The 122,006-nt window shown below is 41.7% G+C and overlaps 3 protein-coding genes and 1 long non-coding RNA gene across 4 annotated transcripts; 2 read left to right on the top strand and 2 right to left on the bottom strand.

Moving 5' to 3' along the window:
- Positions 1 to 4,789: 4,789 nt before the first annotated feature.
- Positions 4,790 to 23,270, bottom strand: LOC117509910 (netrin-G2-like). The gene is made up of 2 exons (XM_034169527.1): positions 23,008 to 23,270; positions 4,790 to 5,010 (listed from the first exon to the last, which is right to left on the bottom strand). Exons 1-2 carry the CDS (start codon positions 23,195 to 23,197, stop codon positions 4,859 to 4,861), a joined length of 342 nt encoding a protein of 113 aa, XP_034025418.1. The 5' UTR covers positions 23,198 to 23,270; the 3' UTR covers positions 4,790 to 4,858.
- A 17,637-nt stretch (positions 23,271 to 40,907) lies between these two features.
- On the top strand, positions 40,908 to 112,307 carry med27 (mediator complex subunit 27). The gene is made up of 9 exons (XM_034171435.1): positions 40,908 to 41,141; positions 57,458 to 57,602; positions 65,959 to 66,089; positions 71,343 to 71,436; positions 102,111 to 102,218; positions 102,306 to 102,347; positions 102,415 to 102,492; positions 102,582 to 102,726; positions 112,297 to 112,307. The coding sequence occupies exons 1-8, from the start codon at positions 40,939 to 40,941 to the stop codon at positions 102,714 to 102,716; spliced, it is 936 nt and encodes a 311-aa protein (XP_034027326.1). The 5' UTR covers positions 40,908 to 40,938; the 3' UTR covers positions 102,717 to 102,726; positions 112,297 to 112,307.
- Positions 112,280 to 114,203, bottom strand: LOC117511386. Its single transcript, XR_004560941.1, has 3 exons — positions 114,118 to 114,203; positions 112,604 to 112,746; positions 112,280 to 112,389 (listed from the first exon to the last, which is right to left on the bottom strand). It is a non-coding gene; the product is annotated as an uncharacterized LOC117511386 (long non-coding RNA).
- A 2,893-nt stretch (positions 114,204 to 117,096) lies between these two features.
- LOC117509911 lies at positions 117,097 to 120,862 on the top strand. Its single transcript, XM_034169528.1, has 4 exons — positions 117,097 to 117,188; positions 117,694 to 118,157; positions 119,035 to 119,250; positions 119,663 to 120,862. Exons 2-4 carry the CDS (start codon positions 118,005 to 118,007, stop codon positions 120,401 to 120,403), a joined length of 1,110 nt encoding a protein of 369 aa, XP_034025419.1. The 5' UTR covers positions 117,097 to 117,188; positions 117,694 to 118,004; the 3' UTR covers positions 120,404 to 120,862.
- The last annotated feature ends 1,144 nt before the right edge of the window (positions 120,863 to 122,006 follow it).

A 122,006-nucleotide genomic window follows, 5' to 3' on the forward strand; every position in this document is an offset into this window, starting at 1 on the left:
GGCTATAAGGTCAATGAGACCAAGTCACAGGCAATGATGTTGGTGGGGGACAGGCCGCTAGATTTGGATAAAGTTGCATTGTTTAATTGGCCCACCCAAGGATTTTATTTAGGTATAATGGTTACACCACAAACCTCACAATTGTATATTGAAAACTATGGGAAATTGTTTCTGACCATAAAATCTGACTTGGTTCGCTGAGAAATTCTTCCCTTATCCCTAATCGGGAGAATAGAAACGGTTAGGATGAATCTCCTTCCTTGGTTGTTGTATCTGTTTCAGGCCATCCCGATTTGGATTCCATCCTCTACTTTTAAGATGTTAAACAAAATGAGCTCTTTATTCGTGTGGCAGGGGATACAGCCTCGAGTTCGGCTGAAATTATTATGTAGTCCAAAAAAGAATGGGATCTAGGTCTGCCTAATTTGAAATTATATTACTGGGCAGCACAGATGCGTGGGTTGGTAGATTGGGTATCTCAGCATGAAGAAACAAATCGGATAAAACTTGAAAACCATGCTTCCCATATTGTCTAATTAGAGACCGCACCTTTTTTAGAACAAAAGAAATGGAGAAATGAGTGGATTGTGTGTACACGAGTATGGACACAGGTGAGGAAGAAAATTAGTGCACCTTTAACAACTTCACGGGCACTCAGAATCACTAAGATCGCTGATTTTTTTTACCTAATAAAATAGATTCTGGATTTAAGGCCTGGGCAGAAAAAGGTTTAATAACTATACACCAAATGTTTGATGGAGGGATATTAAAATCTTTTAAACAGTTGCAGGACAAGTTTGGTTTAGGTTCTGACAGGTTTTTTTTTTTTTTTTCGATATTTACAATTGCGAGATTATCTGTTGTCATGTGCAGAATGGGGCTCTTTGAAACAACTGCCTACGCCAATCGAACACATGTTAATTAAGGTGACTGAAGAAAAAAGTAAAGTTAAAATAATGTCGAACATGTATAAACACCTACAGTCTCACCTGTCTGATAACTCACTGGACTTGAAAGGGAAGTGGGAGTTAGAGGCAAACACAATTATTGAGGATGAAGAATGGAAAGAGGCCATAAAATTACTAACAGTCTAACGTGGAAGGAGTTTGATTGGAACGTTAAATTAAGATTTTTTTAGGACACCATCCATTATTTTTAAAAATGATAATAGTAAAACTAATCTGTGCTGGAGGGACTGTAATCAAACTGGTGATCATTTGCATATTTTTGGGGACTGTCCCACTTTGAAATTATACTGAGATCTGAGCCATACTAAATTTTAACTTACCACTTGATACAAAATATTATATTATAGGGCTGACCCCAAGGGTTGGTCTGAGAAAAAGGGAAGTTCAATTACTCCACATCTGTTTATTGGTGGCAAAAAAAAAAAAAATGATAATGAGATCTTGGTTAAAGGCACTACCTCCCACTCTTCTTCAATGGCGTGAGGGATTAAAAATGTATATCTGATGGAACAAAATTACTACGAAGCTTCATTTGAAAATGGACCTGTTTTTGGACTAGTGGGCTCCTGTCATCGTTTGCTTTGGTTGGACATAATTATATTTGCCCATTGCTCTCTATTTGAAGTATGAGTGTATATGTGTGTGTGTGTGTGTGTGTGTGTGTGTGTGTGTGTGTGTGTGTGTGTGTGTGTGTGTGTGTGTGTGTGTGTGTGTGTGTGTGTGTGTGTGTGTGTGTGTGTGTGTGTGTGTAGTTTGATATACCAATTGTAGATAGCGCAAAATATATGGTAGGATGCACCGCTATTATTTTCAGTGGGATGGAATACTGTTATTGAATTTGCTGAGTCACTCTGTTCTATTTGTTTTATTAATTTTATTTGTCATCATTTTAATATGTTGTAACTAAATATGGAGTTGACAAGACCGTTTTGAATAAACAGTGTTAAAAAATGGTAAAAAGCATAGTAACATACTATGCCAGTATGCTCGCCATACAAAAGGAAAAATAAGTGTGTCTTAAGTCTGGACTTGAAAGGTTCTACAGAATCTATTTTATTGATGCAGGGAGATCATTCCACAGAACAGGGGCAGGATAAGAGAAAGCTCTGTGACCCACAGACTTCTTATTCACCCTGGGGACACAAAGTAGTCCTGCACCCTGAGAACACAGTCCGGAAGCAGTTTTATAGGTTAATAGCAGAACCTTAAAATCTGATCTCACTGGGACAGGAAGCCAGTGAAGAGATGCCAAAATGGGTGTAATGTGGTCAAACTTTCTGCTTCCTGTCAGAAGTCTGGCAGTGGCATTTTGAACCAGTTGGAAAGCCCTAATGCTGGATTGCGGTAAACCAGAAAATAGAACATTGCAGTAGTCGAATCAAGAAGAGATAAACGCATGGCTCAGGGTCTCAGCATCAGCCATAGACAGGATGGGACGAATCTTCGCTATATTTCGCAGGTAGAAGAAAGCAGTCCTAGTAATATTTCTAATGTGGAGGTCAAAGGACAATGAAGGATCAAAAATTACCCCAAGGTTCCTCACTTTGTCAGTGTGATGTATGACACACAAGCTTAGGTTAAGCGTTAGCTGGTCAAATTGATGCCGATGTCTCACTGGACCAAGAACCATCATTTCAGTCTTATCAGAGTTTAAAAGTAGGAAGTTGCTAGACATCCAGTTTCTCACTCTTGCAAGACAATCTTCTAAGGATTTTATGTAGATGAGATTACCTGCAGTTATCGGCATGTATAACTGAGTATCATCAGCATAGCAGTGAAAGATAATTCCAAAACATAGCAATATGTGCCCAAGGGGTGCTATATAAAGGGAGAAAAGCAGGGGACCTAAGACAGACCCCTGTGGAACTCCAAATTTCATGTCACTAAGGTTAGAGGTAGTGTTACTGTACAAAAAACAGTTAGAACAACTGGTCAGGTATGACATCAACCATGCAAGGGCACTCCCAGTAATCCCAAAATGATTCTCCAGTCTATCAAGTAGAATATGATGATCCACTGTATCAAATGCAGCACTGAGATCTAACAGCACCAGAACAATAGTGGTGTCCGAATCCATTGCAAGCAAAAGTTCATTCACCATTTTAGTGAGAACCGTCTCTGTGGAACATTATGATCTCTGGAAGATGGATCCATTTCATATCAAGTTTTTCATCTAGGCAGCATATAACATTCTCCTTAGCCCTCTAACCTGCACTGTTGGGACCTCATAAAATGATCAGCATGCCGTCTTTGTTGCAGCTGCCCAGCAACAGTGCTGGCAGCTGCCAGAAAATAGAACCTACACTTTGTCAAGGAGGTACAAAGGCCACCAAAGATGCACCCAAACTCAACTGGCTTGCTCGTTAGTAGCTGACATGGGGAAGAAATTGTGGTTACCCCCTCCCACACACACACATCACAGAGGCTACTCCACTACTTGTACTACTTATACTCTACTACTACTACCCGAAAGTCTCCACAGAAATTTGAGTCGGGACTTGAGATGCACTTGTTTTCCCTTTCATGTGGCTAGCATACTGGCATAGTGTGTTGCTGTGCTTTTTTTTCCCTTTTCAATTCATTTTGTTGGGAGACAGAGCAAGGCCGTGGTCTTGGCTTTATCTGGGGTCTGGGTCTTTTGGTGAAGCTTGGGGCTTATGGCCAGCGATCGCCTTGGTATTTCTTCTGTTTTTCTTGTTACTTAAAGTGGACAGATTACACAGTATTTGTTGTCTTTCCTATGTCCGATTCTGTTTTTTTTCTCTCTGTTTGAGGTGTGGCTCCATCCGGGGATGGGGGTGGTGTCTACTTCTGCGGCCCTCCCGTCCTGTGCACCTGCAGGATTTCCCGTATATTCAATTTGTAGATTGTTTTGTGAATTGTGTTGGTGGCGTGGCCCAGGCGGGGGGTTAGTCACCCCTTTGAGTCTGGTCTGCTTGAGATTTCTTCCTCAGGTCATCGGAGGGAGTTTGTCCTTGCCACTGTCGCCTTTGTGCTTTCTCTGGGGGTTGGTAAGGTTAGACATTGCTTGTGTGGGGCACCCTGAGGCAGCTTTGTTGTGATTTGACGCTATATAAATGAAAATAAATTGAAACTGAAGTTACTTTTTGGCCAAATGCTGTATTGTGGTCTGATTCATTGAAGTAAGTAATCATGCTGCAGCTTACTGTTCCATGGGAGATTTGGGTGGAGGAGGCTAATGAGTGGAAGAAAAAAAAAGAAAGGAGTATGATGAACTAAAGAACTGCCAGAGTAAAGTCTGGAGCGCTAGATGTTGGCCTGTGGAGGTTGGCTGTCAGAGCTTTGCAAATCAACCCCTTTGCGAAGAATACACTGTCCTGGGAATGATGGGAGAAAGATGAAGCACCATTCATTCCACCAACAACGCAGTAAAGAAAGCATCTTGATGGCTCTGGTTGAAGAGGGCAGATCTGTGGGTTGTTCCTGGTCCACAGGCTGGCATCTGATCAACTCCAGCCCAGTCACCTGGGTGAAGGTGTATGATGTTCGAAAGACACAAAATTCCTGATGACCCCAGGTAACATCGTTGGTAATGTGCACCAGCATTGCATTGAAAGATGTTTTTTTAATCAGATTTACTTTGAACAAAATATGACATGAATCAAATAAAAACACATTTATGAAACACAGAAAACCCTGGGAACACCTCAAGATCCCCGTGACAGAGGTGGCCAATGTGGCCAAGGAAAGGGAAGTCTGGAATCCCCGGCTAGAGCTGTTGCCTCTGCAACCCGATCCTGGATAAGCGGTTGAAGATGAGTGAGTGAGAAAACAGTGTTTCAGAACTGGTTGGATGACTTTTACAGGTGTTAGTACCTGTACCAAGAGATTTGTCAGGATGACCAGTATGACTAGCACTGAATCAAGCTCTATACCTTGACCCCAACCCAACGGGAGTACTCCTCTGTGCAGATAACCCGTGTCAGGTTGCTTGGTGCAAGGTCCAAGATGCTTTTCGGTGTCATGCCAAATGCTTCCATGCAGTCGTCAGCATAGTATTGATATGGCTGCCACGTCAGGCCTGAAACACCGACACACATGGCCACAAGAATTAGCACAACATAAATCAATAAATGAAATCACGATTTTCATATTCATTTTCACACCAGTCTTAATCCCAACACAATGGATGTGCAGCAATGTATGTGTGTATCAACATATTATATACAACAGCTCGTTATACTGTTGTATGCAAAAGTTTGTGCCCCTGATGATTTCCATCATTTTCCTTTATAAATCACTGGTTGTTTGGATCAGCAATTTCAGTTAAATATATCATATAGCAGACAAACACAGTGATGTCACGATTTCAGCCGGATCTGGGGTTTGATTTGGGTTTCCCTCTTTCTTTTTTCCCCTTCACATGCCCCTTGATGTACTAGTTATTTTATTTTCATTATGTGATTATTCTCTGTTCTGTTTTGATTTGTCGCTTTGTTTTCTTTGTTACTTTTTACTTTGGCCTTTCGGTCTGTTCTAGTTTTTTAGTCAGTTGTGTATTTATTGTTCATTAATTCATCACTTGGTTATTTAGTTTCTCTTATTTGTAACATTTGTTGTGCTTAATGTCAGGTTTTGTTTTCTGTTAGTATTTTGTCTCTGCTTTTCTTATGGTTTGTTTCACCACCTTGTTTTCTTACTCGACTTCTGTTTACGAGGTCTATTAGAAAAGTATCCGACCTTATTATTTTTTCCAAAAACCATATGGATTTGAATCACGTGTGATTGCATCAGACAAGCTTGAACCCTCATGCGCATGCGTGAGTTTTTCCACGCCTGTCGGTTGCGTCATTCGCCTGTGAGCAGGCTTTGAGTGAGGAGTGGTCCACCCCTCTTGTCGGATTTTCATTGCCAGGAAATGGCGGAATGATTTGGGCTTTTTTTCCATCAGAATTTTTTCAGAAACTGTTAGAGACAAGCAGCTGGAAACCATTAGAAAAATTTATCTGGCTTTCGGTGAAAATGTTACAGACTTGGTAGAGAATAAGGAGTGTTACTGTCGCTTTAAGGATGGCCCCCAGTGGCTGTGGGGTGCGCCGCGCTCCGAAGCCGCCATCGACAGGCTGAACGACCATTTCATTTCTAAACGGATGGCTGTCTGGATCCGTGACCATCGTGTGCCATTTCTCTGGTTATCGCAAGAGCTGGACATCAACCATTTTCCGGAAGATTTCACTTTTAACAAGAGATTTTGTCATGGAAAGCCAAGCGGAGGCATCGCACGTCACGATGGATTTGCTACTGGAGCGACACAAAACCACCTCCGTTTTGGTCTCACAGGACGGCTTTGAGATGGCGTTCAGACAGCTGTCAGTGCTTTTTCCATTGAGTGATTATCCGAGAAATTGTGGATGTGCCTGGACATGCCAGAACATCTTCATCGTGGCGTTGCTTTGCGCCATGCGGCACCGCCAAGATGCGCAAAGCCTCCGCTCTTCTTTCCATGACAAAAACTCCTGTAACAGTGGAATGTGCCGTTCATTTCCAAACTGGACGCTGTGTTTTATCCGGGACGTCATCTGACTAGCACAGGAATTGTGAAAAGACGTGGACATCAGCACTTTTTCGGCACATTGAGACAGACGTGCGGAGGAGTTCCGCGTGTCGCGGCGGTGTCGCATGGCGCAAAGCAACGCCATGATGAAGCCTCACGGGACATGTTCTGGCATGTCCAGGCACATCCACAATTTCTCGGATAATCACTCGATGGAAAAACCACCGACAGCTGTCTGAACGCCATCTCAAAGCCGTCCTGTGAGACCAAAATGGAGGTGGTTTTGTGTCGCTCCAGTAGCAAATCCATCGTGACGCGTGAAGCCTCCGCTTGGCTTTCCATGACAAAATCTCTTGTTAAAAGTAAAATCTGCCTGAAAATGGTTGATGTCCAGCTCTTGTGATAACCAGAGAAATGGCACACGATGGTCACGGATCCAGACAGCCATCCGTTCAGAAATGAAATGGTCGTTCAGCCTGTCGATGGCGGCTTCGGAGCGCGGCGCACCCCACAGCCGCTGGGGGCTGTCCTTAAAGCGACAGTAACACTCCTTATTCTCTACCAAACCCGTAACATTTTCACCAAAAGCCAGATAAATTTTTCTAATGGTTTCCAGCTGCCAGTCTTTAACAGTTTCTGAAAAAATTCTGATGGAAAAAAAGCCAAAATCATTCCACCATTTCCTGACAATGAAAATCCGACGAGGGGGCTGGACCACTCCTCACTCAAAGCCTGCTCACAGGCAAATGACGCAACCGACAGGCGTGGAAAAACTCACGCATGCGCACGAGGGTTCAAGCTTGTCTGACGCAATCACACGTGATTCAAATCCATATGGTTTTTGAAAAAAATAATAAGGTCGGATACTTTTCTAATAGACCTCGTAGTTTCAGTATTTATCTCTTATTATGCTCTTTTAGTTTTATTAGGTTATCACTTGTTTATTTTGTTGTCATCAGTTATGCTTAGTTTTCCAGTTTTGCTTTTTGTTTTCCTGTAGTTTGTTTTTTCTTGTAGTTCGTTCATAACCTTGTTTTGCTCCAGTATTTATGTTTCCGATCAGTTCTCATGCTCATGCCTGCTTCCAGTTATATTATGTTCTGTTCATAGTTGCCTGGTTTTCCTCATGCCCCTTTGAGTTCTCTGTTTCACTCCACGCCCTGCATCTGCTCTGTCCTCATCCCTCTCACATCTCTGTGTGTGTTGTCACATCACTCCACTAGCTTTGTGCCCTGCTGTCACACTTTGTTCCAGTCTGCTTTGTGTTCCCACTTACTCACGCTCTTGGCACCTGTTCACATAGCTTTGTCTATTACATCACTCCACTTTGCGCACTCCCTTCCTCACCATCTTGTCCCATCCATACTCTTTGTTCACTAGCCACACCCCCTTCTAGATTATTCTTCACATGCACCTTGTTATCATCTGCCTATTTAATCTCCACCCAGCCACCACACATTTGTCAGTTTGTTGTCACTCTATGCACACATCCCAGCCTCTGTATTTTGTCCTGATTTCTTGCCTTGCCGTGCACCATGTTTTGCTCTGTTCTCCTCGACCACGCCTTTTTGCATCACCGTTGATAACTGTGTTTGCTCATGCCTTTGAACCCTGCCTGAATATGTCTGCATTCTTGCCTAACTCATATTGTGCTTCTGCTCCGATGACTGATCACCTGTGTGCTGAACCTGAGCATGGAATAAAGACCGTGATTACTCACACGCCTAAACCAAGTCTGGGAGTCTGCTTCACGGTTCCAGCTGCTCCTGGTGTCTGGCAACCGCCCGCCTTGAGAGATATTTGAGAAGTGAAATGAAGTTTATAGGATTTACAGAAAGTGTGCAATAATTATTTAAACAAAATTAGGCAGGTGCATAAATTTGGGCACCCCACAGAAACAATACATCAATATTTAGTAGAGCCTCCTTCTGCAGAAATAACAGCCTCTAAATGGTTCCTATAGCTTCCAATGACAGTCTGGATTCTGGTTGAACGTATTTTGGTCCATTCTTCTTTATAAAACATCTCAGGTTTGTTGGTTTCTGAGCATGGACAGCCCGCTTAAAATCACACCACAGATTTTCAATAATATTCAGGTCTGGGGACTGAGATGGCCATTCCAGAACATTGTACTTGTTCCTCTGCATGAATGCCTCAGTAGATTTTGAGCAGTATTTAGAGTCGTTTTGTTGAAAGATCCAGCCCCGGCGCAACTTCAACTTTGTGACTGATTTATTAACATTGTTCTCAAGAATCTGCTGATATTGACCGGAATCCATGTGACCCTCAACTTTAACAAGATTCCCAGTACCTGCACTGGCCACACAGCCACACAGCATGATGGAACCACCTCCAAATTTTGCTGTAGGTAGCAAGTGTTTTTCTTGGAATGCTGTGTTCTTTTTCAGCCATGCATACCGCCCCTTGTTATGTCCAAATAACTCAATTCAATTTCAATTTATTTGCATTTATATAGCGCCAAATCACAACAGAGTTGCCTCAAGGTGCTTCACACAAGTAAGATCTAACCTTACTAACCCCCAGAGCAACAGTGGTGAGGAAAAAACTCCCTCTGAGGAAGAAACCTCAAGCAGACCAGACTCAAAGGGTGACCCTCTGCTTGGGCCATGATACAGACATAAATTACAGAACAATCCACAAAACAAATATACAGGAAATGCTGTTGGTGCACAGGACAGGAGGGTCTCCAGCACACCCATCTGTGGATGGAGCTGCACCTTAAACAGAGAAAAGCAGAATCAGACATCAGAAAGACAACAAATACAGCATAATTTGTCAGCATTAAACAATAAGAAAACAGAAGAAATACTAAGGTGATCGCCGGCCACTAGCCCTAAGCTTCACTATAAGACCCAGAATTTAGGTAAAGTTGAGGGCACGGCACGCTCCGTTTATTAATAAAATTAATTAAAGAGTAAAAAGCATAGAATTATACTATGCCAGTATGCTAGCCATACAAAAGGGAAAATAAGTGCGTCTTAAGTCTGGACTTGAAAGTCTCCACAGAATCTGATTGTTTTATTGACGCAGGGAGATCATTCCACAGAACAGGGGCATGATAAGAGAAAGCTCTGTGACCCACAGACTTCTTATTCACCATAGGGACACAAAGTAGTCCTGCACCCTGAGAACGTAAAACACGGGCCGGAACGTAAGGTTTAATTAGGTCAGATAAGTAGGGAGGTGCCAGTCCGTGAACAATTTTATAGACTAGTTTTTGGGGCGACTGTCGTGAGATGGCGCTATTTAAATTAATAAATTGAAACTGAAATTAATAGTAGCAGAATCTTAAAATCTGATCTCACTGGGACAGGAAGCCAGTGAAGAGACGCCAAAATGGGTGTAATGTGGTCAAACTTTCTGCTTCGTGTCAAAAGTCTGGCTGCAGCATTTTGAACCAATTGGAGAGCCCTAATGCTGGACTGTGGTAAACCAGAAAATAGAACATTGCAGTAGACCAATCTAGAAGAGACAAACGCATGGATCAGGGTCTCAGCATCAGCCATAACGAATCTTCACTATATTTCACAAGTGGAAGAAAGCAGTCCTCGTAATATCTCTAATGTGGAGGTCAAAGGACAATGTAGGTTCAAAAATTACCCCAAGGTTCCTCACTTTGTCAGTGTGATGTATGATACACGAGCCAAGGCTGGATTCCCTTGATTGAGGAGAGTAGCATCAACTCAGATCATGGTGCCATTTTGGTTCCAACTGCGTTGAACGACTACATGAACCTTTAATGCTTTCAACATATTTTAAATCATTTAACCACATACAGCAACACATCCAGGTTCAGGTGCTATCAAAATAAATGTAAAAATAGTTAAGCTATCAAATGTACAATTTATGATGATTTATTTAATTAATTTAAAGCCTGATTTATGCAGCTGCAGCTCTGTAACTCCATGTTTTAAAGTTCTCAGTCTCGGGATTTTGCTTTTTTCTGGACTAATTTGACCCTCAACAAGCTTTTCTTTCTACAATCATCACCTCCAAATCAAAGGTAAGCTGAACAATTTCCTCTTTTACCAACTTCGTGCTGTGAAGTTGCAGAATTTTCTGATCCATTTATCAGCGTGCGCGCTGTAAAAACTATTAAAATATGAAAGCGTAAAAGCAGAAAAGTGTCGAATCACAGCCTTTTGTGTCTGATTTAACAGGTGGACATCAGGCTGCAGGTCCAAATCTGAACATGTTTGAAAAAACTAATCGGTCAGTCTTTTAATCACAGAAATGACTCCGGTCCCACTTTCCACAAATCAGCGAGTGTCAGAGCTGAACTTTAATTTGTACCTCTGTTACTGTGCACGTCCAGACTGCTCGGGGTTTTAATGGAAATACATTGTGATCGGACGAGACATTTTATCTGATGTGAGTGAAAAATCCGTTCCACAAAATCCGTTATATACAGTGTTTATTACATGGAAAACAATACACTTTGGGACTTTTTTTTTGTCCCGTGACTGTGAATATCTGTTTTTTACAATGACGGTTTAAGTGAGTTTTACTGTACATGGGACTAGGGTCGGGAAATGATTCGATCCACTGACATCAATAGCCTTTGTGCTTAACAATTCCCTTATCGGTCATTCAGAGCAGCCATTGATTGCAGACCCTGCAGCGGGTCTGTAATCAACCGTTTCTGCAGCATGACTCCAGTTTGAAGCGTGAACGAATGAAGCCATGCTTTGATCTGCTGGCTCATTGGTTCTTTGATTCGCTGCTGTTCAGAAACAGCAAGTCTGCTCCTTAACCCCTCTCAAAGCCATTAAAATATGTCAATTGTAAGTCACTTTTTTGTGGATTAAAGTCACTAACTGGGACTCTTGTCTTGCTGCAGTCAAGAAATGAGAATCGTCATCCGTTCCATTGGCACAGCTCCAAATGCTGTGCGGCTCTCTGCCGAGACAGAGTCCAGTCAGAATTAATAACTTCAAAACGAATTGCAGCTTTAAATAAAATGACACCTCTTTCTACAAACAGTTTTTTTCCTCTCAAAATGAGATGTCCTGCATTCTTTACGAATCACATCCTGACGTGCAGCACAGCCAGCTGCAAGAGCTCAGCTCAGATGTATGGAAAGACATTCATGCCAATAATGTCTGAAAGGAAATGGTTTTGACAAAAACTACAGATTATGTTTATTTCTATTTATGACCAGAGATCAAGGATCCACCATGTAGAGTTTAATATGTCCAGAGTTTAAGGATCCAGTGACCAATTTCATATTTATTTACTTTAAGACTCAATAAAATGTTGTTGACACAGAAAATCTGTAAAGCCTACTTTTATTACACAGAAAATTCACAAGAGGTATTGATAAGGGAATCGATAAGGAATCGGACTGATAAGTGGAATCAATAATGGTATCGATACCGATAAAATCTTATAATTTCCCATCCCTACATGGGACTGAACAATAAATTTACCTTGCAAAGCTCCCACATGGCTGACTTTATTTTCCCAAATATTTCTTCTGTTCATGTCCCAACAGCCAGGGGCTGTGAGCATGGACCGGGCTGCCGGGCCACCCGCCCTCGACCGCCACCCAATCCTCTCTGCACCCGACCCCCATGGCCCCCTCTGCAGGTGGTGAACCCACAGGAGGGCGGACCCACGTCGCTCTTTCGGGCTGAGCCTGGCCGGGCCCCATGGGCTAAGGCCCGACCACCAGGCGCTTGCGTGTGAGCCCCAACCCCAGGCCTGGCTCCAGGGTGGGGCCCCGGCTCCACCATACTGGGCGTGTCTCGGACACTCGAGTGAAGAGAGGGGCAGAGCTGTCGACCGATCACCTCCTGGTGGCGAGTTGGACCCGCTGGGAGGGGAGAAAGCCAGTCAGACCTGGCAGGCCCAAACGTATCGTGAGGGTCTGCTGGGAACGACTGACGGAACCCTCTGTCAGCGAGGTCTTCAACTCCCACCTCCGGGAGAGCTTCTCCCAGATCCCGGGGAGTTGGAGACATGGAGTCTGAGTGGACCATGTTCTCCACCTCCATTGTTGATGCGGCCGCTAGTAGCTGTGGTCACAAGGTCTCTGGTGCCTGTCGCGGCAGCAATCCCCGAACCCGGTGGTGGACGCCGAAAGTAAGGGATGCCGTCAAGCTGAAGAAGGAGTCCTACTTATCTTTGTTGGTAGGTGTGACCCCAGAGGCAGCTGACAGGTACCGGCAGGCCAAGCGTGCCGCAGCCCATGCGGTCACAGAGGCAAAAACTCGGGTCTGGGAGGAGTTCAGGGAGGCCATGGAGGAGGACTATCGGTCGGCCTCGAAGAGATTCTGGCAAACTGTCCGATGCCTCAGGAGGCGGAAGCAGCTCTCCACCAGCACTGTTTACGGTGTGGGTGGGGAGCTGTTGACCCTGACTGGGGATGTTGTCAGGCGGTGGAAGGAATACTTTGAGGATCTCCTCAATCCCATCGTCACGTCTTCCGAAGAGGAAGCAGAGACTGTGGACTCAGAGGCGGACTCATCCATTACCCAGGCCGAGGTCACTGAGGTGGTTAGAAAGCTCCTCGGTGGCAAGGCTCCTGGGGTGGATGAAATCCGTCCTGAATACCTTAAGTCTCTGGATGTTGTGGGACTGTCTTGGCTGACACGCCTCTGCAACATTGCATGGTGATAGGGGACAGTGCCTCTGGATTGGCAGACCGGGGTGGTGGTCCCTCTGTTTAAGAAGGGGGACCGGAGGGTGTGTTCCAACTATAGGGGATCACACTCCTCAGCCTCCCCGGTAAGGTCTATTCCAGAGTACTGGAGAGGAGAATTCGACCGATGGTCGAACCTCGGATTCAGGAGGAGCAGTGTGGTTTTCGTCCTGGTCACGGCACACTGGAGAGTTCGCCCAACCAGTCCACATGTGTTTTGTGGATCTGGAGAAGGCGTTCGACCGTGTCCCTCGGGGCACCCTGTGGGGGGTGCTCCGGGAGTACGGGGTCCGGGGTCCTTTGCTAAGGGCTATCCGGTCCCTGTACGACCGCAGTAGGAGCTTGGTTCGCATTGCCGGTAGTAAGTCAAACCTGTTTCCAATGCATGTTGGCTTCCACCAGGGCTGCCCTTTGTCACTGGTTCTGTTCATTATTTTTATGGACAGAATTTCTAGGCGCAGCCAGGGTGTAGAGGGGGTCTGGTTTGGGAACCACAGAATCTCGTCTCTGCTGTTTGCGGATGATGTGGTTCTGTTGGCTTCGTCAAATCAGGACCTTCAGCGTGCACTGGGGCGGTTTGCAGCCGAGTGTGAAGCGTCCGGGATGAAAATCAGCACCTCCAAATCCGAGGCCATGGTTCTCGACCAGAAAAAGATGCTTTGCCCTCTTCAGGTCGGTGGAGTGTCCTTGCCTCAAGTGGAGGAGTTTAAGTATCTCGGGGTCTTGTTCACAAGTGAGGGAGGGATGAAGCGTGAGATCGTGAGACGGATTGGTGCAGCATCTGCAGTGATGCAGTCGCTGTATCGGACCGTCGAGGTGAAGACAGAGCTGAGTAGGGGGGCAAAGCTGTTGATTTACCGATCGATCTACGTTCCATTCCTCACCTATGGTCATGGGATTTAGCTCATGACCGAAAGAACGAGATCGCGAGTACAAGCGGCCGAGATGAGTTTCCTCCGCAGGCTGGCTGGGCGCTCCTTTAGAGATAGGGTGAGGAGCTCTGTCACTTGGGAGGAGCTCGGAGTCGAGCTGCTGCTACTCCATGTCGAAAGGAGTCAGTTGATGTGGCTCGGGCATCTTTTCCGGATGCCCCCTGGACGGGCTTTTATGTGGATGAGCTTACCAGCAGTTATCTGCATGTATAACTGAGTATTATCAGCATAGCAGTGAAAGGTAATCCCAAAGTGCTGCAATATGTGCCCAAGGGTTTGCTATATAAAGGGAGAAAAGCAGGGGGCCTAAGATGGACCCCTGTGGAACCCCAAATTTCATGTCACTAAGGTTAGAGGTAGTGTTACTGTACAAGACACAGTGAGAATGACTGGTCGGGTATGACATCAACCACGCAAGGGCACTCCCAGTAATCCTTAAATGGTTCTCCAGCCCACTGAGTAGAATATGATGCACTGAATGAAACAGTCATCTTATCAGGTAACAGCATTTGCTGCCATTCCTGCAGCATGTGTCACTTCTGGGTAAATGAAGTATGTGTCAGGATTTGCCCCGGCCCGGGTCGTGTTTTTGTAGTTGTCCCGTCGGCACCTGTCTCCCCTTTTTGCCCATTTGTTTTGATTGATTCATGTGATGTAATTCTCTGGTTTTGTTTCTTATTTATGTTCTGTGTCTTATTATTCTGGTTGTGTTCTGGTAGTCACGAGTTTTACTTTCTGTTATAATTAATTTTGTGTTCAGTCTTAGTTTAGTTTAGTTTTTCACATTTATTGCATTATGCTTTAGTCACAGGTTTTGGTTATTATTTATCTTCAGTGTTTCTTATCTGATTATGTTCCATTTGTGATTTATTGCATTCTCTGTTTGTCGTTCGGTTCATTCATTTCAGTGTAGTAATTCATTCATTCATTCATTTCATTTATTATACAGGAAAAAGGTTAAAAGCACAATTGCACATTACCCCAGGCCTGACTCAGTTAAAACTGTTTTACAGCAGGTTCCTGTTTTACAAGTAAACCTAGACACAAACAATCATTTCATTCAATCATGTGGACAATAAACCTAACATGTACAGCACACGTTCATAAAATGATCAGACAAGTGAGAAAGGTAGATCAGTGGTTACACAAATAACTATTCAATAAATTGTCTCTGTAAGTTTTTTTAAATAGTATCTCTGAGCTGATAGTTCTAGTGCCCAGAGGGATATCATTCCACACCTTAGTATAGATGTAGAAGAATGATCTTTGTCCATAAGTGTTTTTATAAGAAGGGATTTGGAGCTGTTCTGCTTATGTTGATCTGGTGCTCCTTTGAGAGTTTGTAGTTGGTAGTAGAGCCAACAGAGCTGGTGGCAGGTTGAAGTTTTTTAACTGAAAATAGAATCTAATAGCCATACTGCTTATATAGTTGTTGAAGGTCAGGGCATTTGATCTGGTCAGAGCTATACAATGGTGGGTCCAACCTGGAAGTTGACAGTGAATTTTAAAAGCTCTGTTGTACAGTCAAGCCACAGGATCAAGAACATCATTTGTGGTGAGAGACCATATAGGCAAACAATAGGAGATAGAGGAGAGGACTACAGCATGGAGGTACGTATGAGAAACAGAGGTTGTCAAATATGGTCTGATTTTGTTGTAGACATACAGTTTTTGTTGCAGTTTCTTGGTCAGAGAGTTGACATGTTCTTTGTAATTAAGATGAGAATCCAAGAGCACACCAAGATATTTATAGGTTGTTGTTGTTTTGTGCAGTTTGTAATCGGAGAACATGATTGTGTTGCACATTTGGAGTTGCTTCCTGGGGGAATGAAAATACATACATTCTGTCTTTTTGATGTTAATACTAAGGTGGTGATCCGTTAGCCAATTTTGGAGTGTTTTGAGATCAGATGACAAGTTAGCATTTACAAAATTGGGGTTTGAGTCGGAGTAAAAGAGTACAGTGTCATCTGCATACAATAAAACGTTAGAATAATTGCATATAAGTGGAAGATCATTAATATAAAGAAGAAACAGTAATGGACCAAGAGTACTCCCTTGTGGTACACCGATATTGTATTTAAGAGGACGAGATTTAGTTTGACCAATTTTGACTATTTGAGACCTGCCACTCAAATAGGATGTAATCATGTCAAGCACACTTTGGGACAGCTTAAAGGACTGAAGTTTACTTAGTAAAATTAGATGATTTACTGTATCAAATGCTTTACGGAGATCTATAAAAACTGCACCTGTAACCTGTCCTTTGTTTAAAGCAGAGCGTATATGTTCAGTGAACAGCAGAAGAGCAGACATAGTGGAACGTTTGGACCGAAAACCATACTGAGAGTCACTGAGCAGGTGGTTTTTCTCCAGGAAGCTGATAAGTTGATTATACAGAGTTTTTTCTAGTAATTTTGATATTGTTGAAAGTATAGCTATTGGTCTGTAATTTGAAATGCATGTAGGGCTGTCTGATTTAAATATGGGAATGATCAGGGCAGTTTTCTGGGAAGATGGGAACACAGAGAGTCTAATACATAAATTGATCAGATGGTGAAACAAAGCTACAAAGCTTTCAGAGTGTGTCTTCAGGAAGTTCATTGTTAAGCCAGTGACATCCCGTGTGTGAGAGTTGTTTAAGGATTGAAAAGTGGCAGATATCTCTTGTTGGGAGACTTCTGTAAAGGAGAACAAAGGTTGAAGACCTGTCTGCACTGTTGTAACATCAGGAGATGTGAAGACAGAGGATAACTCCTTTACAGAGGATATAAAATAATCATTAAAAGCACTTGCAAGCCTTTCGTGTTCCGTGACAAGGTTACCATCGATATTAATTTGAATTTTATTTAAGTTATTCTTTTTATTGTTTCCTGTTATGTTGTTAAGTACTTGCCATATCGTTTTTGGATTTGAGCCAGCTTGAACAATTAAGTTTTGAAAATATGTCATTTTGGATTTGTATAATTCAGCCGTGCATTTATTTCTAATTTGCCTGAATTGATATTTACTCTCTGGTGTTTTGGTTTTTCCATATTATTTTAAAGATGTAGCTTTTTGTTTAAGAAGTTTAATTATTTGGGAGTTAATCCAAGGTAATTTATTTTGCCGTTGTTTTATCGTTCGGACAGTTGTATATTTTGTAATTATAGTTTCGATTTTCTCATGAAAATTAATTAAGATTTGATCAGGGTTTCTAAGTTGCATTTCATTTGACCAGTCGATATTGTCAATCTCTTCGTTTAATCGTGGTAAATTAGAGTTTAGTACTTTGGTCACAGTTGGATGACTAGCATGACCTTTTGGATCATAGGTATTAAAGGCACTGCGCTGTGGTGGTTTGAATCATATTTGTCTAATAGATTACAATTTGTTCATGTAAATGGGGAATCTTCTTCACAGACTAAAGTTAATTATGGAGTTCCACAAGGTTCTGTGCTAGGACCAATTTTATTCACTTTATACATGCTTCCCTTAGGCAGTATTATTAGACGGTATTGCTTAAATTTTCATTGTTACGCAGATGATACCCTGCTTTATCTATCCATGAAGCCAGAGGACACACACCAATTAGCTAAACTGCAGGATTGTCTTACAGACATAAAGACATGGATGACCTCTAATTTCCTGCTTTTAACCTCAGATAAAACTGAAGTTATTGTACTTGGCCCCACAAATCTTAGAAACATGGTGTCTAACCAGATCCTTACTCTGGATGGCATTACCCTGACCTCTAGTAATACTGTGAGAAATCTTGGAGTCATTTTTGATCAGGATATGTCATTCAAAGTGCATATTAAACAAATATGTAGGACTGCTTTTTTGCATTTACGCAATATCTCTAAAATCAGAAAGGTCTTGTCTCAGAGTGATGCTGAAAAACTAATTCATTCATTTATTTCCTCTAGGCTGGACTATTGTAATTCATTATTATCAGGTTGTCCTAAAAGTTCCCTGAAAAGCCTTCAGTTAATTCAAAATGCTGCAGCTAGAGTACTGACGGGGACTAGAAGGAGAGAGCCTATCTCACCCATATTGGCCTCTCTTCATTGGCTTCCTGTTAATTCTAGAATAGAATTTAAAATTCTTCTTCTTACTTATAAGGTTTTGAATAATCAGGTCCCATCTTATCTTAGGGACCTCATAGTACCATATCACCCCAATAGAGCGCTTCGCTCTCAGACTGCAGGCTTACTTGTAGTTCCTAGGGTTTGTAAGAGTAGAATGGGAGGCAGAGCCTTCAGCTTTCAGGCTCCTCTCCTGTGGAACCAGCTCCCAATTCAGATCAGGGAGACAGACACCCTCTCTACTTTTAAGATTAGGCTTAAAACTTTCCTTTTTGCTAAAGCTTATAGTTAGGGCTGGATCAGGTGACCCTGAACCATCCCTTAGTTATGCTGCTATAGACTTAGACTGCTGGGGGGTTCCCATGATGAACTGAGTGTTTCTTTCTCTTTTTGCTCTGTATGCACCACTCTGCATTTAATCATTAGTGATTGATCTCTGCTCCCCTCCACAGCATGTCTTTTTCCTGGTTCTCTCCCTCAGCCCCAACCAGTCCCAGCAGAAGACTGCCCCTCCCTGAGCCTGGTTCTGCTGGAGGTTTCTTCCTGTTAAAAGGGAGTTTTTCCTTCCCACTGTCGCCAAGTGCTTGCTCACAGGGGGTCGTTTTGACCGTTGGGGTTTTTCCGTAATTATTGTATGGCTTTGCCTTACAATATAAAGCGCCTTGGGGCAACTGTTTGTTGTGATTTGGCGCTATATAAAAAAATTGATTGATTGATTGATTGATTGGATTCTTGGCTTTTTTCCTGATTACATATGTAAGGAAATGATCAGAAATAGCAGTTTCTACTATACCAGAGAGAGCAAATTTGGAGGGTTGAGAAGTAAAGATGAGATCAAGCACAGAGCTGCGTGTTTTTCCAATTCTAGTTGGGTTTTTGATTAACTGAGTAAGTCCAAGTTTGGTTGCAAGAGCCTTTAATGGTTTAGATGAGCTGTCATTCCAGTCCAGATTTAGGTCTCCAAGTGCAATCAATTGCTTTGTATTCACTAATTTTAATAAATCAGAGAGTTGAGACACATAAAGGTTCGGATTTACATTCAGAGGTTTATACGTTACTAGAATTGTAATTGCATGTTGATTTGTAAAATTTATAACTAGCTGCAGTGACTCCGAAGCAGTTTCAATTTTTGATATGGAGTGCACATAATTTTGACTTACATAGAGCGCCACTCCACCTCCACATTTACCAATACGGTCTTTCCGATATAAACTATAGTTTTCAATGGAGAGAAAAGAATCAGGAATTTCTGGTGTTAGCCAGGATTCACTGATTGCCATTACATGGGCTTTAGTTTGTGCTAGTATAATTTTCAGTTCATCTATTTTTGGTGCAAGATGACAGATTTTGAGACCTTTGCTTCTACTAAGCTGGTATAAAGTTTTGGGATTTTTCCTGGAATGACAAACTCGTTTACCCTTCTTTGGTTTGGGACCTGGTTCTGTACTATAAAAAAAGGGAAGTACAGGAGCAGAGTCCAGTTTTATGAGGGGGGCACAGTGGTGCAACAGAGTGGGAGTAGAGAATGATAGGTTTGTACGTGTACATTCTGTGATAGATGTGTACATTCCAGCACTAGTAAGTGTATAAAAGTTGACATAATAACTTAAAAAATACATAAAAAGTGGGATAAATACATCTGAGTCAGGACCTGGGTTAATTTCAACATTTCCAATAAATAACAAGATAAATAACAGTAGTCTAGAAGCAGTTGTATTGCCTACCAGCGACATTGAAATATGCTTAGATTTGTATGACTTACTATGTTTAAGATCAGTCACCCACTGCTGAAATAGAATGGTGTGTGTGGAAAGGGATACTGCCGGGAAAGAAGAGGTTAGTCCGAGTGTAACCCGTCGGCCTTCGCTGCAAGCTCCGGGTCATAGCAGTGATTGAAAAGACTGATAGACTAGGGGACATGTAGCCTTCAGAGCGTCCTCGTCGAGGGCCACCTCTCCAGTGTTGGTTACTAGCGGTACTAACTCTCCTGTTAGCTCCGCTGGTGTTGGGGGCCGCTGGACTGTTGGGCACATAGCCTTCGACGCGACCCCGTTAAGGGCCGCCTCTCCGGACTAACAAAGCTAACTCTCCTGTTATCTCCACTGGTGGTGAGGGCCGCTGGACAGCTGGGTAAGTAACCTTCGACGCAACCCCGTCGTAGGCCGCCTCTCCGATGTTAGCTGTAAGCGGTAGTAGTTCGTCTGTTAGCTCCGCTGGTGGTGAGGGCTACTGGACTGCTAGGCACGTAGCCTTCGGCGCAACCCCATCATGGGCCGTCTCTCCGATGCTAGCTGTTGGCGGTGCTAACCCTCCTGTTAGCTCCGCTGGAGGTGGGGGCCGCAGGACTGCTGGGCACGTAGCCTTCGGCGCGACCCCGTCGTGGGCTGCCTCTCCGGAGCTAGCTGCTAGTGGTGCTAACGCGCCTGTTAACTTTGTATCGCTGACTGGACTGGGGGACCAGTGTAAATTCCCAGAAAGTAACAGGAGTGTCCACCCGCTGAGCACTTTCGAGGACGGCGAGTTGTAAATTCTCGGCTTTTGGCTAGTGACCATATAGCAGGAGGTACTTGAAAGCAGAACTTAAGTGACAAGGACTGCAGCTACACCGGCGTCTCCAAAGACCACACCGGCCGCCATCTTGACTCCTAAGTCAAGTTTGACTCCTGAGTCATAGTTTATGTTGTCATCCTATCAGTTATTGCATTTACGTTTATACTTTAATCATTATCAGTTCTGTTCTAGTTTCGATTATTACGAGGTCTGTGATAAAACTAACCGTCAGTTTTATTTAAAAAAAAAACTATATGGATTTGAATCACGTGCGATTACACCAGACATGCTTGAACTCTCTCGCGCATGCGTGAGTTTTTTCACGCGTGTCGGTGACATCATTCGTCTATGGGCAGGCCTTGAGTGAGGAGTGCTCCACCCCGTCCATCGGAATCTCTTTGTCTGAGAAGCCGCTGGAGACGGCGCGCGTTGCTTTATCAAAAATTTTTCAGGACCTGTGAGGGCTATCCGAGTGGACACTATTTGAGAAATTCAGCTGGTTTTCGGTGAAAAGTTTAACGGCTGATGAGAGATTGTGGAGTTTCTTTTGCTTTAAGCACAGCCCACAAAGCGGATCGGCGCGGCGCGGTCGGAGGTGGTGTCGGTCTGGCTGTTTCGAGCTGAAAACATCCTAATTTAAGGCTCTGTTCACCCAGGACGTCATCAGAGAACACAGAAGTTTCAGAAGAAGCCGGCATCAGGAGTTTACCCGGACATTCCACTGCTAAAGGAGATTTTGTAATGAAAGAACGTGCGGACGGATTTGCAGAGTCGGATCCGTGACAACGTGGCATATCCGTCTGCGCCGCGACATGAAAAACACCATGTTGAAAACCATTTGTAAAATTCAGGCGGCTTTTAATGGCTTTCAGCAAGCAAGTATCTGAGAAATTGTTTAACAGCTGGGCATGTTCCAACTTGTCCATTAAGGTTTCCAATGGAGGTGTTTTTCCTGTCACGACCCCCCGCGGTCGGGTCCGGCCCGACATGCAACTCTGCCCGCACGTTCTTTCATTACAAAATGTCTGTTAACAGTGGAATGTCCGAATAAACTGCTGATCCCGAGCTCTTCTGAAAGTTCTCTGTTCTCTGACAACTTACTGGGTGAACAGAGCCTGAAATGTGGAAGTTTTCAGCTTGAAACAGCGAGACTGCCTTGGAGCGCAGATCGCCGTCAGGCGCCGTGGGCCGTCCTTAAAGCGACACTTACACACCAAAATCTCTCATCAGCCGTTAAAATTTTCACAGAAAACCAGCTGAATTTATCGAATGGTGTCCACTCAGTTGTGCCTTACAGTTTTTGAAAAAGTTTTGATCAAACAAAGCAGCAGTCTCTGAGCCATTCCTAAACAATGAAAAAATCGACGAGAGGGTGGGCGACTCCTCACTCAAAGACTGCCCACAGGCGAATGACGTAACCGACAGGCGTGAAAAAACTCTCGCATGCCCACGAGGGTTCAAGCATGTCTGATGTAATCACACGTGATTCAAATCCATATGGTTTTTGAAAACAATAATAAGGTCGGATACTTTTATCACAGCCCTCGTATCTTTGATCTTCTTGTTTCCCACTTTTTAGTTTAGTCACATTATTTCCTAGTTTTTTCCCCTTTTGTTTTGTTCACGTTAATTATTGTTTGTTGGGGACGTCACATTTTGCACTGTTGGTTTTTCTGTTACCTTGCCCCAGTTCGCTTTGCTTTTGTCTCACCGCACTCTCTTGACTCTCTTCTCCCTTCTTTGCTTCACCGGACCACACCTCCTTCCAGAACCTTCACCAACACCTGCGTCTTGTTCCACTAATTACACCACCTGTTATTTAAGCCCTCACTTCCCTGCCAGTTTGTTAGTTCTTGTATCTATCATTCCAGCTTTACCATGCTTTGACCTCTTTTGTGCCTTGGATTTCATCTCTGCCTCAGCCCTGGTTATTAGTGTCTCCGTGTTTCTGAAACCTGCTTGTTTTTTGACTGCGTTTTTGCCTGTCCCTTGTCTGTGCTTTTGCATTGCTGCCTGACTGCCTGTGTACCGTACCCTTGCCTGCTTCTACGATAAAGTCATCCTTTTATTCCCACATCATGCCTGTCAGTCTGCATTCTGTGTCCTACCGTTTTTGTGGCACACCGCCTCGGCACCTGACAGTATGAAGTGTTGTGATAGTTGGAGTGCAACTTGCTCTAAAGCTTAACTGCAAAATCATAGTGTAAGGATTTCAAATAAATGGACATGATATTGTGTGAAAATTATTGAAAAAAATAATTATCACTGCTTTTGTGTTTCATTGGTGACAAACCATGAATTTACTAGGCACCTTTGTCCAGGGATTTCTCCAGAACCATGCTAGTTGGACGGCCATACTTGAATGTCACAGTGATGTCATCAGTCAGCTCAAAACTCTTGTTCCATGACAGTGTGACGTTGGCCAAAAGTGGATCAGGGTATCTGGACCATGTGATTGTCTGCCAGTAAGTGATGAGCCCACCTCTTTCCCTGTCTCCCATCAGCTGTGGTGGGTGAGACAGGTCAGGACTGGATGCATCGCACTCATCACTACAGAGATATGGGTTTTCCTGCAGACACAGACAGGAACAGGTGCAAAGGTGTCAAGATGCAGGCATTCTGTTCTCTTTGTGAATATTTCTCTACCTTATGATGGATACTGGAAGATAATGATAGACAGGCGTTTACTAAGCAACCTTTTTCATATGTATGTTGGTGTTTTCATTCACACAACACTCTCCACAGCAATCAGTGTGCAGTGCAGTGGTCTGGAGTGACGTCAGGGCCTGCGTTCTCTGGCTGTAGCTAACTGGTGCCCTCTGGTACAGAAGCTCATGGTGTGGGCACTGAGTGTTGATGGGTGTTGTGATCTGTCCCCTGTTTGTGTCTTTTGCCCTTGTGTTAATTGTCTTTGTGGTCTGTCCCCTGTCTGTGTTTTATCTGTATGTCATGTTGTTTTTCTGTGGTTGCACACATTAGCCTTTTTTGAGTTCCATCTTAGTTGTTAGTCTTTTGTTCTTTGGTTTTTGGGTTTTTCACCTTCTGTTTTGGTGTTTCATTTTAGTATGTTTGTTTTCTACTCACCCCCAGAAGTCCTTGGGGTTTGTGTCACTTTGTCTTTGTTAGTTTCTGCATGTTTATATCCATATAGGCATGGGGAGGTGATGGTCTAGTGGTTAAGCATTGGGCTTGAGACCAGAAGATCCTCGGTTCAAATCCCAACCTGACCAGAAAATCATTAAGGGCCCTTGGGCAAGGTTCTTAATCACCTAGTTGCTCCCAGTGTGTAGTGGGCACCTTGCATGGCAGCACCCTGACATCGGTGTGTGACTGTGTTTGCGTGAATGGGTTAATGTGAGGCATAATTGTAAAGTGCTTTGAGTGTCTAATGCAGATGGAAAAGCGCTGTATAAATGCAGTCCATTTACCATGTCTTTGTCACCTGGTCTCCCCCAAAGCTGCTGCACATTCCCAATCACGCCACCTTTTAGGCAACTGGATGAAAAAACTCCTTCTTTACTTTCTTTTTCAGTAAAATTAGTCTAAAACTCTGAAATGTGCTTTTGTGTATTTTTAATAAAATACACAAAAGCACATTTCAGAGTTCAACTCAAAAAGCCTGTGTCATGTGGTACTATTTTCTTGTGGGTAAGCACTGCCCTGTGCTGTGTTTTCTGTTGGTTCTTTGCCATGCGCATGTATATGTTTTGCTGTGGTAAAAAGTAAAAAAACAAAACAAAAAAAAAAACGGAGTGGCTGTGCCCGTGTGAACTAAAGCCTTCGAGTGAGTCTGATTATTTTATTTAAATGTAGTCACACAGATGCAACAAGTTGCGACGAGGTTACTACAACCCTAGCAAGCAGACTGGCCGGTGCATGGAATGAGGAGTCGACCGGAAAGAAGGAGAGTGGAAACAAGCGTCGGTGCTATGAAAGCAGCAAGGCTAATGAGAGTTGTGTGAGTAAATGTGCATAACTCACGGTAAACTACGCATAAGTGGCCTTAAAACAGCAAACAGCTGACTGAAGATGGCTTACGTAGGAAAAGTGGATGAGTTTGATAGTACTAATGAAGACTGGGAAGTGTGAATTGAATTGTTTTGTGATGCCAATGATGTGGAGGAAGAGAAGAAAGTTTCTGTTCTCCTCAGTCTATTGGGAGCAAAAACATACACAATCTAGTCAGTCCAGAGAAACCGTCCAGCAAGACATTTGATGACAATCAGAAGACTTTGGAAGACCATCTAAATGTTGTGAAAGTGTAGGAACACGGACCCACAACAGGGGGCGCAATGAACGGACAATGGAGAAGGTAAATAACAAGGTTTACTATTGTGAAACGAGCACAATAAATACAACAATCACAATTTGGGGTCGAATCCGCTGGTGTCGTGTGGGCAGGCTCGAAGGTAGGAGACGTCCGTCTCAGTCGAACCGGAACCACCCAGATCTCCTCTGCCACCGAACCCTGGAAATACTGGAACCGCCAAGTCCCGAATTCCCAGGTGGCCACTGCCTCCGCTCGTCGGATCCGGTACTGCTGGCGGGAGAGAGCAACAACACACAGGTGTGGATGCGACCGCACCCAGTAACGGAGAGGGGAGAAGCCGCCTCCACCTCTTGTCAAAGTACAGCAGGAAGGTGAGTACTTATCCAAGCAATGAAGCTATCAGTAGTCAACAGTCCTGAAAAGGTTTAACAAGTTTAGCTGGTTGTTCAGAATATAAATGCAGAGAATATTACCTCAGTCTTAGGCGATATCTCGGCACTGAGGTGGAGACGCCGTCCTCCAGATATACCTCTGTGCTGAGTGGAACAGCTGTGTCTGGTGATGGGTGACAGCTGTCACCCAGGCTACTCCCATAAGGCGGCAGCGCCCTCTGGTGCCTGGAGCCCGCACTCCAGGCAGGGCGCCCTCTGGTGGTGGTGGGCCAGCAGTACCTCCTCTTCAGCGGCCCACACAACACTAAAGCCTAAACCGCTAGTGATAACTGAAAGATTTAGATTTCATAAACAAAATCAAACAAAGGATGAGAGCATTTTGGATTCCATGGCAAACTTTCACAAAATTGTGACTTCAAAGAGGGACTTCCAATGCATTAAGGGGCCGACTAGTATGTGGCATGAACTGCTCAAACACACAAAAGAGGCTACTGTCACAAAAGGACTTGGATCTGGGCTAAGCACTGGCTATTGCAATCTCAATGGAAACAGCAGGTAAAGATGCCACATTACAAAATAAAAGCCCTGAAAATGAAATGCATGAAATGTCCATAAACAGCACAAAAGGACAGAAATGTTATGGATGTGGAAAATCCTCCCACGATGCAAATGACTGCTGGTTCAAAGACAAGACCTGCAGAAAATGCCCCAAACAAGGCCACATAGAAAGAGCATGTAAATGAGACAAAAAGCACAGCCAAAAAGAGGCAGAAAGCAAAACGCATGCACAAAGTGACAGAATACAAAAATCTGACCATCCAGGTCCTGATGAGGATGACTTGTCATGCTTAGAACTGCACAGCATCACAGAAGCAGATCGATATCGGTATTGTATCACTTCACTTCCTGTTCCGGAGCACAGCGGTGTTTTTCTGTATCTGTTAGCTGTTTAATCTAACTAAATCTAACTAAAGCACTCCTTCTGCTGAATCACCTCTAAATTATTTACACATTATTCACTTTGCGTGTTTTTAGGAATCTGCTAGCTTAGCGTAGCTACTAGCTCTTAGCTGATTTAGCATGGCGGCTTCTCCTGTCTCTCCTGCACTTCTCTGCTCTGGGTGTGAAATGTTTAGTTATTCCTCGGCCTCCTTTAGCAGTAATGGTACTTGTAATAAGTGTAGCTTATTCGTAGCTTTGGAGGCCAGGCTGGGCGAATTGGAGACTCGGCTCCACACCGTGGAAAATTCTACAGCTAGCCAGGCCCCTGTAGTCGGTGTGGACCAAGGTAGCTTAGCCGCCGTTAGTTCCCTTCCAGCAGATCCCGAGCAGCCAGGAAAGCAGGCCGACTGGGTGACTGTGAGGAGGAAGCGTAGTCCTAAACAGAAGCCCTGTGTACACCGCCAACCCGTTCACATTTCTAACCGTTTTTCCCCACTCGACGACACACCCGCCGAGGATCAAACTCTGGTTATTGGCGACTCTGTTTTGCGAAATGTGAAGTTAGCGACACCAGCAACCATAGTCAATTGTCTTCCGGGGGCCAGAGCAGGCGACATTGAAGGAAATTTGAAACTGCTGGCTAAGGCTAAGCGTAAATTTGGTAAGATTGTAATTCACGTCGGCAGTAATGAAACTCGGTTACGCCAATCGGAGGTCACTAAAATTAACATTAAATCGGTGTGTAACTTTGCAAAAACAATGTCGGACTCTGTAGTTTTCTCTGGGCCCCTCCCCAATCGGACCGGGAGTGACATGTTTAGCCGCATGTTCTCCTTGAATTGCTGGCTGTCTGAGTGGTGTCCAAAAAATGAGGTGGGCTTCATAGATAATTGGCAAAGCTTCTGGGGAAAACCTGGTCTTGTTAGGAGAGACGGCATCCATCCCACTTTGGATGGAGCAGCTCTCATTTCTAGAAATCTGGCCAATTTTCTTAAATCCTCCAAACCGTGACTATCCAGGGTTGGGACCAGGAAGCAGAGTTGTAGTCTTACACACCTCTCTGCAGCTTCTCTCCCCCTGCCATCCCCTCATTACCCTATCCCCGTAGAGACGGTGCCTGCTCCCAGACTACCAATAACCAGCAAAAATCTATTTAAGCATAAAAATTCAAAAAGAAAAAATAATATAGCACCTTCAACTGCACCACAGACTAAAACAGTTAAATGTGGTCTATTAAACATTAGGTCTCTCTCTTCTAAGTCCCTGTTGGTAAATGTTATAATAATTGATCAACATATTGATTTATTCTGCCTAACAGAAACCTGGTTACAGCAGGATGAATATGTTAGTTTAAATGAGTCAACACCCCCGAGTCACACTAACTGTCAGAATGCTCGTAGCACAGGCCGAGGCGGAGGATTAGCAGCAATCTTCCATTCCAGCTTATTAATGAATCAAAAACCCAGACAGAGCTTTAATTCATTTGAAAGCTTGACTCCCAAGTCCCAAAAAACAGTTTTATTTGTTATTATCTATCGTCCACCTGGTCGTTACTGTGAGTTTCTCTGTGAATTTTCAGACCTTTTGTCTGACTTAGTGCTTAGCTCAGATAAGATAATTATAGTGGGCGATTTTAACATCCACACAGATGCTGAGAATGACAGCCTCAACACTGCATTTAATCTATTATTAGACTCTATTGGCTTTGCTCAAAAAGTAAATGAGTCCACCCACCACTTTAATCATATCTTAGATCTTGTTCTGACTTATGGTATGGAAATAGAAGACTTAACAGTCAATTCAATCAATTTTTTTATATAGCGCCAAATCACAACAAACAGTTGCCCCAAGGCGCTTTATATTGTAAGGCAAGGCCATACAATAATTATGTAAAACCCCAACGGTCAAAACGACCCCCTGTGAGCAAGCACTTGGCTACAGTGGGAAGGAAAAACTCCCTTTTAACAGGAAGAAACCTCCAGCAGAACCAGGCTCAGGGAGGGGCAGTCTTCTGCTGGGACTGGTTGGGGCTGAGTGAGAGAACCAGGAAAAAGACATGCTGTGGAGGGGAGCAGAGATCGATCACTAATGATTAAATGCAGAGTGGTGCATACAGAGCAAAAAGAGAAAGAAACAGTGCATCATGGGAACCCCCCAGCAGTCTACGTCTATAGCAGCATAACTAAGGGATGGTTCAGGGTCACCTGATCCAGCCCTAACTATAAGCTTTAGCAAAAAGGAAAGTTTTAAGCCTAATCTTAAAAGTAGAGAGGTTGTCTGTCTCCCTGAAGCGCTCTATTGGGGTGATATGGTACTACGAGGTCCCTAAGATAAGATGGGACCTGATTATTCAAAACCTTATAAGTAAGAAGAAGAATTTTAAATTCTATTCTAGAATTAACAGGAAGCCAATGAAGAGAGGCCAATATGGGTGAGATATGCTCTCTCCTTCTAGTCCCCATCAGTACTCTAGCTGCAGCATTTTGAATTAACTGAAGGCTTTTTAGGGAACTTTTAGGACAACCTGATAATAATGAATTACAATAGTCCAGCCTAGAGGAAATAAATGCATGAATTAGTTTTTCAGCATCACTCTGAGACAAGACCTTTCTGATTTTAGAGATATTGCGTAAATGCAAAAAAGCAGTCTTACATATTTGTTTAATATGCGCTTTGAATGACATATCCTGATCAAAAATGACTCCAAGATTTCTCACAGTATTACTAGAGGTCAGGGTAATGCCATCCAGAGTAAGGATCTGGTTAGACACCATGTTTCTAAGATTTGTGGGGCCAAGTACAATAACTTCAGTTTTATCTGAGTTTAAAAGCAGGAAATTAGAGGTCATCCATGTCTTTATGTCTGTAAGACAATCCTGCAGTTTAGCTAATTGGTGTGTGTCCTCTGGCTTCATGGATAGATAAAGCTGCGTATCATCTGCGTAACAATGAAAATTTAAGCAATACCGTCTAATAATACTGCCTAAGGGAAGCATGTATAAAGTGAATAAAATTGGTCCTAGCACAGAACCTTGTGGAACTCCATAATTAACTTTAGTCTGTGAAGAAGATTCCCCATTTACATGAACAAATTGTAATCTATCAATCAATCAATCAATTTTTTTATATAGCGCCAAATCACAACAAACAGTTGCCCCAAGGCGCCTTATATTGTAAGGCAAGGCCATACAACAATTATGTAAAACCCCAACGGTCAAAACGACCCCCTGTGAGCAAGCACTTGGCTACAGTGGGAAGGAAAAACTCCCTTTTAACAGGAAGAAACCTCCAGCAGAACCAGGCTCAGGGAGGGGCAGTCTTCTGCTGGGACTGGTTGGGGCTGAGGGAGAGAACCAAGAAAAAGACATGCTGTGGAGGGGAGCAGAGATCGATCACTAATGATTAAATGCAGAGTGGTGCATACAGAGCAAAAAGAGAAAGAAACAGTGCATCATGGGAACCCCCCAGCAGTCTACGTCTATAGCAGCATAACTAAGGGATGGTTCAGGGTCACCTGATCCAGCCCTAACTATAAGCTTTAGCAAAAAGGAAAGTTTTAAGCCTAATCTTAAAAGTAGAGAGGGTGTCTGTCTCCCTGATCTGAATTGGGAGCTGGTTCCACAGGAGAGGAGCCTGAGAGCTGAAGGCTCTGCCTCCCATTCTACTCTTACAAACCCTAGGAACTACAAGTAAGCCTGCAGTCTGAGAGCGAAGCGCTCTATTGGGGTGATATGGTACTACGAGGTCCCTAAGATAAGATGGGACCTGATTATTCAAAACCTTATAAGTAAGAAGAAGAATTTTAAATTCTATTCTAGAATTAACAGGAAGCCAATGAAGAGAGGCCAATATGGGTGAGATATGCTCTCTCCTTCTAGTCCCCGTCAGTACTCTAGCTGCAGCATTTTGAATTAACTGAAGGCTTTTTAGGGAACTTTTAGGACAACCTGATAATAATGAATTACAATAGTCCAGCCTAGAGGAAATAAATGCATGAATTAGTTTTTCAGCATCACTCTGAGACAAATCTATTAGACAAATATGATTCAAACCACCGCAGCGCAGTGCCTTTAATACCTATGGCATGCTCTAATCTCTGTAATAAAATTTTATGGTCAACAGTATCAAAAGCAGCACTGAGGTCTAACAGAACAAGCACAGAGATGAGTCCACTGTCCGAGGCCATAAGAAGATCATTTGTAACCTTCACTAATGCTGTTTCTGTACTATGATGAATTCTAAAACCTGACTGAAACTCTTCAAATAGACCATTCCTCTGCAGATGATCAGTTAGCTGTTTTACAACTACCCTTTCAAGAATTTTTGAGAGAAAAGGAAGGTTGGAGATTGGCCTATAATTAGCTAAGATAGCTGGGTCAAGTGATGGCTTTTTAAGTAATGGTTTAATTACTGCCACCTTAAAAGCCTGTGGTACATAGCCAACTAACAAAGATAGATTGATGATATTTAAGATCGAAGCATTAAATAATGGTAGGGCTTCCTTGAGCAGCCTGGTAGGAATGGGGTCTAATAAACATGTTGATGATTTGGATGAAGTAACTAATGAAAATAACTCAGACAGAACAATCGGAGAGAAAGAGTCTAACCAAATACCGGCATCACTGAAAGCAGCCAAAGATAACGATATGTCTTTGGGATGGTTATGAGTAATTTTTTCTCTAATAGTTAAAATTTTGTTAGCAAAGAAAGTCATGAAGTCATTACTAGTTAAAGTTAATGGAATACTCAGCTCAATAGTAAGCTAGGACATCTTTCTACTCATCACTAATTGAAGAAAATAAGAACAACCCCAGGTTTCTTTTCAGCACTGTAGCCAGGCTGACAGAGTCAGAGCTCTATTGAGCTGAGTATTCCATTAACTTTAACTAGTAATGACTTCATGACTTTCTTTGCTAACAAAATTTTAACTATTAGAGAAAAAATTACTCATAACCATCCCAAAGACATATCGTTATCTTTGGCTGCTTTCAGTGATGCCGGTATTTGGTTAGACTCTTTCTCTCCGATTGTTCTGTCTGAGTTATTTTCATTAGTTACTTCATCCAAACCATCAACATGTTTATTAGACCCCATTCCTACCAGGCTGCTCAAGGAAGCCCTACCATTATTTAATGCTTCGATCTTAAATATGATCAATCTATCTTTGTTAGTTGGCTATGTACCACAGGCTTTTAAGGTGGCAGTAATTAAACCATTACTTAAAAAGCCATCACTTGACCCAGCTATCTTAGCTAATTATAGGCCAATCTCCAACCTTCCTTTTCTCTCAAAAATTCTTGAAAGGGTAGTTGTAAAACAGCTAACTGATCATCTGCAGAGGAATGGTCTATTTGAAGAGTTTCAGTCAGGTTTTAGAATTCATCATAGTACAGAAACAGCATTAGTGAAGGTTACAAATGATCTTCTTATGGCCTCGGACAGTGGACTCATCTCTGTGCTTGTTCTGTTAGACCTCAGTGCTGCTTTTGATACTGTTGACCATAAAATTTTATTACAGAGCATGCCATAGCTATTAAAGGCACTGCGCTGCAGTGGTTTGAATCATATTTGTCTAATAGATTACAATTTGTTCATGTAAATGGGGAATCTTCTTCACAGACTAAAGTTAATTATGGAGTTCCACAAGGTTCTGTGCTAGGACCAATTTTATTCACTTTATACATGCTTCCCTTAGGCAGTATTATTAGACGGTATTGCTTAAATTTTCATTGTTATGCAGATGATACCCAGCTTTATCTATCCATGAAGCCAGAGGACACACACCAATTAGCTAAACTGCAGGATTGTCTTACAGACATAAAGACATGGATGACCTCTAATTTCCTGCTTTTAAACTCAGATAAAACTGAAGTTATTGTACTTGGCCCCACAAATCTTAGAAACATGGTGTCTAACCAGATCCTTACTCTGGATGGCATTACCCTGACCTCTAGTAATACTGTGAGAAATCTTGGAGTCATTTTTGATCAGGATATGTCATTCAAAGTGCATATTAAACAAATATGTAGGACTGCTTTTTTGCATTTACGCAATATCTCTAAAATCAGAAAGGTCTTGTCTCAGAGTGATGCTGAAAAACTAATTCATGCATTTATTTCCTCTAGGCTGGACTATTGTAATTCATTATTATCAGGTTGTCCTAAAAGTTCCCTAAAAAGCCTTCAGTTAATTCAAAATGCTGCAGCTAGAGTACTGACGGGGACTAGAAGGAGAGAGCATATCTTACCCATATTGGCCTCTCTTCATTGGCTTCCTGTTAATTCTAGAATAGAATTTAAAATTCTTCTTCTTACTTATAAGGTTTTGAATAATCAGGTCCCATCTTATCTTAGGGACCTCGTAGTACCATATCACCCCAATAGAGCGCTTCGCTCTCAGACTGCAGGCTTACTTGTAGTTCCTAGGGTTTGTAAGAGTAGAATGGGAGGCAGAGCCTTCAGCTTTCAAGCTCCTCTCCTGTGGAACCAGCTCCCAATTCAGATCAGGGAGACAGACACCCTCTCTACTTTTAAGATTAGGCTTAAAACTTTCCTTTTTGCTAAAGCTTATAGTTAGGGCTGGATCAGGTGACCCTGAACCATCCCTTAGTTATGCTGCTATAGACGTAGACTGCTGGGGGGTTCCCATGATGCACTGTTTCTTTCTCTTTAGCTCTGTATGCACCACTCTGCATTTAATCATTAGTGATCGATCTCTGCTCCCCTCCACAGCATGTCTTTTTCCTGGTTCTCTCCCTCAGCCCCAACCAGTCCCAGCAGAAGACTGCCCCTCCCTGAGCCTGGTTCTGCTGGAGGTTTCTTCCTGTTAAAAGGGAGTTTTTCCTTCCCACTGTCACCAAGTGCTTGCTCATAGGGGGTCGTTTTGACCGTTGGGGTTTTTACATAATTATTGTATGGCTTTTGCCTTACAATACAAAGCGCCTTGGGGCAACTGTTTGTTGTGATTTGGTGCTATATAAATAAAATTGATTGATTGATTGATGTGACACCATGTTATTTTGATATTGTGTTCATCACTGTGGGAATGCACTGTGAAATGTCCTTTTTTTAATCCAGAGACAGTTTGTGCAGAGTGACTGATAGCCACATGTTTCTGTCTGACCCAGAGTCTGTTCTGATCAGCACCTAACTGCAGCCTTGAGACAAAACATTTTTTGTGGGAATTTGTCTCTCCACAGCCTGTTTCCAGATGAAGTCATTTTCAGATAGCTACCAGTATCAGTTTGGGGAGATGAGCTCATGAGAACTTGCGCACAAACACCATCCTGACGTGTACAGAGGGGTAAAAAAGTATTTAGATTGTGCAAGTTCTCCTACTTAGAAAGATGAGAGAGGTCTGTAATTTTCATCATAGGTACACTTCAACTGTGAGAGACAAAACGAGAAAAAAAAATCCAGGAAATCACACTGTAGGATTTTTAAAGAATTTATTTGTAAATTATGGTGTAAAATAAGTATTTGGTCACCCACAAACAAGCAAGATTTCTGGCTCTCACAGACCTCCAACTGTTTTTTTAAGAAGCTCTTCTGTCCTCCACCTGTTACCTGTATTAATGGCATCTGTTGGAACTTGTTATCTGTATAAAAGACACCTGTCCACAGCCTCAAACAGTCAGACTCCAAACTTAACAGCCAAGACCAAAGAGCTGTTAAAGGACACCAGGAAGAACATTGTAGACCTGCACCAGGCTGGGAAGAGTGAATCTACAATAGTCAAGCAGGTTGGTGTGAATAAATCAACTATGGGAACAATTGCAAGAAAATGGAAGATATACAAAAAAAAAAAAAAAAAAAAAAAAAAATCAATTTTATTTATATAGCACCAAATCACAAACAGTTGCCCCAAGGCGCTTTATATTGTAAGGCAAAAGCCATACAATAATTACAGAAAAACAAGACCATTGATAATCTCCCTCGATCTGGGGCTCCACATAAGATGTCATCCAGTGGGGTCAAAATGATCATGAGAACGGTGAACAAAAATCCCAGAACTACACAGAGGGACCTGATGAATGACCTGCAGAGAGCTGGGACCAAAGTAACAAAGGCTACACACTACACAGAGAGGAACTCAAATCCTGCAGTGCCAGGCGTATCCCCCTGCTTAAGACAGTATGCGTCCAGGCCTGTCTGAAGTTTGCCAGAGAGCATATGGATGATCCAGAAGAGGATTGGGAGAATATCATGTGGTCAGATGAAAGCAAAACAGAACTTTTTGGTAAAAACTCAACTCGTCATGTTTGGAGGAAGAAGAATGCTGAGTTGCATCCCAAGAACACCATATCTACTGTGAAGCATGGGGGTGGAAACATCATGCTTTGGGGCTGTTTTTCTGCAAAAAAGATGAAGATGCAACGTGGCTGGGTCTTCCAGCATGACAATGATCCCAAACACAGTGCTCGGGCAACGAAGGAGTGGCTCCGTACAAAGCATTTCAAGGTCCTGGAGTGGCCGAGCCAGTCTCCAGACCTCAACCCCATAGAAAATTTGTTGAGGGAATTGAAAGTCCGTGTTGCCCAGCGACAGCCCCAAAACATCACTGCTCTAGAGGAGATCTGCATGGAGGAATGGACCAAAATACCAGCTACAGTGTGTGCAAACCTGGTGAAGACTTACAGGAAATGTTTGACCTCAGTCATTGCCAACAAAGATTATGTTAGTCTTGAGTTGAACTTTTGTTATTGACCAAATACTTATTTTCCATCATAACTTACAAATAAATTATTTAATTTTAATTCTTTAAAAGTCCTACAATGTGATTTCCTGTTTTTTTTTTTTCTCATTTTGTCTCTCATAGTTGAAGTGTACCTATGTTGAAAATTACAGACCTCTCTCATCTTTCTATGGAGGTGAACTTGCACAATCGGGGACTGACTAAATACCTCTTTGCCCCACTGTACATAAGGGTGCACTCTAAGTGCTGATTCACACACACGCTGGATGACTATGAGCCATCAGGCGCTCTGGGGGGACAACCACAACTACCTGTTGAGGGCAAGGCTGTCCACCGCTCGCCTCATTACACCAGAGCCTCATTACACCTTTGCCTTGCCAATGATCGAGTGTCCTGGTGCCAACGAAGAAAATGTCCTCGTCCACCACCATATGTGGACTGAGATGATGACTGCTGCAAACGACTATCTCCCTCTACTCAGCCAAGGTGGAGAGGGGTTTGCTGAAAGATTGGAGGCTTTCTGTCATGCCTGGAGACCAACAGGTGAAGAACTGACCAGCCTTTGAAAGACACTTGTTCCAGTCCAACCGTACCTGAAAATCCAAGCTGTGGTTGAAAGACCACCTGCACGAAGACTGAACGCTGAAACCATCACCTGGGAAAACACCAGCAAGTACAAACTGCATGCAGTTTGTGATGACATCAAGGCCAAATGTCCAGCCACAGTGGATGTGGCGCCAATCCAAGCATGCAAACAAAATCCTGGTGAGACCGTGACAGACTTTTTTTGTCCGGCTGGAGAAGGAGTGCACTGCACACAGTGGACATGAAAGAGCTGATGGTGCCTATGATGCAAAGGGAGAGACACCATTTGAAGCTGTCCTAAAGTCCTGTCTGGTCCCTGGCCTGAGATCTGAGATCCATCACGGAATTGAGCAAACCCTGGTCGGAGGATGAGCTGACAACAGAATACATGACATTCTAAAACATGCAAGTCACACTGAAGCAAAGGAGGTGAGGAAAGCCACCAAGAAAAAGGGCTCTCATCATTACACCATGATGAATGCCTGAGAGACATCTGCGGCTGCCAACCCAAACCTTTTGAAATTTTGCCAACAACTGTTCTAACTGTAAATGGGGAAAAAAAACTGAAATTTGCAATTATGATCGATACTGCTGCCACAAGATCTTTGATCCAGAGCTCTGATGTTGAAGGTCTTGAACCTGGGAAAAGACACGTGTGTCAGTCTGTGCTAGTGAGGAGACTTTGACTGAACCATTTTCCAAACCAGCTCTGTGCTGTTGGGAGATCAGAGATCATCAGTTTCAACATGTTTGACTCCAAGGTCATTTGATGCTCTTGCTTGCCTCTACTGGTGGTTGGCTCTCACTGCGGTATTGTATCACTTCCTGTTCCGGAGCACAGCGGTGTTTTGCTGTATCTGTTAGCTGTTTAATCTGCGCAGTTAGATTGATCTAGATAACTAGATAACAATTTGTTTCACAGTGTAATCTTTACGTGCCTTAACTAAAGCACTCCCTCTGCTGAATCACCTCTAAATTATTTACACATTATTCACTTTGTGTGTTTTTAGGAATCCGCTAGCTTAGTGAAGCTACTAGCTCTTAGCCGGTTTAGCATGGTGGCTTCTCCTGTCTCTCCTGCACTTTTCTGCTCTGGGTGTGAAATGTTTAGTTATTCCTCGGCCTCCTTTAGCAGTAACGGTACTTGTAATAAGTGTAGCTTATTCGTAGCTTTGGAGGCCAGGCTGGGCGAATTGGAGACTCGGCTCCGCACCTTGGAGAATCCTACAGCTAGCCAGGCCCCTGTAGTCGGTGCGGACCAAGGTAGCTTAGCCGCCGTTAGTTCCCCTCCGGCAGATCCCAAGCAGCCGGGAAAGCAGGCCGACTGGGTGACTGGGAGGAGGAAGCGTAGTTCTAAACAGAAGCCCCGTGTACACCGCCAACCCGTTCACATCTCTAACCGTTTTTCCCCACTCGGCAACACACCCGCCGAGGAACAAACTCTGGTTATTGGCGACTCTGTTTTGAGAAATGTGAAGTTAGCGACACCAGCAACCATAGTCAATTGTCTTCCGGGGGCCAGAGCAGGCGACCTTGAAGGAAATTTGAAACTGCTGGCTAAGGGGTGATATGGTACTACGAGGTCCCTAAGATAAGATGGGACCTGATTATTCAAAACCTTATAAGTAAGAAGAAGAATTTTAAATTCTATTCTAGAATTAACAGGAAGCCAATGAAGAGAGGCCAATATGGGTGAGATATGCTCTCTCCTTCTAGTCCCCGTCAGTACTCTAGCTCACATGAAGACAATTATTTTGTTTTCACAAGGGGCTACTGTATGGGCTTGTGCATTCACTCCCCGTTGCTGTGACCCTATGGGTGTATGCACATGAGTCACTGTCCATTGATGTAGTGGTTTGCATTTGAACAGGAGTGACAACTCTGGATCAGGGCAACGCCGTCTGAACATGGCTGTCAGGTCATGTGACAGGTTATCAAATTTCTGGTTTTGTCTCTTAAGACACCCTTCAGTCAATTCTATAGCTCTGTTTAGTCTCAGCCAGGTGTCAAAGGGGTGTTCACCTGAGCTGGGCAACGCTGCATATGAGGTCTGTTAGAAAAGTATCGGACTTTTTTATTTTTTGCAAAAACCTGATGGATTTGAATCACGTGTTTGCATGAGCCAACCTTGAACCTTCGTGCGCATGCGTGAACTTTTTCACACCTGTCAATTGCATCATTTTCTGGTAAGCTGCCTTTGTGTGGGTCGTGTGTCGTGCACTCAGCGGATTTTCATTCCAAGGAAAAAGACGGAACGACTGGAGCAGCGCTGCATCAAATTTTGCCAGAAACTGGGTGACAGCCAGGTGGAAACCATTCAGAAGATTCAGACGGCTTTCGGTGACTTTTCAGTCGTGTGACTATCCGAGAAATTGTGGAAGAGGTGGGCATGTCACAGCATGTCCTGTGAGACTTCAACACGGAGGCGCTTTTGCTCCACCGTCAGCAGCAGCATGAATTTCGCCGCCACTCTTTTCATGGTCAAATCTTCTGTCACAGTGGAATGTACCGAAAAAGTGCTGATGTCCACCTCTTCCACAATTTCTCAGATAGTCACATGACGGTCCCACGTCACCACAGCATTCACTTTGGAAATGATCTGGTCATTTCAGCATGTTGATGGCCGACCGGAGCGCGGCTCACTCTCCACCGTTGTGCGGCCGTCTTTAAACCGGTTGTACCGCTCCTTAATCTGTGTGATGCCCAGAGGATTGTCACCGAAAGCCGTGTGAATCATCCGAATGGTTTCCACCTGGCTGTCACCCAGTTTGTGGCAAAATTTGATGCGGCGCTGCTCCAGTCGTTCCGCCATTTTCCTTGTAATGAAAATCCGCCGAGCACACGACACACGTCCCACACAAAGGCTGCTTACCAGGAAATGACGCAATCGACAGGCGTGAAAAAGTTCACGCATGCACACAAAGGTTCAAGGTTGGCTCATGCAAACACGTGATTCAAATCCATCAGGTTTTTGAAAAAAAGAAAAAGGTCAGATACTTTTCTAACAGACCTCGTATAAGTCAGCTCAGGGCAAACCAGATGAAACAGTATCACTGAAGTTCTGCTTCAGGCTCTCAGAGACTGGCTTGGGGCCACCTAACAGAGACAGTGATGGATTACTACGTAAGGCCACCCTGATCACCTCACAGCCTCTCCCAACTAACTTGGTTAGCACTTTCTCTACCTGCTCTGCTACTGGAACACCTTTCTTTTTCATACAGTCTCACAGTACAGCTTCCCATTCCTGAACTGTGTGTCACGACCATCCCCTCGAAAACACACAGGCTCTTTAACCTCAAGTTGAACAGTAACATTTACCAGAGACGGATCTACTGACGTGTTGCCCAGAGACCCACCCACATTAGACCCGGACCCACAGGGTAAGAGTGACTCAGTGCAAGAAGATATGCTTTCACCTATAGATAGCTCCATCCGTGAAGCTATGTCTGTCAAAAGTTCCTCTGTGACCCCCTCATTCTCTAATTTTTGGGTGCCCCCATCACACTGGGAAGGTCCACATGCAGTACTCTCACCCACCAACAAGTTCTCCAAACCAGGTCTCGGGGTAGATGAATCTGGACAAAACAAAAATTTGCCTGTGTCTACTGGAGTGATAGGAAGATCTCCCCTCACTCTCCCAAAACTTCTATCATTTTGCATGACTCCTACATGAAATAAGAGGACTTAATCTAGAAAAAAGGATACAATCAACCTTGCTGCAGAGACCTTCCAGTGGGTTAAAAACAGAATTTTCAGTAAAAATTAGAAAAAAATGGCATAAAAACACTCAAACTTCATGAAAAGGACAACTATAAAAACTTAGTTATTCAAACTCAGAAAAAAACCCATCTGCATAAAAACAAAACACAGATCATAATCACACCCAAAATGATCTATGCAGAAAAATTTCAAAATCACATGCCTTTGTTTTGAAAGAAATTAAACACATTAAACCAGCTCAAAATCCAATGACTCAGAAATAAGAGGGCACCACACTACCATCTAGCGGCCACCTGCTGGTATCACAGTCCTTACTGTGCGCAAAAACGTGAGGGGGAAAAAAAAAAAACTCGCAGACACAGCGCCCCCGACAAAACCTCCAGGCAATAGACGGTCCTTCCCACTGCGTTGATGGTGGAGCACGAGTCACAGCACCAATGTAACCGGGCTCAGTTGCACTTCTCTACAACTGGCTGATTCAAGCAACCCTCCGACTCTGCGTTGTGAGCAGAAGGTGGAACAGTCTCTGTGCCGACAAGTTTATTCTGTTTGGAACAGAGTAAATACTGGGCAGTAGAGGTGGGCGGATCGATCCTAATATCGATACCAACGCTGGTATTGATATTGAACGATCCTCATGTAAAAAGATTGATACTCAAGCTTTTTTTCTCTCCCGCACGCGCTGACTGCTGCACACAGATTCATCAAAGTCTACTCTGTAAGAGCAGCGCTGCACTGTGTCACACAACACGGAGCAGCGCACCCTTGTATTGTAGCTTGTCAGCCCTCTACCTCGTGATATTTTTTTTTAACAAAAATGTTGATTGTGATAATATTTTGTTGTCACATACAATGTTTGGTGAAATTCTATCCTAGGTCTTTTGGATCCTTTGGATTGATGAAGGTTAAATACGAAAGAAGTATCGGTATCAGTATCGATATCGGCGATACTGGGCCTGTATTTACTTGGTATCGGATCAATACCAAAATTCCCAGTATCGCTCACCTCTACTGGGCAGTTCTGCTCACTGGGGCTCAGACAACGCTGTGAAGAGGAGCAGGTATATTTAGCACCGGAGCTAAACTACTTAGCTTACACATTATTATGCCATTGAGCGTTATTTTTTTGCATGTAAAATTCCAGCAACTACTCGTTGTGGCTCTTATTTACATCACAACCTGTCTCAGCGTTTCCCAGATTCACAGAGCAACATGAACATTATCTTATATCAACTGGTACAGAGCACTACGCCACACAGCTCACCTGTGGCATGTCTTAATATAACTGGCACCTGCTTCAGGCTGCCAGTTGCTCTCTTTCACTAGAGGGCGCCCTGGAGCCACTATTGCAGAAGTCTTTAAGGAAATAAAATAAATTATGGCAAGTAGAATTAACATACAATATTAACTCCGTTACATGGGCCAATGAGCGATGCAGTAATATATACAGATCAGTGGTCTGAGTCTGGTCTGGTATAACATACGGACCCACGTCGCGTAATGTGGAGACGGTAACTAGATCCGCGTGACGTCAGCGTCAGTTCGCCCATTCGTGTTTTCACGCTCCAGCCCTGCAGGGGGCCACAGAGGATGTCAGTCAGTCGGTCGCACCTGAAGAAGAACCATCAGATAGAGGAGAATGGCGGATGTGATTACGGTCGGCGTGAACCTGGAGGCTTTCAGTCAGGCCATCAGCGGCATCCAGGCGCTCCGTTCCAGCGTCACTCGGGTCTTTGACTCCCTGAAGGACGGCATGAAGAATCGGGAGACTCTTGAGGGTCGAGAGAAGCATTTTATAGCAGAGTTTCAGGACCACCTGCAGGCCGTCAACAGAGACCTGAAGTAAGATTCTCTGTATAATAAACCTTTTCATTTATCTTAGATTTTTTTTTAAATAGAATGCAGTAGGCCCCAGACCCGGGGTTTAAAGTTGCACCATGGGCTCTATAGTTATTCGGGGGCTCTTCAAGATGGTGATCGTTCCCTTAAAGTAGTGCACTGATTAGTTTTACGTTGGATGTTCGACAGACATTCGCTCCCGGTTTACTCTCTTCTTTACTGCGGGTAAACGTCCTCTTCGCTCCAGTTAAACCTCTTCTTTGCTCCGGCGACAGAGCGACTCTGAGCGAACCACAGCAACATTTCAAGTGCGCCCGTATCCGGTTGTTAAGCACTGACGAAACGCATCACGTGATAAATGTGTTTCCGGGTCCAAAGACCTCCAAGTTTACAATTAAAGTTACGTCTGTTTGACCCTGTTAGGGATTTACAGTTTAAGTTTAGTTTGTGTTTACATTGTGCGCAAACTTCCGTCCCTCCCTTCTCCACCTCCACCTCCGTTAACCGCATTCGTCTGGTTCTGTGGTCAGAACACTTCATAAAACTTTTTTTTTCTTTTACTTTACATATTTTATTATGTACAGGTAAAATATAAATGTCTGTTTGTTAAAAAAAAATATTTATTGCAATAAACAGGACGTTAAAGTGCAAACTTCACTTTCTCCCCAAACAACATGAACAGGAAGCGATCGAAGCTCACAGCAACTCCCACTGAAAATAACGAAGAAACGACCTGAGCGTCTGACATTTTTACATAAAACTAATGCAGTAATAACATCTAAAAACCCAGTTAATATAACCTGCGTGAAGTTAGACAGTAGTTCATTATTCAGACAGTAATTCAGGATGAAGCAGTTCTGGTTGTATTATGGGCAAAAAATGTTTTTAAAATAGAAATAAACGTGCCCTGTTGAATTCTACCTTTATAATATCCAAAATAAAACAGTAATTTAGTCACAGCTTTTGTGAAAAAAAAAGTGCTGCAAAAACAATTATGTGAAGAGCTTATAGTTACACATCAAAAAACGAGAAATAAAAGAATGACAAAAACTATTTAAAAATAAAAAAAATAGTCAAGATGACAAGTGACTACTGTACAAATAATATTTCAAAAATTCTGATTTTCTGCACTGAATAACTGTCCACACTTAATCAATCAATCAACTTTTTTCTTATATAGCGCCAAATCACAACAAACAGTTGCCCCAAGGCGCTTAAGCAGTAATACCTTTTACATGGGGAGGTGCATTTTGGCACCACCTGCGCAGATATGTCGAGTGCCCTTGCCCCATGCCCACCAAGCTCCATTTCACCCCCTCCCACCCCTCAATTTCACAGGACAATTATTCAGATTCTGGACAGTGATTCAATTTCCAGGCAGTACTTTGTCATATCATTAAATGCAAAGAAACACTTGACCACCACCCCTGATATCTCTCTATATCTTATAGATTAATAAGCACAGTAGCTTTGTGGTTAGCACGTGTTGCCTCAGAGCAGGAAGGTCATTGCTTCGATTCCCACCTGTGGCCTTTCTGTGTGGAGTTTGCAAGTTCTCCCCATGTTTGTGTGGGTTTCCTCCAGGTGCTCCAATTTCCTCCCACATTTAAAGACATGCAAGTTAGGTGAACTGGAAACTTTATACATATTCAGGTCTCCCTTGCAAAAGAGACCTTGATCTCAATGGGACTAACCTCGTTAAATTAAAATTACACCAGATATTTCAACTTCATATATACCTTAGCTCATCAACAATCACTACAGTAAATTTGAGGAAGTTTTGTCTTTATTTAGTGGAGTTGCATAGGGGATACATTTTCTGGCAGCCACCATCTGTCACCCTTCCAGAATTTTATCCCGTATCTTTATAGCTGGAATTGCACCCTACCATCAGGTGTTTTATCTTAATTTATCCTTTAGCTCATCGACAATTACTACAGTAAATTTGAGGAAGTTTTGTCTTTATTTAGTGGAGTTGCATAGGGGATACATTTTCTGGCAGCCACCATCTGTCACCCTTCCAGAATTTTATCCTGTATCTTTATAGCTGGAATTGCACCCTACCATCAGGTGTTTTATCTTAATTTATCCTTTAGCTCATCGACAATTACTACAGTAAATTTGAGGAAGTTTTGTCTTTATTTAGTGGAGTTGCATAGGGGATACATTTTCTGGCAGCCACCATCTGTTGGCCTGCCAGAAAATGTATCCCCTATCTTTATAGCTGGAATTGCACCCTACCAGCTCATCGACAATCACTACAGTAAATTTCAGGAGGTTTTGTCTTTAATTAGTGGAGTTGCATAGGGGATACATTTTCTGGCAGCCACCATCTGTCACCCTGCCAGAATTTTATCCCCTATCTTTATAGCTGGAATTGCACCCTACCATCAGGTGTTTTATCTTAATTTATCCTTTAGCTCATCGACAATTACTACAGTAAATTTGAGGAAGTTTTGTCTTTACTTAGTGGAGTTGCATAGGGGATACATTTTCAGTCAGCCACCATCTGTTGGCCTGCCAGAATTTGTATCCCCTATCTTTATAGCTGGAATTGCACCCTACCATCAGGTGGTTTATCTTCATTTATACTTTAGCTCACCCACAATCACTACAGTAAATTTCAGGAAGTTTTGTCTTTATTTAGTGGAGTTGCATAGGGGATACATTTTCTGGCAGCCACCATCTGTTGGCCTGCCAGAATTTGTATCCCCTATCTTTATCGCTGGAATAGGTCTCTCTCTTCTAAGTCCCTGTTAGTAAATGATATAATAATTGATCAACATATTGATTTATTCTGCCTTACAGAAACCTGGTTACAGCAGGATGAATATGTTAGTTTAAATGAGTCAACACCCCCGAGTCACACTAACTGCCAGAATGCTCGTAGCACGGGCCGAGGTGGAGGATTAGCAGCAATCTTCCATTCCAGCTTATTAATTAATCAAAAACTCAGACAGAGCTTTAATTCATTTGAAAGCTTGACTCTTAGTCTTGTCCATCCAAATTGGAAGTCCCAAAAACCAGTTTTATTTGTTGTTATCTATCGTCCACCTGGTCGTTACTGTGAGTTTCTCTGTGAATTTTCAGACCTTTTGTCTGACTTAGTGCTTAGCTCAGATAAGATAATTATAGTTGGCGATTTTAACATCCACACAGTGTAAAAGGAATGTAAATGAGTCCACCCACCACTTTAATCATATCTTAGATCTTGTTCTGACTTATGGTATGGAAATTGAAGACTTAACAATATTCCCGTGGTATAACTCACAAACTCGCAGCTTAAAGCAGATAACCCGTAAGTTGGAGAGGAAATGGCGTCTCACTAATTTAGAAGATCTTCACTTAGCCTGGAAAAAGCGTCCGTTGCTCTATAAAAAAGCCCTCCGTAAAGCTAGGACATCTTACTACTCATCACTAATTGAAGAAAATAAGAACAACCCCAGGTTTCTTTTCAGCGCTGTAGCCAGGCTGACAAAGAGTCAGAGCTCTATTGAGCCGAGTATTCCTTTAACTTTAACTAGTAATGACTTCATGACTTTCTTTGCTAATAAAATTTTAACTATTAGAGAAAAAATTACTCATAACCATCCCAAAGACGTATCGTTATCTTTGGCTGCTTTCAGTGATGCCGGTATTTGGTTAGACTCTTTCTCTCCGATTGTTCTGTCTGAGTTATTAGTAATACTGTGAGAAATCTTGGAGTCATTTTTGATCAGGATATGTCCTTCAATGCGCATATTAAACAAATATGTAGGACTGCTTTTTTGCATTTACGCAATATCTCTAAAATTAGAAAGGTCTTGTCTCAGAGTGATGCTGAGAAACTAATTCATGCATTTATTTCCTCTAGGCTGGACTATTGTAATTCATTATTATCAGGTTGTCCTAAAAGTTCCCTGAAAAGCCTTCAGTTAATTCAAAATGCTGCAGCTAGAGTAGTAACGGGGACTAGAAGGAGAGAGCATATCTCACCCATATTGGCCTCTCTTCATTGGCTTCCTGTTAATTCTAGAATAGAATTTAAAATTCTTCTTCTTACTTATAAGACGTGGGGTTGTGTGCAGGGGGTTGTAATCCTGGCACCATCACTCATATTTAGGATAGGGTTGAAGTTGCCCAAAGTGAGTTTCTTAAAGCTGCCCTTGGTCTCAAGTCCTGCTGTAGGTCATCTCCTCTTCTCCAAGCATTAGGTGTCGATCGTGTCAAAAAATGTCAATATCCAGAAACTATCATTGTTCAGGTCTATGTTCTTGTCGAGCTCACGTACACATGTACTGTGTAAATATCTTTTATGTCAAGCACTTCAGGGTCAATTGTTTAGTCAGGCTAATCTCGTTTCAGCTGTTGTTAATATCTGCCAGGAGTATGGTATATCCATAGCTAGATATCTATGTGACACTTCTTATAAAGGAGCTAGCAAGAGAACCATCAAAAGAACCCCTGAATGTGGTGTCTCTGACAGTGTTCGCTTTATTTTAACTGCCGCTGGCGGCTTTGAGAGCTCGATTGTCAATGACTTATTGTCACCATTTTAATATTGTTGTGTCTGTCTATTGTTGATTTTATATATTTTATGTTATTTTATTTTTTCTCCATGAATTAGGAGGTTCAATAAATCAAAATCAATTTAGCTCATCCACAATCACTACAGTAAATTTCAGGAAGTTTTGTCTTTATTTAGTGGAGTTGCATAGGGGATACATTTTCTGGTAACCACCATCTGTCAGCCTACCAGAATTTCTATCCCCTATCTTTATAGCTGGAATTGCGCCCTAGCATCAGGTGTTTTATCTTCATTTATACTTTAGCTCACCCATAATCACTACAGTAAATTTGAGGAAGTTTTGTCTTTATTTAGTGGAGTTGCATAGGGGATACATTTTCTGGCAGCCACCATCTGTCGGCCTGACAGAATTTGTATCCCCTGTCTTTATAGTTGGAATTGCACCCTACCATCAGGTGTTTTTCCTTCATTTATACTTTAGCTCATCCACAATTCTGACAGTAAATTTCAGGGAGTTTTGTCTTCATTTAGTACACTTGCATAGGGGATACATTTTCTGGCACCCACCATCTGTCAGCCTGCCAGAATTTGTATCCCCTATCTTTATAGCTGGAATTGCACCCTACCATCAGGTGTTTTATCTTCATTTATACTTTAGCTCATCCACAATTACTACAGTAAATTTCAGGAAGTTTTGTCTTTATTTAGTAGAGTTGCATAGGGGATACAAATTCTGGCAGCCACCATCTGTCACCCTTCCAGAATTTTATCCTGTATCTTTATAGCTGGAATTGCACCCTACCATCAGGTGTTTTATCTTAATTTATCCTTTAGCTCATCGACAATTACTACAGTAAATTTGAGGAAGTTTTGTCTTTATTTAGTGGAGTTGCATAGGGGATACATTTTCTGGCAGCCACCATCTGTTGGCCTGCCAGAAAATGTATCCCCTATCTTTATAGCTGGAATTGCACCCTACCAGCTCATCGACAATCACTACAGTAAATTTCAGGAGGTTTTGTCTTTATTTTGTGGAGTTGCATAGGGGATACATTGCTGAATCACCCATGAGTTTGGCACAACTAATCCTGCACAAAGACAGCTTCAAAGCACAGTTTTCAAACCACGTTCATTAAACATGAACAAGATGTATAACATCATTTATGATATCGAAGAGGTGTGTGAGACTGCATCTTTTGCTTCAATGTTAGATACTAGAAATATGTATAATAACTGGCTGATGAAAAAAAATGAATGAATGAATAAATAAATAAATAAAATCAATATTTGTATGGACTTCAAGAACTGTATCAATGTTTGATACGAGAAATATGTTTTCATATCTCAACAACATGATGTGATTGGCAAAAACTAACACCAGATTCAGCGCCCCCAAATTACCCCAAATCCATTGGAAAAACTCCATACAAGAAAAATCGAATTGACCAATGTTATGTCATTTGTAATTTTTTCAGTGTATGAATGTTGGGATATTTAGAAAAGATGTTCTTACCTTTGATGGTGTAAACAGCAGCTTTTCGTCAAAGTAGAAGTTTTTCTCTCTTATTGCAAAGAGCTGGATAAACTCCTTTAAGTTTGTACTCCGTTGGATTCATTTTAGTATGCGTCGACATCTCTCAGTCACCTGCTACAATTAAATGCCAACTGTTGTAATACAAACAAACTGCAAACAATCAAAATGTTTTTTTCCTCCCAAAATGAGATGTCCTGCGCTGACGTGCAGCAGCCAGCTGAGCTCAACTCAGAGGTACGGAGAGACATTCATGCCAAAATGTCTGAAAGGAAATGCTTTTGTTTTGACAAAAACTACAGGTTTTGTTTATTTTTATTTATGTCCACAGATCAAGGATCCAGTGACCAATTTAAAATGTTGTTGACATAGATGTTGGGTATTTTCTCCTCCAAACATTCTTAAAACTTTTAACAAGACAAACAGAGTCAAGAACCACCAGTGAGACAGAAAGTCAAATTTAGCTCGCGAGGAGTGCAAACAGTCCGTACACGTAGTACCACTGAAAGCACTAAGGACTGTTGTGCCTGCTCACTCTTTTTATTAGGAAAACCTACCCACAGCGTGAAACTTGTCCTAAAGGGGGGGGAGAACGCATGACAAGTTTCTTCAAGTAAAACAAACACATGCGTCAATAAGTGCAGCTGCGTGGAGAAACAGTTTCTTTCCTTTAATCTTATCATCAAAGGTCAGCACATCCCGTTCTTGCAGGCTCTTCTGTTGCACTTATCATTTGTTCTGCATCATAAATTCACAACAGTCAAAACTGACCTCAGCATACTACCTTCACTCCCAGTTCAGACTGACCTCAGCATACTTAAGACAAAGTTGAATAACAAGTACATTATCAGGGTTATTTTAAAGACAGACAGGTACAAAGCAGCACAATAACATTTTCATCAGAAAGAAGACAAAGGTACAAATGTTTAACAGTGATAACATATATATATATATATATAAAATCTTTAACAATAGAAACCCTGTAAAGTCTAGTATTGGTACACAGAAAATTCACAAGAGGTATTGATAAGCGGAATCGATAATGGCATTGATATCGATAAAATCTTATCAATACCCATCCCTATTTATCACTGCGGCAACGCATCAATTCCTCAACTAGGACTGAACTCGAAGCTCGACTGCCTTAGCTTCACTTATGTTATCTTCACGTTTGGAAAATGCCCAATCAGTAGACAGTCTTGTGGATAATTTAAACTCGGAGCTCAAAACTACACTTGACATGACTGCGCCACCTGTGTTAAAACCACGCTCCCCAAAACACAGTGACCTTGGTTCAGTGATTACTTGCGTGACCTCAAGCATAAGGCTAGAGGTCTAGAACGGAAATGGTGTAGTTCAAAATTAGAAGTATTACACCTTGTGTGGTGTGATGCTATCTTAGACTATAAGCATGCATTATTGGCTACAAAGTGGACCTATTACTCTGAATTGCTCAACAAAAACAAGCATAACTCAAAGTTCTTGTTCAACACAGTGGCAACACTTATATATGGACAACCACCTGTAGGTCACTCTTCTTTTACACCACAACATTTCTTGGATTACTTTGAGAAGAAAATAGAGACATTAGGTTAAACATATCTTGAAGTTGAAGATTTCAGAGGCCGGTGAATATTCTTAATTCATAATTGGGAATATTCTTAATTCATAATTGGGATTTGGTTGTGCAAGTGGAACTGTTAAGTGTTTTTCACTGCTCAGACCACAACATTACAGGCTTATCAAGCCTGAAGGTCAAATTGCCCGACTGTTTTCCTCCAGAGGAATTTTTTTTGGCCTGGGGAACATTGGCCGTTTCTTATCTGATCTCATAAAGACAATAAACTGCTTTTCACAGGACTGAAGCATGCTCCATTCCCTCCCCCTCCCCCTTTCCAGTGCCTGCTCACGTCACTCCTTCCCCCTTCGCCATTGGTTTGGCGCTATATAAAAAAATTGATTGATTGATTGATTGATTCGACGGAGGTGGTGCAGTTTTAGCTGCAGCCCCTGTCACTCCCCCCAAGCTGACAGCGGCGCATCTCAGGGTTGCTGCGTGGGCTTCACCCACTTGCCTCAATTGGGGTAACGGACGTCTTCAAACTTAGTGCACATAAACAATGTCAAATGTGTATGTGCTGTCTTTAATTCTGATGTGCGCCATTATAACGGTAAACAAGTAATAATTGTGGATCAATCAATCAATTTTTTTATATAGCGCCAAATCACAACAAACAGTTGCCCCAAGGCGCTTTATATTGTAAGGCAAGGCCATACAATAATTATGTAAAACCCCAACGGTCAAAACAACCCCCTATGAGCAAGCACTTGGCTACAGTGGGAAGGAAAAACTCCCTTTTAACAGGAAGAAACCTCCAGCAGAACCAGGCTCAGGGAGGGGCAGTCTTCTGCTGGGACTGGTTGGGGCTGAGGGAGAGAACCAGGAAAAAGACATGCTGTGGAGGGGAGCAGAGATCGATCACTAATGATTAAATGCAGAGTGGTGCATACAGAGCAAAAAGAGAAAGAAACAGTGCATCATGGGAACCCCCCAGCAGTCTACGTCTATAGCAGCATAACTAAGGGATGGTTCAGGGTCACCTGATCCAGCCCTAACTATAAGCTTTAGCAAAAAGGAAAGTTTTAAGCCTAATCTTAAAAGTAGAGAGGGTGTCTGTCTCCCTGATCTGAATTGGGAGCTGGTTCCACAGGAGAGGAGCCTGAAAGCTGAAGGCTCTGCCTCCCATTCTACTCTTACAAACCCTAGGAACTACAAGTAAGCCTGCAGTCTGAGAGCGAAGCGCTCTATTGGGGTGATATGGTACTACGAGGTCCCTAAGATAAGATGGGACCTGATTATTCAAAACCTTATAAGTAAGAAGAAGAATTTTAAATTCTATTCTAGAATTAACAGGAAGCCAATGAAGAGAGGCCAATATGGGTGAGATATGCTCTCTCCTTCTAGTCCCCGTCAGTACTCTAGCTGCAGCATTTTGAATTAACTGAAGGCTTTTTAGGGAACTTTTAGGACAACCTGATAATAATGAATTACAATAGTCCAGCCTAGAGGAAATAAATGCATGAATTAGTTTTTCAGCATCACTCTGAGACAAGACCTTTCTGATTTTAGAGATATTGCGTAAATGCAAAAAAGCAGTCCTACATATTTGTTTAATATGCACTTTGAATGACATATCCTGATCAAAAATGACTCCAAGATTTCTCACAGTATTACTAGAGGTCAGGGTAATGCCATCCAGAGTAAGGATCTGGTTAGACACCATGTTTCTAAGATTTGTGGGGCCAAGTACAATAACTTCAGTTTTATCTGAGTTTAAAAGCAGGAAATTAGAGGTCATCCATGTCTTTATGTCTGTAAGACAATCCTGCAGTTTAGCTAATTGGTGTGTGTCCTCTGGCTTCATGGATAGATAAAGCTGGGTATCATCTGCGTAACAATGAAAATTTAAGCAATACCGTCTAATAATACTGCCTAAGGGAAGCATGTATAAAGTGAATAAAATTGGTCCTAGCACAGAACCTTGTGGAACTCCATAATTAACTTTAGTCTGTGAAGAAGATTCCCCATTACATGAACAAATTGTAATCTATTAGACAAATATGATTCAAACCACCGCAGCGCAGTGCCTTTAATACCTATGGCATGCTCTAATCTCTGTAATAAAATTTTATGGTCAACAGTATCAAAAGCAGCACTGAGGTCTAACAGAACAAGCACAGAGATGAGTCCACTGTCCGAGGCCATAAGAAGATCATTTGTAACCTTCACTAATGCTGTTTCTGTACTATGATGAATTCTAAAACCTGACTGAAACTCTTCAAATAGACCATTCCTCTGCAGATGATCAGTTAGCTGTTTTACAACTACCCTTTCAAGAATTTTTGAGAGAAAAGGAAGGTTGGAGATTGGCCTATAATTAGCTAAGATAGCTGGGTCAAGTGATGGCTTTTTAAGTAATGGTTTAATTACTGCCACCTTAAAAGCCTGTGGTATATAGTCAACTAACAAAGATAGATTGATCATATTTAAGATCGAAGCATTAAATAATGATAGGGCTTCCTTGAGCAGCCTGGTAGGAATGGGGTCTAATAAACATGTTGATGGTTTGGATGAAGTAACTAATGAAAATAACTCAGACAGAACAATCGGAGAGAAAGATTCTAACCAAATACCGGCATCACTGAAAGCAGCCAAAGATAACGATACGTCTTTGGGATGGTTATGAGTAATTTTTTCTCTAATAGTTAAAATTTTGTTAGCAAAGAAAGTCATGAAGTCATTACTAGTTAAAGTTAATGGAATACTCAGCTCAATAGAGCTCTGACTCTTTGTCAGCCTGGCTACAGTGCTGAAAAGAAACCTGGGGTTGTTCTTATTTTCTTCAATTAGTGATGAGTAGAAAGATGTCCTAGCTTTACGGAGGGCTTTTTTATAGAGCAACAGACTCTTTTTCCAGGCTAAGTGAAGATCTTCTAAATTAGTGAGACGCCATTTCCTCTCCAACTTACGGGTTATCTGCTTTAAGCTATGAGTTTGTGAGTTATACCACAGAGTCAGACACTTCTGATTTAAAGCTCTCTTTTTCAGAGGAGCTACAGCATCCAAAGATGAATTGCTGTCTGAGGTAACTGGACTGTAAACATAATTTCTCCACTGTGAGACCAATAAAGTATATCTCTATCCCAGCATGCCTTAAACCAGCCACTAAACCCTGCTATTGAGGGGGGTGCCATCACTGAGGTATTACCTAGATTTACAGAATTTGATAGTATCTCACTAGGCATGCTGACGAAACTCATAATGTCTACAAAAAGCACAACCTGCTTATTTGATCCTATACCAACGAAACTGTTTAAGGACCTGTGACACTCTTTGACCGACTGTGCTGGAAATTATTAATGTTTCATTAACTTCTGGATCTGTTCCTAAATGTTTCACATCTGCAGTGATTAAACCATTACTTAAGAAAGCTAATCTTGACCCTAGTGTATTGACAAACTATAGGCTGATATCAAATCTACAACCCCAATTCCAATTAAGTTGTGTAAAATGTAAATAAAAACAGAATACAATGATTTGCAAATCCTCTTCAAACTATATTCAACTGAATACACCAGCAGTGAATGTCTGTGACCTTCGATCCCTCAGGCGGCACTGAATTAAAAACCGACATCATTGTGTAAAGGATCTTACTGCGTGGGTTCAGGAACACTTCAGAAAACCATTGTCAGTTAACACAGTTCGTCGTTACATCTACAAGTGCAAGTTAAAACTCTACCATGCAAAGTGAAAGCCAAACAACAACAACATCCAGAAACGCTGCCGCCTTCTCTGGGCCCGAGGTCATTTGAAATGGACAGACGCAAAGTGGAAAAGTGTGCTGTGGTCTGATGAGTCCACATTTCAGATTGTTTTTGGAAATCATGGATGTTGTGTCCTCTGGACAAAAGAGGAAAAAGACCATCCAGATTGTTGCCAGCACAAAGTTCAAAAGCCAGCATCTGTGATGGTATGGGGGTGTGTTAGTGCCCATGGCATGGACAACTTACACATCTGTGATGGTATGGGGGTGCGTTAGTACCCATGGCATGGACAACTTACACATCTGTGATGGTATGGGGGTGTGTTAGTGCCCATGCCATGGACAACTTACACATCTGTGATGGCACCATCAATGCTGAAAGGTACATCCAGGTTTTGGAGCAACACATGCTGCCATCCAAGCAACATCTTTTTCAGGGACGTCCCTGCTTATTTCAGCAAGACAATGCCAAGCCACATTCTGCACGTGTTACAACAGCATGGCTTCGTAGTAAAAGAGTGCGGGTACTAAACTGGCCTGCCTGTAGTCCAGACCTGTCGCCCACTGAAAATGTGTGGCGCATTATGAAGCACAAAATACGACACCAGAGACCCCGGACTGTTGAACAACTGAAGTCGTACATCAAACAAGAATGGGAAAGAATTCCACCTACAAAGCTTCAACAACTAGTGTCCTCAGTTCCCAAACGCTTATTGAGTGTTGTTAGAAGGAAAGGTGATGTAACACAGTGGGAAACATACCACTGTCCCAGCTTTTTTGAAATGTGTTGCAGGCATCCATTTCAAAATGAGCAAATATTTGCACTAAAACAACAAAGTTTATCAGTTTGAACATTAAATATCTTGTGTTTGTGGTGTATTCAATTGAATATAAGTTGAAGAGGATTTGAAAATCATTGTATTCTGTTTTATTTACATTTTTCAAAATGTCCCAACTTCATTGGAATTGGGGTTGTATCATTTTGCTCTAAAATTCTGGAAAAAGTGGGTTCACGGCAGCTTGTGGGCTATCTTACTGAGAATAATCTCTTTGAGCCACTGAAGTCTGCTTTTAGAAAATGTTTTTCCACAGAGACATCCTTCCATCCATTTTCTTCCGCTTTATCTGGAGTCGGGTCGCGGGGCAGCAGGTCAAGCAAAGCCGCCCAGACCTCCCGATCCACACACAGAGACGTAGTCCCTCCAGCGTGTCCTGGGTCTTCCCCGGGGCCTCCTCCCAATGGGACGTGCCCGGAAAACCTCTCCAGCGAGGCATCCAGGGCGCATCCAGAAAAGATGCCCAAGCCACCTCAGCTGGCTCCTTTCGACGTGGAGGAGCAGTGGCTCGACTCCGAGCTCCTCCCAAGTGACCGAGCTCCTCACCCTATCTCTAAAGGAGCGCCCAGCCACCCTGCGGAGGAAACTCATCTCAGCCGCTTGTACTCACGATCTCGTTCTTTCGGTCATGAGCCAAATCTCATGACCATAGGTGAGTGTCGGAATGTAGATCGCATCACTGCAGACGCTGCACCGCATCACTGCAGACGCTGCACCAATCTGTCTGTCGATCTCACGCACCATCCATCCCTCGCTCGTGTACAAGACCCCGAGATACTTAAATTCCTCCACTTGAGGCAAGGACACTCCACCGACCTGAAGATGGCAAGCCACCTTTTTCCAGTCAAGAACCATGGCCTCGGATTTGGATGTGCTGATTTTGCCCTTAGCAAAAGACCCCAGATCCCCGTACTCCCGGAGTACCCCCCACAAGGTGCCCCGAGGGACATGGTCGAACGCCTTCTCCACATCCACAAAGCACATGTGGACTGGTTGGGCAAACTCCCATGAACCCTCGAGCACCGGACGGAGGGTGTAGAGCTGGTCCAGTGTGCCGCGACCAGGACTAAAACCACACTGCTCCTCCTGAATCCGAGGTTCGACTATCGGTTGAATTCTCCTCTCTAGTACTCTGGAATAGACCTTCCACAGAGACAGCTCTCACTAAAGTGGTGAATGAGCTTCTGCTTGCAATGGAGTCGGACACCACTACAGTTCTGGTGCTGTTATATCTCAGTGCTGCGTTTGATCCCATGGATCATCATATTCTACTCAATAGGTTGGAGAATCATTTTGGGATTACTGGGAGTGCCTTTGCATGGTTGACATCATACCTGACTAAGGATGGGTTTCAAGAACCGGTTCCTTTTGGGTATCGTTAAGAAATGATTCGATCCACCGACATCAATAAACGTTTTGCTTAACGATTCCCTTATCGGTCCTTCAGAGTGGCCGTTGTTTTGGGGGGTGTTTGTCAGGAAAATGATAATTTCTCTACATTGATTACAGACCCTGCAGTGGGTCTGTATTCAACTTTTCTGCAGCACGGCTTTGGTTTGAACCTTGAACCAATCGAAGCAGTGATTCACAGATCGAAGCAGTGCTTCGATCATTGCTTTGTTGATTAATTTTTTTCTTTCGCTTTCCCCCGCTAAAACCCTAAAGAGCATATGGCTGTGAATATTATTTACCTTTTTTATGTTAAACCGACCTGTTATGGTCTTCTGAAACAGTTGATAGATGTATTTTATAACTTAAAAACGGGACCGATGCTAACACGTTAGCATGTCTATGGCATTTACAATGTTAAAGTTAGCATTAAGCAGTTGCAGCTGTCAAGCGTTTGTTGTCGTAAAAGAGTCAAATGTATTACAAATTGTAATAATTTTTAAATTTATTTTTGTTTATATATTAATAATCTAATGATTAGTTATTATGTACAATTTTAGAGAAAGAGACAAAAAGAACCTGAATAGAAACACAACAGAAAATATAAAACCAACTAACAATGAACATAAATAAATAAATACATACATACATATAGAAATAAATGTTTCCTGTGAACACCTAGTGACTCTTACACCTTCATTTCATCCCTGTTTTATTTAAGTTTAATGACAGTTTGTTTCAGTCAAACCATATTTTTGATGTGTTAATTTCTTCAGTGATTTCCTCCAGAACTATCTGACAAAATAGAAAACTGCTGCATCCTAGTAAGAGCAGAATACTACTGGAATGAATTTGAATAAGGAAAGTTGGGTTTTTTCTCACTAAATGGATGCTGCACTCACTGCAGTTTATTGTCTGGAATAGTCCCAGATTGTATTTCACAGCTTCTAGAATTCAAACATTTTCGTGTGGGTGGTGTTGGGGGGTAATTTTGGGTTTCAGCTTTTTTTGTTTGTCACCACTTTCATCCCTGAATGTGTCAATCGTGAGGCACTTTTGTGCAGATTAAAGTCACTAACTGGGACTCCTGTCTTGTTGCGAGAAAGAAACGAGAATCATCCTCCATTCTGTTCACACATCTCCAAATGCTGCGCGGCTCTCTGACGAGTCAAGTTAGAATGATAGAGTCCAGTCGGAAGTAATAACTTCAAAGCGAAACACCGTTTTTTTTATTTTTATTTATGTCCAGAGATCAAGGATACAGTGACCAGTTTCATATTTATTTACTTTAAGACTCAATGAAATACATAGAAAACCTGTAAAGCCTACTTTTAGTACAAAATTCACGAGGTATCGATAAGGGAATCGATAAGGAATCGGATCGATAAGCAGAATCGATAATGGCATCGATATCGATAAAATCTTATCAGTATCCATCCCTATACCTGACCAATCATTCTCACTGTGTTTTGTACAATAACACTACCTCTGACTTTAGTGACATGACATTTGGGGTTCCACAGGGGTTTGTCTTAGGCCTCCTGCTTTTCTCCATTTATATAGCACCCCTTGGGCAAATATTGCGGCGTTTTGGGATTACCTTTCACTGTTATGCTGATGATACTCAGTTATACATGCTGATAACTGCTAGTAATCTCGTTCACATAAAATCCTTACAAGATTGCCTTGCATCAGTGAGAAGCTGGATGTCTAGCAACTTCCTACTTTTAAACTCTGATAAGACTCCTTTGCTTTCTTGGTGCTTTCTTCCATCTGCGAAATATAGCGAAGATTCATCCCATCCTGTCTGTGGCTGATGCTGAGACCCTGATTCATGCTTTTGTTTCTTCTAGATTGGATTATTTTAATGTCCTGTTTTCAGGGTTACTGCAGTCCAGCATTAGGGGTCTTCAGCTGGTTCAGAAAACTGCTGCGAGACCTTTGATAGGAAGCAGAAGGTTTGACCACATTACACCCATTCTGGCACCTCTTCAGTGGCTTCCTGTCTCTGTTACAGCAGACTTTAAGTTTTACTGTTAACCTTTAAAATTGTTCATGGACTAGCACCTTGCTACCTGGCTGATTTGGAGAAACTCTACGTACCAGCTTAGGCTCTGCGCTCACAGAATGCGGGACTACTCTGTCTTCCTAGGGCGAAGAAGAAGTCAGTGGGTCAAAGAGCTTTCTCTTACCATGCCCCTGCTGTGTGGAACAGTCTCACTGTGTCAGTGAGGCAGTCCGATTTTATGGACGCTTTTAAGTCTCGACTCAAAATGAATTTCTTCTCCCATGCCTATGAATAGTATTTTATGTCATTCTAATTTTTATTGTGTTAATTGATTTTTATTTCTTTAGTTTTTCTTCTTATTTTAATCGTGTCTTTTAAATTGTGCTTTTTAATCTTTTCATTTATTTTGTTTGTTTTTGAATGTTTTTTGTTTTTGAATTGTTTTTGTGAGGCGCTTTGAGACAACGTTATTGTGAGTTGGCATGATATAAAATGAATTCATGGGATCACAGTTAGACGTTGCTGTCTGGCGGGGTCACGGTTAGACGTTGCTGTCTGGCGGGGTACTTTCTTAAAACAAACATGCATGTTGGGTTCTTCTGCTTCTTCACTGCTGCTGAACATCATTGAACTGTCTTTGTTCCTAATTGTCTGTTTCTGCTGTGAGTTGGGATGTTTGTGTGTCAGCTGGGACCAAACTTATTGTTTCTGTCTCTGTCCTCAGTGAGTTGGAGAGACTCTCTGGCCTGGTTGGTCGGCCTTCAGAGTCCCACCCCCTTCACAACAGCGGCCTGCTCAGCCTGGATCCAGTTCAGGACAAAACCCCTCTTTACTCCCAGCTTCTGCAGGCCTACAAGTGGTCCAACAAGGTAACGACGCTCCTCTCCTGCATCCTCCAGGGCTTCTAGCTGATCCCCAGCTGTGCGTTTTCATTTCAAAATGCCTTCACAGACTCTGAATATCACGTATCGCTCTGCATCATAAAATGACTATTAGGACCAAACTCTGTTCATCTGTCCATCCCACTTTAATTTTAAGAAGGAGGTGAAAGTCCAGAGCTCTCCCCCAAAATTTTGAGCATTGTGGTGCTCGGTCATCAGGGAGAAGCTCGAATCATTTTCCTTTTTCAAACACCAATGGAAGCCGTTTCCTGTGACTTCAGTTTTACGTTATCTAATGGCCCCTTCACACGGCAGCAACGATTCCTGAACAAAGGGGGAAAAAAAAACACAGTCACAATTCGTAGAGGAAAGGTCGACGAATGAGATTTCAACTTTTTCCCATCACCGAATAGCCTGCAAATCAAGAGTGCAAAAGGGACGACAGAGGAACAAAACGAAACTGAAGGTCACGCTGATCTCCAATGAAACACGCCTGGAGCCGCTGCTGGAGCAGTGTGTGTCTGCATCTCTGCCTTCCAGGACTCAGTGCTGGGACAGAGCTCAGCTGCAAACAGAAGCGCATGTACCAACCCACTGTGCTCACGTCAGTGGATCCACCACTTGGTCTGGTTCCTTGTTCAGAACAAAAGAGGTATCATCTCGTTCATCATCAGAATCCTCACTGTCTGAAGACACGCTGTGCGCGAGAGGCTGTCTGTCTCTCTACTTTTTTTTTTTTTTGTTTCTTTCTTTCAAAACCCTGGTGTTTCTGATCACCGGCACTGCGGCTGTGTGTTAGTCACACACACGCACACAGGCACATGCTTCACCTGAATGCATCCAGTGTTTGGGTGTGTTGTAGCGCACATACGGGCGCGCACAGAAGGACTGCCTCGTACATGATTTAGCAACTCAAACGTTAAAAAAAAAAAAGAATGCAGCAGTCACACTGGGCTTTCTGTTTTCATATACCTCTGTGGATCAAAGCTGTTCACACGCGAATGTCCGCTCCTGCTCAAACATTTTTCACACTTGATGGCTCAAAGTCACGCTTCTCTAAACTACTTATAATGAGATGTTAAATCTCTCATAAACATGCTTTAACAGCTGCACACAAGAAGGAAAGAACATGCAACTGTTTTACCAAGCCATGATAATGTAAACATGACAAATAATTACCTTTTTAGACGGCTCCATGTGCTTTCTCCAGCTTTTTCGGCGCGCAAATGGCTCCAGCTGGTGTGCTCCTCTGATTCAGGAAGATTAGAGCCATTTTCAGCAGACAACTTGCAGAGAAAATTATTAATCTGCCAACAAAAAATTATTTTATATATGTAGCATCCAGTGCAGAGTGCATGGCTGCAGGTGGAACAAAGCACGGCGTCCAGCTGGGAACACAGCAATTGGGATCATCACAACGTGCATGCAAGTGCATGGATCAGAGTCATGTAGTACGCAGTGATCAAAACTTTTGAGCTGTCAGACGCTGAAAGAGCCAGCAGGCTCTTCTGTCTGCAGAGGCTGGAGGACAGCAAGACCTTCAGAGATCATGGACAGAACAGCTCCGGCCGGACTTTTTATGCAGCAAGTCTCTCCTCATGTGCACAGCACTGGCCAACGCCACGATCACGGACTGCTGTGCGCTGGCGGAGAGGCCGACGAATTCTTTCTGACTGGCCCGCACCACGGCATGAGCGGCATCTCTCGCCACATCACACGCAGTGGCTTCCATCCCATCATTAGGAGGGACAGCTGCCCTGTCATTAGGAGGGTGCTAACTAGAGCGCAATAGGCGCTAATTAGAGCAATTGTTTAGTCACTAGCCTGTAGCAGTCAGCCTCTCGGTAGGAGGGGTCTGGTTAGGTTAAAAACGCCAGCTTTTGTTGGCTTCTGTTTTATTCTTCTCTACAAAAGTCTAGACGGAAGTCAGACTACCAGAGCAAGAATTTTAGCTGAGGAGGTTTCTGCGATTTGAAGCAAACCGTCCTCGTGTCAAGCAACCCAGTCCAGTCGAAGATTCAAGCTTCTCTACCAGCTTCTGTACTGTGTGAAAACATTCAGCTGGTCAAACAAAGTCAAACTAAATGTTAACGTTACAAAAACTAAGCAAACGATAAGAAACCGTCAAGAACTACCGCAAAATGAAATATGGACAAATTGAGGTTGTTGGTGGCATTTGTTCAAATTTTTCATGTTTAAAAATCCTGACAAAGCACCACCTGCAGGAACGAAGCTGCCCAAAGGTGAAACGATGCCATCGAAAGTCAACAAAAGTCCAGATTTCTTGTTATGTTTGGGCTTCGTTGCCCTTTAAGTGCCGTGTGACTGGGCCTTGAAATGACAAACTCATGCCTTGTCTGTGCGGAAATGGACATGATCGCTTTCTTTGTTGTTTTCAAAGTGTTTTGTAAACATGGCACCATTTCAAGAAATATCTGTACTGTAGTATGTACACAAGGCCTGAATGTGGCGCTGTAACGCTCCCCTATATAATGGAGAACAAGTCGTGGAGCATGTACATAACCGATGTAAAGAGCTAATCAATGTAGCAGCAGAAGCTACAACTTTCCAAAGCAGCACATTGAATAAAATAGTGTTTAAAGAGAATGAGGGTCTGATGATCTGAAAGAGGCTTATTGTTTATTTAAAGTGACGCAGTGCATTTACACAACCACGGCGCTGTGGCTGCACTCCACCTCACAGATGAAGTGAGAGGACTTGTACTTTGACTACATTAATGAATGAATGAATTAATTTTATTTATTTGGCACGCAGACAATAACAAAACTCATAAAAAGAACAACGTACAGTGACCCCGTGTGGTCAAAAGGTTGAAGGCAGAAGCAAAGCTTATACAACCCCAGTTCCAATGAAGTTGGGACGTTGTGTAAAATGTAAATAAAAACAGAATCCAATGATTTTCAAATCCTCTTCAACCTATATTCAATTGAATACACCACAAAGACAAGATATTTAATGTTCAAACTGATAAACTTTGTTGTTTTTGTGCAAATATTTGCTCATTTTGAAATGGATGCCTGCAACACGTTTCAAAAAGCTGGGACAGTGGTATGTTTCCCACTGTGTTACATCACCTTTCCTTCTAACAACACTCAATAAGCATTTGGGAACTGAGGACACTAATTGTTGAAGCTTTGTAGGTGGAATTCTTTCCCATTCTTGCTTGATGTACGACTTCAGTTGTCCAACAGTCCGGGGTCTCCGTTGTCGTATTTTGCGCTTCATAATGCTCCACACATTTTCAGTGGGCGACGGGTCTGGACTGCAGGCAGGCCAGTCTAGTACCCGCACTCTTTTACTATGAAGCCACGCTGTTGTAACACGTGCAGAATGTGGCTTGGCATTGTCTTGTTGAAATAAGCAGGGACGTCCCTGAAAAAGACATTGCTTGGATGGCAGCATGTGTTGCTCCAAAACCTGGATGTACCTTTCAGCATTGATATTAATTAAAGGATATGACATATCCTGATCAAAAATGACTCCAACATTTCTCACAGTATTACTAGAGGTCACGGTAATGCCATCCAGAGTAAGGATCTGGTTAGACACCATGTTCCTAAGATTTGTGGGGCCAAGTACAATAACTTCAGTTTTATCTGAGTTTAAAAGCAGGAAATTAGAGGTCATCCATGTCTTTATGTCTGTAAGACAATCCTGCAGTTTAGCTAATTGGTGTGTGTCCTCTGGCTTCATGGATAGATAAAGCTGGGTATCATCTGCGTAACAATGAAAATTTAAGCAATGCCGTCTAATAATACTGCCTAAGGGAAGCATGTATGAAGTGAATAAAATTGGTCCTAGCACAGAACCTTGTGGAACTCCATAATTAACCTTAGTCTGTGAAGAAGATTCCCCATTTACATGAACAAATTGTAATCTATTAGATAAATATGATTCAAACCACCGCAGTGCAGTGCCTTTAAAACCTATGGCATGCTCTAATCTCTGTAATAAAATTTTATGGTCAACAGTATCAAAAGCAGCACTGAGGTCTAACAGAACAAGCACAGAGATGAGTCAAGCTGGGTCAAGTGATGGCTTTTTAAGTAATGGTTTAATTACTGCCACCTTAAAAGCCTGTGGTACATAGCCAACTAATAAAGATAGATTGATCATATTTAAGATCGAAGCATTAAATAATGGTAGGGCTTCCTTGAGCAGCCTGGTAGGAATGGGGTCTAATAGACATGTTGATGGTTTGGATGAAGTAACTAATGAAAATAACTCAGACACAACAATCTGAGAGAAAGAGTCTAACCAAATACCGGCATCACTGAAAGCAGCCAAAGATAACGATACGTCTTTGGGATGGTTATGAGTAATTTTTTCTCTAATAGTTAAAATTTTATTAGCAAAGAAAGTCATGAAGTCATTACTAGTTAAAGTTAAAGGACTACTCGGCTCAATAGAGCTCTGACTCTTTGTCAGCCTGGCTACAGTGCTGAAAAGAAACCTGGGGTTGTTCTTATTTTCTTCAATTAGTGATGAGTAGTAAGATGTCCTAGCTTTACGGAGGGCTTTTTATAGAGCAACAGACTCTTTTTCCAGGCTAAGTGAAGATCTTCTAAATTAGTGAGACGCCATTTCCTCTCCAACTTACGGGTTATCTGCTTTAAGCTACGAGTTTGTGAGTTATACCACGGAGTCAGGCACTTTTGATTTAAAGCTCTCTTTTTCAGAGGAGCTACAGCATCCAAAGTTGTCTTCAATGAGGATGTAAAACTATTGACGAGATACTCTATCTCACTTACAGAGTTTAGGTAGCTACTCTGCACTGTGTTGGTATATGGCATTAGAGAACATAAAGAAGGAATCATATCCTTAAACCTAGTTACAGCGTTTTCTGAAAGACTTCTAGTGTAATGAAACTTATTCCCCACTGCTGGGTAGTCCATCAGCGTAAATGTAAATGTTATTAAGAAATGATCAGACAGAAGGGACTTTTCAGGGAATACTGTTAAGTCTTCAATTTCCATACCATAAGTCAGAACAAGATCTAAGATATGATTAAAGTGGTGGGTGGACTCATTTACATTTTGAGCAAAGCCAATTGAGTCTAATAATAGATTAAATGCAGTGTTGAGGCTGTCATTCTCAGCATCTGTGTGGATGTTAAAATCGCCCACTATAATTATCTTATCTGAGCTAAGCACTAAGTCAGACAAAAGGTCTGAAAATTCACAGAGAAACTCACAGTAACGACCAGGTGGACGATAGATAATAACAAATAAAAGTGGTTTTTGGGACTTCCAATTTGGATGGACAAGACTAAGAGACAAGCTTTCAAATGAATTAAAGCTCTGTCTGGGTTTTTGATTAATTAATAAGCTGGAATGGAAGATTGCTGCTAATCCTCCGCCTCGGCCCGTGCTACGAGCATTCTGACAGTTAGTGTGACTCGGGGGTGTTGACTCATTTAAACTAACATATTCATCCTGCTGTAACCAGGTTTCTGTAAGGCAGAATAAATCAATATGTTGCTCAATTATTATATCATTTACTAACGGGGACTTAGAAGAGAGAGACCTAATGTTTAATAGACCACATTTAACTGTTTTAGTCTGTGGTGCAGTTGAAGGTGCTATATTATTTTTTTCTTTTTGAATTTTTATACTTAAATATATTTTTGCTGGTTATTGGTGGTCTGGGAGCAGGCACCGTCTCTACGGGGATGGGGTAATGAGGGGATGGCAGGGGGAGAGAAGCTGCAGAGAGGTGTGTAAGACTACAACTCTGCTTCCTGGTCCCAACCCTGGATAGTCACGGTTTGGAGGATTTAAGAAAATTGGCCAGATTTCTAGAAATGAGAGCTGCTCCATCCAAAGTGGTGGTTTTAGAGATGCTCCACTCCTCATTACCTGTGAATGTTAATGAAAAAGCCTGTGGATAGCTCTCTTGCTCCAGCGTGAAGCACTGTTCACCATATCAATGGAGCGAGGGGGAGGGGCTGCTCCTCAGAGTGTAAATGGGCCAAGGTGTCAAAGCTGCTTTCAGAGCAGGACAGAACACTCCAAAACACAGTAGAAGTAGAAGTTTGTGACTTGACCTTTGTGCAATAGCAGACTTAAATTGCTTTGAGATGAAGACAAACAAAACGCATAGACCATTTTGTATATATTGTTCAAAATGTGCATTTGCGTTTATTGTTTGAACCTTTTTGTTGTACAGTCTTTCACACAAGACCTCAAATTACTTTATAAAGTGTCAAAACAGTTGTTCATGATAGTTTGCTGTGTGTTTTGAGTAAACTTGTCATTTTTTCGCTTTATGTTTTCCTTTCTTATTTCTGATTGTAAACCTTTATTACACTTGTAAAACACAACTATAGCATATATATTTTGAAAGTACAGGTTGTCCTGAAAAAAGAGGGTAACACTTTATATTAACTGCATGCTAAGTCGTACTGTACCTCCGATTATGGAGGTCCTCATATTGAGCTTTTTCCCAGTGCCATCTTTTTTATTATTATGATGATTATTATTATTTATTAGTGCTTATTTTTATTCAGTTTCTTAATTTCCATTTTAGCACCCAGTATTTTATTTATTTTATGTTTTATTAATTAGATTTCTTAATTTTAAGTACCCAGTCATTTCAAGGAATATAAGGGTGATTCTTAGACTACGGGCACTTATTATGTCCTTTGATCATATTATATGAAAAACAGAAAAAAGGGGAAATTTCACACTTTTATAGTTATCTTTACAATGAAAGTGTGTTAAGAAATTTGTTCTAGTAGTCTATGATGACATTTTCACCTTTTTTCAGCATCATTATATGCAAATATTGCTGTTTTGTGCTTGTCCCACACCCAGACTTTTGATCTTCAATGATAAAAATGAATGGTAAAGAAACATTTTTTCTAATGTTTTAAAATATCTCTGAATAAAATATCAGTAAAATAGTCAAAACATAATTGGGGTATTCAGTGTCATACAACTGTTGTGATTTTTTTAAACAAAATGTAGTTGTCCCACACTATTGCCGTAATTTCCACCACAACACTGTAATGTCCCTTTAAACAGTTTGTATGAAAGATTGTTTGGGTAGTGTCTATGGAGATAAACAGTGACATCAGAGCACATGTATATAGCGCCAAATCACAACAAACAGTTGCCCCAAGGTGCTTTATATTGTAAGGCAATGGTGTGGTGGAAATTACATTTACAAGGCCAATAGTGCCCGTAGTTAAAGAATCACCCATAAACTTATTTTTTCAAACCAAATAAGATGTGATTTTATTTACCTCCCAAACAAATGGCTGCAACACCAAGTGCAAATGATACTATATCACTGACAGATGGCAGCAGAACACAATTGTTCTACAAATTAAAGTGGCAAGAAAGACGTCTTACGACACTTCCTGTTTCTGTTATCGTTGTTGACGAAGGTCTGAGGGGAAAGATTAGAATTAAAAAAAAAAACTGGTTCTAACCGTTTTTTGGACCATATGGATTAAGGGCACCACGCAGTGCCTCAGCTGTGTATAATGTAAAATATACAACTTTTAGGTATATTTATTAATGTTGGATTGTTTTGTTTTTTTATTATTATTAAGGTTGGGTATTTTAAATGTTAATTGTTGTTTTAGAGGGACATGTGCAATATGAGACAAATGTCTAACTGGAATAATGGTGTAATTTAGAGGTCTCTGAACCCCCCCCCCCCCCCCCCCCCCGATGTTCTTAATATTTATTGCTTTGTTTTTAGGATGCATAAGTAAATTTCATTGTGCTGATTGCTGTGCAAAGACAATAAAGGTGATTCTGATTAAAGCTCTGACGAGCTGCACGTAACATCCTTGTATCGCTGATGACTCGTCCATGTGGGACGAAAAGCAACGTTGTTGTACAGAAACAACAGCAGCAAGGACGTTTGATCAGCTACTTGAACTATTTATGCACGTTCCAGCCGTTTGTGGCCGGTGTGTTTGTGCATACACTGTTGTTGTAGTGAAGACAAACAATGTCTCTCACCTGTTGTCACGAAAACTGGATCCCGCCCCTGCAGGTGCTGCGGACATGAGGACAGGTCTGGCTGTGCTCTGTCTCATACCCACTGTCAATCACGTCATCGTGAATGTTTCGTTTTGATTTTGTTTAAAGTGTCGACATTTTTCTTCGTGAATTTGTGACTTTTTTCCTTCGTTCAGCTATCACCGTGTGCCATGTGACCGGGCTCTTAGCTCCAGGTCTGAAGTCCATAATCAGTGTTCCAAACTGCGGCGTGTGGACCTAAGAGCCCACAGGTTGTCGTCACAGAGCGTTTCTGAAGGAATGAGACCTCTTGACTTTTACATAAACAGTCTGCTCTGTCCCTGTAGTTGCAGTATCACGCTGGTCTGGCCTCCAGTTTGTTGAACCAGCAGTCACTCAAACGGTCAGCCAATCAGATGGGAGCATCAGCCAAGAGGCGACCCAAAGTCCAACCCAGTACCCTTGTGCTACCTCCTCAGTGAGTACTGTAGTTGAATGTATATCATAGTGTAGTACTGCATGAATATCACTCCTTACACCATGAGCAGTACTTATACAGTGCTAAATGTCAAAGGTTTTGTGTGGTTAGGTTTTAGAGTACAGCAGTTGGGGACTACTGACCCTAAGCCTTAGGTAAGGTCTTCAGTTGAGCCTCTGCTAAAAGCACAACTTGTCTTTTTGACTCCATGTTGACTAAACTGTTTAAGGACCTGTGGTCTACACATGGACCCACTCTGCTGAAAATTATTAACCTGTCACTAACCTCAGCTTCTGTTCCGCCAAATGTTTAACTCTGCAGTGATCTCAATCGTCTTCTTAAGAAACCCAATCTGCATCCAGGTCTTTGAAAAATTATAAACCAATATCAAGCCTATCCTTTTGCTCTAAAATTCTTAAAAAGTGGTTTCAGAACAACTCGGGTATTATGTTGATGAAAATAACCTCTTTGAGCTGCTGCAGTCTGCATTTGGTGAGTCACCTCACTGGTGAAACTGTTGTTGTGCAGTTAAGAGAAGTGGAGACTTGATGTGCCTTTTCATGCAGATAGGAGACCTTAACTAGAGCACAGTGACACACTAACAAAAATAAGCACAACGGAAATGTAACTACCTGCCATTCCTTGACTCAGCATGTGAGCAAACAGCATTACTGAGATGGAAAATGAACCAGTGTAGGAAAACCAAGATTCAGAACCAAAGTAAAGGAACGGAGTATTGCAGTGAATGGTGTAAAATTATGGAACAACCTCAACAAAGAAATCAAAGAATGAAGGTCGCTTAAATTATTTAAAAAATGTATTAAACTAGATGTATTAAGTAAGTATGAAACTATGAAATAAGTCAGTGGGTTGTGACAAAGTCTAAAATGTAATCTGTTAATAATGTCTAAAATGTTTTATGTCTAAAATGTAACCTGTTAAAAATGTAATCTTTTAAATAATGGCTAAAATTATGAAATAAGTCAGTGGTATGTGACAAAGTCAAAAAATGTAATCTGTTAAATAATGTTGAATAATGATGCTTAAAATTGAAAGATTGTATTGTAAAAAGGGACAGAAAATATAAGACTTGTTCTTCCCTCTGCTCCTTTTCATTCAATGTCTTGTAATATATTCATTTCTGCTTTTCTGTTTTTCTTTTAAATGAATGAAATAAATATTGGAAAAAAAAAAAGGAGGCTTGACCCTTTTTTCAACGCCTGGGGCCTCAGCAAGGAATGTGCACAAATTCCCACATGGTGTAATACTATACTAACAGAAATCCAAATTAATTATTGTCAAAATATGGTCTCTAAACACTCAGACACTCACACCGCTGGCCTGGTGTGAGTCTCTGGAGCTCATCTTCACTGGAGAGGACTAAGAGGGGTGACAGGACTCCCAGCCCCATCCCTCGGTCAGACATAATCCCTATGTATTCCTTTGCTGAATAAGGTGCATAAAGGGCAGATAATCAAACAGCTGAATAATGCCAGCATCATAACACAGTACTTGATTATAATAAAGGAGCACGCTGGGGATCTGAACTGTAAAATGGCTGAAAAGAAAAGAAAAATCTCTCCTTCTCCTCACCAGAGCCCCATCAACATGTTACTCACTGTGCCTTCTCATGTACATGAGACAAATGGAGACTTGCTGGCAGTTACAAGAATAAGAGCACTGAAAACACCGGTAAGAGAGACGGAGACGTATACCTTATCACGTCCCTTTATATATACGAAACTGAACAGTTAGTCAAAAAACATATTTACTCAGAACATTTGATAATTTACAAGAATGGAATAAATAATTTATCCAGATATTTTCCTGCTGAGCAAAGGTCACTTTAGAAAAAACATTTTTAAAAAGTGTTTTTGTTAAAAAGGGGTAGAGTCGTGTGTGTTTTGTGTTTAAAGCAAAAGTGCAGAATTTAGGGCTTTTTATTAGCAAAGGTGGAATACAGGAATAATAACCATCTTTTATTATATATACCCAATGTTATCTGTATCTGTATGAGCCTGAGTCCGAAGGACAGGTACATCGGAGCGTGATACAGGGCGTGATACATAAGCACACATGATAAGATATTTATCACGTATTACAACAAAAACAAAGAACAGTAATCATACACATGAATCATGTAGAACGAATAACGCAGGTAAATCATGTAAATATGTCAATTATGGAATGTTCTCGTGTCTCTCTGTGCAGTCATGAGTGTCGTCTTCACTGATGTCTCACTAATTTCATTGTGAGACTCGCGTTGTAGAATTCTCCCTGCTCGGGAGGCTAAAACTCTCACCTTCATCAGACATCTTGGTTGAATGAAACAAAATGATCTGGATCCTGCACTTGTCACCAGGGTAACACAAAAAGGGGGTGTGTCATTGGCGGGGTTGATAATGGGAGCTTCTCAGAACACGGCGCCATTTCTGTTCCAACTGCGCTGAACTACTGAATGAACCTTTAATGTTTTCAACATTTTTTAAATTAATTTAACCACAAACAGCAACACATCCAGGTACAGATACTATCAAAATAAATATAAAAATAGTTAAGCTATCAAACTTACAATTTATGATGATTTATGTAATGAATTTAAAGCCTGATTTATGCAGCTGCAGATCTGTAACTCTGTGTCATACAATGACGTTTGTGACAGTTTTAAAGTTCTCCGTCTCTGGATTATACTTTATTCTGCATTAATTTGACCCTCAACAAGCTTTTCTTTCTACAATCATCACCTCCATGTTGTAAATGTGTGGCCTTTTCTGATCCATTTTTAATCTGTGAGCGCTGTAAAAACTGTTATAATATGATGGGAGACGAAGGATTGAAAGCAGAAAAGTGTCAAATCACGGCCTTTTGTGTCTGATTTAACAGGTGCACATCAGGCTGCGGGTCCAAGTCTGAACACGTTGTGAAAAAAATAAACGGTCTGTCTTTTAATCACAGAAATGACTCCGGTCCCACTTTCCTCAAATCGGCGAGTGTCATAGCTGAACTTTAATTTGTACCTCTGTTACTGTGCACATCCTGACTGCTCGGGGTTTTTAATGGAAACACATTGAGATCGGACGAGACATTTTCTACAGAAATCCACTGTTCAAAATTATACACAGTGTTTATTACATGGAAAACAATACAAAAACTTTGGGACTTTTTTTTTGTCCAGTGACTGAATATCTAGTTTATACAATGACTGTTTGTTTAGTTGAGTTTTACTGGACATGGGACTGAACAATAAATTTACCTCTCAAAACTTTGATGATGAAGTCACTTCCATCCCACATGGCCAACTTTATTTTCCCAAATGTTTCTTATGTTCAGATCTGAAGGGAATCTGTGTACAACCCCAATTCCAATGAAGTTGGGACGTTGTGATGAATGTAAATAAAAACAGAATACAATGATTTTCAAATCCTCTTCAACCTATATTCAATTGAATACACCACAAAGACAAGATATTTAATGTTCAAACTGATAAACTTTGTTGTTTTTTTGCAAATATTTGTTCATTTTGAAATGGATGCCTGCAACACATTTCAAAAAGCTGGGACAGTGGTATGTTTCCCACTGTGTTACATCACCTTTCCTTCTAACAACACTCAATAAGTGTTTGGGAACTGAGGACACTAATTGTTGAAGCTTTGTAGGTGGAATTCTTTCCCATTCTTGCTTGATGTACGACTTCAGTTGTCCAACAGTCCGGGGTCTCTGTTGTCGTATTTTGTGCTTCATAATGTGCCACACATTTTCAGTGGGTGACAGGTCTGGACTGCAGACAGGACAGTCTAGTACCCGCACTCTTTTACTACGAAGCCATGCTGTTGGAACACGTGCAGAATGTGGCTTGGCATTGTCTTGCTGAAATAAGCAGGGACGTCCCTGAAAAAGACGTTGCTTGGATGGCAGCATGTGTTGCTCCAAAACCTGGATGTACCTTTCAGCATTGATGGTGCCATCACAGATGTGTAAGTTGTCCATGCCATGGGCACTAACACACCCCCATACCATCACAGATGCTGGCTTTTGAACTTTGCATTGGTAACAATCTGGATGGTCTTTTTCCTCTTTTGTCCAGAGTACACGACGTCCATGATTTCCAAAAACACTTTGAAATGTGGACTCATGAGACCACAGCACACTTTTCCACTTTGCGTCTGTCCATTTCAAATGAGCTCGGGCCCAGAGAAGGCGGTGGCGTTTCTGGATGTTGTTGATGTTTGGCTTTCACTTTGCATGGTAGAGTTTTAACTTACACTTGTAGATGTAGCGTCGAACTGTGTTAACTGACAATGGTTTTCTGAAGTGTTCCTGAGCCCACGTGGTAAGATCCTTTACACAATGATGTCAGTTTTTAATGCAGTGCTGCCTGAGGGATCGAAGGTCACAGACATTCACTGTTGGTTTTTGGCCTGTTATGGACTGTAGATGATGGAATCCCTAAATTCCTTGCAATCGAATGTTGAGAAACATTGTTCTTAAACTGTTGGACTATTTTTTTTTCATGCCGTTCACAAAGTTTTGATCCTCGTCCCATCCTTGCTTGTGAACAGCTGAGACTTTTGGGGATGCTCCTGTTATACCCAATCATGACACTCACCTGTTTCCAATTAACCTGTTCACCTGTGGAATGTTCCAAACAGATGTTCTTTGAGCATTCATCAACTTTCCCAGCCTTTTGTTGCCCCTGTCCCAGCTTTTTTTGGAAATGTGTTGCAAGCATCCATTTCCAAATGAACAAATATTTGCACAAAAACAAAGTTTATCAGTTTGAACATTAAATATCTTGTCTTTGTGGTGTATTCAATTGAATATAGGTTGAAGAGGATTTGCAAATCATTATATTCTGTTTTAATTTACATTTCACACAATGTCCCAACTTCATTGGAATTGGGGTTGTATTTCTGGAGGAGGCAGTTCTCAAAAACTGAGCAACCATGCAAGAAGGCGAAAAGTGAGGGAAGTCACCAGGATACTCAGACAACTCTGGCTGCGATTAGAGTAATGTTTTTCTGTTACATCACTAGTTATACAGGGAAGGATTTTCTCCAAATGGATTTTGGTTCCAGCTTGTCTGCATAAACATGTGAGACTTGGGCCTGGATATGATCAGTTTTCATGAATGTGATTTCTTGATCTCATAGCTGTTTGTATACTTAGTTGTGGGGGTTTTTGTGTCTTGGTTTTGGCACTTTGTTCATGCAGAAGGACGTTTGATAGAGTCTTCTGTTTTTATGTCATGTGCAGGTACGTGGATGACGTCATCTCTCGAATTGGCAGGATGTTTCCCGATTTGACCATCGAGTTGTTCAGACCCAACGGGACGTCTGCTGTGCTACTGGTATACACCAGCTATAACAAACTACAGTGGTTACAGTGGTACAAGTTTAAAAAAATCCGTACAAACAAGTAGGGCTGCAGCTATCAATTATTTTAGTAATCGAGTATTCTATCGATTATTCTGGCGATTCATCAACTAATCCGATAAAAAGTACTTTTGCGTTTTTAACAACATCAACAGTCCAGGGCTCTCCCTAAGCAATGGCACAGTGTTGCTGCGTCATCACGGAGATTGTCAAATTTACTGTACCCCTTTCTGTTTTCCTGGGTAATCATTTATTTTTTCACATCTTTACAAGTTTTGGATCTTTCCCGGTGTCAGGAGCTCAGCCAAAGTCTTGACATTTTGCTGAAATGGCGATGGGATGTGGCTTTCTGTTATTTGTTTTCCCCAACTTGTAAAATTTATCCATTTCCAAATCCCTCTTTATCTGTGATTCAGCAGATGCGTTTCAGCTGGAGGTTTAACATGCAGCCTCGCAGTCAGTTTTTTTTATTATTATTATTTTATTTGAGTTTCCGTGTTTGTGAAGTGTGTGTTGCCCAGAAAAGCGAAAATTGATTCCGGTTTGATGAACAGGGGGTAGGCATGCGTGTCTTCTGCTCTCGCAACTTTTTGTCTCCTTAACAAACCCAGCCGACTTATTTTTTTTTTTTTTTTTTGCAAAACATTCTTGGTAACGTTTTAAGTGTTTTTGATACTAAACGCCCCGTCATGCCACCTAAATCTGCCAAGCCGAGTGAGAAAACAACGGAGCCTGAGGTTGCTAGCCCTCATGCTAACGTTAGCAAAGCCGACATAACAGCATTGCTAGCCGAACACAGATCAGCCCTACTGGCCGAGCTAAAAAAACAGCTTCTTTGACGATGTGAATAATAAACTGGACGGACTTCAGAAAGCATCAGACAGCCATGGTAAGTGCCTGGAATCTTTAGAGGATAACGCTGAAACTCTTTGTCAGCGCCTTGCTAAAATGGAGGATTCTTGTGAGACACTACAGGCAGCTAATGAGAAGCTAAAGGCTAAGCTATCGGATATCGAGTAAAGAAATAGATGCTGTAATGCCTGTTTTGTCAGTCTACCAGAGGGGATTGAGGGCCCACAGCCCTCAAAATTCTTCTCACAGCTGCTGCAAGATGTTTTTGGTAAGGACATTTTTCCCTCCCCTCCGGAACTGGATCGTGCACACCGTATTTCAGCCCCTAAACCAGCCTTGGGAGGAAGGCCTCGGCCTGTCATTGTCTGCTTTCACCGCTACCAAAACAAGGAGCTACTGATACGAGAGGCTAGGAGGAGGAATGACCTTAAGTACATGGACAAGCCTTTTCGAATCTACAAAGACTACAGCCCCGAGGTGGTTAACCAACGAAGAGAATACAGGTCTGTAATGGCGAACTTGTACAAGCTTGGTCTGAGGCCTTCACTACAATACCCAGCGCGACTACGCATCACTGAAGCCGATGGCGTACGCCGCACGTTCGGCTCGGTGGTTGAGGCGGAAAGGTTTGTGGAAAATCTTAAGGCAGACTGAACTGTCTTGACACGGGTAAACCATGGGACTATGTTTCATGGAAGTTAAGGCGGTTTATTTTCTTTTTTGTTATCTACCTGACTTTACACATCTATGATGCTGGCATCTTTATTTAAAGAATTGCAAATTCCCTGAATGACGGGTTGAAATATTTGAAAATTGGTGATTTTTTTGTTTTGTTTTACATTTCATACAAGCGGGTTTTAGAAGCTTAGTTGGGATAAATATGGAAGTTTTTCAGTTAGATAGGGTAGGTGTGCTGTTTGTTCTAACAGCTAATGTCACCTGGGGGTTCAGGGGAGGGTTTTTTGTGTTTCACTGTCAATGCTTTGTGACAATTTTTTTTCTTTTTTTTTTTCCTTTCTTTTGTGTACAGCCAATCAAAATGGAGCAAATAAACGTTTTACTGTGTTATCTCCTAATAATCTTATACTGAATTATTTATGGCAACTTCTGTTAATTTAGTTACTTGGAATACTTAAGGCCTGAACCACCCTGTTGAAAGGAAAATGGTACTGACTCATCTGAAAAACATGGATGCTGGTGTAGCTTTTATTCAAGAAACCCATCTTAAAGTTTTAGATAATGTTCGTTTGAGATGTGGTTGGGTGGGGCAGCTCTTTCACTCAACTTTTGCAGGGAAAGCTAGAGGTGTTGCAGTATTAATTAATAAAAGAGTTCCTTTTATTTCCTCCTTAACTTTATCTGATACTAATGGATGCTATGTCATAGTAACTGGTAAGCTTTTTAATCTCAGTGTCACTTTAGCAAATATATACGCACCGAACTGCGATGACCCCAATTTTTTTTCACGTGTCTTTGGCCTCCTGCCCAGCTTAAATTCTCACTTACTTATTATGGCAGGAGACTGTAATTTGTGTTTGGATCCCGTTATGGACCGATCATCTGTAAGAACCGGATACTCAATTACTAAGGCAGCTTCTTATGTACAATCATTTCTCTCAACTTACAGAATATCAGATATTTGGCGTTTTTTGCACCCACTGGATATCAATCAATCAATTCAATCAATTTTATTTATATAGCGCCAAATCACAACAAACAGTTGCCCCAAGGCGCTTTATATTGTAAGGCAAGGCCATACAATAATTACAGAAAAACCCCAACTGTCAAAACGACCCCCTGTGAGCAAGCACTTGGCGACAGTGGGAAGGAAAAACTCCCTTTTAACAGGAAGAAACCTCCAGCAGAACCAGGCTCAGGGAGGGGCAGTCTTCTGCTGGGACTGGTTGGGGCTGAGGGAGAGAACCAGGAAAAAGACATGCTGTGGAGGGGAGCAGAGATCGATCACTAATGATTAAATGCAGAGTGGTGCATACAGAGCAAAAAGAGAAAGAAACAGTGCATCATGGGAACCCCCCAGCAGTCTACGTCTATAGCAGCATAACTAAGGGATGGTTCAGGGTCACCTGATCCAGCCCTAACTATAAGCTTTAGCAAAAAGGAAAGTTTTAAGCCTAATCTTAAAAGTAGAGAGGGTGTCTGTCTCCCTGATCTGAATTGGGAGCTGGTTCCACAGGAGAGGAGCCTGAAAGCTGAAGGCTCTGCCTCCCATTCTACTCTTACAAACCCTAGGAACTACAAGTAAGCCTGCAGTCTGAGAGCGAAGCGCTCTATTGGGGTGATATGGTACTACGAGGTCCCTAAGATAAGATGGGACCTGATTATTCAAAACCTTATAAGTAAGAAGAAGAATTTTAAATTCTATTCTAGAATTAACAGGAAGCCAATGAAGAGAGGCCAATATGGGTGAGATATGCTCTCTCCTTCCAGTCCCCGTCAGTACTCTAGCTGCAGCATTTTGAATTAACTGAAGGCTTTTTAGGGAACTTTTAGGACAACCTGATAATAATGAATTACAATAGTCCAGCCTAGAGGAAATAAATGCATGAATTAGTTTTTCAGCATCACTCTGAGACAAGACCTTTCTAATTTTAGAGATATTGCGTAAATGCAAAAAAGCAGTCCTACATATTTGTTTAATATGCGCTTTGAATGACATATCCTGATCAAAAATGACTCCAAGATTTCTCACAGTATTACTAGAGGTCAGGGTAATGCCATCCAGAGTAAGGATCTGGTTAGACACCATGTTTCTAAGATTTGTGGGGCCAAGTACAATAACTTCAGTTTTATCTGAGTTTAAAAGCAGGAAATTAGAGGTCATCCATGTCTTTATGTCTGTAAGACAATCCTGCAGTTTAGCTAATTGGTGTGTGTCCTCTGGCTTCATGGATAGATAAAGCTGGGTATCATCTGCGTAACAATGAAAATTTAAGCAATACCGTCTAATAATACTGCCTAAGGGAAGCATATATAAAGTGAATAAAATTGGTCCTAGCACAGAACCTTGTGGAACTCCATAATTAACTTTAGTCTGTGAAGAAGATTCCCCATTTACATGAACAAATTGTAATCTATTAGACAAATATGATTCAAACCACCGCAGCGCAGTGCCTTTAATACCTATGGCATGCTCTAATCTCTGTAATAAAATTTTATGGTCAACAGTATCAAAAGCAGCACTGAGGTCTAACAGAACAAGCACAGAGATGAGTCCACTGTCCGAGGCCATAAGAAGATCATTTGTAACCTTCACTAATGCTGTTTCTGTACTATGATGAATTCTAAAACCTGACTGAAACTCTTCAAATAGACCATTCCTCTGCAGATGATCAGTTAGCTGTTTTACAACTACCCTTTCAAGAATTTTTGAGAGAAAAGGAAGGTTGGAGATTGGCCTATAATTAGCTAAGATAGCTGGGTCAAGTGATGGCTTTTTAAGTAATGGTTTAATTACTGCCACCTTAAAAGCCTGTGGTACATAGCCAACTAACAAAGATAGATTGATCATATTTAAGATCGAAGCATTAAATAATGGTAGGGCTTCCTTGAGCAGCCTGGTAGGAATGGGGTCTAATAAACATGTTGATGGTTTGGATGAAGTAACTAATGAAAATAACTCAGACAGAACAATCGGAGAGAAAGAGTCTAACCAAATACCGGCATCACTGAAAGCAGCCAAAGATAACGATACGTCTTTGGGATGGTTATGAGTAATTTTTTCTCTAATAGTTAAAATTTTGTTAGCAAAGAAAGTCATGAAGTCATTACTAGTTAAAGTTAATGGAATACTCAGCTCAATAGAGCTCTGACTCTTTGTCAGCCTGGCTACAGTGCTGAAAAGAAACCTGGGGTTGTTCTTATTTTCTTCAATTAGTGATGAGTAGAAAGATGTCCTAGCTTTACAGAGGGCTTTTTTATAGAGCAACAGACTCTTTTTCCAGGCTAAGTGAAGATCTTCTAAATTAGTGAGACGCCATTTCCTCTCCAACTTACGGGTTATCTGCTTTAAGATGCGAGTTTGTGAGTTATACCACGGAGTTTCACTTATCTCACTTACAGAGTTTAGGTAGCTACTCTGCACTGTGTTGGTATATGGCATTAGAGAACATAAAGAAGGAATCATATCCTTAAACCTAGTTACAGCGCTTTCTGAAAGACTTCTAGTGTAATGAAACTTATTCCCCACTGCTGGGTAGTCCATCAGAGTAAATGTAAATGTTATTAAGAAATGATCAGACAGAAGGGAGTTTTCAGGGAATACTGTTAAGTCTTCAATTTCCATACCATAAGTCAGAACAAGATCTAAGATATGATTAAAGTGGTGGGTGGACTCATTTACATTTTGAGCAAAGCCAATTGAGTCTAATAATAGATTAAATGCAGTGTTGAGGCTGTCATTCTCAGCATCTGTGTGGATGTTAAAATCGCCCACTATAATTATCTGAGCTAAGCACTAAGTCAGACAAAAGGTCTGAAAATTCACAGAGAAACTCACAGTAACGACCAGGTGGACGATAGATAACAAATAAAACTGGTTTTTGGGACTTCCAATTTGGATGGACAAGACTAAGAGTCAAGCTTTCAAATGAATTAAAGCTCTGTCTGGGTTTTTGATTAATTAATAAGCTGGAATGGAAGATTGCTGCTAATCCTCCGCCTCGGCCCGTGCTACGAGCGTTCTGGCAGTTAGTGTGACTCGGGGGTATTGACTCATTTAAACTAACATATTCATCCTGCTGTAACCAGGTTTCTGTAAGGCAAAATAAATCAGTATGTTGATCAATTATTATATCATTTACCAACAGGGACTTAGAAGAGAGAGACCTAATGTTTAATAGACCACATTTAACTGTTTTAGTCTGTGGTGCAGTTGAAGGTGCTATATTATTTTTTCTTTTTGAATTTTTATGCTTAAATAGATTTTTGCTGGTTATTGGTGGTCTGGGAGCAGGCACCGTCTCTACGGGGATGGGCTAATGAGGGGATGGCAGGGGGAGAGAAGCTGCAGAGAGGTGTGTAAGACTACAACTCTGCTTCCTGGTCCCAACCCTGGATAGTCACGGTTTGGAGGATTTAAGAAAATTGGCCAGATTTCTAGAAATGAGAGCTGCTCCATCCAAAGTGGGATAGATGCCGTCTCTCCTAACAAGACCAGGTTTTCCCCAGAAGCTTTGCCAATTATCTATGAAGCCCACCTCATTTTTTGGACACCACTCAGACAGCCAGCAGTTCAAGGAGAACATGCGGCTAAACATGTCACTCCCGGTCCGATTGGGGAGGGGCCCAGAGAAAACTACAGAGTCCGACATTGTTTTTGCAAAGTTACACACCGATTCAATGTTAATTTTAGTGACCTCCGATTGGCATAACCGGGTGTCATTACTGCCGACGTGAATTACAATCTTACCAAATTTACACTTAGCCTTAGCCAGCAGTTTCAAATTTCCTTCAATGTCACCTTCTCTGGCCCCCGGAAGACAATTGACTATGGTTGCTGGTGTCGCTAACTTCACATTTCTCAAAACAGAGTCCCCAATAACCAGAGTTTGATCCTCGGCGGGTGTGTCGTTGAGTGGGGAAAAACGGTTAGAGATGTGAACGGGTTGGCGGTGTACACGGGGCTTCTGTTTAGGACTACGCTTCCTCCTCACAGTCACCCAGTCGGCCTGCTTTCCCGGCTGCTCGGGATCTGCCAGAGGGAAACTAACGGCGGCTAAGCTACCTTGGTCCGCACCGACTACAGGGGCCTGGCTAGCTGTAGAATTTTCCACGGTGCGGAGCCGAGTCTCCAATTCACCCAGCGTTGCCTCCAAAGCTACGAATAAGCTACACTTATTACAAGTACCATTACTGCTAAAGGAGGCTGAGGAATAACTAAACATTTCACACCCAGAGCAGAAAAGTGCAGGAGAGACAGGAGAAGCCACCATGGTAAACCGGCTAAGAGCTAGTAGCTGTGTTATGCTAGCGGATTCCTAAAAACACACAAAGTGAATAATGTGTAAATAATTTAGAGGTGATTCACCAGAGGGAGTGCTTTAGTTAAGGCACGTGAAGATTACACTGTGAAACAAATCGTTATCTAGTTAACTAGATCAATCTAACTGCGCAGATTAAACAGCTAACAGATACAGCAATAGATAGACGATACTCCTTTTTTTTTCCAGTGCTCATCAAACATATAGCAGGATTGACTATTTCTTTACTGATAATAAATTAGCTTCACAGATAAAATTATGTGAGTATCAACCTATTGTAATATCTGACCATGCCCCCTTAATACTGACTATGGATATACCTGGTGTAGAGTCTCCCCGACGGCTTTGGAGATTTAATTCTCTTTTGTTAAGTGATGACAATTTTATAAAAGTCATCTCTGACCAAATTTCTATGTTTATAGAAATCAATATGACGCCGGATGTCTCCAGCTCATCGGTCTGGGAGGCTCTTAAAGCCTATCTTCACGGCCAGGTGATATCTTTCGCAGCCAATAAAAAATGTGTTTCTATGTCAAAACAAAAAGAGTTAGAAAAGCAAATAGCATATTTGGATCAAAAGAACTCTCAGAGCCCTTCCCAAGACACTTACAAAGAACGTTTGAAACTTGGAGCATAATATGATATGCTCACTTCACATTCTATAGACTATTTGCTGTTAAAAAAATTGGAGTGACATTTACGAACATGGAGATAAAGCTGGGGAAGTTCTAGCCCGGCAACTGAAGTGCGCCAGGGCCAAGCAAAAAATAAATGGCATTACATCTAGGGATGGGGGGATTGTTACGACCAACAGGGTATAAATGATGCCTTTCATCAATACTACTATAACTTGTACAGTTCGGAAAATGCTAATGATCCTAATCTTCTCTCTGATTTCTTTAGTAACCTAGAGATCCCATCATTGTCCCCGGATGAGGTCTCCGCCCTGGATGCACCTTTACAACAGCAGGAGATCATGGCAGCAATAAAATCATTACAGTCTCGCTGTTCACCAGGCCCTGATGGACTGCCGAGTGAGTTCTATGCCACATTTGCTGAAAAATTGACCCTGATTTTGGCTAAATTATACAAAGACTCTCTTACCAGAGGTGTTCTTCCCAGTAGTTTGAACCAGGCTTGTATAACACTGCTTCCAAAAAAGGATAAAAACCTCCTGGATTATGGTTCGTTTCGACCAATCTCACTTTTAAATTCAGACTATAAAATATTAGCAAAAGTCTTGGCTAACCGACTGGAGAGAGTACTACCCAGTATCATCTCCTCAGATCAGACAGGTTTTGTTAAAAATAGATGTTCCTTTTTTAGTATTCACCGTCTTCTCAACATAATGTATACCCCTAGCCAAGCAGAATCTGAATGCCTTCTATCCATGGATGCGGAGAAGGCATTCGATAGAGTAGAATGGAAATACCTATTCGAAGCTCTGCGTAAGTTTGGGGTTGGTAACGCTTTCTTATCCTGGGTGAAATTACTCTATGCCTGTCCTTCAGCTGTGGTACTCACAAATAATTACTAATCAAAACCGTTCCCTCTACACCGTGGAACCAGTCAGGGCTGCCCCCTCCTCTTTGTCGTGGCTATTGAGCCGCTGGCGATAGCCATAAGAAACAATCACTCTATCCATGGCATTTCATGATTTGACACTGAACATAAATTGTCACGCTTTGCCGATGATCTCCTGCTGTACGTATCTAGGGCAGAGGACACTATCCCTCCCATTCTGGAACTATTGGATATATTTGGGCTTGTGTCAGGTTATAAACTGAATTTACGTAAAAGAAAGCTATTATCTTTAAATCTATCTGATTCAACATTAGCAAAAATCAATGTTCCTTTTAAGACTGCTGCACGTAGTTTTGTTTATCTTGGAATAACTGTGACAAAAAACTTCAAGCATCTTTTTAAAGAAAACTTTACTCAACTACAACTTAATATACAGCAAGATTTGTCAAAATGGGCATCACTTCCTCTTTCATTAGTAGGGAGAGTGAATGTTGTTAAAATGTCTGTATTGCCCAGATATTTAGATTTGTTTCAAAGTCTTCCTGTGTACATTCCAAACACCTATTTTAAGAAACTAGACCGGGTTATTACATAATTTCTCTGGAATAATAAGAAACCACGGCTACGCATGGAACATTTGCAAAAATCAAAGCGAGATGCATTCCATTCTGAGAGATGACTCCCACCCTCTTCATGGTGAGTTTCAGCTGCTCCCCTCAGGTCGGAGATTCAGGGGACCAGCTTGTAAAACTAAACGTTGCAAAAACAGTTTTGTACCAGCAGCCATCAGTGTTGTAAACAAGTAACAGAAACTTAAATATAACTTATGTATTTATTTTTTGTATAGTCTCTTTTACCTTGTTTTTATGAACAGCACATTTTTTTTAATTTATTTAGTTTTTATCCTTTTGGCTTGGTATGGTATGTTTTTAGACTTTTTATCTACTGATGTTTTAACTCATCTTGCTTTCATTCTACTTTGGGGCCATCCTTGTGTTTTTTTTTTTTAGCTTTTTTAACACTGTTGTCGCTTTGTCTTGTTCTGTGTTTTGCTGTGTGTTTACCAAACGAGATGACTCACTCACTGTAAACTAATTTTACCCAAGGGTATAATAATAAATTGAATCTGAATCTGAATCTGAGATGGAAGCTTAGCCCTACCAAACCTCCGTTATTAGTACTGGGCATCCAATTTATGTTGTTTGTCTTACTGGATGCACTATCAATTAGACGACACTGGCCCTGCCTGAGTGGAAATTGAGAAACTTTCTTGTGATTCATTCACACTGTCGTCTGTTGCTGGTGCACCAATTCCGTTATCAAAAAGCTTGGCAATTGACAATCCCATAATTCATAACTCTATCAAAATCTGCTTCCAGTTTTGAAAGCATTTTGATTTGTTGAGAATAGGCTTTGGCTGCCCAATAGCATTTAATTATTTTTTTCCTCCTCTAAATGATGCTACATTTCATGGCTGGCAGAGATGTGGGCTGAGACTTTTGAAAGATTTATTTATTGAAAATACGTTTGCTTCCTTTGAACAGTTGGCTAATAAATATAATTTACCTGCATCCCATTTCTTCAGGTATTTGCAGATTCGGCACTTCCTTTCGGTTTCTATTCCAGGATTCCCTAATAAACCCCCTAATAATGTAATCGATGATATTATGTGTTCCAATCCTGTCAAGAAAAAATCTATTTCTGCAATGTTTGCCTTAATTACATGTTTGGGCACCTCTCCCATGACTGCTATTAAGCGGTCCTGGGAACAGGACCTTCAAATTAGTTATACCGAAACAGACTGGGAACATTTCTTAGAGAAGGTCAATTCGTCCTCCATGTGTGCAAGACATTCGCTTATACAGCTTAAAATTATGCATAGAGTACATCTTAGTAAATCAAAATTGGCAAAGATGTATCCCCAAATTGACCCAACCTGTGAAAGATGCAAATCATCTGAGGCCACTTTAATTCACATGTTTTGGCAATGTTCCAAAATCCAGAGATTTTGGGAGGGTGTTTGTGAGGCTTTCTCTTGCATATTTGGGGTGAGGATAAGACTTGATCCAACCTTATTTTTATTTGGGGTTGTCACTGATGGTTTGATGCTATCGGCTGGAGCTCCAAAACGTATTGCCTTTTCGACATTGTTAGCACGACGTTTGATACTTTTGAAATGGAAGGACTCTGCCCCACCCACAGTGTCACACTGGATTAAAGATGTACTGTTTCACCTTAAACTGGAGAAGATAAGGTTTGTCCTGAGGGGCTCTGAAAATAAATTTTACAAAGTGTGGAAACCTTTTTTAACTTTTTTTGACCAGCCATCTACACAGGTTCAGGTGTAACAATTTTATTCTTATTTTATTTAAATTATGTGGCTGACTGAGCTATAACTGGTCCTCTGTATTGCTGCAAAACTGTTAATTTACTTGTTTGACAGTGAAACGGGGTGTTCTTGTCGGGGTGGATTTTTCTTTATTTTGTGTATTTATTTTTGTATTGTAATTTTGAAAATCAAAATCAATAAATATATTAAACACCAAAAAGCGAAAATTAAAAAGCAAAGCACTCAGTGCAAGTCTGAGCAAAACACAGAAGCAAGAGTGGACTTCTTTCAGAGACTGTCAGTGTGTCCGGGGACGGTGATGTGAGGGCAGTACTGAGCCACTCACACCAGGCAGAGAGAGGCAGCCACCTGCCGCCTCGCGAATAGCCACTCCCCACGTAGAGTGGAGAGCAGGCAGCGGACAAAACTGTGTTAAAAAAAAAAAACAGGCAAACATGTTGCTTCACTTTAAATGCACAATAAGCTATTTCAGATGATCAGTGTGGACCATTTTTCTCCTAAAAGGTTTTATTTCAGTGTGTGTCCCTTTGGAAAGCTGTAGCTATTGTGCTCATTTGATTAGAGCTTACATGGCTTATGCATGCTCTAGTCTTCTTCTGTTTGTTTTTCTGGGGATGTTACAGCGCCACACACAGGCCTGGCTTATTTGCTACAATGTCAGTACATACACTCAACAAAAATATAAACGCAACACTTTTGGTTTTGCTCCCATTTTGTATGAGATGAACTCAAAGATCTAAAACTTTTTCCACATACACAATATCACCATTTCCCTCAAATATTGTTCACAAACCAGTCTAAATCTGTGATAGTGAGCACTTCTCCTTTGCTGAGATAATCCATCCCACCTCACAGGTGTGCCATACCAAGATGCTGATTAGACACCATGATTAGTGCACAGGTGTGCCTTAGACTGCCCACAATAAAAGGCCACTCTGAAAGGTGCAGTTTTATCACACAGCACAATGCCACAGATGTCACAAGATTTGAGGGAGCGTGCAATTGGCATGCTGACAGCAGGAATGTCAACCAGAGCTGTTGCTCGTGTATTGAATGTTCATGTCTCTACCATAAGCCGTCTCCAAAGTCGTTTCAGAGAATTTGGCAGTACATCCAACCAGCCTCACAACCGCAGACCACGTGTAACCACACCAGCCCAGGACCTCCACATCCAGCATGTTCACCTCCAAGATCGTCTGAGACCAGCCACTCGGACAGCTGCTGAAACAATCGGTTTGCATAACCAAAGAATTTCTGCACAAACTGTCAGAAACCGTCTCAGGGAAGCTCATCTGCATGCTCGTCGTCCTCATCGGGGTCTCGACCTGACTCCAGTTCATCGTCGTGACCGACTTGAGTGGGCAAATGCTCACATTCGCTGGCGTTTGGCACGTTGGAGAGGTGTTCTCTTCACGAATGATGCGAAGGAGATGTGTTGCACTGCATGAGGCAAATGGTGGTCCCACCAGATACTGACTGGTATCCCCCCCAGTAAAACAAAACTGCACCTTTCAGAGTGGCCTTTTATTGTGGACAGTCTAAGGCACACCTGTGCACTAATCATGGTGTCTAATCAGCATCTTGATATGGCACACCTGTGAGGTGGGATGGATTATCACAGCAAAGGAGAAGTGCTCACTATCACAGATTTAGACTGGTTTGTGAACAATATTTGAGGGAAATGGTGATATTGTGTATGTGGAAAAAGTTTTAGATCTTTGAGTTCATCTCATACAAAATGGGAGCAAAACCAAAAGTGTTGCGTTTATATTTTTGTTGAGTATATGTGCTGGACCAACGTTACTTTGTTTCCATCCCATATGAAGAATGCAAAAAGAGGCGGTGTGCCAGGCACTACATGGTGCCAGACCCTCCCAGTCTGTTTGACGGCCACGTCTGGCCCATGTATCCAAAACACAAAAAGATTACTAACATTATTTTAGTTTTAGACAAATTTAATGATAATTTGTTAATATCAAACCATCTCTTTAATGTTGTCATTTCAGTTCCTAAGCCAGATAATAATTGTTGCAGATTTTCTCCTGAACAAAACAGGTTTGTATCATCTTCAAAGAGAACTGCTTTAAACACATCCGAAACTTTACGTAACTCATTGATGTATAAAATACAGATGATAAGAACAGTAGTCCCCAAGTTTAACAAGCTGTTTCTGGTTTTGTAGGTAAGTTTTAATGTGGTTCAGAGCCACCCCTCTGATCCCATACAGTTCCATCTTTTAAAATATGTTGTGATCAGTTGTGTCAAAAGACTTTCTTAGGTCAATAAATAAACCTAATATTATTTCCCTTTGATCTATATGTTAATTGATCTCTTCTGTTGAATCAAGCAATGCCATTCCAGTGGACGTTTTCACTCTAAAACCATATTGACTTTCATCAAGCATGTTGTGGCGTTCTATAAATTTATCCAGTCTGCTATTGGAAAGCTTTTCCAACATCTTTGAAAATTGTGACAATAGAGATAAGGCTTGTAGTTAGTAAAAAGATGCTTGCTACCAGATTTAAATAAAAGTATCACTTTTGCCACTTTCATACTGTTAGATATATTTGTGTTCAATTATGGTTTTCTTTATTCGTTTTCTGTACTTCTTTTGGCATTAAGGTAGTTATTTTATTTAGGGTTATACTTTTAGTTTCATTCTTATTCTCACATTCCTTTGTTCTCTCTTGGTATGTGCATGTAGAACTGGATTTAACCAGTTTGTACCACTTAGGATAAAGAGAGTTGGGTTACAATTAGAAATCATATGTCTTCCGTTATTGCACGGGCCTGGGCCAGGGGGACGGACGTCCCTTGAATGCCCACGGGGGCCAATAAGAGAAGGATTTTGAGAAATAAGGTCCGCCTCTGTTACGCATATGTAATCCTGTATAAAAAACTGCTTGTATCCATTGTCCGGGGTTCTGTAAGAGTGGATCTTGTTTGTAAGAGAAGTTCTTGCAAGGCCCAGGCCTGATTATTTTTGCTGTGACTTTGATTAAATTTAAAAGTGCAGAATAGTTCGAGTTTGTACTTGGGGCAGTATTACAGAAAGAACTGGGGGAAGAATTAACAATACCATTTGGAGCAATTCCATTATGAAATATTTATTAAAAATATATGATGATGGTTTTGCAATTTCAGTAATTATTTGCTTTACTAAGGACATATGTACATCATTATGATCAGTTGACCTTTTACTTTTACATGTACTAACTATATTAATCATTTCCCTTTCATCCACTGGGCCAAGAAACGTGTGTGTTTCTGTCAATTAATTGATGGTTTTCCCATGGGCTGTGGAATTTCAGCTGCCAGATCTGGCCCACCCACTGATCTCTATATAATACTGGATCGCTCATTGGCCATTATTTTTGAAGCAACCGGCCACTATATTACCACTCCGATGTCCCGCTTCTGAATGCAAGTGGCTTATTAACTCAACATGTGTGGCCACATGCTGAGTTTTGTGTTGAACAAACTATTAGGTCTACTTGTGCATAGTTTTGGAGCTTTAGGTCTTGTTGCTACAAGCTTTATTACTATATTAGGCTGAAGCTCATAGAGCTGTGTGTAATAAATGTTGTCATTGCAGGGAAAACTAACTCCTGTAGCTAGTTAAGTGGTGTTTTATTCTTTTAGTGCAACTATTTAAAAAAAAAAAAAAAATACACTATTTCTGTGTTATCCGTCATGACTTTTGTTATCCATCCACTTTTGTTCATGATTATTCTTCTTCTTTCCCTTTTGGCTGTCCCCGTTAGGGGGCGCCACAGCAGATCAATCGTCTCCATCTCACCCTGTCCTCTGTATCTTCCTCTGTCTCACCAACCACCTGCATGTCCTCCCTCAGCACATCCATGAACCTCCTCTTTGGTCTCCCTCTTCTCCTCCTGCCTGGTGGCTCCATCCTCAGCATCCTTCTCCCTATATACCCTGGGTCCCTCCTCTACACGTGTCCAAACCATCTCAATCTCACCTCTCTGACTTTGTCTCCAAACCGTCCCACCTAAGCTGTCCCTCTGATATGTTCATTCCTAATCTTGTCCATTCTCGTCACTCCCAAACAGAATCGCAACATCAGCTCCGCCTCCTGTCTTCTTGTTAGTGCCACCGTCTCTAAGCCGTACAACGTAGCTGGTCTCACTACTGTCTTGTAAACTTTCCCCTTCACTCTTGCTGATATTCTTCGGTCACAAATCCCTCCTGCCACTCTCCACCCACTCCACCCTGCCTGCACTCTCTTATTCACCTCTCTACCACACTCTCAATCAATCAATCAATTTTTTTATGTAGCGCCAAATCACAACAAACAGTTGCCCCAAGGCGCTTTATATTGTAAGGCAAGGCCATACAATAATTATGTAAAACCCCAACGGTCAAAACGACCCCCTGTGAGCAAGCACTTGGCTACAGTGGGAAGGAAAAACTCCCTTTTAACAGGAAGAAACCTCCAGCAGAACCAGGCTCAGGGAGGGGCAGTCTTCTGCTGGGACTGGTTGGGGCTGAGGGAGAGAACCAGGAAAAAGACATGCTGTGGAGGGGAGCAGAGATCGATCACTAATGATTAAATGCAGAGTGGTGCATACAGAGCAAAAAGAGAAAGAAACAGTGCATCATGGGAACCCCCCAGCAGTCTACGTCTATAGCAGCATAACTAAGGGATGGTTACTCTCCATTACTACATACTTTGAACAGTTGACCCCAAATATTTAAACTCATCTACTTTCACCACTTCTACTCCTTGTAACTGCGCTATTACACTGGGCTCCCTCTCATTCACACACATGTACTCAGTCTTGTTTCTACTGACTTTCATTCCCCTTCTCTCCAAAGCATATCTCCACCTTCCAGACTAGACTCAACTTGCTCTCTACTCTCACTGCAGATCACAATGTCATCTGCAAACATCATAGTCCATGGGGACTCCTGTCTGATCTCATCCGTCAACCTGTCCATCACCACTGCAAACAAGAAAGGACTCAGAGCTGATCCTTGGTGTAATCCCACCTCCACCTTGAATGACTCTGTCATTCTGACTGCACATCTCACCGCTGTCACACTATTCTTGTACATGTCCTGCACTACCCTAACATACTTCTCTGCCACTCCAGACTTCCTCATACAATACCACAGCTCTTCTCTTGGCACCCTATCATAAGCTTTTTCTAAGTCCACAAACACACAATGTAACTCTTTCTGTCCTTCTCTGTACTTCTCCAACAGTATTCTCAGAGCAAACATTGCATCTGTAGTGATCTTTCTTGGCATGAAACCATATTGCTGCTCACAGATCTTCACCTGTTTTTGAAGCCTAGCTTCTACTACTCTTTCCCATAACTTCATGCTGTGGCTGATCAACTTTATGCCTCTGTAGTTACTGCAGCTCTGCACATCACCCTTGTTCTTGAAAATAGGAACCAGCACACTTCGTCTCCACTCTTGAGGCGTCCTCTCACTTTCCAAGATTTTATTAAACAATCTGGTTAGAAACTCTACTGCCATCTCTCCTAGACATTTCCATGCCTCCACTGGAATGTCATCTGGACCAACTGCCTTTCCTCTCTTCATCCTCTTCGTAGCAGCCCTCACTTCTTCCTTACTAATCTCTTGTACTTCCTGATTTACTCTCACCACATCATCCAGTCTTTTATCTCACTCATTTTCTTTATTCATCAGCTCTTCAAAATATTCCCTCCACCTTCTCAACACACACTCCTCACTTGTCAGCACATTACCATGTGCATCTTTTACCACCCTTACCTGCTGCACATCCTTTCCAGCTCTGTCCCTTTGTCTGGCCAATCGGTACAAGTCCTTTTCTCCTTCCTTACTATTCAACTTCTTGTACAGCTCGCAATATGCCTTTTCCTTCGCTGTTGCCACTTCTCTTTTCGCCTTACGCCGCATCCTTGCTACTTTCTTCATCTCTCCGACTATCCCAAAACTTTTTCGCCAACCTCTTTCTCCTTATGCTTTCCTGGACCTCTTCATTCCACCACCAAGTCTCCTTGTCTTCCTTCCACTGCCCAGATGTCATACCCAGTACTGTCCTAGCTGTCTCCCTCACCACATCTGCAGTATTTTTCCAGTTGTCCAAAATTGCTTCCCCTCCAACCAGTGCTTCTCTCACCTGCTCGCTAAATTTCACACAACAGTCTTCCTCCTTCAGCTTCCACCATCTGATCCTTTGTTGAGCTCTCACTCTCTTCGTCTTCTTTACCTCTAAAGTCATCCTACAAACAACCATCTTATGCTGTCTAGTGACACTCTCTCCTGCTACCACCTTACAGTCTGTGATTTCTTTTAGCTTGCATCTCCTGTAAAGAATGTAGTCCACCTGTGTGCACCTTCCTCCACTCTTATATGTTACCCTGTGCTCCTCCCTTTTCTTAAAGTAGGTGTTCACCACAGCCATTTCCATCCTTTTTGCAAAATCAACTACCATCTGTCCTTCCCTATTCCTATCCTTGATACCATATCTACCCATTAGTTCCTCATCACCTGTGTTCCCTTCACCAACATGCCCATTGAAGTCTGCTCCTATCACCACTCTTTCATGCTTGGGCACACTCTCCACCACCTCATCTAACACACTCCAGAAATCTTCTTTCTCCTTCATCTCACAACCTACCTGTGGGGCATATGCACTGATGATATTCATCATCACCCCTTCAATTTCCAACTTCACACTCATCACCCTGTCAGACACTCACTTAACCTCCAACACACTCTTAACATACTCTTCCTTTAAAATTACCCCAACACTATTTCTCTTCCTGTCCTCACCATGGTACAACAACTTGTACCCACCGCCGATGCTCCTGCTCTTACTTCCCTTCCACTTGGTCTCTTGCACACACAATATGTCTACCTTTCTCCTCTCCATCATATCAGCCAGCTCCTCCCGTTATCAGTCATACTACCAACATTCAAAGTCCCCACTCTCATTTCCACCCTTATAGTTTTCTTCTTCTCCCGCTGTTTGTGGGAATGTTCTCCTCCTCTTCTTCGTCGTCTTCACCCAGCAGTAGCCCAATTTCCACCGGCACCCTGTTGGGCAGCAGCACCAGTGGCGAACGTTGTTAACCTGGGCCTCGACCGATCCGGTATGGAAATTCGATTCTTAGTCTGCATAGTTGGGTTGGCTTGTTTTGCGCCGGATGCCCTTCTTGACGCAACCCTTCTCATTTATCTGGGCTTGGGACCGGCACTCAGAATGTACTGGCTGCACACCCCATGTGGCTGAGTTCATTCACTTTTGTTCATGATATGCAGGTTTTCCCACCTACAAAGAATGTCGAGGTCTGTAATTTTTATCGTAGGTACATTTCAACTGTGAGAGACAGAATCTAAAGAAGAAATCCAGTAAATCACATTGTATGATTTTTAAATAATTAATTTGCATTTTATTGCATAAAATAAGTATTTGACCCCCTAGAAAAACAGAGCTTAACAATTGGTACAGAAACATTTGTCTGCCATTACAGAGGTCAGACATTTCCTGTAGTTCTTGACCAAGTTTTCAAACACTGCAACAGGAATTTTGGTCCACTCGTCCATACAGATCTTCTCCAAATCTTTCAGGTTTGGAGTTTCAGCTCCCTCCAAAGATTTTCTATTGAGTTCAGGTCTGGAGACTGGCCAGGCCACTCCAGGACCTTGAAATGCTTCTTACGCAGCCCCTCCTTAGTTGCCCTGGCTGTGTGTTTGGGGTCATTGTCATGCTGAAGACCCAGCCATGACCCATCTTCAATGCTCTTGTTTGCCAAAATCTTGCAATACATGACCCCATCCATCCTCCCTTCAGTACGGTGCAGTCATCCTGTCCTCTTTGCAGAAGAGCACCCCCAGAGTATGATGTTTCCACCCCCATGCTTCACGGTTGGGATGGTTTTCTTGGGGTTGTGCTCATCCTCTAAACATGGTAAGTGGAGTTGATTCCAAAAAGCTCTATTCTGGTCTCATCTGACCACATGACCTTCTCCCATGCCTCCTCTGGATCATCCAGATGGTCACTGGTGAACTTCAAACGGGCCTGGACATGTGCTGGCTTGAGCAGGGGACCTTGCTGCCCTTCAGGATTTTAAACCATGACAGCATCATGTGTTACTAATGTAATCTTTGTGACTGTGGTCCCAGCTCTCTTCAGGTCATTGACCAGGTCCTCCTGTGTAGTTCTGAGCTATCTCAGAATCATCCTTACCCCACAACGTGAGATCTTGCATGGAATCCCAGACCGAGGGAGATTGATAGTCAATCAATCAATCAATCAATTTTTTTTATATAGCGCCAAATCACAACAAACAGTTGCCCCAAGGCGCTTTATATTGTAAGGCAAGGCCATACAATAATTATGTAAAACCCCAACGGTCAAAACGACCCCCTGTGAGCAAGTACTTGGCTACAGTGGGAAGGAAAAACTCCCTTTTAACAGGAAGAAACCTCCAGCAGAACCAGGCTCAGGGAGGGGCAGTCTTCTGCTGGGACTGGTTGGGGCTGAGGGAGAGAACCAGGAAAAAGACATGCTGTGGAGGGGAGCAGAGATCGATCACTAATGATTGAATGCAGAGTGGTGCATACAGAGCAAAAAGAGAAAGAAACAGTGCATCATGGGAACCCCCCAGCAGTCTACGTCTATAGCAGCATAACTAAGGGATGGTTCAGGGTCACCTGATCCAGCCCTAACTATAAGCTTTAGCAAAAAGGAAAGTTTTAAGCCTAATCTTAAAAGTAGAGAGGGTGTCTGTCTCCCTGATCTGAATTGGGAGCTGGTTCCACAGGAGAGGAGCCTGAAAGCTGAAGGCTCTGCCTCCCATTCTACTCTTACAAACCCTAGGAACTACAAGTAAGCCTGCAGTCTGAGAGCGAAGCGCTCTATTGGGGTGATATGGTACTACGAGGTCCCTAAGATAAGATGGGACCTGATTATTCAAAACCTTATAAGTAAGAAGAAGAATTTTAAATTCTATTCTAGAATTAACAGGAAGCCAATGAAGAGAGGCCAATATAGGTGAGATATGCTCTCTCCTTCTAGTCCCCGTCAGTACTCTAGCTGCAGCATTTTGAATTAACTGAAGGCTTTTTAGGGAACTTTTAGGACAACCTGATAATAATGAATTACAATAGTCCAGCCTAGAGGAAATAAATGCATGAATTAGTTTTTCAGCATCACTCTGAGACAAGACCTTTCTGATTTTAGAGATATTGCGTAAATGCAAAAAAGCAGTCCTACATATTTGTTTAATATGCGCTTTGAATGACATATCCTGATCAAAAATTACTCCAAGATTTCTCACAGTATTACTAGAGGTCAGGGTAATGCCATCCAGAGTAAGGATCTGGTTAGACACCATGTTTCTAAGATTTGTGGGGCCAAGTACAATAACTTCAGTTTTATCTGAGTTTAAAAGCAGGAAATTAGAGGTCATCCATGTCTTTATGTCTGTAAGACAATCCTGCAGTTTAGCTAATTGGTGTGTGTCCTCTGGCTTCATGGATAGATAAAGCTGGGTATCATCTGCGTAACAATGAAAATTTAAGCAATACCGTCTAATAATACTGCCTAAGGGAAGCATATATAAAGTGAATAAAATTGGTCCTAGCACAGAACCTTGTGGAACTCCATAATTAACTTTAGTCTGTGAAGAAGATTCCCCATTTACATGAACAAATTGTAATCTATTAGACAAATATGATTCAAACCACCGCAGCGCAGTGCCTTTAATACCTATGGCATGCTCTAATCTCTATAATAAAATTTTATGGTCAACAGTATCAAAAGCAGCACTGAGGTCTAACAGAACAAGCACAGAGATGAGTCCACTGTCCAAGGCCATAAGAAGATCATTTGTAACCTTCACTAATGCTGTTTCTGTACTATGATGAATTCTAAAACCTGACTGAAACTCTTCAAATAGACCATTCCTCTGCAGATGATCAGTTAGCTGTTTTACAACTACCCTTTCAAGAATTTTTGAGAGAAAAGGAAGGTTGGAGATTGGCCTATAATTAGCTAAGATAGCTGGGTCAAGTGATGGCTTTTTAAGTAATGGTTTAATTACTGCCACCTTAAAAGCCTGTGGTACATAGCCAACTAACAAAGATAGATTGATCATATTTAAGATCGAAGCATTAAATAATGGTAGGGCTTCCTTGAGCAGCCTGGTAGGAATGGGGTCTAATAAACATGTTGATGGTTTGGATGAAGTAACTAATGAAAATAACTCAGACAGAACAATCGGAGAGAAAGAGTCTAACCAAATACCGGCATCACTGAAAGCAGCCAAAGATAACGATACGTCTTTGGGATGGTTATGAGTAATTTTTTCTCTAATAGTTAAAATTTTGTTAGCAAAGAAAGTCATGAAGTCATTACTAGTTAAAGTTAATGGAATACTCAGCTCAATAGAGCTCTGACTCTTTGTCAGCCTGGCTACAGTGCTGAAAAGAAACCTGGGGTTGTTCTTATTTTCTTCAATTAGTGATGAGTAGAAAGATGTCCTAGCTTTACGGAGGGCTTTTTTATAGAGCAACAGACTCTTTTTCCAGGCTAAGTGAAGATCTTCTAAATTAGTGAGACGCCATTTCCTCTCCAACTTACGGGTTATCTGCTTTAAGCTACGAGTTTGTGAGTTATACCACGGAGTCAGACACTTCTGATTTAAAGCTCTCTTTTTCAGAGGAGCTACAGCATCCAAAGTTGTCTTCAATGAGGATGTAAAACTATTGACGAGATACTCTATCTCCCTTACAGAGTTTAGGTAGCTACTCTGCACTGTGTTGTTATATGGCATTAGAGAACATAAAGAAGGAATCATATCCTTAAACCTAGTTACAGCGCTTTCTGAAAGACTTCTAGTGTAATGAAACTTATTCCCTACTGCTGGGTAGTCCATCAGAGTAAATGTAAATGTTATTAAGAAATGATCAGACAGAAGGGAGTTTTCAGGGAATACTGTTAAGTCTTCTATTTCCATACCATAAGTCAGAACAAGATCTAAGATATGATTAAAGTGGTGGGTGGACTCATTTACTTTTTGAGCAAAGCCAATAGAGTCTAATAATAGATTAAATGCAGTGTTGAGGCTGTCATTCTCAGCATCTGTGTGGATGTTAAAATCGCCCACTATAATTATCTTATCTGAGCTAAGCACTAAGTCAGACAAAAGGTCTGAAAATTCACAGAGAAACTCACAGTAACGACCAGGTGGACGATAGATAATAACAAATAAAACTGGTTTTTGGGACTTCCAATTTGGATGGACAAGACTAAGAGACTAAGAGATAGTCATCTTGTGTTTCTTCCACTTTCTAATAAATAATCATAACAGTTGTTGTCTACCAAGCTGCTTGCCTGTTGTCCTGTAGTCCATCCCAGCCTGGTGCAGGTCTACAGTTTTGTCCCTGGTGTCCTTAGACAGCTCTTTGGTCTTGGCTATGGTGGACAGGTTGGAGTGTGATTGATTGAGTGTGTGAACAGGTGTCTTTTATACAGGTAACAAGTTCAAACAGGTGCAATTAATACAGGTAAAGAGTGCAGAATAAGAGGGCTTCTTAAAGAAAAACTAACAGGTCTGTGTGAGCCAGAATTCTTGCTGGTTGGTAGGTGTTCAAATATTTATTTTATGCAATAAAATGCAAATTAATTATTTAAAAATAAAACAATGTGATTTTCTGGATTCTTTTCTTAGATGCTGTCTCTCAGTTGAAGTGTATTTATGATAAAAATTACAGACCTCTACATTCTTTGTAGGTGGGAAAACCTGCAAAACTGACAGGGGGTCAAATACTTATTTTCCCCAGTGTGTGTGTGTGTGTGTGTGTGTGTGTGTGTGTGTGTGTGTGTGTGTGTGTGTGTGTGTGTGTGTGTGTGTGTGTGTGTGTGTGTGTGTGTGTGTGTGTGTGTGTGTGTATATATACACTCAACAAAAATATAAATGCAACACTTTTGGTTTTGCTCCCATTTTGTATGAGATGAACTCAAAGATCTAAAACTTTTTCCACATACACAATATCACCATTTCCCTCAAATATTGTTCACAAACCAGTCTAAATCTGTGATAGTGAGCACTTCTCCTTTGCTGAGCTAATCCATCCCACCTCACAGGTGTGCCTTAGACTGTCCAGCTAAAATTCATAAAACTTAGCTAAACTTCTTGCTCTGGTAGTCTGACTTGCGTCTTGACTCTTGTAGAGAAGAATAAAACAGAAGCCAACAAAAGCTGGAGTTTTAAACCTAACCAGACCCCTCCTACCGAGAGGCCGACTGCTACAGGCTAGTGACTAAACAATAGCTCTAATTAGCACCTGTTGTGCTCTAGTTAGCACACCTAATGACAGGGCAGCTGTCCCTCCTAATGATGGGACAGACCCTCTCCTGATGGCTCTCTTGACGACTCTCCTGATGACGTGAATGACTCATTACCATGAACAAAAGACTGAAACTGCTTTGACCTTAGTACCCCGTTGTAAACAGGGGACAGTGTGTGTCTCAGACCCCCTCCCCCGTTAAGGCTGGGTTTCAACTGTTTTACATAGAATGCTTCCTTGACACCTCTCTCAAACAATTTCTTCTCTCTGGTTAAGATTTTAACTTCCTTGTCCTCAAACGTGTGGTTAGTGTCTTAAAGATGGAGATGAACTGCAGACTGAGGTCCACTGGCGACTTCTCTGCGGTGCTGGTATAGCCTTTTGTGTAAAGGTTGCTTAGTCTCACCTATGTAGTGTTCATTACAGTTTTCCTGACATCTGATAGAATACACTACATTGCTCTGTTTGTAACTAGGGATCCTGTCCTTAGGGTGAACTAATTTCTGTCTCAAGGTGTTAACCGGTTTAAAGTAAACTGGGATTTTGTGCTGTCTGAAGATCCTCTGTAGTTTTTCCCCTACTCCTGCTAAATAAGGGAGAGACACTCCTCTTCTTCTTGTCTCCTTCTCCTGTCTATCTGGTCTCTTTGTTTTCTGGGACTTCTGCACTTTGTCCAGGGACCATCGTGGGTACCCACATACTGTGAGGGCTTTCCGTACAAGTTGTTGTTCTTTAGCCCTTCCCTCTGCAGTTGTGGGCACCTGTAGGGCTCTGTATTGAAGCATCCTGATCACCCCGAGCTTGTGTTCAAGGGGGTGGTTTGAGCCAAAGAGCAGATATTGGTCAGTGTGAGTGGGTTTTCTGTAAACCCCTGTCTGGAGCTGCCTGTTCTCTCCAATCATAACTCCAGCTTTTGTTGGCTTCTGTTTTACTCTTCTCTACAAGAGTCAAGACGGAAGTCGGACTACCAGAGCAAGAATTTTAGCTGAGGAAGTTTCTGCAATTTGAAGCAAAATGTCCTCACGTCAAGCAACCCAGTCCAGTCGAAGATTCAAGCTTCTCTACTATGTTCAGATGATTCAATTTCAATTTATTCAATTTAATTTCATTTATATAGCACCAAATCACAACACAGTTGCCTCAAAGCGCTTCACACAGGTAAGGTCTAACCTTACCAACCCAGAAGAAAAACTCCCAAGAAAACCTCCCTCTGAGGAAGAAACCTCAAGCAGACCAGATTCAAAGGGGTGACCCTCTGCTTGGGCCATGATACAAAACATAAATTACAGAACAGTTCACAGACGAATATACAAGAAATGCTATTGGCGCACAGGACAGGAGGGTCGCCAACACGAATACAACACCCATCTCTGGATGGAGCCGCACCTTAAACAGAGGAAAAAACAGAATCAGGCATCAGAAAGACAAGAAATACAGTATAATTTGTCAGCATTAAACAACAAGAAAAACAGAGAAATACTAAGGTGATCGCCAGCCACTAGCCCTAAACTTCACTAAAAGACCCAGAATTTAGGTAAAGTTGAGGCCGCGGCACGTTCCAATTACTAATAAAATGAATTAAAAGAGTAAAAAGTGTAAAACAAAACTGTACCAGTATGCTAGCCATATGAAAGGGAAAATAAGTGCGTCTTAAGTCTGGACTTGAAAGTCTCCGCAGAATGGGCCTCATGTATCAAAGTTGCGCACTTGTGGCGTAGATTTACAGTGTAAATTTGAAATACACCAAAGTTGCCATAACATGTATCAAGCAGTGTGCACCTGCCCATTTCCGGCGTACGCCTGACGTGACCTTGATAAATGCAGCGGGTGAAAACAATCGTAATTATAATAAACACGCCCATAAATATTCAGACTCTGCTTCAGACACACCCTCATTTTACAACATGGAAGCCAGGAAGACGGCAAAGAAAAAGAACTCCACCAATCACGACGCGCGCCAATAGAGCGTCAAAAGCAGCCGTCATATCAATTGTTTTGTAGTATAATCAAAAAAGTGTTACAGTGGTCCCTCGTTTATCGCGGGAGTTATGTTTCTCTCTACTTTTAAGATTAGGCTTAAAACTTTCCTTTTTGCTAAAGCTTATAGTTAGGGCTGGATCAGGTGACCCTGAACCATCCCTTAGTTATGCTGCTATAGACGTAGACTGCTGGGGGGTTCCCATGATGCACTGTTTCTTTCTCTTTTTGCTCTGTATGCACCACTCTGCATTTAATCATTAGTGATCGATCTCTGCTCCCCTCCACAGCATGTCTTTTTCCTGGTTCTCTCCCTCAGCCCCAACCAGTCCCAGCAGAAGACTGCCCCTCCCTGAGCCTGGTTCTGCTGGAGGTTTCTTCCTGTTAAAAGGGAGTTTTTCCTTCCCACTGTAGCCAAGTGCTTGCTCACAGGGGGTCGTTTTGACCGTTGGGGTTTTACATAATTATTGTATGGCCTTGCCTTACAATATAAAGCGCCTTGGGGCAACTGTTTGTTGTGATTTGGCGCTATATAAAAAAATTGAATTGATTGATTATGTTCTTAAAAATAGCACGTAATACGCGAAACTGCGATGTACTCAGTGTTATTTTTTTATAATTATAGACGTTTTAAGGCTGTAAAACCCCTCACTACACACTTTATACACTTTCTCAATCAGGCATGAACATTTTCTCACTTTTCTCTCGTGTGTAAACACTCTCAAAGTTCAAACCTTAGTAGGAAAATAAGACCAAACTGTTTTCAGGCCCAAACATTTGTTTGAGAAATAAAATAGAATGTTTTCCTACAAATAATTATGATGGCATTTAGAACTAACAAATTTAATTTTAACGATCAACCTACGAGGTTGGACACATAAGAAATTATTAATAGTGACTCACCAGTATGTCACAGATCGTGCCTCTGCGTCCTGACGCTGCGCCTTTTTCCACTGAGTCAAACCTCGCTGCAGGTGTCTGTTTCCGATTGAAGAACACAGTTAAGAGTAGTTGTTGGCGCTCCTTTTTCTTTTGGGCGAGAAGATTCTTATAAACAGACACGCAGAACACAATGCACTGTAAAAAAAAAAAAAAAAAAGCATGCAAAATTGGACTAAAAAACTGCGAGGCCGTGAAAGGTGAACGGCGTTATAGCGAGGGACCACTGTATTCTCTTTTCACATGTCAATAATTCTTGACATGTGGATATTTGCTCACTCAATTAATAAGACACGCCTAATCTGTCAGATTTCTTTATTTTTAAAATGTATTTCTTTATTTATTTTATTGTAACAAACGAATGGAGACGATAAAACCTGGTTGCAGCACGGGCGAATTAAGGGAATGACGAAACTACAGTTGTTATTATCAATTTCATTGTCTAAAACAATCACACCACATGAAGTTAAGCTCAGCGCTGCTCTGGCTCCAGGCTCGAAGTCTGGAGAAAAAGGTGAGCAGCGCTTTCTTTGCGGTCAGCGCTGTGACCACAGATCGTGTTCCATAGACCAACAATCCCGCAAAAGCGGGATTTGTATTAATTATTATGTGGTATAATCAAGAAAGTGTTATTTATTTAACATATGCATTGATTTGTATAATGGCACTGTTTATCATGTTGATCATCTTCATTTTTATGTGGATTCCAGCGCTGGTTCATTTTGGTGTATAATTTACGCCACCTCTCGACCTGGTGTATATTTTCAGCGCAGCGTACGCCAACGACCACATTGATAAATGCCAAGTAGCGCAGCCATTTTGGCGTACACCCCATATACGCTCCAATATCGCAGTACGCAATGTTGTTACATGAGGCCCAGTCTGACTGTTTTATTGATGCAGGGAGATCATTCCACAGAACAGGGGCATGATAAGAGAAAGCTCTGTGACCTGCAGACTTCTTATTCACCTTAGGGACACAAAGTAGTCCTGCACCCTGAGAACGTAAAGCCTGGGCCAGTATGTAGGGTTTAATTAGGTCAGCTAGGTAGGGAGGTGCCAGTCCTTGAATAATTTTATAGACTAGTAACAGAACCTTAGACCTCCAGGTGGACACCGTTCTAAAAATTAATATGGCTTTCAGGGACAATTTTATGGGGATTAAACAGATTACGGAGTGTTACTGCCGCTTTAAGGATGGCCCACAACTGCTGAGAGCGTGGCGCAAAGCAACGCCGTGATGAAGCCTCATGGGACATGTTGGGGCATGTCCAGCTCATGCACAATCAAAATCGGATAATCACACGACTGGAAAGCAACCGGAATCTGTCTGAAAGCCATCTCAAAGCCGTCCTGTGAGACCAACACCGAGGTGGTTTTGTCCCGCGCCATGAGCAGCATGGTGGCGCATTCATCCGCTTCTTTTTCCATGAAAAAAAACTCCTGTAACAGTGGAATGTGCCAAAAAAGTGCTGATGATTTTTGTGAAAGTCAGACGACCTCCCAACAAAGCCTTCACGTTGGAAATGATCTGGTTGTTTCAGCATGTCGATCGGCGCTGGGAGCACGCCGCGCTCTCAGCAGTTGTGGGCCGTCCTTAAAGCGGCAGTAACACTCCTTAATCTGTTTAATCCCCATAAAATTGTCCCTAAAGCCATATTAATTTTTCGAACGGTGTCCACCTGGAGGTCTCTCACAGTTTCTGGAAAAAAATTGATGCAGCAAAGCTCCAAATCGTTCAGACATTTATTCGCAATAAAAAATAGACAAGAGGGGTGGACCACTGCTCACACAAAGCCTGCTCACAGGTGAATGACGCAACCGACAGGCGTGAAAAAACTCACGCATGCGCACGAAGGTATAAGCTTGGCTGATGCAATCACACGTGATTCAAATCCATATGGTTTTTGAAAAAAATAAAAAGGTCAGATACTTTTTGGACAGACCTCATACTTATCCTTATCTAAATTGCCTACGTGTTTTTTGTTTTACTAGAGATTTTTTGTTAAGTTGTGTGTGTGTGTGTGTGTCTGCGCACCAATAAATTCATTCATTCATTAAACAAAGCTTCAAGGCACAGAATTTGCCTCAAACATTTTTTTTGTAATTGAATTATTTGAGTTATCTGACTAATCATTTCAGCCCTACAAACAAGAAAAGATTCTGCATTTCATTTTATGGGGTGAGACTGTGGAACAGTGTCCAAACAAGAATGGTTTTTCAATACACACACACACACACACACACACATATATATATATATATATATATATATATATATATAAAAGCTTGCTGATGATTCCACAACACTTGTATAAACTTTGATTAAAGAATGCTAATTTTTAGAATTGAGTATTTGTCCCAGTGAGATATGAGTGAGAACAGAAGGGAAGAAAGTGTCAAAGTAATAAAAGAAAGAAAATAAATAAATAGGAGGGATCAATCGTACGTTGTCCGAAGAACAAAAATAAGTAAATGAGAGAATCAGCTCAGTTATTACTTGAAATTGTTGACGTTCTCATAAGGTGTCTGTGTGCGGTCTGCATAAGTTGGGAGTGGCAAGATGGCCGCCACTTTGGTTCAGTGTCTTGTACGGAGTGTGTGAGCGACCCAGTAATATATACAGTGGGGAAAGTAAGTCATGACCCCCTGTCAGTTTTGCAGGTTTTCCCACCTACAAAGAATGTAGAGGTCTGTAATTTTTATCGTAGGTTCACTTCAACTGTGAGAGACAGAATCTAAAAATAAATGAGGAGGGAAACGTAATAAAAAAAAAAAACAACAATGAAGCCATGTATGAAAGAGAATTTCTGACATTTTCCTGCCTAATCCCCAAAATATTAGCCGATGTTAAATGACACAACAGGTAAGTTGGAACAAATTTTGCCACAAACAGATCTGTGCTGGACTGATTCTGTCTGCTCGTCTCGATCAACGATTGGACACAAACACTTCAAGTTCAGTGGCTGAGAGAAAAGGAGGCTGGAGATAATTATCATACCACACAAACACCATTTTTTACACGTGTCGTGAAGTGCACAGACGCGCGTATTTTACGCGCGTTGTGGGCATCTGAATGGCGTTTTTATGGCGTTTTTTTAAGGGCTCCATTGCGGTGTAAAAAACGGCATATTGTTTGACACATTACGGCGCATTTAACGGTGTCGTCTTTAATTATGGCATAAAAAGCACCGTAATAACTGACAAAACAGCGTTTTTTGCGGTGTATTTTTGGTGTAACGCGCCTGAAAGTGGCGTAATTGTGGCACTGTTGGCTTGCCATAGCATGGCGCAAAGCAACGCCGTGATGAAGCCTCACAGGACATGTTCTGGCATGTCCAGCTCATCCACAATTTCTCGGATAGTCACACGACTGAAAAGCCACCGAAAGCCGTCCTGTGAGACCAACACGGAGGTGCTTTTGTCCTGCGCCATTCGCGGCTCTGTGGCGCATTCCTTCGCTCCTCTTTCCATGACAAAAACTCCTGTAACAGTGGAATGTGCTGAAAAAGTGCTGATGTCCACGTCTTCTGCCATTTCTGTGGTAGTCAGACGAAGTCCTGGATCAACACAGCGTTTACTTTGGAAATGATCTGGTCGTGTCAGCCTGTCGATCGCTGCTCGGAGCGAGGCGCACTCTCAGCAGCTGTGGGCGGTCTTTAAAGCGGCTGTAACACTCCTTAATCTGTGTAATGCCCATAAAATGGTCACTGAAAGCCATCTGAATTTTCCGAACGGTGTCCACCTGGAGGTCTCTCACAGTTTATGGAAAAATTTGATGCAGTAAAGCTCCAAATCGTTCAGATATTTATTCGCAATAAAAATCCGACGAGGGGGCTGGACCACTGCTCACACAAAGCCTGCTCACAGGCGAATGACGCAACCGACAGGCGTGAAAAAACTCACATATGCGCACGAAGGTTCAAGCTTGGCTGATGCAATCACACGTGATTCAAATCCATATGGTTTTTGAAAAAAAATAAAAAGGTCGGATACTTTTCTAACAGACCTCGTACATATGTCATTTCAGAGCTCAGCAGCTCGTCTGACACACACTCTACACCCAAAGCAATCAAACGGACTAATTGGATTATTAACCATGAAAACCTCTTAAATCATTCTAAAGTCAGTTTTAAGCAGAAACGAGATGATAGTCTGTGAGATTTTGAAATGACGGCGGCGCAGTGAGCGCATCAGCTAGCAGCTCGTGTTGCTGCAGCGCTCTGATTGCTTCTGCCACCTTTTGTGATGAAATAATGAATTTATGTGTAAATGATTGTTGTAGAAAAGCTTCAAATTTCTGTGGCTGAGACAGATGATGACTGGAGGCAGTTTGAAGCAGAAACAAGGTGAACCGCGGCTAACGGCGCATGAGCAGTGAAGGCAGGGCCAACCGATTTTTAGTGGGGGAGCGTTTGGTTGAGGACATTGGGGTGCAGTCGGGGGGCAGCAGGTCCTGTCCACAGCTGTAATATGTTGACAGTTAATCCTGTTTCCCAGTGTGCTCTGTAGTCAACAACAGTCCTGGACTTGCTGATCTGTGGTCGGGAAACACTCCACCACCCGCGGTTCGGCACGCAGGTGTACCGCGGATTCATTGCGAAGTTTACACTTGTGTGATTTTGTGTCATGGTGACTCTTTTGAAGTGAGGGGGGCAGAACACTGCTGCACTCAGCGCTGCACTCTGTGTCTCAGGTGACACTTGGAAAAGTCCTGAAGGCCATCGTGGTCATGCGTTCTCTGTTCATCGACAGAACCCTCGTCCGAGGTTACAACGAGACTCTCTACAATGAGGACGGAAAGGTCAGAGGCCAAGCCTACAACCCCAGGTAACTGGTCCAAGGAATGCCTTGTTTCCACGGTAACCTCTGTGTATGTCTGTCTTCACAGCTTGACATCTGGACTAAATCTCAGTACCAGGTCTTCCAGAAGGTGAAGCTGGAGAATTTACCAGATTTCTTCCTGTGAGTGCTGTGCTCTGATTGGTTGTGTTTTGTAGGTAACCGACCATGCCACCACAGCCCTGCTGTACTACCAGCTGCCCCAGATGCCAGACGTGGTGGTGCGGTCCTTCATGGTGAGGCTCTGATCCCGACTGATGATTGGTGTTTGCCTGACTCCTTAGAGGTCAGAGTGCATTGTGGGTTTTAATATTTTTGTTTGCAGACGTGGCTCCGGAGCTACATCAAGCTGTTCCAGTCTCCCTGTCAGCGCTGTGGACACTTTCTGCAGGATGGGCTTCCACCTACCTGGAGGGACTTTCGGACCCTGGAGGCATTCCATGACACCTGTCGCATGTAGACAAGCACGCGTGATGTTTTTTTGTTTTGTTTTTTTTTATACAGTTGATGTTTTCTGTAAAGCTGGATGACCCTGTGACTCTTCACTGAACTGATTCGTCTGGACCGGGTCTCGGGATTCCACTGTCTGCTCGATGTAACTGTCGTGTTTACACTTAGTGTGATTCTGAAGCTGTTGTTTCATTTCATGGTTGAGTTATGAAACAGAGAACCATTTTCTGCAACTGTCAGTTGGTTTAGTTTTGAAAGCAGGAAGCTTGGACTTCCAGTAAGTAGACCTGGGTTTGACTGCTGGTCAGGGCGCTGGTCTGTGTCCTTGGGCAACTGTCTTCATCTGCATTGCCTGTTTGTGCAGCTGGAACTGGGGAGGGCCTCGGATGGAGACGTGATGTGCGTCAGATTGGTGTCTCGTGTCTTAAGTTTTCACAACAGTACTGGTAGCAGTAAGTAGTAAGTCCCCTGTGAATAAACAAGGTTTCAGAAGAGTAGTTTTAGGATTAAGTGTTACGAAGGTTAAAAGTCGATAAACTGACGCAACTTCAATGAATGAGTTAAGCTTCTGGGTCTATTTCAACACAGTGAGTGGTATGTACTTCCGGTTGTTTCACAATAAAATCAGTGAATTAGCAAAAAATATTAATACTGCTATTTACAACAAACCAAAGTACTTATGTACTATGAAAAATCTATCTGCAACATCTATGTCCATCAGACACGGACTCTGATCCGGGATAAGAACCTCCTCTTTTCTCTGTGTGTGCAGGTTCCAGACCTGAAACATACAGATGGTACCTTGTTGGGATTTAAATTTTTCACTCTCGGGGGTGGGGGGTGGGAGGGATGACTTTCTTCTGCGCTTCCACTTAGAATGCAAGCAGAAGCTAACGGGCTAATTAAACATCGGTGACACGGACTGCTGGTTGTTCATCTCACTAACTATAAATAAACTTTATAAAACAACCTCATCTCCAGCATCAGTGTCCAATAAGGAGCCAGAGACCAGAACACTTGATGGCTGAGTCCACTAAGTCACTGAAAGACGATTTGATTTATTTATACAACACAGTATAAGTCACCAGGGAAAGAGAGGTCTGGGGTCCCTTGCTTGAGCTGTTGCTCCTATGACCCAATCCTGGATAAGCGGTTGATAATGAGTGATAAGTCACCACAACGTCCTGCATATGAGCACATCAGGGGCCGAACATGGAACAAAACAGTGACAAATGAGGCCAGAGTTCACACAGACAGACAGACGGTGAAGGTTCGAGTCCCAGTAAAACCGACTAAAGCCGTTAAGACATAAATTAACTGGGTGATGAAACGATTTGAAAGGCGTTCCAGGTTCATGTCAAATCAAACCTTAAGTTCTGGTTCACATTTTAAAGCCTGAATCTGTTCCCTGATTCCTCATATAGAGGAGATGTGAGGTGAGTCATCAAGTGACACGTTACCTGCAGATGAAGAACAGCAGCACAACAGTGAGCATGACGCTGTCCGGTATTCACGAGCTGCTATTAGCAGCGTGTAAAGATAGCTGCTGTTTGCTAGCATATAATGGGGTACCATGATTCACCTAAACTGACTCCAAATATGAGTAATTGAGTAATTTATTTTTGGTGGTTTCTTGTGGCCTTTAGGAAATGTGCTCCATCCTTTTCTGAATCTAAATACAAAATTTGCAGCTCCTTTGGATTTTAACAATTCCATGTAAATATGGACATAACAAATGTGTAGGTTGACTTGACCTTGTTCTCCAATGAGAAATTCCCAATGCAGCGTAAGTAGTGCAGAGTTGACCAGGTCACATAATGAATGGAATTACTAAAGTGCAGGTAAATGCCAGAGATCAGATTATTGTGGTTATATATAGTAGAGAAGCTTGAATCTTCGACTGGACTGGGTTGCTTGACACGACGACGTTTCACTTCAAATCGCAGAAGCTTCCTCAGCTAAAATTCTTGCTCTGGAAGTCTGACTTCTGTCTTGACTCTTGTAGAGAAGAATAACAGAAGCCAGCAAAAGCTGCAGTTTTAAACCTAACCAGACCCCTCCTACTGAGAGGCAGACTGCTATAGGCTAGTGACTAGCAGTGTTGGGAATAATGGCGTTTAAGTATAACGGAGTTACTAACGGCGCTACTTTTTCAGTAACGGGTTAATCTAATTAATTACTTTTTCTGCCATTTAAATGCCATTACTGTTACTGAGGTGTAAGGTGGCCCATTACTATATTTCCTCTCGGGCAGCGCCACAGCCCCCGGCACAGACCCTGAGCTCTGCCGCTCACAGAGCAGACACAAGGGGAGACATAGCCGCGTTATATTCCTGCTGAGACCCGTGAGGTGCAGACTGATCAATCTGCTGCCAAACTGGCAGGCAGCAGATTGATCAGTCTGCACCTCACGGGTCTCAGGCGGGAATAACGCGTGAGGTGCGGGCTGATCTTTGCACTCCCAAACAGGCTACAGGTGTGTTTCCTCACTCCCTGAGCCCCACGGGTGATGACAGTTGCAAAGTTTACCATTTTCAAGTGAAAGATAACACGGCTAAGTCCAAAACAAACTTGGAGGTGAGCTAAACGCTGCATGTCTGTCACGTGTAGCTGCAGTTTTGACAGGGCCATTAGTAAGGGGGGCTAACTAGGCATTTGCTGAGAGCCCTCAGTTATAAGGGGGCTCCACCAAATGTTTTGTTTTCCCTTAAAAATGCTCTAAAAGCACAAATGGCATATTTTGATGTCAACAAAAGTACGAGATAAAAATATTCTTTAATACATAACAATAGAAAAACACTGAAATTACTTTTTTAGTAACGAATTACTTTTACAATATTGTAACTGAATTACTAACTCAGTTACTTTTTAGCAGAAGTAATTTGTAACTGTAACTAATTACTTTTTTAAAGTAAGATGCCCAACACTGGTGATTAACAGTTGCTCTAATTGGCACCTATAGTGCTCTAGTTAGCACCCTCCTAATGACAGGGTAGCTGCCTGTTGTGTGGGCCGCCGAAGAGGAGGTACTGCTGGCCCACCACCACAAGATGGCGCCCTGCTTGAAGTGCGGGCTTCAAGCCCGAGAGGGCGTCGGAGCGACCAGGAGTGACAGCTGTCACACATCATCCGTACCAGCTGTCACTCATCCACTGCTCATCACCACCACCATAAAGGCCGGACTGCAACTCCACCTCCCCGCCGAGAAATCAGCTACCATTCAGGTAATTTTCTCTGCTGACTCAAAACATTGAGTATTAATCTGAACTTCTTTGCAGCCGTTTTCCTGGTGTGTCCTTATCTGTGGGATTGGCGTTTGGTGTGATCAGCGACGGCTTCGCCTCACACCACAAACCAGATAAGTGGTGAAACAGGAGCTGCACGAGTGTGTGATTGGAGGTGGAGGTGCTCCCTCCTAACTAAACACTGTGGGATTACTGAGTGTGTGAACTCACACTCATCAGGACTGTCTCTGTTCTCTGCCAGCAGTACCGGGTCTGACTGCTGAAGACAGCGGCCACCTGGGGCGCAGGGCTTGGCGGCTCCGGTGTTCTTCAGCTCCGTTAGTGGTGGAAGCTGTGTGGGGATCCAGCTCTTCTCTCCCCAGGCGTCTTCTATCGCCGAGCCTGCCCACACGTCACCTGGTGTATGATTGACAGTCCACCATATTGTCTGTACGTCGTTGTACGATTCACAACATTAAATTGTTACTTTTGGCTTATCCATTGTCCGTTCATTAACGCCCCCTGTTGTGGGTCCGTGTCACGACACTTTCACAACAGCTGTCCCTCCTAACGATGGGACTGATGCCTCTCCTGACACCTCTCCTGATGACGTGAATAACTCATTACCATGAACAAAAGACTGAAACTGCTTTCACCTGAGTACCACATAGTAAATGGGACAAAGCATGTCTCAGACCCCCTCCCTGGTTAAGGCTGGGTTTCAACTGTTTCACATACAATGCTTCCTTCACTCCCTCTCAAACCATTTCTTTTCTCTGGCCAAGATTTTAACTTCCTTGTCCTCAAACGTGTGGTTAGTGTCTTTAAGGTGGAGATGAACTGTTGTGTGGGCCGCTGAAGAGGAGGTACTGCTGGCCCACCACCACAAGATGGCGCCCTGCTTGAAGTGCGGGCTTCAAGCACGAGAGGGCGTAGGCTTTGCTGGAGGTGACAGCTGTCATTAACGCAAGCTGTCACCCATCACCACCACTACAAAGACCGGACTGCAACTCCACCTCCTCGCCGAGAAATCAACTACCATTCAGGTAATTTCTCTGCTGACTGACACTTTGTGTGTAATAACCTGAACTTCTGTTGCAGCCATTTTCCTGGAGTGTGTCCTTATCTGAGGGATTGGCGTTTGGTGTGACAGCGACGGCTTCGCCTCACACCCCAACCCAGATAAGTGGTTGACCAGGAGCTGCACGAGTGTGTGTGATTGGAGGTGGAGGTTTTCCCTCCTTTACTTAATACAGACTGTGGGATTACTGAGTGTGCGAACTCACACTCATCTGGACTGTCTCTGTTCTCTGCCAGCAGTACCGGGTCTGACTGCTGAAGACAGCGGCCACCTGGGGCGCAGGGCTTGGCGGCTCCGGTGTTCTTCAGCTCCGTTGGTGTTGGAAGCTGTGTGGGGATCCAGCTCTTCTCTCTCCAGGCGTCTTCTATCGTCGAGCCTGCCCACACGTCACCTGGTGTATGATTGACAGTCCACCATATTGTTATTGTCTGTACGTTGTTGTGCGATTCACAACATTAAATTGTTACTTTTTGGCTTATCCATTGTCCGTTCATTAACGCCCCCTGTTGTGGGTCCGTGTCACGACACTTTCACAACATGAACCGCAGACTGAGGTCCACTGGCGCCCTCTCTGCCGTGCTGGTATAGCCTCTTGTTTAAATGTTGCTTAGTCTCACCTATGTAGTGTTCACTACAGTTTTCCTGACATCTGATATAATACACTACATTGCTCTGTTTGTAACTAGGGATCTTGTCCTTATGGTGAACTAATTTCTGTCTCAAGGTGTTAACCGGTTTAAAGTAAACTGGGATTTTGTACTGTCTGAAGATCCTCTGTAGTTTTTCCCCTACTCCTGCTAAATAAGGGAGAGACACTCCTCTTCTTCTTGTCTCCGTGTCCTGTCTATCTGGTCTCTTTGTTCTCTGAGACTTCTGCACTTTATCCAGGGACCATCATGGGTACCCACATACTGTGAGGGATTTCCGTACATGTTGTTCTTTAGCCCTTCCCTCTGTAGTTGTGGGCACCTGTAGGGTTCTGTGCTGAAGCGTCCTGATCACCCCGAGCTTGTGTTCAAGGGGGTGGTTTGAGCCAAAGAGCAGATATTGGTCAGTGTGAGTTGGTTTTCTGTAAACCCCTGTCTGGAGCTGCCTGTTCTCTCCAATCGTAACATCACAGTCCAAGAAGGTTAAATGGTTGTTTCTGGCATCCTCACGTGTGAACTTGATATTGGCGTCCACCGAGTTGATGTGTTCTGTAAAGGCCTCCACTTCCTGTTGCTTGATTTTAACCCATGTGTCATCGACATATCTGAACCAGTGACTGGGAGAGATGCCCGTGAACGACTCCAAGGCTGTCTTCTCCACTCGCTCCATGTACAGATTGGCCACAATGGGGGATACCGGAGACCCCATCGCACAACCATGGATCTGCCTGTAGTAATTCCCCCTAAACAGGAAAAACGTGGTGTTAAGACAGATCTCCAAGAGTTGGCAGATGTGGTCTGGTGTGAGTTTGGTCCTTTCAACAACGATGTCACATCAAATGACACCATAGTTTCATCTGCCTCCAGCTGCAGGTCCTTGATCTTGTTCACAAAATCTTGTGTGTTCTCCACATGGTGGTCTGAGTTACCCACTAGAGGAGCCAAAATCCACTTGAGGTGCTTGGCCAAATTGTACGTGATGGAATCTGTGCTACTTACAATAGGCCTGAGTGGCATGTCCTGTTTGTGGATTTTTGGCAGTCCATAGATGCACGGAGTGGCATCCCCAGGGTACAGTCTGTAGTATGTCTGCCTGTCGATGAGTCCCTCTTTCTCCAGGTTTTGGAGGTAGTTAATGATTTTCTTCTTATAGCCACTCGTGGGGTCTCTCTTCAGATGTTCGTATGTATTGGAGTCACTGAGCAAATTGTTGATCTTGGCCTTATAGTCCAGTGTGTTCAGGACCACCGTGCATCTGCCTTTATCCGCTGGCAGGATAAGGATGCTTTGGTCCTTCTGCAGTGCTGACAAAGCTTTCCGTTCTTCTCCTGTGATGTTGGACGGAGGAGGCTTAGCACTGTTAAGCACTGCTGTGACTCTTAGTCAGAGGTCCCCAGCTTCTGACTCTGACAAACTGTTATGTTTAATGGCTGACTCTACTGCAGTGATGTAATCTACTGTCGGTATATGTTTAGGGGTCACTGAGAAATTTAATCCTTTTGCGAGCACATCCTTTTCTGTCTGTGTAAGAACCCTGTCGGACAGATTCTTTATCCAATTTTCCCTCCATCCATCAATCCTTTTTCTTCCGCTTATCCTAGGTCGGGTCGCGGGGGCAGCAGCTCAAGCAAAGCTGCCCAGACCTGACCTCCCGATCCACATACACCTCCCTCAGCTCCTCTGGGGGAACCCCAAGGCGTTTCCAAGCCAGCTGTGAGACGTAGTCCCTCCAGCATGTCCTGGGTCTTCCCCGGGGCCTCCTCCTGATGGGACGTGCCCGGAACACCTCTCCAGGGAGGCGACCAGGGGGCATCCGGAAAAGATGCCCGAGCCACCTCAGCTGGCTCCTTTCGATGTGGAGGAGCAGCGGCTTGACTCCGAGCTCCTCCCGAGTGACAGGGTGAGGAGCTCTGTCACTTGGGAGGAGCTCGGAGCCCAGACAAATTAGTGAGAACAGGGAAAATTAGACACAGACCAAGGGTGAGGAGCTCCTGGTCTGTGTCCAATCTTCCCTGTTGTCACTAATTTGTCTGGGTGTATCTTTATAACTACCCCCACTGACTTCTGCCCTAAAAGGTTGTGAAACTTCCTGATTTGCCGCTCCTTACTTTTTAAATGCTCAGCCATTTGAATTTTAACTATGAACTTTATCTTATTATGGGCCTCTTCCCCCACTATAGTTTCTAACATTTTGTGCAGACTATCCAGATTATTTTGGAGGTCTAATATTTTAAAATGTAGTCTTCTAATTCTAAGACCCAAAATCCTCCTAAGGTAACTGTGCTGGATCTTTTCTGCTGTGTGACCTGCTTCTAGTGCCTTTTGCTTCATGCATTTGGGAGTAACATTTTGTCTGCATCTCAGGTTAAATCTTAAGTGGTTTCTAAAGTTAGCTATCTTTTTAGCAGTCTTTGCCAGCTTAGGTACCAGTGCCAGGGCCTCATGCCCACAGTAAGATGCACCCAACAATGCTGAATTTATGTGGAAATGATTGTTGTACAATTGTTGTACCACATCATGGGGGGGCTAAGTTTTAGGGGGACTGTTCGGTCTGCAACACCGGCACCAGTTCGTGATCTGGCTGTGAATTTTTTTTTTTGTTTTTTTTTACAGGGGTGCCCCAAAAATTGCATACAAGCACATGTACCATTTAAAAAACAGCACATTTCTGAATTTCCAAAATGCCACAAGAAACCATCAAAAAATAAATGATTATTAACCAAGTGAGAGGTCTGTACGGGGGATTATCAGGGCGAGGTCTTGGCAGTACGGGCCAAGCATTAGTGAGAGATCTGATGTTCCCGTAGCGAGATTAATCATTTGTTTATTATACACACACACACACACATATATATATATACATATATATAAAAACACGCAAACTTACAGTATCACCCGAATATGCTGCTGACTGTGTTGGGCTTGTTCATGTTCTTCATTTCCATGAGCTTAACAGATGGTCCGGTCATTAGCTAGTAGACTTTTCTGTGTTTTTTTCCAGTGCTGTTTAGATATTTATGGAGTAAGTTCATGTCCAACTTGGTTTTTCTAATTGTGTTTGTACCTTCCTGCTTTGTAATGAAAATACGCATCCCTTACAAAAAAAATCTATAGGAAATCTATAGGAAATTCTATAGGCATGGCCTATAGGTTGCTATAGGCTAGTCTATAGAATTTCCATAGACAAGCCTATTGAGCAACCTATAGGCTTCTACAGAAAAACCTATAAGTGCCTATAGGCAATTGGGACGTTTCACCTATAGGATCCCATAGGCGGTCCTATAGGGCCAGCTATAAGAACCTATAGGCCAACCCATAGGATCTCTATAGTAACCTATAGGCCAACCCATAGCATTTCTATTGGATCCTGTAGGGCCCCCATAAGAATCCATAGGCCAACCTATAGGAATTCTATAAGAACCTATACACCAACCCATAGAATTTCTATCAAAACCTATAGAACAACCTATAGGGCCCCTATAAGAACCTATACAATAACCTATAGGATTTCTATCAGAACCTATAGATCAACCTATAGGAGCTTATACGATAGCCTATAGGATTTCTATCTAAACCTATAGATCAACCTATAGGAGCTTATACGATAGCCTATAGGATTTCTATGTAACCTATAGATTAACCTATAGGCTCTCTATAAGAACCTACAAGTCATTATGCCATAAAATATACAAAGGATAATAGGAACAATTAAACATTTAAATATAACATTTATTTCACAAATAAACAATACACAAACAGTGACAATTTAACTTTGTATTGAATGAAATATTGAACATTAGGGGAAGGCTTTAATCAGTGGTATCACACTTCTTCAGTAAGCGTTTGCTTTCCGTGTTCAACAGGTGAGTGATGGCCGTTTTGACTGGTTTAGCATCAGGAGACCGGGTCTGTTCTTTGATATAATCTGCATATGAAAAAAAAATAAATAAATTAAATCTGTGAATTGTGGATGCAGCATACAGATAAAACAAAACCAACCAGCATAGGGTTTAACAGCAATTAAAACGGTTATTTAAAAATAATTCTCCAAGAAATATTACTTAAAAATGATACAACCAGTTCCCAAAGCAGGGGAAAAACATTACCGTATTTCCTCTATTAGAAGCGCATGGGCTTATGTAAATAATGTTTTTTTTTTTTTTAATGGTCAAAATGTTTCTGTTTCGAAAGAATTTAATTTTTGGTCTAGATGCGCCTCTATTGGACGTGTGCTTCTCATAGAGGAAATATGTTATATGTAAGGCATTGCATTAATATCAATCAATCAATCAACTTTTTTCTTGTATAGCGCCAAATCACAACAAACAGTTGCCCCAAGGCGCTCCACATTGCAAGGCAAGGCCATACAATAATTATGAAACACAGTCTACGTCTAAAGCAACATAACCAAGGGATGGTCCAGGGTCACCCGATCCAGCCCTAACTATAAGCCTTAGCGAAAAGGAAAGTTTTAAGCCTAATCTTAAAAGTAGTAGTTATTGTTCTGCCAGTTAACTTACCAATTACGAACTCTACACCAGGCAGCTTCTTTTTGGCACTCATATCTTTAAAAGCGTTGCTTTTCTTCCCAGTGAGGGAAGATGACTGTAGTAATTCTGGTGTGTGAATCATCCGCAGCAGGGTGTTTGTGTATTCTTTAACATTTGTTTTTTTGGCATTTAGTAATCTCTTTTGCCAAACTGTTATGGCCACCCCTGGCCACAAAGTTACCTGAAATTAAAAGACACTAGGTTAGGCACAAAATAAAGCTTGAGATGATGTACAACAGTAAGAAAAGTTTCCTACAACAAACAGTATACAAAGCATTGTCTAGAATAAGAAAAACATATTTTTTTTCCACCATGGAGGCTTGATGTGCACAAATGGAAGAAAAAATATCATTGCCAGGGTTTAATTTTGAATGTTCCATTATTATTGCACCTACCATGTCCTCGCCACTTGTGTCTTCGGAATGAGCTGGTGAACAAGCAGCAGAAGATGAAGTGGACGCATGTGCAGGAGAGGCATGCTGTGAAGAGCATGGTGCAGCTTTTAACTTTTTTACCACATCCAGTAAATCAGGCAAGTCTAAAAGAAAGACAGATTTGTGAGGATTAAAAATTCAAGCTAAACTACAAAAATCGCCAAAAGTTCATGACAACTGAAGATGGCCTGCTACTGCTTGTGGTAAGATTTATATATACAACTGTCATCATTTCTGTTCAAATGTGAAAATTTGTTTGTATACACAAATTATAGAAATAATTCATGGAAAATAAATGTCTACACTTCAACAAGTAATATTTGTCATCCACTTAATACTGGGGCTTAGTAAATCACTTTCTAGACTGATTCACTGTGGCCCGGTTACATGTGACACACACAAGTCATGCTATCAAATAGCTGATAGACTGGAGAAGACATAACACATGCTCATCAGTTGGACGGGGTAGTCTTCTAACTAATAATTTTTTTGGGCCACCTTTCCTCTGTTGTGAGAAATAAATGCAAAGACACTGACATCCACGAAATTTACTTTTGATAGGAAAAAACTGACTTCACTTGCCACTTACTTTTACCCTTAATGCATCCAAAAACAAAACACAAATTTATAAGGGTAATGTCTTTATGTATAAAAATATGGCATACCTGCTGTAAATATATTTGTAGTTTTGCAGATATAGCTACTGATTCATTGTGCCCCAGTTTCCCCTATGACCAAAACTGTTAGATATATGATTTTTTTTTTAATCTCCACATGTGTGGTCTCTCAAGTTTCAGGCATACTATTGTTATTTCTACCTGGTTCTTTTTATGTAAAATTCTGCCCCTTACCAAAAACCAAACCATTGTATTCCTCATTTTGAGTTTATTCAAGGTCACGTTAGAAACCAGGCCTGGGACCCTCACAGACAGTGTCCATCTTGTGAAAGGCCCCTAAAATGAGTCATACAACACTTTTTATACCTTGTGGGTGTTAACATGGGTGTGGTTTAGTCTAACATTTCTAATGTTACTGGCTTTCACCAACAGGGGGAGCTCTCCCTGTGTCTGAAACTTGGACAGATAGAGTAAAACTTAACATATTTCTCCGAACGTCCAAACAAATAACACAAATACTTAATAGCTAACATAAAAAAATAATTAGCACATATATATATATATATACACATACAAAAAACTTCCATTTTGTGTGATAGAATTTAAGCTCTACAGTGAAATTTTAGGCTACAAGGTAGGCATAGTGGTTGAAGTCAGTTTGAAAAACAAGTTGTCTTTCATTTTAATTTCTCACCTAAAAAACGAACTGAACTTTGAACTAATTCAAAATTGAAATGGTGATCTATGAATGTTAACAGTTCACTTTGAACATGTGTGAACTGACCTTTGAACTAGTTCATGAAAAGTGTGAACTTGCACAACACTGATCAAGACTACACATGGACATTTTATACTTACTTCTCAGATTCTCAAGGGCCAAATGCAGCCGCTTATTTCTTGCCAAAAGTTTAGCATTTGCTTTTGTGAGGTTGTTGACCTTCTCTGTTGTGTGGGCCGCTGAAGAGGAGGTACTGCTGGCCCACCACCACCAGAGGGCGCCCTGTCTGGAGTGCGGGCTCCAGGCACCAGAGGGCGCTGCCGCCTCACAGGAGCAGCCGGGGTGACAGCTGTCACCAATCATCTGATCAGCAGTGGTATATCAGCAGGACGACATCTCTCCTCTTTGCCAAGATATCGCTCTACCTAGAAGGTACCGTACTCAGCCGACTGTGTTGTCTTTTTTGACGTTAACACTTTGTTACTTTTGTGCGTTAAATAGCAGACATTCTTCCAATGAGAGGTGGAGGTGGTTTTCCCGCCATACGGGTTGCTGGGTGCAAACGCACCCACATTTAACTGTTTTTGTTCCTCGCCAGCAGTACCAGATCCGACACGCGGAGGCAGTGGCCACCTGGGAGTTCGGGACTTGGCGGCTCCAGTATTCCCGGGGTTCGGTGGCGGAGGAAATCGTGTGGTTCCGGTTCTGCTTTGGACAGACGTCTCTTATCTTCGAGCCTGCCCACGTGACACATTTTTGTGAATTGACTTCTTTGTCTATTGTTGTAATCTGTTGTGTTTGTTGTGCTTATTCACAACAGTAAAGTGTTGTTATTTGACTTCCTCCATTGTCCGTTCATTTGCGCCCCCTGTTGTGGGTCCATGTTCCTACACTTTCACAACACTTCTCTTTCAGCTGTAAATAAATGCAGATTGTTCAATAATTATACAAAGTCAAAATGATTGACACTATTGCCACTGGGTGTTTTATATGAGTTAAAAAGGACAATGGGGTGCTCACCAATGCAATCTTCATGCCCTTGTCCATTACTTCATCATCATCATCTTCACTCTGTAACAGAATAATAATCATGATTAATTTAACCCTACTGAAATTAAACAGAGTTGCGATTACAAATAAAGCAAGCAAAGAACAATAAGAATTGTAGATGTAGCTTACCTCAGGACTCAAAATACATTCTTCTTCTTGTGAAACCGCTGTGGTCTGTACATGTGTGGTAAAAAGAACAGTTTAATATGATGTGTATGTAAAGCATGCCAGTTAATGTAATTTATCTCTATATACTATTATACGATTCCTTGGAAATAATCATAATGTTACTTTATACATACCTTCTCTTTCATTTCCTTCTCTATAGCTCTTGCCAGTTCTTCTTCATCATTGTTCTTTGAAACCACTTTCTTTTTCTTATTAATCTACAGAGACAAAATTATATTGCAGCATTAACAAAGTGAAATCCACACATGACAAGGACATACACAGACACTATCATAGTGCATTCATGAAGAAAACAATCCCTAAACTGCTATTAAGAGAGCAACGTTACTGGATGGCATACACTGTCAAAATCACCATCAAATTCCAGAAGAAGTATTTCTTTTACAAAAACTACACAAATGCTGTGAACTTATTTTCAGTTTCTCAATCGAGATAATGGTGAAATTTGCAGGACGTGAAAGCATGTAAATTTAAATACCATGTTGATAAATTGCCTCAAATAGGCACAAGTATTGTTTGTTTTGTGTCAGATACAATGAGGGTGTCTATTTCAGGGAGGAAATTTACAGATCACTGATGATTCAAGAAGCAAATATAGAAAACGGTACCTGCAATAATGGACGATCATCTTCATCTTCTAAGGATGAATCAAACCTTGGGTTTTTCACTCGCACCCTTTTCTGGTTTGGTGTCTGCAAACATACATTTGTATTCTTTGCATACTTATTTGCTGCTTGGCGCAAGCTTGGAAGATCATCTGAAATAGAAGGTACATGAATGTTAATTCTGTAAGGTATTAGGATGTGATATTTAATTATTTTCACCAGATGTATTATTTTGCATGTTTAAAATCTAAATATGTACCTCTCAAGGGTATTTCACACTGGACACTTCATAAGCTTCAGGTAACGCCTACCAACGCTTTAACGCTTCGGAAGCGGCAAGGGGATGGAGATTGCTACATCAGCTCGGTATAAACAAACGCTGTTCGTCAATCGTGAAGCATTGTTGAATCGATTTAAAACTGAAATCGAATATTAACACAAAAAGTATTTACGAGATGAAATGGGCAGAACACAGCAGGACCGGACTTGGGAGTCCATTGTTTCCTTTTGTTGATACTCCCATCGGTGTTTACAGCCCCCCTGACGATTGCAGCGAGCCATTTCTCACTCCTGTATTTCTCAGATGGTATAATATAGAACTGCCGTTCAGGATAACTCCTGGTTGGCTGGTACAACCCGGAGCCCAAGCGCGCACTCGGAACTCCATTCTCTTATTGTGTGATGTCCGAGGCGATCACACGTAACACACAATCCATACCTCTGTTTTACTTCCAATCGTAGACTCTGCAATCTGTTCGTGGCCAACAATCCACTTGTTCGCCTGCTTCAACGGCATCTTCCTCAAAAAACTCAAAAAGGGCGTATTTCACCATTATACAAGCGTAAATGTGAAATAAAGGAAACAGACAAAAGTGACGCGGTCTTTCTCCAAGATCGGCCTCGTTTTGAAATGGCGCGATCCTATGAGCGCGTGGCATCATGGGATATAACGACCTATGACCCGGAGACAGATTCATGACTTATACGTGTTTATTTGTTCACATTGATCTAAGTTTAGATGTTTTTATGAAGAAAACTGAAAAGTTAATTCTATTTTAAATTTTTGTTTCATTTATTTAAAAAAAATGTATGCATTTTGAATCATTGCGGGCGCTGCTCTGTTGTACGCATGCGCACCTAACATGATGGCCCCTCCTGACCAACAGAGAGAAGAAGAAGCAGAAGAAGAAAAACACCAACAACCCGACGGCCATATTTCGGTTGACATGCTTCGACAACGTTACAGACAATATGGGATTAATCCTGATATCTCTCTTCCGAGACAAACAAAATGTAATCGACGAAAGAGAAGAAGAATTGTAGGTGGTGAAACCATTGATCTCAACTCTTCACAGTCGGTTGCTCCCGTAAGTACAAAAGAGACCCGTTGTCTTATGTTTAGACTGGGGGGGGTCACTAACAATCGGGCGGGGGGATTTGAAAAAAAAAAAAAAAACGAGGCATGCGAAAATATTAAGATTTCTTTCATGAAGAAAAACACATGTAACATAATGCCACACCATTCTAATCATTGTCCACTTGATTGACAATGAATTTGGCATGTATATGGTTAATTTGTAGATTCTTGAATGTTGGCTATATTATGATCTACAGCATGTATAGAATAACCAGTTGAAATTGAAACTAAATTAGTATGGCTGTTTTCACTATTTGAATTGTTTCCATTTGAACAATATTTCTGTTTGCTTGAAGATAATTTGTATACTGACTTTTTCCTTTTATTAATTTTATGAGAAATTGTTTGTAAATTTTGATAAACATCAATCAAGATTAAAAATATGAAATGCCACTTCTCTGCATACTTGAAATTCATGTTGCTAAAGGTGCATGTATCCTATATTTTTTTCCTAGGAGCATTCAAAGACTGACGAAGGGATTGATTGTAACCACTGTGGCACTGATGTTGAACAACCTGAAACTGACTTACCAATGAATGATCGAATGGACATCAGAAATAGAGCTGTGTTTCAACATAGTAGTTCTCAAGAAGGTGGGGTGGTTTTAGAACAGGATGATCTAGTGGACAATGGAAGCAAGGATGATGTTCTCAATGAAGTAGACCAAGCAAGTGGTATGGTGATGTTGGATGTGATCATAATGTTGAAGATGACACTTGGCATATTGATGGCAACAAGGAAGGCGAGGATGATTTGGGGCAAGACATGGGTGGAGACTCAGTACAAAATGAAGAAATGGATCAGGGGGATGATGAGGACTGGCATGACAATGGAGTTGACTCTGGAGGAGATGATGAAGATGATGATTTTCAGCATGGTGATGGGGAGGAAGGAAATGAACCAGATGATAATTACCAGGTAAATAAGCATCATGACTGATAGCTATTTATGTACCATATTTCCTCTATTATAGAAATAAATAGAAGCACACCTAAACCAAACATTGCATTTATTGCATATAGAAATGTTAACATATGACTTATTTTGAACATAAAATTGCTTCTGTCATTTAAGCACATGCCATTCTAATAGAACAAATATGGTGTTTGGTTTTTCTATGCACTGTAACCGTATGAATTAGGGCATTGTCTATGACCTTAACCTTAACAAAAGAAAAACAAATTAAAATATTTTCTTACTTCAAACACACATGTACCATATTTCCTCTATTAGAAGTGCATCTTGGGCCAAAAATTTCATTCTTTTTGTATACAGGAATTTTAAATGATTTATACTTATTTTATTTTAACCATATACAAGATAAATGGCATAGGTAACCTAATTATTATGCAGTTCAAACAATATACTTTAGGTGTTTTAAATAAATACTGTCATTATTGATTTAGAGTAATTATATTTTATTAATACTAAATACATAAAGCTGAGGATTATGCATTTCAAATAAATAGGAATTATTACAGTAATGAATATGAATCATGTAAGGTCTATTTGGTAGGTTTGTATTAAAACTATCTAAAAAAAAAAAGTAAATGGGAATTAGTCATGTAATAAAATTACATAAATCTTCAAAGTCAGGGTTAAATATTTCTGTGAGTGTAATAGTGTCGCAATTAATGTTCGTATAATAAAAAATTAAGGCTCAACCAACTATAAACAGTCCATGTCTGATGAGTGCAGCCACGTTTATCTAAGGCTCTTTCTGATATCAGCCCCGTGACTAATGTTGCACCTTTCTGATGCTCACTGTTTTGTTTTGTTTTTTTGCCTTTTTTAGGGATTCAGCCTTGAAGATGGAAATCTTCCAATTTATCCAGATGCACCCATCACCAAGTCACAGAGTCTACTGCTGATAGTGTCCTATGTCTTGCGGGATGGTCTTTCTGATAGTGCTTTGGATGATCTTCTTTCTTTGATGAATATACACTGTCCAAACAGTGTTCCTACATCAAAGTATTTGCTGTACAAGAGTGTTGAAGATTCAATGTACGAGGTATGTTTATTTTTTATTAAATCATCATCTGTACTGACCAATGTGTTTCATATAAAGGGAGTTATGCTGCATTTACACATAGGCAGAATGCATTACGAACGTCATATTTGCTTCATTCTTGGCACATTCCTAACATTCTTAACATGATCAGCGGCCAGGAATGTATACTTTGTGGCATTCATTTCTTGTCATTGTTATGTGTAAATGCAGCATTAGTCTGTGCTGTTATCATTTGCCATGGTATGCTAGTAAATCATGTTCTTGTTGGTGTATGGTGTTTTTTTGTTGCTATACAGATTGCTTATCATTGATAATCAATATGCTCAAGCTTCTGTTGTGCATTAAAAAACGACCATGCTCTCACAGGTTTCAATGTTCTTATATTCATACCATTCTTCTATTTCAATTTCAGGTTCACTATTATTGCATGGCGTGCACTGCATATCTTGGCCCCGAGAAATTGACAAGGAATTGTAAAAACTGCGGCAATGAATTCAGTGCAGACATCTCAACTGCAGAGGGTAGTTTTTTTCTCAGGATGCCCGTCAAAACACAGCTGCAAAGAATGATGAAAGTACCAGAAGTGGCAGCTGCCCTTGAAAATCGAAATATTGATGAAATCTTGAGAGAAACTAACATAAATTACATTGTTCATGGTAAACTTTATAAAAACCTTCTTCATGATGGCATAATAGGTCCCAGTGACTTGTCATTATTGTTCAATACTGATGGAGTTTCTATTTTTAAATCCTCCAATTTTTCTGTTTGGCCTTTGTTTGCCACAATAAATGAAATTTCACCACATATGCACAGGAAACATATGATTATGGCAGGTTTGTGGTTTGGAGAATGTAAACCCAACATGAATACTTTCTTAAAACCATTTGTGGATGAACTTAGAGATTTGGGAGCAGATGGTTTGCACTCACCTCTTGGCCAAACCAGGATTTTTGCTCTTTGCATTACACGAAGACCATCATTTGTTGATGCAAGGCTCGGCTGTTCATCTGACTTTCTTGTAAATATTGACCAACAAGCAGATAACCCAAATATTTGTATTTATCCAGGAGACATCCTGCAAAAATGTATTTTTATGAAAACTGATGTTTCATCTTACCTGTGCCCACTGCCTTCTCGGTTTTACTGGGATTAAGTTGTGAATTGATGGTTACACATGAATGTTTTACATGTTAGCAGAACTTGGCCCTCTATAGAATGCTATAGGGCAGCCTATAGAATTCTCTCAAAGTCACCGTCAAGTCACTCTCAAGTCATGAATCGGCCACCAATTGTTTGCAAGCTCACTTGAGATTTGACTTGAGACTTGCCGATTCATGACTTGAGAATGATTTGACAGTAACTTAGTCCCACCTCTGGCATAGGATATAGACGGTCCTACAGGATTGTATACACTGGCGTATGGGTTGAACTGATATAACATATGCATGTGTAGTTTCAGTTACAGATGTTATAGTAACCATTTGAAGCAAACTGTCTGCATTAATGCTGACCTGTTTGGATGTTTACATCTATACTTGTGTTTGATGATACTGCAGTTTCCAAGTTCCATGGTTCGACAAAGAAAATGATATATGTGATTATGTATATACATGTAATAATTTTTAACTTGTAATAAAAGATATTGTTGAATTTGTAATGTTGTGTAACTTTTTTATACTTTGCCTTTATCTGCTTGTGTATATATATATACACACTTCTCAAATATATTATAGTTACAAGTGAACAAAAATTAATATCTCCTTTCTAGTACAGTGGCAACGTTATCTTGCATAAAAATATGCAGACAAAACAATCTGTTTTTTCATCCAAATTCCACATTTTTTTCTATCAGATAATTTATCGGCTACATTTGAGCCAGAATTGATTAATATGGTGTTTCTATATACTGGCATCAGCCAATCAGAGTGCACATAGCTTGGCAGCCCTATAATACTAATACAATAACATTACATAATAATATAATACATAACATAACATAATAATACAGTAACATAATAATAATACAATAACATAACATAATAATATAATATGTAACATAACATAATAATACAATAACATAACACATAACAATATAATACAATAGCATAATATAATACATAATAATAATACCATAACATAATATAATACACAACATAACATAATAATACAATAACATAACATAATACTAATACAATAACATAATATAATAATACAATAACATAACATAATAATATAATATGTAACATAATATAATAATACAATAACATAACACATAACATAATATAATACATAACAATACAATAGCATAATATAATACATAACAATAATAATACCGTAACATAATAATATAATACACAACATAATACATAACATAATACATAACATAATAATACAATAACATAATATAATACATAATACAATAGCATAACATAATATAATACATAACATAATACAATAACATAATAATAATACAATAACGTAATATAATACATAACATGATAATAATACAATAACATAATACAATAGCATAACATAATATAATACATAACATAATAATAATACAATAACAACATAATAATAATAATACAATAACATAATGTAATATAATACATAACAATAATAATAATACAATAACATAATAATAATAATACAATAACATAATGTAATGCTATTGTATTATTATTATGTTATTGTATTATTATGTTATGTATTATATTATGTTATTGTATTATTATTATGTTATGTATTATATTACA

This window comes from Thalassophryne amazonica, chromosome 5, assembly GCF_902500255.1.
Source record: "Thalassophryne amazonica chromosome 5, fThaAma1.1, whole genome shotgun sequence".
NCBI lineage: Eukaryota > Metazoa > Chordata > Actinopteri > Batrachoidiformes > Batrachoididae > Thalassophryne > Thalassophryne amazonica.

Excerpts from the sequence above, each read along its gene's own strand:
- LOC117509910 (XM_034169527.1), bottom strand. The coding sequence starts at position 23,197 with ATGGGAGACAGGGAAAGAGGTGGGCTCATCACTTACTGGCAGACAATC. Across the intron at positions 5,011-23,007 it reads GGAGAAATCCCTGGACAAAG|GCCTGACGTGGCAGCCATAT; the intron begins GTGCCTAGTAAA and ends TCGGTGTTTCAG.
- LOC117509911 (XM_034169528.1), top strand. The coding sequence starts at position 118,005 with ATGGGTGGAGACTCAGTACAAAATGAAGAAATGGATCAGGGGGATGAT. Across the intron at positions 118,158-119,034 it reads AACCAGATGATAATTACCAG|GGATTCAGCCTTGAAGATGG; the intron begins GTAAATAAGCAT and ends TGCCTTTTTTAG. Across the intron at positions 119,251-119,662 it reads TTGAAGATTCAATGTACGAG|GTTCACTATTATTGCATGGC; the intron begins GTATGTTTATTT and ends TTTCAATTTCAG.
- med27 (XM_034171435.1), top strand. The coding sequence starts at position 40,939 with ATGGCGGATGTGATTACGGTCGGCGTGAACCTGGAGGCTTTCAGTCAG. Across the intron at positions 71,437-102,110 it reads GGACGTCTGCTGTGCTACTG|GTGACACTTGGAAAAGTCCT; the intron begins GTATACACCAGC and ends TCTGTGTCTCAG. Across the intron at positions 102,219-102,305 it reads TCTACAATGAGGACGGAAAG|CTTGACATCTGGACTAAATC; the intron begins GTCAGAGGCCAA and ends CTGTCTTCACAG.